At 42.8% G+C, this 144179-nt stretch overlaps 3 protein-coding genes across 4 annotated transcripts; all 3 read right to left on the bottom strand.

The window, feature by feature from the left end:
- Positions 1-43222: 43222 nt before the first annotated feature.
- Positions 43223-96488, bottom strand: LOC147620030 (L-idonate 5-dehydrogenase-like). Of its 2 annotated transcripts, XM_086772170.1 has the most exons (6): positions 96196-96488; positions 67418-67485; positions 61350-61586; positions 44155-44445; positions 43835-44022; positions 43223-43733 (listed from the first exon to the last, which is right to left on the bottom strand). In XM_086772170.1, exons 1-6 carry the CDS (start codon positions 96359-96361, stop codon positions 43541-43543), a joined length of 1143 nt encoding a protein of 380 aa, XP_086628296.1. In that variant the 5' UTR covers positions 96362-96488; the 3' UTR covers positions 43223-43540. The 2 variants fall into 2 exon arrangements, with proteins under 2 accessions (XP_086628296.1, XP_086628297.1); XM_086772171.1 differs by lacking the exon at positions 61350-61586 and having other exon boundaries at positions 96196-96474.
- On the bottom strand, positions 53816-55747 carry LOC147620032 (uncharacterized). The gene has a single exon (XM_086772168.1). It carries the CDS (start codon positions 55602-55604, stop codon positions 54564-54566), a length of 1041 nt encoding a protein of 346 aa, XP_086628294.1. The 5' UTR covers positions 55605-55747; the 3' UTR covers positions 53816-54563.
- Positions 55615-56704, bottom strand: LOC147620031 (uncharacterized). Its single transcript, XM_086772169.1, has one exon. It carries the CDS (start codon positions 56680-56682, stop codon positions 55762-55764), a length of 921 nt encoding a protein of 306 aa, XP_086628295.1. The 5' UTR covers positions 56683-56704; the 3' UTR covers positions 55615-55761.
- Positions 96489-144179: the final 47691 nt, after the last annotated feature.

Raw genomic sequence — 144179 nt, 5'->3', positions numbered from 1 at the left:
TGGACCCAAACACAAAAGAGAGAAATATTAATAAAATGACATTTTTCAAAACTAGAATGCTTGGGTACCCTTATCCTCTTGATTGCTTGCACCTGTACGTTGTCAACGTACTTTGAAAGAACGTGTCCTTCCATTCACTTATAAACATCTTGAAGTGCTTGAACGAAGATGGACACTCCAACCTATGCCATTTCTGTAGCACGTCCTCTTCGTATACATGTCTTTCTTATATGAACAACTTATAGAGCTTGAACGAGCATGAACAACTTATAGAGCTCGAACGAGCATGAACATCAAGGCTATGATTATATTCGTCTCATGTGAGGAATCAATGGACATTGACAGAGCTCTCATAGTACATCACAAGGTAGATAACTCCAAACTCATTTACCACATTTGAATTTGAGTTACATATCAAGTCATAGGATTTTTCGTGCTCATTTGTGTGAGTGAAGTATAAAAAAAACCATACATAAAGTATGGCCGAGGAGTTGGCACAGTCCTCCCCGAAATTCTATAAACATAGGAGAACGTGCCTTTCCCCCATTTCCCAAATAGCACTTTCGATATCAAAAGTGGACCAAAACACCTTCAGTGTTGAAGGCGGCCATTAGTCCTACTCATGATACAAAACTCATTTTCAAATGTGGTAATGAATTTGTAATTTTCTAATTTGCGAGGTACTTTTGAATCCCCATCGAACATAAGAATAGGCTTGTTAAAGTTATGAAGAGAAGCAGAGCTATGGCTCCTTACCTCGAGCACATTGTGAAGGAGAAACTAAATGAAGGTGTGGGCACTAAGTGTCTTCTTTGTCACCCTAAGTGTCTCTTGTGATCACTATGCAACCAAAGATGAATAAAGTATAAATATATATTTACTCATGAATGGAAGGCGGAATACAAAGGGTCAAACACTAAGGGATTTTTTCTTTAAAAAAAAATCAAAGATTTCTCTTTTCTCTCCTCTCCTTGTGCCTTGGTTGGTTGTCCATGGTTAATATATAGTGTATATATATATAGTGTGTGTGTGTGTGTGTGTGTGTGTGTGTGTGTGTATATATACTTGAAAAAATTAAAGCCAACTGAGGGTTCTGATAAATCAAAGCATCAAGGGGAGGGGGTGACATAAAACTTAAAGTTTAATGTGTGTGAATATATATATATGTATACAATGTTTTTGATAGTCAACTTTGAATGGAAAACGTCTGAAGATGGACTGGCTAAAAAATATACAAATTGATGCTGGGTTGATGGATAATTATGAAGTGACCAAAAATAATAAAATCATATATGTAAGATGGCCAATCTGGGTAACGACGGACTAATTAAAGGGGGATGAGTTTGATGTTGGCGACCACAATGGCAATGAGTCTGTTGTTGGCGACCATGATGGCGATGAGACACCCCTTTCCCTGTGTCTTTGAAGATGGCGGTGGGACAAATGCTCCCCTTGGTGGTGCATAGAAAACATCTGAAGATGGAGTAGCTAAAGAACATTTAAAAAATATACAAATCGATGCTCGTTGAGACAGAGGGTGATTATGGAGTGACCAAAAATAATAAAATCATATATGTAAGATAGCCAACCTGATTAACGCGACGGACTAATTGAAGTGGGATAAGTTTGATGCTGGCAACCATGGTGGTGATGAGACATCCCTCTCTATTTGAAGATGGTGATAGATCTAGGTGATAGGCAAGTGGTGCAGCAACTCTTCTTCCTTGCCACCTTCTTGCTTTCTTGTAGTAGTGAGGAAAAAAGCTAGTTGTGTGTATGTGCTTGGAGCTTCGTTCGCTCTGCGGAGGATTTTGTAGGTGCACATAGAGTATTTTGCAAGTGCGTAAAGACCCTTCTTCAACTTTTTTTTAAGAGTTGGATTTCTGCTATATTCCCAGTGCACTTTTCCTTCACGACTATAAAGCATGTGCTTTATTTATTTTACCTTGGTTACCTTGTAACTTGCCATGTGGCATGTTGTACTCGCTTGTGCAAGCAACTTAGGCTACCCAACATAAAAATCCATTATAGTTAGCCTTACAAGACACAAATGAAGACCCAAACAAAGCTACACCAAGTGCTACAAAGAACTCGTACCAAAAAGAGTAACTCGTATATGAAGTAAAATAAATATACCCCTATCTCCTCATCAAGAACACTAATCCCGTATCTCTCCAAGCCCTCATCCATAACTCTGACCATGAATCCTAAAACAAAGTAAAAATAAGAAGTCACATAAAGAAACATGCAAATGTTTGTATCTCATTTGTATGTTAACACTTGTAATAATTTGCTATAATTTACATATAGATCCTTGTGGCTATCTAGCATAATGCTTGCATCATGTCGAGAAAAGGTGCACACCAAAGTGTTGGGTCTGTAAAGAAATTAAGTTATATAATATCATGTATATAAAAAAAACTATGAATAGAAATAAAAATATTAACCTTCAAACCTCAACCATTGACTCTAACAAAACAAGAGTAAATATGATGCCAGACATGTTTGTTCCTAAAGCAAAATGAAAATTTTCAAAATGCATACACAAAAGAAAGAGTGAATGCACAATTCAAGTCCACATATCCATATACATAGTGTAACGCCTCCGCTCTACGGCTGCGTCTTCCTCAAGCCGCCATAGCCTCGGCGTGGAGAAGAAGAGAGGGTGGAAGTCGGTTCACCTCCATAGCCTCGGCGTGGAGAAGAAGAGAGGGTGGAAGTCATAGCCTCGGCGTGGAGAAGAAGAGAGGGTGGAAGTCGGTTCACCATAGCCTCGGCGTGGAGAAGAAGAGAGGGTGGAAGTCGGTTCACCTCCCAACCATATAATGACGAGTTAGGGTTTCTCGTTGGGTTTTATACGAAAACCCTGGCCTGTGTCCACACCTCCTAGCCCGGCCGCCCATCTTACTTAAGAGCCGTGCTAACTTAGATGTGTACACACATGGACCAAACCCTAACGCCCATTAACCCCTGAACCCCGCTAGCACTAATAATACTCTCGAGACTCCGAAAGCTATTAACTTATGCTAGGGTTCGACTTCCGTAGGACCATAGTCCTGACACATAGACACACCTTCAGGTTTATACACACATACGATAGACACTGTAGAGAAAACATATACACATAAGATATAATCAACCGCCGTGTATATGCACACACATAGAAAGACACACAATCCACTACAAACATGCGTGTGCACACACATATCTAAATGCAGATAGCTCGAGAGGGATATCTGAAATTGTAACTTAGAAGCATCCAAGATCTCCTTATAAACAATGCAGACAAACTCAAGAGGGATACCTGAATTTGTCACTTAGAAGCATCCAAAATCTCCTTATAAACAATGTTGGTTGGGTCGTAAGCCTGTGACTTTTAGATAGAGTGAAAAAACCCTTATCACTATCAGAAACAACAAGTAAAACCTTCATTGCATGAGAAGTTCGTGCTCAAGCCAATGCAACATATAGTTGCCCATGTGTAAAAATAGGTGTGACTAAGGAAACTCCAACACACTTAGGGTTTGCCCTTGTGATTTCTTTATTATCATTCCAAATGCCAATTACACAGGAAATTATCTTCGTCTCCTCTTGGTGAATGGTAATTGTGTTGTAGTGCATAAGAAGGTATTCGGTGGGGTAAAACCCTTTCCCCAAATTTGGTGTCGACAATGATTTTAGCCTCCAACACTTTTGAGTGGAATACCTTACATAACAACCATGTACCATTACAAAGGCCTCGTCTTAGATCATCCAATTTATGCAGCAACGCAATAGGGGCTTCTAGTTTTAAAACCAAGCAATGATATGGATATCCTCCCCCCAAATTGAGTCCATTTAAAAACTCAGTAGAGTATAGAAAAGAATTGTTCTCATCCTCAACAATAGAATTTACACTGAAATACTATCTAGCCTCACCAAGCATTGCATCCAATGCAATTGTGCTAACAATATCAACTTCAATGTTTTTTAGAGCAAGGATGGCGCGCTCACTAAGTATACATCATAGGCCATAGTAGTTGTCAGCTTTGAGTAGACCCAATTAGCTGTCTCCTAGATGATCTTTGTAAAACCATGTTTATTGGAAGATCACTCATTGCTTTCATAAGAGTTTGTTGAAACAATCCACTCTTTAAACCCATTGCTTGTTTGTTGACACAATCCACATATTTTTAGTCAACTTTAGAACTTTGACAGAATTCCACACAAAAGGGAACGATATAATGTCACACCTATAATATCCTCTCGTTTGCCCTTCACAACAACAAACAAAATATGTCTGAAGTCCCCCCAATAACATGACCTTTCCACCAAATGTCTTACGAGAATACATTCTTGTCCAATGCTTCAAAAGCATAACAATGGATCATGGGAGCCTCATCCCGGATAATCGACTTACAAAGTCTCAATACCTCAACAAGTTGCCCATGCACAGTGATTTTACAAGTTGAATACAAGTTGAATAACTATCTATCTCCAATGCTATCTTGAATCTTGAACTATTCGGCCATTTGCCAAGAGTAGAGCATCAATACTCGAGGATGCACTGGCTAGAGCAACATGCCATTCCCCACGTAATCATTCTAGCAAAAAAATTATATGCATAGGTCTTTCTAGGCCCATCAAGTTCAAGAAAACATCACTGCCTCCATGGTCACTCCTTGTAATATAGTATCATAAAGCAATACATTGATAATGGTTTAATGTGTTGACTGCCTTGCACATAAGTAAGAGAGTACTTTCCCTTATAATATGTACTCTTATCTATTTAGTTTAATGGCTGTAGAGAAGAGAAGAAGATAGAAGAATTGTGTCTTTCTCTCTCTTATGTATGTATGTTTGCTTACCACCTTAAGTAGCTATGTTGGCATTAAGGGGAGGTGATGACATCTTGTAAACACCTCACATCCAACCACCTTATAGTAGCCTACCACATCTTACCACCTTAAGTAGCTATTTTGGCACCAAGGGGAGCTGGTGACATCTTGTAAACACCTCACATCCAACCACCTTACAGTAGCCTAAGAATATGGCACCAATGAGGGGTGTTGAGAAATATGGTGCCATGGAGCACAAGACTTGGTAGAGAGTAAGTGTCAACTTAGCATGCTACCGCATGAGCAAGCAAGAATAATCCCACATAAGTAGGCAAAGCCAATTTTTACTCACCTTATATAAAAGGGGTCATTTTCAACTAATCAAGCAAGCAAGTCTCAATTCTTTCTATGATTACAAGTCTCAATCTTGTAACCTAATTGAACTCGATTCCAATGCTTCATTATCATTACACACTTATCAACATGAGTAATCTTAGGCATCACCCACCTTACCATTTCCTCTATGACATAAACTAAATCTATATCACCTACTACTACTAGAACCTTCTCCCTCACAAAGTGATAATGCACCTCAATGTGCTTCATCCTAGCATGGTATATTGGGTTACTAGCCAAGTGTATAAGCCAACTATATACTACTCATGTTGTCATAATAAATGATAACAACCTTATCCACGGGCTCACCCATATCACAAAGTAGATTTTGAAACCAAGCTACCTCACAAGCTGACTTGATGAGATGTGGATATGGGTATATGCGAGTGGATGAGATGTGGATATGGGTAGATGCGAGTGGATGAGATGTGATGAGTATAAATATGGAAAGATGCGATGAGATGGAAAATGATGTGATTGATGAGAATGGATGAAGGACGATGGGAATACATATGATTGTACTTGGATTAAGTAATGTGGATTGATGTGGAACAATGTGGAAAGACGAGAGTTCGCTATAGAAAGTGTATTTATGACGTGTTTTTAAATGACTATTTTATGTCAAGAATGCTGGGGAAGCATTTTGACCGTCTTGTGAATGAGGTCGTGGAGACCTAACTGATAAAGTTGCAACAGCAGATAGAGAGTCAACGGAGACATATGCAATACACCGGAACACTTTTAAGAGAGACACATCTAGTTTTATGTTTGTAAACTTCTATTCAGATGTCATACTATGAACATGCCTGCCAAAGACGACCAAAATTGTAACCATCTCAAGAGGCTGTAAAAATAGCCAATTTTGGAGCCTTTGCTTCTATTAGTTCTTGAAAATCAAGAAAGTTCTCTCAAACTCCAGTGGAGGTCTGAAACTAGTTGTATTCCTTATTGCCCAAGACTATTTAAGGTCACCAAAACTATATCATCATCATTTACTAGTGATAGAAGCAATGGCATCTGGAAGCCCTTTAACCTTCATTGAGTAATCATTTATACTTAGTTTTTCTCTAGTCACATTATATAGCTCCTACTTTAGCTGCATCTTTTGAGCTTGAGTGTTTTTATTGTACATCTTCACCAAGGTATTCTAAGCCTCCTTAGGCGTTTTTGTATCCTATATATGCACAAACATAGAATCTATCACACTGGCAGTACAATACCTTTCTGGATCCTTAGGCATTTGTGCATCCTGTATATACATAATCATAGAACCTGTCATACTGATGGATAAGCAGTACAACACCTTTCTCGCTCTTTCATGCCATGCTTTATATGCTTGCACCTACTATGGGAAAGGATTTTTTTCAACAATCTCCGATTCCTTTTCATCACTTGTGATGAAATCTTTTCCATAAGTAAATTGGTCATCCTGAACTTTCATGCCATAAGTTATTCTTGTCTAGCTTCTTGCTCACTTGTTATACAACAACTGTATGCGAACTAGTTACATAAACATACATCTACCAATACCTGCAACACTTAGATTCTCTGCATTGTTAACCCATTCCTAGGGTTAACAAGAGTTACTGCCATTATCTTATATTAAGGATTCATGATAGATACACCAAAGGTTCATACATTCAAGATATGAAGCAATACTGTCCAAAGCTACAAATTGGATGGGCGCTCGTAATGGTGTGACGAAATATTTATGGGGCGATTCCTGTTTAGAGCGTGTGGTAGTGAGTTAAGATGAAGTCCTAAGTGATGTACTTCATGGATATATTATGAGAGTAGTCATTGTAATAGCATTAGGCCTCTTACGAGCCTAAAGTTCCCAGCCGGCCAAGTTTAAGTTAGTGTGAACACTTATGGCCATGTATATAAGTGAATCTCTCTCATAATACAACATACTCTCCCATTGTGCAATTGAGTCTTACTCTTGCTAATCCTCTTACTAATCCTCTTGCTAATCTCTCTCCCTAATGCATGCTAGTGAGTGTGTGTGGGTGAAGTGAGGTGAGGTGAGAGGAGGGACGAGTACCCGTAGTGCAACGTGGCGGTGTGACAACACTTGCGAGGTGTGGTGGAATTGCTTCTCAAGGAGTTGTAGAGCTTGGAAACCTCAATTTCCAAGCTCGGCCATTGAAAAGATCCTCATGACAGTTGTTGTTCACCAGGTAATCTCTTGTTGGATGTGTTTCAAGGAGGGTTCGGGTGAGCCTTAACATTTTTTGGTGCTGCTGTCAGGGAGCGATCCCTTGGCTTTTTCCATCGTTTTGCTCTAATCTATGCATTACCCATTGTCCATTGTCTTGATTAATGGTTTTCCATGAAAAAATATGTGGATTTGATGGTGATTTGTGTGTGAATAGCTCTTTTTTTTTTTGTTTTGGTGATTTGGTGTAGAATAGCTCTTTTTTTGTTTTGTTTTGGTAAAGAATGCTTTTTGCTTAATTTTTAGCTTAATTTATTGTTTTGGTTGTTGTTATTGTGGTTTTTCTTGTTCTTAGGGGTTGCATATAGTTTGTATTAGGCTTAGTTTGCATCCATTGCATTAAACAATGCAATAGAATGCAATTCTTAGTGAATGTTAGCTCTCTTTTTAGTGTTAAACATAGAACTAAAATCATTAATTTTAGCTTCATTGTGTTTTTTTGTTGAAATTGTTTGCGTTAGAGTATTAGAAAGCATTATAAGTAGCTTAATCTTTCAAAAAAATTCTCAAAACCATAAAAAAATCCTTGAATTCAACTAATTTCTCTTAAAGAACTGGTTTTTATCATTAAGGCTGATTAATCTTATTCAAGGGACTCAAAAATTAGAAAAATATGTTAATTGGGGTCTAAATTGATCATGTGAGTAGTCGAAATTAGTATTTTTGAGAGCATCTAGATGTATCAAAGCACCTAAATACATCAATTGGAGGAATTTGACTCTCTTTGCTTAATTTTGTCTTAAAAGAGGTAACCAAAATTAAGAGTCTAATTAATCTCTTATTTTAGATTAATTTACATATTTGTTGATGCACATAGATTAGCATTCACTTCCTCTATCCAATGATGTACTCAATTATGTGAATGAATTAGGCATTAGTGGTTAATTAGAGTCCTTGATTAGTGTAAAAGAGGGAAAGATTAGTGAAAAGATTAATATTTGATTAAATTTTAATCATTTTTTTACATAACTCATTAAGGCTAATGAGCATTCAATGAGTAGATGCTCATGAGTTATCAAATTGTCCATTTTGGGAGTCATTTATGAAGGGTGTAAGGGGTGTCATAAAAAGGTTGACTTTTTTTATTCCCACTTACCTTTTTGGGAAAATGTCCATATCTCCTTAATTTTAAATTCAAAAAATACCCCCCCCCTAAAAAATAGAAATTTGTATTTCCCACTAGACTCTAAAAAAAAATCGAAAAAAAAATGGTTCACGCCGTAAACCATTTCTCCACTTTCACGACCTAAGGTTTCACGTCCTAGGAGTCTGCGCAAAAAAAATAATCAAATTTAACTTTTTCGTGAAGTCTGCTTTACGGCGTGAAACCATAAGGTTTCATGGTGTAAAACACTTCGTTCATGTCCTTGGAAAAAAAATTAAATTTTATTTTTCCATGAAGTCCGTTTCACAGCGTGAAACCCTAAGGTTTCATAATGTGAAATACTTCATTCACGCGCAAAAAAAAAATTTGATTAATTTTTCTGTGAAGTCCGTTTCACGGCGTGAAACACTTCATTCATGCCCCCACCAAAAAAAAAATTCAAATTTAACTTTCCCGTGAAGTCCGCTTCACGGCGTGAAACCCTAAGGTTTCATAGCATGAAACACTTCATTCACGCCTCCGCAAAAAAAAAATCGAATTTAACTTTTCCGTGAAGTCGCTTCACGACGTGAAACACTTTGTTCACACCCCCACCAAAAATTTTGAATTTAACTTTTTCGTGAAGTCCGCTTCATGGCGTGAAACACTTCGTTCATGCCTCCACAAAAAAAAACAAATTTAACTTTTCCGTGAAGTTCGCTTCACGGTGTGAAACACTTCGTTCACGCCCTTGCAAAAAAAGAAAATCGAATTTACCTTTTCTGTGAAGTCCACTTCATGGCGTGAAACACTTCGTTCATGTCTTTGCAATAAATAAATAAATAAATAAAAGTCAAAATTGATAAAATTCATGAAGTCTGCTTCATGTTGTGAACTGGACCCTGCTAGTTCACGACGTGAAAGGGGGTCTGTCTCGAAAAAAAAAACACCCCTGTTTGGAGGCTCGTATCTCCTAAACCGTGAATCCGATGAAGGCGCTCTAGGGCTCATCAGAAAGCTAACATTGAGCTCTTTAACTTTGTTTACCATCTGAAGTCAAATTCAATCATTTTGGCTTCTGACCAGCAACCTCAAAATTTGACTTAAAAATCAAGGGAAAAAACAGCCTGAAAAACATGAAAAATCGCAAACGAAAATGACGTCGACCCATATTCGGGTTACTTTTTGAGGGTCTAAACGACAAAATCATGGACGACTCAGGGAAACAAAGTTGTAGTACTTCAAAAATACTACACCTCTCTTAAACATGTTGCAAAACAGGGAAAAAATTCTCAGAAAAAATTTTCATCTTGAGATAATGATGGAAAATAGGTTTTAGGACCTCCTCTTCCATCTGGGAAGTTACTAGCATGCACTTTTATATCTCTAAGAGGTTATTCACATGTGTATAGCACCTAAGCTAATTAGGGCAAACGAACACTCATTTGACCTAACGAAGAGTACGCCAGGTCTCTTGAGGCTGTAATGGGCTGTGAGAAAATATTAAAAAATGTGTGCTTGCTCATTAACGAGCATTTAGGCAATCAAACATGGCAACAATAGAGGGATTGCCAGGGATCACACAAGGACTGAACCCAATGGCTGACATCTTCAAGCCATTGAGATTTATGTCCCAAATGCACCTCCCAATACAATTGGTCATGCCTATAACAAGCGTGTCATTGGGTTTTACACCCTCTGTCACTTTGATCCCACCAGGCTTTGGTCCCTTACCTAACATCTCCACAAATCCTATAGGTACCAACCCTTTTTTGGATACCCACACTTTGGACATATCGACTCATCTAGGAAGGGGGGTAGAACAAGGACTCAGTGAGTCTCTCCCAACAAGAGCACTCACATATGGCCTCAGTGACTCATACAGAAATACGATCGTACAATTTTTTAAAATTATGGGCAAATATGACGACACAACTGATCATGTTCAATTCATAGAACAGAGATGTGAAGCCTTTGGAAACCCAAACTACCCCACCAAGGTACATGCGTTGTTAGAGAGAAAAGCTAGTCGATGGTTTATCACACTGTTGTCGACGATCAAGGCCAACTTCAGAACCTTGAAAACAGCCTTTATCCATAGTTTTTCAAGACAAGGTGATCGGTGGAGTACAATGAAAGAAATTTATTCAATTGAGCGTAAACCAAATGAAACCATTAGAGATTTTATCCTTCGGCGGATAAAACTCTTGGACTCACGATGTGAGTCATGGGAGAAATTAAACGATTCTCAATTAAAGAGATGTTTCATGATGGGCTTAAATAAAAACAACTTACACAACTTGATCATTGTATCCAACCCAAAAGCATTCGATCAATATTGTAAAGAAGCAGTACGTTTAGATAACAACATGTTGGAAGATAATTATGCTACGAGGTGTTCCTCATCTAAACCAAGTGAAGCAATGGCAAAAGAAAGATCGATCTTGGAATTGTCATTCCTTGAATTCTATGCAGCCTTGCTTAAAAGCTTTCAATTGACATCTCTAAGAGAAGATGAGATCCTTTAAAACCAAACATCCTTAATGCCTCTACAAGTGAGGAACGAAATGCCTTGTGTTGAGTGCAATCACTACGACCATCCCAATCCCCATTATGCATACAAGGCACCTATTTTTCTGTACTGCATATATTGTAAAACCTTTGATCATGATACTAAAAAGTGTCCCACTTCATCCACAATTAACTTAAAATTTCCAAACAAAAACAGTCCCAAAGGGTAGAAAATGCTCAGGAAGCAGTTAATCGAACACTTCAATGTTTCTATTTGTGTCGTGGACCTCACAAGGAGGCAGATTGCACAGTTTGGAATACTTCCATGCTCATAGTCACTGACACTTTCAGACCCATGTGTGAATGATGTGGCATTGATAATATGATCCAAGATTTGTCCAAGATGAGTTGCTTCAATGCAACTTGTCTTACAAAATACAACTCTAAACATCTTAAGTGTACAAAACGAGCAATTATCCACGGTACCCTTGAATGTGCTTACACGCTTACAAGCCAAGGCATGAGAGACGGTAAAAAAGAATGCCGAAGACAATACCTCAACATGGGTAAAAGAACATGCTTTAAAGCAAAACCCAAAAAACAAAGCAAAACCTTCTAAACCCAAGAAAAACAAGGGACAACAAACTATCAAAACCAAGGTTGAATTAAAGGACTAGGAAAAGGAGCCTGTGGGGAGGACATAAACCCAAAAGGGAGGACATAAACCCAAAAGAGCCAAAAAGCTATACATGATGCAGAAGCATACACCTTAAAGGCCACCACACAAACCTTAAAACCCACATGTGCAACACAAGATACAAAATCCCAAAGGAAAATTCAATCCCGTCGCATGGGCAAACATAAAGAAAACCTGACGATCCAAAGAAAGTCAGAAGATGAAACAAGTTCTAGTACTTCACTAAGTGAGGATGAAACAAGTTCCAACTGTTCACTCAGTGCACCTCATAAACCAATCAAGAAACTAGAACCCACCCAAATGGAAAATCATGATCATATGACATGTAGAACGCAAAAAGCAAGCTCAGGAGAGCATGCTTACCTTGGTTGAGTGTCTTATAGGATCACTAGTTGTGATTATAGCCTAATAATACCAAACCTAACAAAACAACCAAAATACAAAGCCCAGAGTACCGCCTCTCCTTTCAAGAGGAAGACATACTCTCTACAGAAGAGTCATTTGAGATAAATTTCATGAATTATGCGGTTGAGAAAGCACGTGAGGAATTCGATAATTCCCTTACAAAATTAAAGCAGTCTCTCAAAACCTCATTTGGAGGAATGCTCTTCTCTCATGGTGAAGCCAACATAACATCAACACTTGCACCTTTGAGAACTCAACATGAGTTATACTAGCACATAAAGAGCTCCATAGAATGAGACTGTGAGGATTTGCAAGTTTCCAAACAGACCTCATTTAGAATTGTCAGAGGGACCAAGTGTTCCAGTGTACACTGGCATGTGTACACATGCCAGTGTACACATTGGCTACTCTTGAAAAACCTGAGAGCCAAAAAGAGGATGAAAGTGACTGGGAATATAAAACCAAAATGGGATCTGAAGCTCAAACAAAAACTGAAACATCCATGGTTCCTCTAGAAGATTTTATCATAATATGGTTGGATTTCCCTACGAGAAATGATGTTAAGCTCAAACGTGCATTGATTAGCCCTCGAGCTAGCCATAACATCATGACAATATACACTTGAGTGTCATTGGGAACAACCTAAACTTATCCCTGCAGACAATGGTCTTGCAAGAGGAGCCAATGGACAGCATTGAAGTTTCATGTTACTTTAGCTATGATACTCAAACAATCGGTAGAGATGTGGAATTTACATTCCATGTTACCCTAGATTCCCTTGAGTATGATGTCATCCTTGGTGGAACTTGGATACGTGCCTCATTGTATTCAATAGATGAATCCATGGAAATAGCCACCTTGAGCTCTCCTATAGGAGGAAATGTACAATTGCTATTAAGGAGGAAGAGACTTTGGAGGAGCTGGAACTTCCAACATATCTTACTGAGAAAAGATCCCTAGGATTCTAGTTAGATTGGAAATTTCAAATAAAATCACCATAGCTCAAGCACAACTTTATCCAACACGAGAACACAATCTCATGACCCTTGAGTTATGGGATTTGTTAGGTCAACTAACACTCATGGCTTATCCCGAAAGGATTCCTTTTACACAAGACTTGAACATGCCATGTTTGGGGTACTTTGAACATATAATGTATATTGAAACTAATCCCCTTACTTGCAAGTTTTTTGTGGTTGGGTATGTGTTGAAAGCAAACTTGATCTTGGGGCATAAATAGACTATTGCTGCCCAAGCACCACTGTGCTTTGCTAGCGATAGAGTCATCAACAATACCATACTGTAAGGAAGAGGATCCATTTTTAATGGATTTGTATGATGCTGAACGCAAAAGGTTACACACCTCTTCCACAGAAGCCCCTCCTCTACACAATGACCTACCATCTGCATCAACGACCGACTCTGATAAAGCATCTACTCCTTCAACCCCATCCTCACCAACAAAGTTCAATGCTAAAACCTTGCAATCAACAGCCATTCTTGAAGAAGTTCCCCCACACAACCATCTATCTCTAACAAGAAACCGGAGCCTATGCCTCTTCATCAACAAACCCCACCAAAGGAGACAATCGCATGCTCGAAAGCCTCGTCACATCGACAGCCACTCCACAAGAGACTCTAGCCTCATCATCATCATCAACAATGCCCATGAGTCTCAAACCTGCAGCCTCAGCCCCAACCAGTGTCCAAGGAGAGCCCCAAACCTGCCGCATATCAACCAAAAAGAAAACTCCACCAAGACAACCAAAATCAAGGTATCTTAATGGTATCAAAATTTGGGTGGAAAAGAAGCTACTTGTTGCTCAAGGCTACTACAAAGGTGGCAATTAAATTTAGGTGCCTCGACAATCAAAGCCTCTTCCTCAATGCAGCACTCAGAGGCTAAGGAAAAAGAAAAGTACACAACACCGTCACAAAAGCCTATGCGAGTTCTTCAAAGAACTCCACCAAGTCATCAAGTGTGGGTACCAAAAAGATTATTACAAGCACAAGGGTACTACCAAGGAAATACCAATGCTAGGATTTCCAAGCGCATCACAAATCCCCCTAAGCTTGCACAAAGAAGGAAACCTCAGCACCAAACGCATTAGCCACCAATTTTTAATGTTCATCAAAGATGGGTACCTGTGCATATGCTCAACGATGATGGTAATCCCATCATATGGTTGCCAAAATCAAACAATGTGAAGAAAACCTCACCAGTGACTTCTTCAACCCCAACAGCTTCACCTAAAGTTCGACAAGAGTGGAGGCCCAAGCAACACCAACAAGCAAGTCATTCAACCACTCTTGAGCATTCAACACCTATTCAAGAGCTTGTGTGTTCAAACAACCCCAATGGTAACCAACCAGTAGTCTTACCTACCGCCTCGACAACATTTGAGCCAAAAATTCAAGAATCAATTCCCATGTCTGCACAACGAGACTTATGAGCACATCAAGGAAAAAATAACAATACTCTTGTCACCCCTCTGGATGTAAAGTATAAGTGCACAAGAACCTATTGCTTGCATGTCATGCCCTAGCTAACCCATAGAATCATTTCAAATCAAAAACCAACGGGGTTGGAACCCTCGAATTTCACGGGTCAAACCCTGCAATCTCACGAGGTAAAAACCTGCAACTTCACGTGGTAAAAACCTACAATCTCATGGGGTCAAACCCTACAATCTCATGAGGTCAAAACCTACACTTTCATGGGGCCAAAACCTACACTTTCACGTGTTTAAACTATTTCACGGGATAACCCTTCACGGAGACACCATTTCACGGGATTACCTTTCATAGGTTTATTAGGCCATTTCACATAATAACCCTTCACAGCCAAAAAAACCTTTCACGGCCAAAAAGCTTGCAATCTCACGAGTTCAGGCCTCTCACAAATTAACAGTCTCACGGCTTAAGAACTTTCACTTTCACGAGTTAAGCCATCTCATACATTAACACTATAGCCGTTATATATTTGTTAACCTTATAGCTTACTATTCTTTTGGTTATGTTAATGTAGCTCCGTGAGTGCATATCCATACTCATGCACTGGAGAATATTTGCACCAAAGCCTCACCATCAACAACTTCTAGTAGGTACATCTCTAGATGGGGGGGCCATGGTGGGCAAAAGCTTGGTCAATGGTACAACCCATCGCCTGGAATTTTTCTTCAAATTAAAAACCTCTCCAAACGATGCCACCATCTTTAAAAATCAATGATCTTCAAATCCTTAGTGAAGATATCTATATTAGCCTTGCAAGTTGTCAGGCGTTTTTCTAAGAGGTATTTCGGGCTTGTGTATATATGGTGTGCATGGTATGTGTGAAGAGGTTGGCTTTGAGGGCATTGCCAGGTGTACAGGTGGAATGGTTTGGTGTTGAGCGTGTTGCAGCCCTGTCCAAAATGAGATAAGCTGCAGGTGCTATCAACCGTTCGATGGCTTGAAATGTGGGCGCGTTAAAAATAGAGTGGGCACTAGAGAGTTGCATTTGAAAAGGGTGTGGAAGCCTGGGGGGTAATTAAAGATTGAAGGGGCCAAGGTGGCAATTAGCATTGGTGTGAAAGGAAATATAAGGGTGGCCATTCATTAGGCCTTACAAAAAAATAAAAATAATTATAATATTTACGTGGCCTACAATATTGAAACCACATGGAGGAAAGAGTGGCCGCCGCCAGTGCACCTTCTGGAAGTTGGCGAAGAGCTAGCGAGAACTGAAAAGAAGGAGTTCGCCGTGTAGAGTAAAAGGGTTCCTGGAAAAAGCAGCCACTGTAGAAGACAGAGCGGCCAGAGAGGATCACAGCGGGTGAGAGGGGCTGGAGGCCACCTCTGTGAGTGACAGGCTGACGACGGGGGGCTCTCTCGGGCGTAACCGCAACCATACACAGTGGAAGAGCTGCACGAGGCTCTCTGGCGCAGCTACAAGATAAAGCGAAGGGAAGTAGTGAAGGCAGCTCTGGGTCGTGTGAGGGCTAGCGTGGCTGAAGCGCAAGGGAACTGGAGCGGCTGGCTATTCGACTTAGCTGACGGGCTGCAGGTACACAAAGTGGGGCCTCCCGTGTGAAGAGAAGGTAGCCGTCGTGTAGAGACTGATCGAGGGGCTGATAGGTGGACAACGTAAGAAGAGAGAGAAGTGTGGGCTGGCTTGTGGGAGCCGCCTAGGAACTGCTGATGACGAAAGGAGAATAAGTGTGGCTAGGCGCAGCTGCTGGTGGGGCGCTGTCTGTGGGAAAGAGAAGGAAGCTGGCAAAGATTGGAGCAGCTAGAGATGCTGCCGCAGCTGGTGTTAAAGCGTGGGCTTGTGAAGTGAAGTGCAGTGGCTAGCATGGAGGACAGCGCAAGGCAAGAAGCAACTATGTGGAAGCGAGGTTGTGTGAAAACAGAGAGGCTGGCCGTGTGGGAGCCAGTGGGACAAACTGATGTGGTGCTGCCTAGAGGCTGGGGGCTTCTGGGTTGGTGTGAAGACTGAAGGGTGGTGACTAGTGAGGAAGTCGTCTTGGTTTTGGGCATGAAGGCAGTGGTTGGTGCAGAGCAGCTGACAAGGAGCTGTGAAAGTGGATGCGTAGGCTGGTGTGGGCCGCGTAGGTGAAGCTGACAGAAGACAAAGCAGGGTGCCAAGTGAGGCAGAGAGAAAGACAGGTGTTGCTGCTTGGTGGTGGGCCGGTAGCAGGTCAGATAAGCTGCTTGGGTTTGTTGTGAGGCTGGCAGAGGATCAGCACAGAGAAAGAGAGAGAGAGAGAGAGATGATGGTCGAGCTGCTTCTGATGACACATACAGAAGTGATGGGTCGCAGAGGACTCGAGGGTTAGCTAGTGGGGCGCCCTCTGAAGTGAGAGTGGCCGGGTTCATTCTGGTGTGATTGGCACAGCAGGCAGGCGAGTGGATCATGTGGTGATTGGGGATGTGGTGTATCCTCGGCAGTGTGACAGGTCTGAGTGAGTTTTTATATGGTTGTGTGAGTAAGGCTTCTCTGTCGGGAGAAGCTTGTATGAAGTGTTTTCTGGAAATATATTGCTGGGTGTTTTGCTTGGTATATGGTGCCCCTGTTTGTGCTGTCTTTATGGTGTGGGTGGGTGGTACATGGTGAGAGAGTGTTCCAGCCGGTGTGGCTGGTGGTGCCTCCGTTCGTGTGTGTGTTTCCAAGTTTGGGAGGTGAAGGGCTATAGAGGCAGGTTCTTTTCTTCTTTTTTTCACCTCACATCCTTCTAGTGCCCCCACTGAGGATAGCTCTGGCATTGTTCTTTGCCTAGAAGGGCGTGTGTTCCACTGAGGAGAGCTCAGGGATTGTTACAGGTTGTCATGATGTGGTCTTATCCAGAGTTTCATGGCAGGAAGGGTGAAGATGTGTGTGACTTTTTGGAGCAGATGGAGTTGGCATGCATTAGCAACCATGTCACAGATGAAGAGCAGGTTCTGAGGTTGATGAAGATTTTCTTGAAGGGAGATGCCCGAAGCTGGCTTAAGGGTTTTGAAGTACAAGATGCTGGTGTTTTGACCTTAGACGGGTTGAAAGAAGGCCTTTTGGAGTGTTTTCAGCAAGTGGAGGATGCTAGAATGCTTTGGCAGGAGTTGAGCGTCTTGAAGCAGGTACATGGACAATCACTGGACGATTTTGTGAAGGTATTTACATGTTTATGGAGTAAGTGGTGTATGACATTGAAGCAGGAAATTCCTCCTATGTTTCTGAAAAAGAGCTTGTTTATTGATGGTTTGCTACCCCATTTGAGGGTCAGGGTTGAGTTGAAGAATCCTAGGTCATTTGATGATGCTGTTAGGGTTGCTAGGGAAAAGGAAGGCAAGGTTTTGAAGCAGATGGAGATGGGTATTTATCCGTATGAAGGTGTTGTGTCTGCGAGGGATATGCAGGTAAATTTGGTTGAGGTGGATAAGAGTCCTATGCAAAGTTTGATAAGACAGGAGCCTCAAAGGCCGATACAGGTACAAAGGGGGATGTTCTATGTGCCTTTTGATTTTTTTCCAAAGCCTTTAAAGCATGTGCAGGTGCAGGTGGATGAGAAGTAGGTGAAGGAGCAAAGTGCAGATGAGGAGGTGCCAGTGGATTCTTCTTTGGATTTAGAGGTCGTAGCTGTTCATGACAGTGAGTTGAAAGTTTCTATTGAAGATCATTTTGATCTGGATGACATGCATGCACATGGGAACAAAGAGAATGATGCCTTGGGATTGGCTGATGATAAGAAGGAAGAGGAGCTGGATACATGATGCTTTGAGGATGATTCTTTGCCAGATGCTACAAGGGAGGAGGATGGGGTAGAGACTTCTGATGAAGTGAAGACGGATGCGGATGTGGAGAGCATGGAGGAAGATCCTATCATTATGGATTTTCTTGGACAGCTTGATGGTGGTTTGGTACCTGTGATGGATGATGTGGATATTGTTCCATTGGATGCATTATGTGCTGGGGAGTCTTTGGATGATGATACCAGGGGGGTTGGCAACACTCAAGAAGGTATGCAGGTAGATTGGGCTAATGAAGAGCGTTGTGAGGTGAGTATTGTGCTTGAGGATGATATCTGGGAAGTTGCTAGCCTTGATGAACAGGAGCCAGAGGTGGAGATGGATGCAGATATGGTTGAGAGTGTAACTAAGGTTTCTTTGCAGGTTGCTGATATGCTAAAGGCAAAGTCTCTCGATGACAAGCGTTCTGAACTAGTTGAGCTATATGGTTGTGAGGAGATGCCTGAAGTACAAGAGCTGGAAGTGCTGGTGGACACTCCCATTGGAGAGGATGTGGATTTTGGTGTGCAGAGAGGTCAAAATGTTGGAACATGGCCTTCACTGGTGTTGATGAATTGGATGCTAGATGCTGTAATGCCACAGATTTTGAAGACGGGGAGGTTTGTTGTGGGTGAAGTGGACGTGAGTGATTTTGTGGCTCATATGGTTGATGTTTGGTATGCAGTGATGCAGCCATGGTGTTTCAAGGATGTTGGCGAATGGGATGGTGAAATGATGTTTCCTTTTGATCCTGGTGGATAATTACTAGACTTTGTCTTTTGTTGCTGCTGAGCATGAATGCTCTAGCAGATGGGGGGTTGGCAAAGTATGTCAGGCGTTTTTTTGAGAGGTATTTCGGGCTTGTGTATATATGGTGTGCATGGTATGTGTGAAGAGGTTGGCTTTGAGGGCATTGCCAGGTGTACAGGTGGAATGGTTTGGTGTTGAGCGTGTTGTAGGCCTATCCGAAATGATATAAGCTGCAGGTGCTATCAACCGTTCGATGGCTTGAAATGTGGGCACGTTAAAAATAGAGTGGGCACTGGAGAGTTGCATTTGAAAAGGGTGTGGAAACCTGGGGGTAATTAAAGATTGAAGGGGCCAAGGTGGCAATTAGCATTGGTGTGAAAGGAAATATAAGGGTGGCCATTCATTAGGCCTTACAAAAAAATAAAAATAATTATAATATTTATGTGGCCTACAATATTGAAACCACATGGAGGAAAGAGCGGCTGCCAGCGCACCTTTTGGAAGTTGGCGAAGCGTTGGTGAGAACTAAAAAGAAGGAGTTCGCCGTGTAGAGTAAAAGGGTTTCTCGAAAAAGCAGCCGCTGTAGAAGACAGAGCGGCCACAGGGGATCATAGCAGGTGAGAGGGGTTGGAGGCCACCTCTGTGGGGGACATGCTGACGACGGGGGGCTCTCTCGGGCGTAACCGCAGCCATACACAGTGGAAGAGCTGCACGAGGCTCTCTGGCGCAGCTACAAGATAAAGCGAAGGGAAGTAGTGAAGGCGGCCTGGGTCGTGTGAGGGCTGGCATGGCTGAAGCGCAAGGGAACTGGAGCGGCTGGCTGTTCAACTTGGCTGACGGGCTGCAGGTACACAAAGTGGGGCCTCCCGTGTGAAGAGAAGGTAGCCGTCGTGTAGAGACTGGTTGACGGGCTGACAGGTGGACAACGTAAGAAGAGAGAGAAGTGTGGGCTGGCGTGTGGGAGCCGCCTAGGAATTGCTGACGAAAGGAGAATAAGTGTGGCTAGGCGTAGCTGCTGGTGGGGCGCTGTCTGTGGGAAAGAGAAGGAAGCTAGCAAAGATTGGAGCGGCTAGAGATGCTGCTGCAGCTGGTGAACATTAAAGCGTGGGCTTGTGAAGTGAAGTGCAGTGGCTAGCGTGGAGGATAGCGCAAGGCAAGAAGCAACTATGTGGAAGCGAGGCTGTGTGAAAACAGAGAGGCTGGCCGTGTGGGAGCCAGTGGGACGAACTGATGTGGTGTGGCTGCCTAGAGGCTAGGGGCTTCTCGGTTGGTGTGAAGACTGAAGGGTGGCGACTAGTGAGGAAGTCGTCTTGGTTTTGGGCATGAAGGGCAGTGGTTGGTGCAGAGCAGCTGACAAGGAGCTGTGAAAGTGGATGCGTAAGCTGGTGTGGGCCGCGTAGGTGAAGCTGACAGAAGATAGAGCAGGGTGCTGAGTGAGGTAGAGAGAAAGACAGGTGTTGCTGCTTGGTGGTGGGCCAGTAGAGCAGGGTAGATAAGCTGCTTGGGTTTGTTGTGAGGCTGGTAGAGGATCAGCACAGAGAAAGAGAGAGAGAGAGAGATGATGGTCGAGCTGCTGCTGATGACACATACAGAAGTGATGGGTCGCAGAGGACTCGAGGGTTAGCTGGTGGGGCGCCCTCTGAAGTGAGAGTGGTCGGGTTCATTCTGGTGTGATTGGCACAGCAGGCAAGCGAGTGGATCATGTGGTGATTGGGGATGTGGTGTATCCTCGGCAGTGACATTCTGAGTGAGTTTTTTATGGTTGTGTGAGTAAGGCTTCTGTGTCGGGAGAAGCTTGCATGAAGTGTTTTCTGGAAATATATTGCTGGGTGTTTTGCTTGGTATATGGTGCCCCTGTTTGTGCTGTCTTTATGGTGTGGGTGGGTGGTGCATGGTGAGAGAGTGTTTCAGCCGGTGGGGCTGGTGGTGCCTCCGTTCGTGTGTGTGTTTCCAAGTTTGGGAGGTGAAGGGCTATAGAGGCAGGTTCTTTTCTTCTTTTTTTCACCTCACACAAGTCAACTTAATTCTTTCAACCTCGCCATTAAGTGGCTACTTCAACACAGAGCAGTTAAATAAGAGTTTATTTGACTCACTTCTTGTACTTCATGTATATCTGCTTCATAAGAGCACTTAAATATACATAAAAACATAAAAAGCACATGGGTAGAAGAAAGCAGGAACAGGTCCTACTCAACAACATTTGACAAGAATCCTGTCACACAAAGAAACATCATCAAAGATAATTTCTTATTCGCATCTCAATCTTGCTTGATCCATGCTTGGTGGAGTCAAGCCTACCGAGCAACATTGGATAAGCGCCTTTGATATCCTCCATCCGGAGCACCACAATTGCTATCTGGAAATTGTATCTAGATACCTCTTTATTTTCTTCTTTCCATGCGCCGGATAGTAATCATATTCGCATCTCAATCTTGCTTGATCCATGCTTGGTGGAGTCAGGCCCCGAGCAACATTGGATAAGCGCCTTTGATATCCTCCATTCGGAGCACCACAATTGCTATCTGGAAATTGTATCTAGATACCTCTAGTGTGAGCTTCTGGATTAATCCGAGGTATCTACTTTCTCAAGATTCAGGTCTGCCAGTGGGTGGCAGCTGCAAGGGTCTCGTTTCCTCTCCCTGAGGTTTCAAGTGACCTATCAGCTACTCCCCAAAACTCAGCACCAATGTGAGTAACTACTCCACTGACACGTGTATTGGCTATTGCTTCAGATCTTCCCATACATCTTACGACTGGTGTTCTAGTTTTGTGAGCTTTCTTGGGTAATCCACTCACTTATGTGCTTCTGCACATTCTTACAACCGTGGTGTCTCTACACTTCTCTCATTGGTCGTTGCATTTTGTCTGACAAGGACACTTTGCCTTCTTCTTTCGGGCTCATCTCTGGAAAAATGAGTTGTGATTCCGGTCGATAGATTGACCTCTGCCTTTCTGGGAGCTTTTTCCACAGCACCTCTTTGACGTGCTGCTCCTCCACCTAAGCAGATACTTCTGTCCAGTGGACTTTGTATTGTTTTCCAGGTGACCCCTTTCTGCTTTCCCTTCTTATCCAAGGTCAGTTCTTGCACCACCTCCGGAGTCTTGGATTGCATGGATCTAGTCACCGCCATGGCTAATGATTCGGTTGCCTGTGTGGTTGATTGGGGTATTTCTTGCTCATCCAGACCTTGGATTTCCATTGCATTTACTGTGGGTTGACCGGGTGCGGAGGCCTGGGCTCCCTCTATTTCTACTTTATGCTTTCTCCATATTTCACACTCCAACTTCCGGTGGCCTTGGCCATGGAAATAAAAGCATGTGAGGATAGGCCTTGGGGAACCAACCACTTCCCTGGGTGGAAAGTTTCCGCATGGGCGGAATTGGGGTTTGTGGTACTGATCAGGCATGGCCATTGGTTGGGTGGGTTGAACTACGGCCACCACACGGGAGGTTGGAGTACCAGTTTGCGGAGGGGCTCTCCGGCCATTGTACCGGTAGGCTTTAGTTGTATGTGTGGCCGTCCTGCAGATAACACACTAGAGTTCATTCAAGCCACATTCATCGGTTCCATGTCCATAATTGCGACACTTCACACACCAAATGTCTGACCAGACGATAGGAGTGGGCTTCGCACCTTCACATGGACATTCATCGGCTCCTTGTCCATAATTGTGACACTTCCCTGGCTGTATCTAGTTCCTTGGCTGTCTTCCCTACCTTCTTGCTCTTGGACCTAGACTTGTGATCTTTCTCCTCCTCCTCTGATTCCTCACTACTAGTTGTGGAATCATCAAAATCATCCTCTTTGTCTAAAGATCTAGATGAGGATTTCTTGGACTTCCTTTTACTCTTGGATTTTTCCTTGCTTTTGCCAGGGCCTACCAGCACCTGCTCTGCTCTGGGAGCTAAGTCTACAAGCTACTCCATGGTAATGGTAGTGAGGTTGGCATCAGCAACAATGGAGCATTCGAGTTGCATGTTGAGCCCCTTCATAAAGTAAGAATTATGAATTTCCTTCGTAGGTTGATTTCGTAGGCCGATTATTGGAAAAGAAGAAAACAGAACACCAACCTATTCATTCATGTTGATGCTTCCAATGATGCAAATATCAAATCATTTTGGGATCCATTGGATAGGTAATTTGCACCCAAATTCATAACATTCAATGCGGGAAGTTTCCACGTGAAACTGCAAAAAAATGTTCACGTTGCCATGAACTTTTTTTGCAACTTCACAGGCCACGAATCTCGACATCAGCGCTACAATTAACGCCGTAAATCATGGGATTACCTTGCCAAAAATAGGTAACCTTATCCTGACACCTTTGACAACACAAACTATGACAAGATTTAGAATCGTGAAAGTTCAAAAAAATGTTCACGCCGTGAACTTTTTTAGAACTCTTCACGGCGTGAACCAATTTGTTCACGACGTGAGCCAATTAGAAAACCTTCATGGCATGAACGTTTTAGTTCATGACATGAACTTTTGCTACAAACTCACGGTTTAGTCTAATCCAACAAATAGTTAGGCTAAGGCCACGAAGGTTTGGTAAGGGAGGGACGCCTACAACAAGGACGAGGGGTTCTGACCCTAAAAGCAAAAAGTTTTGAACACGTGAAAGTGCAAAACAACGTTCACTACATGAACCGTTTTCTGACAATTCACGCCGTGAACTAATATCTGTAATCGCACGGCCTAAAAAATAGAGCGATAGAATCGGATCAAAATTAAATTGGGTCAACAAGGTAGCTTATCAAATCATACATACATGCACTTAAGATCTGGAAAGCTCATTGGAGATCACGATAGTGCATTGAATCACCCAGGATCTTCCTATCAAAAAACTGTGGGTTCAGGTCATTTAGCAAGCACACACCTGAGTGTCTTATTAAGGAACCTAACCCACCGTTGTTGAAACTAGTAGTGAGGATGGCTGACCATTGACCTAAATGCAGCCACAAGGATAGATCTGCTAAATATGGCAGTGGAGATGGGCCGAGGAATGGTTAGAGAACTAGGCAGCACTGCTCTAGAATCCCGACCCTCCCAGATTAAGCCACATATCATTTCCAAACTCGTCCAAAAATTCTCTAGGGAGGGAGATCATATCCAACATGTAGAGATTTTTGATTCCACATGTGAAACCTGTGGGCCTGTTAGTGATGTGACAATGATTCATGCCTTCTCACTGACCCTGGAAGGGAAAGCGCATATCAGTGGTTTCGAACCCAAGGATAAGGTTAACTTCACACGACTCAAGAATGTGTTTGTTCCCACCTTTGCTTGAAGTGGTGACAGATGGTGCCCTGTGGCATAGTTGCATAATATCAAAGAAAAGGAAGTTGAGTCGATGAGAGACTATGTGTCTTGACTTAAGCACTTAAATTCAAGGTGCAAACTATGGGAGAGGTTAATTAACAATAAATTATTGCCTTGCTTTCGGAGAGGGGTAGAGACCACAAGATGCATGATTATCTGGTACTAGCTCGAACCGCTACTCTTGATGCATGTTGCAAGCTAGCAATTGAATATGAAGATAATATTCTGGAATTGTCGCAAATGGAAGATGTTAGAAAATCTTCAGCAATTACGACTTCATGTGTCTCAAGTCACCAAGAAATTGGAACTCGGAGGAGCAAGCAAGTCGGAAACATGACTTTTTCAAGACGAGCTCAGTAAGCTATACTAGAGAAATTGAAGGTAAAGGAGGGTAGGGACACATCTGGGCATGGGCATAATCATCTTTACCCCCCTAGGGAATTGGTGTGGTTCTCTATATGTGGTGCAGATTGAATCACACTACCATCGAATGTCCACAATTAAGAGCAAGGCCATTACTCTATTGTGCCCACATTGTGTAAAATTAGGGAATCATGACACTTTAATGTGTGAAGATATCCAAGTTTCCAAAATGCTGCACAGCTACACTTAGCACTCCATTGGCTTTACCTGTGCCACCTGGACAGATCACCGCTACTGTAGGACAAACCAACTCTTCCTACTTACCTAGGGGGATGTTCTGGGTACAAGATGCTTCACCTCTACCACCACCAATTCTACCACCACAAGCCAAAATCAATCAAGTATTGATTGAAGAGCCGTCAGAAGATGTTGATGTGGTATGTGAAGTAGAACTTAGCAGAGAGTACTATGAGGAAATTGCGGAGGTCATGCCTGAATTATACGTCCTACAGAATAACACACCTATGTTTCAAACCATGGTACAACGAAAGGGCAAGGACATGAACTCAAACCTGAGAAGAGGACCGATACAATGTTTTGGCTCTGCGGAGGGCCGCATCAAGTCGTCGAGTGCCCAAACAAGAATATGGTTCATACACACCAACCCCAACAAGTGACTGCATGCCCAATGACATGCCAATACTCACTTGTACTACTAAATGTGGGATTGATCATTTGATCAAGGATTGTCCATACCGTGCAAGTAGTTTGACTTCTACTGCCAATTAGGTCACCATCTAAACCATTAATGTGTAACCTAGAAATATCACACCACTCAATGTCTTGACAAGAGCCCAAGCTCAATTTGGAGACTATGGAAAGAATCGAGCAGATGTGACTATTTCCAGAACTGGCCGAAGGAGAAGAGTGAAAAAAGTGGGTAAGGGTGACACAAGGGTCACAACCCAAGATGGATCCGAAGAAGATACAATCGACACTGGATCCACCCAATTGAGAGAAGAGGGGGATCAAAGGGTCAACCACAAAGGGCCAGACCTAGAGGAGCAAAGGGAGCAACCAACAACTCCTAAAGGAGTCGGTGAGTACCCCATGCTGATGAGGATATAAGAAAGCTTGAAGATGCTAGGGCCTTAATCAAAGATGCCAACGGCTTCATGAAGCCAAGCTAAGGGATAACCGAGTCAGGGATACAATGTATCCATGAAACAAGCCAACTAGGGAAAGGGAATTAGACATACCTACTCATATTTTCTAGAAGAAACAGAAGAGGGATCCCAAGCAAACACAATGTCCAGAATGTTTGAGGAAAATGCGTTGGGTGTGAGTCCATCCATTCCTTCCCTATGGATGAATGCAAGTCACACAACTGGGAAGAACCCTCAATATCCAAAGAACCCAGAGACATAGGAAGTCTCATGGTGGGCGGCTATACTATCCATGCCTGTACAAATGCCATTAGGGCAACTGTTACGCAATTCACCAACCCTATGGACAGATATAAAAGAATGGGTAGAAGGTAGACTAAAGCCAGCCAATACTATAGATGAGGTTATGCCACCTCTGGAAGAAAGAACCTTAAGACACACAAGGAAAACCCGAGTCGTTAAGATACCAGTTAATCAACTTGGGCGTTATTACGAAAGTAAATATACAAATGCTACAATCCTGATTCATCACTCATAACGGGTACCAAGCACTGGCTATCCTAGACAGTGGGGCGGGGGTTAGCATCATTACAAAACATTGCTGGGAGAACTGCGAAAAACTCAATCTACAAAAAGTAGATCTAATCGTTAAAATGGCTGATGGAACATCTTCAAGCTCCATTGGACTTCTGGAGAATGTAAAACTCAAACTCTTTACGTTTTGCTACCGTCATACATTTGTGGGTCATGGACTTCCTATGCCAACCTGATTCATATGACATAATATTGGGGAGGCCCTTCACGATGGAAAATGATTGGGAATTAGATCAATTGTATGTACGTAGGGATTCACAAATTTTAAAGATAGATTTGAGAACATGGAAAGCGCACCCCATGGAAGGAAAATTGTTTGGTAATGATTTGGTCACAATAGAACAGACCACATCTGTACAAATATGCCACCCCTCGATGGGAAATTCCAAGGAAGAAGAGGAAACGGAGATGTATGCGTCACTTTCTCCTCGGGACTTCAGTGAAAATTGGATGTGTTAGCTACCATAGATGTGATGCAACCTAGGGGGACCTAGTATGTGGAATCTAGAACTGTCCCCCCATGACCTCTATCTGTATGTTAATTATGGTAGACCATTGATGAAGCATCAGAAGAGGAGATCTCTAGTATAGAAGGGACCATAAGACAAGGCTGTACCAATGCTCTACGCCTCAAAAGGTGGCAAAAATAGAAATGATATATTGCCTGATAGAATGTCCTATTATTACGAAGAAAACCCATAGATGCCCAGTGGTGGCTGAGATACCTTGAGGCCACTAAGGTACACGATGAGTTTTCTAAGGATTGGGGCGAGAAGTTGAGTAACTCTGTCGAGGGCCTGGAGAGGCCGAAGCAACGGGGGAAAGGGAGGCATGGTGGTGGCACTTTGACAAGCGATGGCGGCGCTAGAGGCGACGCGGTGGAGAAGATGGCCCGATTGTCGACAAACACGGAGAGGTGGAGGAGGTGGCGGCGGTGGAGAAGATGGCCCGGGTGTCGACAGACACGGAGAGGTGGAGGAGGTGGCGCGTTGGAGGCGGAGCCGATGGAGAAGATGGTCCCGGTCATCCATGCCTCCCTTGCCCCCTTTGCTCCGGCCTCTCTAGGCCCCCGGCTCTGCCGGGGGCCTGGAGAAGCCGGAGCAAAGGGGGCAAGGGAGGCATGGAGGTGGGCAGAGATGGAGGGTGGAGGTAGAGAGAGAGAGAGAGAGAGAGAGAGAGAGAGAGAGAGAGAGAGAGAGAGAGAGAGAGAGAGAGAGAGAGAGAGAGAGAGAGAGAGAGAGAGAGAGAGAGAGAGAGAGAGAGAGATGAGGTGTAATTATAAGATTACTAAATTAGAAACACTCAACATAGATAAAGATAGGCTTTACATGTGCAACATACTAAAAGGAGTATCCATCATGAACATGAGAGCCATTACTGTCTTACCTTGGTAATTGGTTGGGGTTTCTGAAACATGGAAAATTACTGACTTTAATCCTGATGCTCAATGGCTACATGAATCTTGCCTCTTTCTTCTTCAAAATCTTGGTGTAAGCAGTGTTGGAATTACCCCCCCCCCCACACACACACACACACACACACACACACACACACACATACATGTATGTCTATATACATGAATGTAATTAATTAATTAATTATATGTATATCTATATACATGTATATGTGTGTGTGTGTGTGTGTGTATACATACACACATACATGTAGTGTGTGTGTGTACATACATACATGTATGTATGTATGTGCCTCTTGTCCTAGCCCTTTCTTGGCCTCTAGGATCTCTGTTAGCTGCCTTTGTAGGTTTTCCACTTGATTGGCTTATGCTCTCCTCAAGATTGTGCAGTTCTTCCTATATTGGTTCTTGCTAGCTCCTCAATTCTTCTGGGACTTTGTGCTCTAAGAACATGCCACATCTTTTTTTCCTTATGATTGTTTGTAGTTTGGACATTTATTTGGGAACATTTGTCATATATTTATTCAAGTAATCTAATACTCCCTACATCCAGTCCAATTCTATGGTTTCCAAAAAACTAGATGGGCCTGGCACTATTGGGGCTGGTTTGGGCATGGTGGATCCAGCACAATGGGGCCCATTAGTTGATGATGGGTGAATGTTTCTTTCCTAGAGGTTTCTTTGAATAGGGCCTCAAGATACGGCCCGATCTTGGTTTTCATCTCCTATCTATCATTCAGCTCAAACTTTTTGCTACTCATATTCAGGGCAAAAGAGAGAGAGATGGCTCCAAGAAAAGCAGGAAAACAACAGACAAAGACTAAGAAAGGTATATGATGTGAATAGCCAAGATTCTACTGAGATTGTGTTTTAATGTTTTTAGATATGCTTACTTGGGCTTGGTGTGTGTCTTACAGACAACAGGGGATACTCACTTAGATCTGGGTGTGTTTGTTTGACTCTTAGTGAGGAAGCTCAATCACGGACACCTATGTCCTCACATGTATCTCCTGTTAGAGAGGAAACAGAAGCGCATAATTCTCTTGTTCATGAGGATGAAGCGCTTGTGTTGGAGAACGAAATGAGCTCACCTCCTCCAACTCACATGGAGATGCCTGAATCTAGTACTGGTCACTCAAGGGGAGACCCATAGAAGGCTTCTTGGAAAATCTATTGAATTGGGATTGCTTGGTGATGTATTCACTAAGTTTTTTGTGCAACGCAATTCCTCTACCCCATTGGTCCCTTTATGCAGGCTGATTCCAAATGAAGCCATCCGTACAGTTTCTAGCCAACTTGAGGTGTTTCGTGATTCCTTTGACTGCCATGGTTATGTCGAAGCATCTCCTCCTTTTTTAGTTTCACTTACACGTCCCGGAAGCTCTATGTATTTCGCAGTCACACAAATAGACTTGCAAGAATGGGGACCATACTGGGTGGTACAACATGATAGATTTGAGGATGAAATCAGAGGAACTGAGTGGGAGGATCTCAGTGGTAAGAAGTTTCTTGTTTGGGATGGCAATCATCATGTGAAGGCATGGATAAGTCTCGAGTGCACGAAGGTATGTTCTTTTGAATGCCATAGAGTGATTTTATGCAACATTAAAAGTAATATATTGTAATATCTTTATTTTGTTTTCTCTAGCTTGGTCTCATAGCCCCTCACGCCATGTCCGGGTCAAATGTCAATTTTTGGTTGTGGGATAAGAAGCAAGAAGGAGAATTGCTATTGGCTTTGCGATCTCAAAATGAGTAAGCATTCTCTCTCTACTTAATTACGGACATTGTGAAGTCATTGTTAAGTTCTTGGCTCATTGTGACTCTTTACAACAGATTGGTGCGCACTAGTGTTACACCCACATTGTCACATGAGATCTTCATGTTTCAACGATTTGGAATGGCGGACAAATCATCCATATTGGGCTACCTTGGTGAAGACGTAAGGAGGTGGGCTTTAATGGAGCTTAGTTTGGAGCGACGAAGTGGAGAGCAATGGTACAATGCTCCAGCTACAATCTTGGCACAGCTTATGTGGAAGGTAGTGTTTGCATTTTTCATCTTTTATTAATAAACGGATTATCAATGTTTTTTAATCGTGTGAGTGATAATGAGTCCTTTTCGTTATACGTAGACATCGTTTGAAAATGCGGTGAAGCAATCTATATCATGCATTGATAGACATGCCATGGGGTTACAAGAATATGAGACAAAATGTGAGAAAGCCAGACGTGGTGTAGAGCAAACATTTTGAGATAGAGCGTACAAGATGTTCATAATTGAAAACCCATCCAATGGTGATGCATTCTTTCAACTCGTATATAACTATGATTGGTCTAAGGGATTGGTTGCTTTGACCAAAAAAAAGCTCTACACAGTCGCCATATCTCGGATTTCAACTCAAAGGTATGTCACATGTCAATAAACCTCCCTTAACATAAACTAACCTTAACATCTAATCTCTTATGGCTTTGGTATGATGCTGAAATAGGAAGACGGAATTGCTTCAAATGCTTATGACCGAGAGGGCAAAGGACAAGGTAATTTCGACAAAGGACAAGGTAATTTCGGAGATGTTTGGGGATAACAAAAAGACGTTGCTGCATATGAAGAAAGAGTTGTATTGGGAAGAGCTAATAGGGGAGGCGGACTATGATTTTGGAGGGTTTATTGGTATATGATGATGTTATCTACGTCCCACCATTTATGCAATGGGTGTAAGAGGAGTGATCGAAACACATACCATGGGCCTTCCATGAGGTGTGGGCAAAGATTGGAAAAGTGAAGGAAGGCCAAAAGCAACTTGAGGTGGAGAATGCCGCAAAGAGGTTTGTCTACAGATATATATCTTCTAATGCCATTCTATTTTTGCAGAAAATACATATACGCATTAAAAAAATATTTTAGTGCTGTTTGTTTTATTTTGGATATGTAGGTGGGTGCAGCTACTCATTGGCCAAGGTCTAATGGACAAAGAGACGGAAGCAATCAAAGAATGGGTAGATCCAAATTCCTCGGAAACAATGTACCCGAAGGAATGGGTTGAGAGAGAGGTTTCTAATTGGGAATATAAGAGATGTCCTTGGTGGTTGGACTATCCTCTAAATCATGTGCCTCCAAGTGAGGAGCTCCTAGACAAAGGTACTTTTTTGCTTTCTACTGAATTATATGCATGTAAATGTAAATGTAAATGTATATGTAAACCTTCCTACCTATACATACATATAAATATATATAAACTATCCATATGCATATACATATTAGATACATATACATACAGATATCTACATATACAAATATATATGTAAACATATATGTACATATACATATGCATACATAAATACATACCTACATACATACACTAAATTATATACTAAATTCCTACATACATACAAAGTTCATGTTACATTTAAGATTTGGCATTTTAGATTTTAAAGAAACATTGTTAAGTTTTGAAGTTTATTTTGGGATTTTTTAGAAAATGCAAAGGAGATGCTGTCCAATTTTTTTGCAAATTTGTACATACATACATACATACGTACATACATAGTTCATGTTACATTTAAGGTTTGGCATATCAGATTTTAAAGAAACGTTGTTAAGTTTTGATATATACATACCTACATACATATACATATAAATAGATACATATACCTACATACATATACATACACATACATATACATAGATACATATACCTACATACATATACATACACATACATATACATAGATACATACCTACATACATATACATATACATATGCATATACATATACATATGCATATACATATACATATACATATGCATATACACATACATATACATGTACATATACATATACATATGCATATACACATACATATACATGTACATATACATATACATAGATACATATACATCTACATACATATACATATACAAAAAGGTCTGGGAATTTCTACCTTTTTACTAAATTATCTTGATCTATTTCTTGAAGATTTTAAGAATTGCCAATCTGAGCTTGAAAGAGAGCCCCCAACTCAAGAAGACTCTAGAATACCTTCCCCACAACAACCAACAAACTTGACCCAGTCTCCAGTAGTTGGATCCTCGCGTGTGGCCCCAAAACCATCCACACCACTGTCATGAGTGCCACAATCACACCAAGAGCATACATCTACATCGTCTCAAGTGCAATGTGAGAGGCGAACAAAGAGACGTCTTGACATTATGCATGATGTTCAAGAGGGAGACCCCACAAATGAAGATCAAGAGAGAGACCCTCCAGAGCATCTTCAAGAGGGGGAGGTGTCAGGAAAACGTGACATCATGGACATGACTAGTAAGAGTACTTTCCATCGCAAATTATTTTGAGAAGCATCATAAATCTTTTATGTAGTGTGGAAGAATTCTTAATGAAGATTCCCAAGGCTCTATCTCATAGAGGTGGTCCCTCAGATACAGTGGCTCACCTCGTATGGGCTGACTTTCCTACAAGTTTGCAGGTTGTTGATGTAGATACAGATGGGTGTCCCTCATGGAATCAAGTTTCTTCATCATTGATACGTGCCACACTCAGTTTTGTTGGTTTGTTTGTGGTGGCTGATGAGGGTTGGTTTGTGTGTTTGAGTCTAATGGATCAACTTCCTAAAATATATTCCATGGGAAAGTAAGTTGGATTGGTCATGCATCGAACAATGTCTGTTCATGTGGAATCAAGTTATTTGTATGAGAATGGAGAACGGGTAAGTCATAATCTCTCAAATATTTCCCTTTATGTATACATGTTATGTGGTATGGATATCCAAACATAATGTTTTCTCGTTATGGTAGGTGGATACATTGGTGCTTAGTATGTTCTATCGAGTAAATTGCCATGTCCCTATTATTGATCGTGAGGGTGGGCAAAATGTTTCAAAGAAGTTATTCAACGCTCAACGAAATTTCAATTTTGAGAAGAATAAGAAGCATCCATTCCAATGCATGATGGTCTTGGAGCGCTACATTCGAGGTGGTGTAGAAAGATCTCCTATGTTCTTTAGGTGAGACAATTTTCATTCTGTTCATTTTCATAGCTACTTTTTCAAAATACTTAGATGCACGTTTATGATTGCATTTCATTGTAGGTGGCTAGTGGAGACCTTCTCAAGTGAAGGAGATGGTGTCTTGGACATTTTTGCGAGATGTGGAGGCTTGGGACGTGCATGCCAAGAGTTAAAAAGGCACTATATGGGGATAGAGAATGACATGGAGGTAGCCAAAGCATGTCTGGGAGATTTCTCATTAGGTCGGGATGACACGTAGAAGAATGCTATAATTTGTGGATCAAAAGACTTTGTAATCGAGATTGTCATGGTTTGGAAGTTTAAAGATCGATATATACATTTTTGATCTTTAAAAGATTGTTATATATTTAAGTAAGTAAGAAAGTATGTATGTAATGTATGTATATATGTTAGTGCTGCGTAGGTAGCTCTTGTATGTATGTATGTATATGTATATGTACGAGGTGTATGAATTTAGGTAGATATATGTATATATATAATTATATCAATAAGTATGATGTGGATCAAAAGACTTTGTACTTGAGATTTTCATGGTTTGGAACTTTAAAGATCGATATATACATTTTTATCTTTAAAGGATTATTTTTTATATTTAAGTATATGTAGGTAGCTCTTGCATGTATGTATGTATATGTATATTTTGTATGTGTATATGTATGAGGTGCATGAATTTAGATAGGTATATGTATATATGTAATTATATCAATAAGTATGATGTGGATCAAAAGACTTTGTAATTAATATTTTTATGGACTAGATCTTTAAAAGACTGAAATTTATATTTTTGATCTTTCAAAGCTTGTTATTTATATGTAAGTAAGTTCTTGGTCCTTTACAAAGCTCATAGTAAGTTCATGGTCCTTTGCAAAGCTCGGACTCCTTGTTCATTGCTCCAAAAAGTTCGCAAAAAAAAATCCCCCATCACCAAACTAAATCTTTTCACAAAAAATGTGTAATATTTGCAAATGCCACCAATATGAGCTTGACCATGAGTCCAAAAATGTTGTAATTTCACGACCAAATGGGCATGCGCAAAATAAGTGTGTATATGAAAGCAAAGAAAGATCTCTCAAGAAAGTCTAGAAACACAACTACTGAGTCGTTCGCAAACAAGAAGACCAAGTTCAAAGCCTGACCAATCATTGTGAGTGGTTTGGAGATGTGTATGAAATGAAAAAACCAAGGCATGTGAGAAAAGGTGATGATATTGCACACCTCATTGTGCATGTTAGTAAAGTGCCATTATTTGTGTACGATGGTAAAATAAAGTACCTAGCACATCTACTCATGTTCCTAATATTACAAAAAACCTAGTTTTTGTTAGATAGTTTGGACAAATGGTTGAGTAGGGTTTACAAGTGACGTTAAATCGTCAAGGGTGCTTTGTGAAAGACTTCAAAAATCAATGATGTTTGGTTATAAAGGGTAACCAAAATGGCATGATGTTTAATTTGGATGTTAACATGCATGAGGTGAAGGTAGCCATGTTGGATGTAAGGTCCCCAACCTAAAAAAGGGAAATCCTTAAGATAGTCTACTAAGTCTTTGAAAAAAATTTCTAGGCATCGGCACCTCGATCGTGTAGAGATACAAGGATATAAGTACTAGGGAAGACCTAGCTCTATCTTGCAGGGGGAGCGTGGTCTCCTAATTGGTTCTTAAAATTCAATCCCCATAAAGTGATTAACCTATGTTGGGAAACCTCTATCCTTGATTCCTAGAAGCAATGCCTTTTTCCCCATCGATGCGAGGCACGGCCGCTGACCTAGTCCTTTAGAATATAATTTCCCAGTGACTTACTTACCTAGCGTATTGCGATCAATTAGTTTTCTTGGAAAGCTACCCGACTAATCAGGTCCACCCATCCATAGGATGATGGTGCCGTTCAGGGTGATCTACCCTCCCACTTTCCACCCAACTCATGTGTCATTTTTGTTTTCTAATTAATCCTACCACACTGTGTGACATATATAGACAAGTTCATTAACTAGGTGATCTTACACGATTTTCATTAAAATAACCACTAAACTTAAAACAATGATACAACAATACTAGAAAACAAGGGACTTAATTAAAAATAATTACAAAGGTTCAAATCCAACTCGAGGCTCTCTTATTCCACATATTATTATGTCGATGATCTAGAATTCGACCTTCTAGTCTCCATAGACTAGGCAATCCCTATGGGACCATACACCTTGTCGTTTTGATAGCCAACGAGGACTCAAGCTGGCCTGTGACCCTCTTAATATTTGTCACTTGATCATCCCGCTCAGAGATATTTCTACGTGCTAGGATGGGCTTATTCACCGCACTAACCTAGGCCCACAAAACTAGGCAACATCCATAACTCTCGCTAAACCGGCAAGTTCCAACTTCCCAATGGTAGGAGGGTTACCTTGGGCGCTGACTTCGAGCCGCCTCACTAACGTAGCCGCCCAACTACACAAGCACAGGAATGGGGCTAACATTCAGGCGGGAAGAAGATGTACCTATACTTTAATTTAAGTAAGATAGCAACACAATAGTTCAACCTAATCTCATAAGATACGAGAAACCACATTATCTTTTCTTGAACGAGAATGTAAAAATTCTACAATCTTAATTAATGCCAAGATTAAAGATTTACCCAACTCCTAATGCAAAACCCTCTTTTAGATGATTTTCAAGCTAACCTGGCCATTACCTCTATGAGGGACTCCCAAGGAAAGAGTTGGGCCGCATTTGGAGCATCCCCTCTTGTGTCATTATCGTGCACACTTCTCAAGGTAGCATTTTGGTGTCTTTGAGTAGAAGCTATAATGTCCACTCTCTCATAGCTCATATAATCTTGAATTAAACGATCTAGATGGCTCACAATTCGGAGTCTGTTTGCTCACTTTATGAGCAAAAGACTCACCCATGGAAACCACCTCTTAGGGGGCTAAACTGTGCTTGCTTAAGTCTCTTTACATTGGGAGGGGGGGGGAATTAGTATCCTTAGTTGTAGAACAAGGCTGCTTGAACAGGACCACAGGAGCTGGCCATAGTTAGGGGGGAGGAGGAGGGTTCTCCCCTTAAGTCCATTGGGGGGGGTAGTTCACCCCCTCCACAGCACAAGGGGGCTAGTTATGTAGAGGGTTATTGGGGAGAGCTTCTAGGAGCTTGGCTACAGAGGGATATTGGGGAGAGTTTCTACTCAAAGAGGGGGGTTGCCGGCCATAGAAGAGGGTGCTGGGGGGTTTATATGGGGTATGGGTACAGATAAGGAAAGAGCAAAAAGGGGGTGGAAAGGGCGGTGTACGTGAAACCACGCCGGTTTGTGGTTGCCGGTTTGTGGTTGCATGAGGAGCCTAACCTGAGGTCGCATGTGTGGGCACGCCAGTATATACGACTACATGAGACTGTGGAAAGGGTGGTGCTTGTTTGTTGTAAGTGCGCTAAAGGTGGGGTACGCATGGGCCTTCTAGGGTAGTGGCTACATGGGTGTCCACGTAGTGGCCAAGGAAGACCTTACATTAGGGTGGCCGGTCTTTGGTCCATGTGTAGCGCCCTGGTATGTGTACAGTCCAGGGTAAGGTCCTTTGATGCATGCTTCCCAAGGAGGTATCTTTTGGGACAAGGACTCCTTTTTTGGGATGCGAACCTCAATATGCGTGCCAAAGCGTCCGACAGCTGCTAAAATGTTTTTTGGTGAAATTGTTCGGGGTGTTTGAGTCTTGGTTACAAGGGTGCAATCTGTTTGTCAAAATTAGACACCTAGATAGGTATTTATTAAGGTCCAAAGTTTACTGTGATTTAACTAAAAATTTACGTAGAAGCTTATTTCGATGTCTGTTTTGAGTGTTGTATTTCAAATTTGGACTCATAATTTTAAGATTCCAAATAGAAATATTTAGCTCAATTATTAAAATGATGATTTTTACACTATAAAAAGGACCATAATTTTATCTATTAAATGGATATATATTATTATTGAAGATAGGCATGTTACATCATTCCCCCCTAAAGAAATCGAGATGTCATCTCGTCATGAATTCGGGGTAATCTCTTAAGAGTGTAGCTTCATCTTCCCAAGTTGCATCCTCTTCATGAATTCGGGGTAATCTCTTAAGAGTGTAGCTTCATCTTCCCAAGTTGCATCCTCTTCAGGATAGTCTTTCCATTACACTAGATATTTTATAAGGGTTCGATTTACGAAGCTGCCTTTCTCTAGAATCTACGATTCTGCAGGCTGCAACTCAACGACTCCTTGAGTTGGGATTACAAATTTCTCACAACATCAAGAATATGATCAAGAATGTAAGGCTTCAATAAGCTTACATGAAATACATTATGGACCTTAACATGGACTGGGAGTTGTAGCTTATAGGCACTTTTGTCCAAACACTTGATGACTGTATAGGGTCCACAATATCTTGGGTTGAGTTTCTTATATTTCCTAAGTGATAAAGAGCTATGCTTGGGTCGCACACACCGGCAGAAAAACTGTGTCTTCTTCCTTAGCCCTATAAGCTCATCAGGAAAGATTTTGGAGAATTCTTGAAGCCAAGAGGGTTCTAATTCTTTACTACGTTCAACATCTTTGTTGATCTTGACAATAAAAACTTGTTGTCTCTTATGTGCTCCCTTGAGAAGATGTTTTTCTTTGACTACCCTAGACTTGGGTTTACCTGTCTTCCCCTAAACTAGTACTACTTGGCCGTGCTCATTTTTAAAAGTGATACTCCCTTGGTTACAGTGAATGCTAGCGTTATTTCCAGTCCATCCCAACAATCCCATCATAAATTCCTAATGGGAGGACTCTAAAATGGCCATGATTTTATTCACTACCCAATTCAAAATCAAGGTCTCCTAACAGAGTGATGAGATACTACTTCTTTTCCACTAGCTAGCTCTACAACCATTTTCCTAGCTGGTTTTTGATCGTCTGGGAATGTTCGATGACTTCCTAATCGCGGCACCATTGCTTCCACCAGAGCTTAGTGTCCCTAGTGAGACGAAACCATGCAAGAATTGATTGGTTCACAGCTCCAGTAGTCGCGACGGCTGAGAAGTAATCGTACATTGCTTTAATCCTCCATACTTCGGCATCCTTCTCAATTTTTGAACCTTCCTCTTTAAAGGAGGGAGGTTGCATCTATTTGAGTAGGAGCCTCTTCTACTCAGTGTCTATGTATAGCGCATTGGGGGGAGAAGACTGATCATCTTGGTCATAATTGTAAGACTAAATTTAGGATCACGGCTTATAATTTACACTATGCTCATGATATAAAAGTAAAACCTTGAAATCATTTTACTTCTCAATTCAAATATTTACACGGACAATATTGATTACAAGGATTTGAGACTAATGTATTTACTCTTATTCATCATCATAAAAGAGACTTCTAGGCTTAACTAGGGCATAAGACTCGAGCGGTTCATGTAGATGAAATTTGGGGGTTCTGCCGTGGTTTCTAGGATACAAAAAATTGATGGTAAGGGAGGTAGACTATGGATTGTATTGCGTTCCATAATAGCTACTCGATTGGCGGGTAAGACTTGCATTACTTAGTCATACACCCAATGGTTCTATGGTATATGGTTCTCTTCTATGGTCACATAACTATGTGGTCTAGGGGTGCCCATAAACTAGAATAAGCAGACCATATTTAGCTTCTTGATCCAATGGATTAACTCGAGGTAAAAGACAAATAATAATGATCTTATTGCTAAATCTCACTCAAATGTGAGTGTTGGGAGTACATCATTTTATAGTCTCTTATGGAGCTCTATCCCACAAGATATGTGCACCCTTGTGCCATAAATGCTCACACTCCATTTGCCACCTTATGCTTTCCATGTTTTACCTTTTTGACCATTGATTCCACCTTTTATAAGTAACCATACAAATTAACCTTTGAGTTAGGACCCTTAGTATTTTTTCTTCCTTTCTAATGTACATGCTCTCCTCTTTACTCAACTCACATGTAAAGGAGATTGGGATAGAGGCTATCTATATTAGAAGCCTCTCATTATATGGTTGATAACACATTGCAATAGAGATTAATTTGGGTGTTTCTATTCTCTTGCATTAGTGTGCTAATTATTATTATGGATTTTATTGATTATTTTGAGCCTCCTTAAGCATATGCTAATCATGTGATTAGACTAGTCTTAGCATGATTCCACATTCTTGATATTTTATCAGAGCATAAGGTTAGTTAAGCCTAAATTGGTGTGTGTTTATTTAAGAGAGTTGGTTTATCATGGTTTGTATATAGAGGAAATTTATGGAACACTCACTATCATTAGGGAGAGCACTTAATTATGAGATTATGCCTTCACATGGTTCATTCAAATATTGGAGGCCACTTAAAAATACCCATAGATTTAACAAATATATTTTGTAATAATATAAAGGTATTTGAGGCTACATCAACAAGGAATTTGTCATGAAGACTGGTTTTTGCCTCAAGAAAAGATTGATTTTTTACTTCTTGCATCGCAGGTTTTTTATTTGAGCATATGTGACTGCTCAATCAAGGAAAGAGTTGATACGTTAGGAGGATGAGTGCTAGGACAACGACTCTCTCACAAATCGTGTTTGCTAAGGCAGGCCTAGTGATCATATTTGTTAATGTAGGTGTACAATTGACTGGAGTGATAGAGACATCAATGTGGTATTCGAGCACTCTAAGCCATGGGATTTATAGGTTGGACAGGTATGAGTGATTGGCAATAATACTTGTTTAGTTACTGTCACACGTGATATAAGTGATGCGGAGCTATGACATGCCCACCTTGGTCACTTGAATTTTGGTAGTTTGTTGTGCCTTAAAAGCTAAGAGATGGTGTCAGAGTTGTCACAGCTTGAGGCCCTTGTTGAACATGTATGTGAGGGGTGCTATTTAGTCAAGATACTACGGGCACATCATTCTCAAAAGATGGATCAATAAGGGCTATAGCTTATACATAGTGATGTATGTGGTCTTATGAGGACACCATCGGGGATATCTCTACTTTGTGACTTATATTGATGACTACTCCAGACACACTCGGGTGTATCCGTTTGAAGGAAAAATCAGAGGTTTTTACATGCTTTAGACACTTTGTTTCTATGGTTGAAAATTGGTCCGCATCATGTAAAGTTGCCACCCTTCATACAAATCGAGAGCAAGAGTATACGTCAAAGGAGTTTTATGTATATATGGCTGAAAGAGGCATAAAACATCAATGCATGGTGCCTTATACACCTTAATGAAATGGTGTGGCTAAGAGGAAGAATAGATCTCTCATGGAGATGACATGTTGCATGATTAAAGGCCAAAATTTACCTCATGTTTTTTTTGTTGGAGCCAATTATGTGTGACACTTATGTGCTAAAAACAGATGTCCCACCAAGGCCTTGCAAACAATTACTCCTTTTGGAATGGCAAGAAAACATCTATGGCTCATTTGCGTATTTTTGGTTCTTGTGCTTGAGCAACAATGTAATAAGCTAGATGATAAGGCAGTAAAATACATTCTTATGGGATATAGCTCATAAAGCAAAAGGTATAGACTCTACCATAATCCAGGCACAAGGTGGATTTTGGTGAGTAGAGATGTTGTCCTTGTTTAGAACTCAGTTCAACCCATGCTTTTATACAAGAAACAACAAAATGTATTCTTAGAGAAAATATTTAATACATTCCTACCTTTGTACAATGACAGACAACCACACGTGAGGAAGTAATTGAATGCTCAACAAGATGCTACAATACTGACTGAAAACTCCCTCGAATTTCAGTCCATAGATCAATTTATTGATGAGACAATTGTGGATGATGCAGTGGATGAGTAAAGGAAAACCATACAGGTATCCAAGAGTATTCTAAAATGGTTGGTATAGACATTGCGAGATAGAAAACTAGCTACTCCTTTTCCTAGCAGGACACATCCAAGTTCTCATCGTGTATCTTATTCTTTTGTGGATCATGCTCTCATCATTCACCAATGTGTATACAATGACAAGGAACTTGTTTCCTTTAAGGAAGCACAGGAAACATAATGAGTACAACTCAATCCTCAAAAAATGTTGCTTGCTATTTGGAAGATTTGTCTTATACAAATCTTTCAAATACCAAGCACGATCATTGGAAATGCAAGCCATACAGGATGAGTACGACTCAATCCTCAAAAGTGACGCTTAGTATTGAAAGATTTACCTTAAGATATAAAGGCCATTGGTACGAAATGGGTTTATAAGCTTAAGCGCAAAGCGGATGGTAGCACTAACCACTATAAGACAAGCCTTATTGCAAAGAGTTATGCTCAGGAGAAGGACATCGATTATGAGACCTTTGAGCCCACCCACGTCTCGTATGACTACAATCCGACGTATTATTGCATTAGTAGCACATCATGTATAGAATGTACATCAATTGGATATCAAGACTACCTTCTTGATTAGTGATTTGCATAAGGAGGTTTATGTATCTCAGCCTCGTGGTTTTTTTCAAAAGAGACATGAGTCTAAAGTATGCAAGTTAAGAAAAGCTTTATATAGCCTTAAGCAAGTTCCCATAGCATGATATGAGATATAAATGCATACGTGGTTGCCAACGGTTTTTATAATAATCTAATTCAGAGTACCTTCTATGTAAAGAGGAGTAAAAGTTGTTTTTTGTTCATCGTTTTATATGTTGATGCCATACTACTCATATGTCCTAAATTTCAGCCTTCAAGGCTAAAGTACACGTGTTGTTTGAGATGACAAATTTGGGCTCGTTACATTATCATCTAGACATACAGTTTATGCAACGCGACGATGGTATTATAATGTTGTAGTCAAAGTATATACAGAGACTACTTAGACAGGTACCAAGCTCAATCTCAAGGATGCAGGTGAACCATTTGATGCATCACATCAATAGCAGATTGTTGAGTACCTTATCTATCTATACGATACAAGGCCAAACATTCAATTTGGAATCTCCCAGTGGAGCAGATTTATGTATAGTCTCAAAAGTAAGTATTAGTAGACTACCAAGTGAGTATTTCGATACTTAGAGAAGTGATATTCAACTACATGCTTTTAGTGACTACGATTATGCTGAATGTTATGACACACGAGACGAGTGTGTCTTTTGCCTTCATCTTGGTGATTCATGTATAGCATGGCTCAATAAAGAGCTACGAAGCTGAGTGTAGAGTAGCTTTTATAGTGATTATGAAGTGCGTATAGCTCATATGCCTTTTGTTAGATCTTGGTATTGGATAGCAATCTCTCACCTCTATCTTCACTAACAACCAGAGTATACTAGCCATTGCGGAGAACCCACTGTTTTATGCTCGCACAATGTACATTGAGGTGAATTATCATTATCTCAACGAGAGGCTCATTACAAGAGAGAGATACTAGCTAGACTTATGTCTCTACATACAACAATGTAGTAGATAGATTCACAAAAAGCTCTCTCATGAGAGAAGTTAGAAGCTTGTCACCAAGCTTTGAACTTATTACCATTTGATTGATCAAACACATAATCCTTGTATATGTTAGAAGTTACAAGTCTTCGCAAAGCTTTAGACTTATTGCCATTTGGAGATTGATCAACCACATAATCATGTATAGGTTCAAAAATTCGAAGCTTTTCATAAAGTTTTGGGCTTGATGCCATTTAGGGATCGATCAACCACATAATCATGTATAGGTTCAAAAATTCGAAGCTTTTCATAAAGTTTTGGGCTTAATGCCATTTAGGGATCGATCGACCACATAATCCATGTGCATGTTCATATCATCACTACAAGGGAAATTTGTAGCCATTTATATGATAGTGATGTGTGGATGCAGGCTAAAAATAGACCAAGACACTTTTTCCCTCCTCAAAAGATTTTTTCCCCCGAACGTGTGTACACGTATAAGTAACCTTATCACGTTGTTGCACTTATACTTTACTCATTCTCATCAATCTACTTTGAGTGTTGTGCTTCCCTTTATCTCTACTTGCTTGTTGCATCTGAGTGTGTGTTGCTACCTTTGTCTCCACTCCAATGAGGATAGCCCTCTTTGCATTGTCCCACAATCTAAAATTTGAGATAATGGAGAATGTTAAGTTGGTATAGCCCTATATTCTTTCTACTTTTGTATAGATGAGATTATACATGTAGACATTGTAACTATTTGTGAGTGGGTTTTTTATCTTTTAACATGCAGTGGCATAAATGAGTAAATGAAACAAAATCTAACATGAACCGATGCTACATAAAGCATGTGATTAAATGTTAGGATCTATGAGCATTTGCAATGTGTCCCTTGATCATTTATTACAGTCAACTATGCTGGACTTTGGGCCATTCTAGAACTTTAGTGAATTTTCTTTGCCCAACTTTAGATGGTAGATTTCAAAGAAAGATCAAATAGTGGTTACTGAGGGCTTTGACATATATAACGGTGCCCATGAAGCTGCCAAACAATCTGATGATGGGCACGGTGTGGACAGGCAATCATGCCTATCCATCTTTATTTTTGTAAGCCCCTAAAACGTAGGCAATCAGCCAATGTTAGAGTTCAAACATAACTTTAATGGCATCACCAGCAGTGGCACTGGCTTTGAAAGCAGCTTTTACATCTTCTTCAGTCAAGCCAAATCGGTGTGTGATGAGAGGGCGTACATCTATCTTCCTTGACTGCAGCAAATCTATGCATAAAGGATATGTGTTGCAATACCTGAAGATTCCTAACACATCAACTTCTCTGCAAAAAAACATTTGATGCATTCTCTCAGTCTCTATGTTCCTATCAATATCAGGGTCTTTACAGAAATATCCCTCCTGCATTGCTAGAGAGCAACTTACCTCGCAGCTGCAGCCGTCATCGGTAGTGTCATCTTGTCCTGCCCCATTCCTACAAGGCAAACTTTTCCACCAGATCTTGTCACCTTCAGTGCAGTACACATAGTCTTTGTGAAGCCCACACAATCAAAAGTCACATCTATGGGGCTCCCAAAAGCCTCTTGCAGCTTCAGGATCTCATCTTCTAGATCCTGTGTACCAAAGATTTTAAGAATATCTCTCTCTCTCTCTCTCTCTCTCTCTCTCTCTCTCTCCCCCCGCACACACACACACACACATGCACGTGCACATATAAATAAGCTTAGAATTGGTTGAGTACATACATTCATATCACTGGAGACCATCATGGTGCCATCAGCACCCAATTCACGTGCTACAGAAAGACGCTTCTCATCTATATCAGTAAGATGTATGCTGGTAGCTCCAAAAGCTCTGGCAACCAGAAACACCACCAGGCCTATTGGACCAGAACCAAGTATCAGCACCCTTTTTCCAGGACCAATATTAGCACGCCGACAAGCATGCACCCCAACGCTTAAAGGCTCACACATAGCACCCTCTTCTAGAGTGAGGTTTTCGGGCAGCTTGTGGCAAAGAGATGCAGGGTGCACCACCTGTTAAAAACAGGTAAACGTTATACACCCAAACAATTCCATAAAAAGTAAAATCTCCAAATATTAACAATAGAGTGCAGCAAATGCATAAGATCACACAACTTTTTATGTGGGTCACGCCCCCCAACCCCCACCCACATACCCCCCCCCCTCTCTCTCTCCCCCCGACCAGGCAGTGCACAGTAGCAGCCCATGAACCACCCCGGCTCCCAGGTGTCTCCTCTAAGCGATCCAGGTGCAGCTAGGTAGACATCTGAGACCCACTGGTGCAAGAAGATGCCCTCCAAAGACACAAGGGTGCTCCACCAGGCAGTGCACAGTAGCAGCCCATGAACCACCCCGGCTCCCAGGTGTCTCCTCTAAGCGATCCAGGTGCAGCTAGGTAGACATCTGAGACCCACTGGTGCAAGAAGATGCCCTCCAAAGACACAAGGGTGCTCCACCACACACACTGGATATGGAGAGCCTCTATGCTGCAGCTGATGCCAAGGATCCACATTGATCCCATCAAGTATCAGTTCTAGTTGCTTTTTTTATGTTTTTACATGATTTAGTCACTTCATGGACATATCATTACACTTTTGGTCTCATAAACCCTTTGGCCTTTTGTAGACGTTAAATGGATCGAGGTCGCCAAGAAAGGGAAAGGTAAAGAATCGCCACCCATCCCCACTCCCACCATCATCAACATGACCCTTGAAGAGGAGCAAAGGAGGAAGACCCGGGCCTTACATGTAAGAGTGTCCGGTCTAAAAGACCGTGATGATGCGGAAGGGGAAACCAAGGAGCTCTTCTCTATGATGGGCATTGAAGCCACGCACACAAAGGCATGGAGAGTGGGAAAGAAGAGAGAAGGTAGTGGCGAATCTTCTAAGGAGAGAGCACTTATCATTCGTTTCCCCTCCATGGAAGCGAAGAAGGACGTCTTGAAGAGACGTCCTACACTCAAGAAGACGGGAATATTTCTTGGAGATGACCTCACACTCTCGCAACTTGCCCACATGAAAGAAGTTATACCCGAGATAAGGGCAGCCCGAGAGAAAGGGAAAGTGGCCTTCTATAGAGATGGTAGAGTGGTGATTATGGAGAGGCGCTACGCTCTTCATGACGGCGCGAGACCTATGGGACTACACTCAAAGTTGCTACTTGGAATTGTAATGGATCTCTACGCCTTGATGTAGGGGCTTTTGAGGATAGTTTCACTGGGAGGGACATCCATCTTCTACTGTGAGACGCATCAGGCTCCTGGACAGTCCATGCCACATGTTAGTGGATACCGATGGGAGACAGCTTGTAGACAGGAGACTCGTTCAGAGCATAGAGGACGGGGCTCAGGAGGAGTGGCAGTATTGTTTAGAGAGGAGCTACAGCCACTGATACATATAGTCCGCAGAGATGAGCACGCTAGGTACATGTGGGTTAGACTGAGGGCAGAGACGGGCAGATATCTCTACATTGCTATATGCTATTTTGCTCCTAGTACATCAGTGTATGCATCACCTAGCGGGCACGATTGTGCCCATCTTCAAGTCAGGGGATCCCATGCTTCCTGGGAATTATCGTACCATCATGATTGGTCACTAGAGAGGATGTGTTCGCAGGTTCAGTTTCAGGAACCTCGAACAAAGCTCTGGCTCTTTGACACTTTGGTCACTTCAGCCATGCTGTATGGAGTGGAGATATGGGGACCCTTAGTGGATCACCACAGCCGAGCTGGTAGCACTGATGGATGGAGACGTATGGAGAGGTCCTTGGTTTCTATGATTTCCCGGATGATTAGGGCCAAGGCCTCCGTACCACATGATATTATCCGTGCAGAGATGGCTGCCCCCCCATTGGTAGTAGAGGCACTCACTCGATCGGTCTCCTTTATACATAGCACTTGGGCTCTCCCTAGAGACAGATATGCTCGCTTAGCCCTGGAGTCTTCACGACAGTTGGCATCACAGGGAGACGGATCATGTTGGTATGCACAGATGACAGCTTGGTTCCAGTTGCATGGCTTTAGTATGGACAGGCTACCTCCATTTCAGTACTCCCTGGATGCACCCTCCCTCTCTCTCACACGGGCAGAGATTACCAGACTTATCAGGCAGGACTTGACTCAGCTGGACACGAGGACATGGATACAACCAACACACGAGCTTGGTACGAAGATGGCTTTCTATAGAGATCATCTTCTCCAGCTCACGGAGGATGGGTTTGTGATTAGACCCAGCTACATGGATACTCATCTTTCTCATGGGGTACCGTGTGCTATTGGTCAGATGCGCACATCCTCACACCAGCTAGATATTGAGACTGGCAGATTCAGAGGAGTATCAGCTGAGGCCAGGATTTGTCAGCTGTGCCAGATGGAGCCAGAGACAGAGTTACATTACATATGTCACTGTCCAGTATATTATGAGATACGAGGCCGCTTTCACTGCCTGTTCAGAGAGGGCTTCGGACCACTTTCTAGAGTCATGAGATACCAGGATCAGAGATGCCTCGGATTGTACTTGCTGGAGCTGCGTAGACATAGAGAGGGTCTCCTGAGAGGGAGGGGATCAGAGAGGGAGAGACACCTACAGAGGCAGATTACAGACTTCTTTCGACCAGAGATTGAGCAGTCAGGCTAGCAGGCATTGCAGCTAGCCCCAGAGTACAGCCGCACCAGAGGTACACTGATTGATCGGGCTTAGAGCTGGGGCGGTCCAGGCGCCCCAAGATGAGAGGCCCATCTCGACACCGGCGGAGACTACAACCAGAGGATCAGGACCATACTAGCACGGCATGGGAGACGTCCAGTCAGAGTATTCACCATGGAGGACATTGAGGATATCCGCCATCGACCGATGAGAGACATCTTTGGATAGTGATGTGTGTGATGCTTACCTTTGTTGCTGGAGTTTTCCTCCCAGATGTTATCCATTAGGAGCTCCTAGTACCGTACTTTTCCTCATAGTTGTTTTAGTTTCAGTTAGTTGTTTAGTTGTTTTTAGCTTTCCTTACACAGACATTGTATCAGATCCACCAATTGTTGTAACCTTTTTGGTCTCATAGGTCATTTTGGCCTTCTGAAGACGTTAATATATCATTTCATTTCATTTCATTTTCTCTCTCTCTCTCTCTATCTCGTTCAAAAATCAAGAACCCCGGGTGTCCGCCTTCGCCTCTTGCCTTACTTGTGAGCAAATCAAAAAGTGCAAAGTGCAACGGATCTTTTTGATGCCTTACTTGATGCAAGCAGTGAGATTTTCTGCTCGAACACAGGAATGAATTATACTATAACGGGAAGGCGTGTATCAAGGAATCAATGAACAGTAAACAAGATTGATCACTAATCACACCTTAGGGGCCGGAAAGATGGCAAGGTTCACCGATATGCACCTGTTTCTCCAAGTACACAAATATGAAAACAAATAAAACAAGATAGTGACACCATGGATCTACACCATCTGTCCTGTGCTGTTGTGCCAAGAAAAGTCCTGTGCCTGCAGAATATTCCACAGGTACCTCTGTCCTGCAGAGTCCAAGATGATGATCAAGGGGGGGCAACAATCAACTGACCAGCCCTGACTGATCCCACAGTCTGTACAGCCAAAACTCTAACTTATGGCCAAACTGTACCACTAGATCTGAAAAACTGGTAGGAATTGTATAGGCTGTACGACCAAGCCTGATATGGCTCTATACAGCACTATGGTCCTGTCTGCTGACAGCTGTCACTATGACACTGTCTGTAGCGTCCATACAGTTTAGACACCTGCCCAAGTCGTACGAATGGTTGCGACTACTGTACAAAGGTCTGTTGCACCTGCTGGAAACCTGTCAACTTGCTATTCACCTTTGTTGCGTAAAAGTGTGGCAGAACAACTTGTGTTGCTCCCATTTGGTTGTGCAAGTCGTCTGAATGGTCACGCCTACTGTACAGAGGTCTGTTGCACCTGCTGGGAACCTTGGATCAACTTGCTATTCACCTTTGTTCTGTAAAAGTGTGCCAGAACACCTTGTGTTGCTCCCTTTTGGTCACATTCAACCCTAGAAGAAGTGACTTATTTTGTCACATTGATTGATTTTTTTTTTCCTGGAAAAGTGACTTCTATTAAGTATGAAAAAATTACAAAACGGGAGATTTCAAACCAAGCAAGGGGGGAATCTCAACCAATCGGGTGCCTTGTGCTGCCAGCAAGGCCCCATATGAGATCGAGTGAAAAAGATGCCATAATCCCATTCTATCATAAATTGGCCACATTTCCTCTCAGCGGCCCTTGAAGATCCCTAAACCCAAGTGGCCATGAGCGTGTGGATAATATCACACTAGATCCTGCAAAAGCATTGGGTATCATAAACCAAAATGCCCTCCATGGCCCTAGTGCATCTAGCCTTCCAGATGTGCCACGCTGTGATGCTAGCAATAATCTCCCATGCAGTGTCCAACCTCTGTGCTGGAGGTATGTAGCCTGACTCTGGCATATCCTGAAGAAGACACCGCCGAACCCACTCCTTGAGTAACCCGCATGATCATATCTCTGCCGTACCTGATTTGCGGGTCCAACTGTGTCAACCAGACAATAGCACCAAACTCATCCTTCCAAAGAGGGGTGCTATTGCAGTCCATATCCTCTGTGCCTCCCTCCACTCCCATAAGCAATGGTAAACTGTCTCTGAAGCTCCTGCACATCTCGGACAGGCTAGGCTAGCGCCAATGACCGACCTCCATTGGTTGGTGGCAAGTCCACCATGTAGAGAACGCCAAATAAAAGAGGAAATCTTCGTTTCCCTGTTGAGTGCCACAAGCTCGGCCAAAAAGCTACCTCAATGTCAAGGGTGATCCCATAAGCCTCCCAATGCAGTATAAAAGTTGAGACTCTCTGGATTTGTCCCAGAACCAAGTGTCTGGTGTTCTACAGAATGTAACTGAAGAAGAGCATGCTCTTCATGGGGTTAACAGCATTCCTCCACTCCCACTCATTGGGTCTCAATGCAAGTATTTGATAGGACACCCATCATATAACCAGAGGCTCCAAGAGTCCGTAATAATCCCTTGAGATGGATCAATATAGATGTGCTTTCCTGCCCTCCCACCACTCTCACCAGCCGGACCACCAGACCCTCAATGATATCCTGCCTCAAGACTTCTCTCCAAGAGCCATCTATCCTGAATGGAGTAGAAGACTGGTACATCATCCTCACCCACAGGGGAGGCACATGACCTGAATAGGTACCCCTAATCCTAAGAATACCCTAAACCATAAGTGATGAGGCCCTTCCACGAAGTTCCCTGTGATCTAGTGGTTAGGTATGGCTGCATTCACCTGCATAATCCTTTGCCTAGTGCCTCTCAAGTGATGGGTGCGAAGAATTCTTTCATCTTCCATGAGCTCGTGAGCCTTTTCCAATCCAACGCTGAGGAGAGAAGAGTCACCCAAGCAGCCCACTGGATATGCGTGGCTGCTCCAACAAGAGGTCTACCAAATTCATCCAAGATCAAGTCATTCCACACAATGGGCTGCCTGTAAGCCTCCTCAACTGACCGTGGAGGAATATGAACCAAGAAGCTCCTCATGCAATCCTAGGCTCGCAGAATCTCACCAAGGGCGAAGAAGGTAGTCTGTGCTCTACATCCAAGAAGATAAAACGTGGGCTGTAAATCCAATCACCTCCCCTAATCGGAATGCAGCTCGTAATCTGATGCATAAGAAAGTCTTTCCAAGGTTCAATGCCAGAAGAAATCCTCTGACTATCAGCTTACAAAGTAGAGCCTTACACTGCACCTCCGTGATGATGTTCAATCTTCCCTCTTGCTTAGGCATAATAATGGTATCCCAAGCCACTCTTGCCCTGGTGTGTACAGTGCCATCTAATCTTGACCAAAGGAAGTTCCGAATAACCTGACAAAGCTGACCAATGCATCCATTATGAAACACCAACACGACATGACAAACCAAGCAGTCACCAGTAGCAATTGGTTAGCTACCAAGCCTCTAGAGGCCAAATCAAGCTTCTTGCTACTCCAATGCTGAAGTTTGCTTGTGATTCTCATGGGCACAGGGACAAACTGTTGTGTAGGTGAGATGTCAATGCCAACATGACAACAAAGATATCTGGTAGTGCATCCTCTCTCAATCTAGGTAAACCACACATCCAAACCCCAATCTGTCTGCGGAGAGTCACTAATCCAAAATCCCGCTGATTTGTGCCAATTAATGGAGGCGCTTGCTGCCAAACAAAACTTCTCCAAAGCAGTGCGGGAAGCACAGAGGCAAGCCTCCGAAGCCTCTAAAAACATAGCAGTATCATCTGCTAACTCAGAGTCCAGTAACTCCTCTACGCGAAGAGGCAGCCTGAGGCCGAGACCCCAAGCAGGGGTAACTCTGAGAAACCTGCTCATAGCCTCCGCCCTTGCCTCACAGAGCGGGAGATCTGAAAGCACTCACCATGCCCCCCGCAAGCTAAAACTGTGTTGTGGGCCTCCCTATACATACATGAGACCCCTCTGATCCACTCCTATGAGAAACCCATCTATGCCATGGTGCCTTCCAAGAAGTCCCAATCCACTCTGTCTAAGCTTTTTCAAAGTCTAGCAAAAGAATGGCAAGGGGTTGTTGGCTAGATTTAGCCCACTCCACCGCTTCCCAAAATGAAAAGATGTTATCAAAAATACTCCTTCCCAGGAGGAAACCATTCTGTGTCTCATGAATAACTCTCTAAAGAACAGGCTGAAGCCTCATACTAACTACATTTGCTAAGATTTTCTAAGCAAAACCAAGCAAAGTAATGGGCCTCCACTGTCTAATATTGGTCTTATCCCCACCTTTTGGGACAAGGTGGATAAGACCCTCCATGATAAAAGGGGGCATCATACCAACACACCACATCTCCTACAGAGCAGTAGTAACATCATCACCAATGTAATCCCAAAACTGTAAGAAAAAGGATGGAGAGAGGCCATCATCCCTTCGCCATTTGCCTTCGAGAGGGCATGCAAAGCGTGTCTCAGCTCATCCTTCGAAAAGGAGGCATCCAAAGAGGCACACATATCATTTGTAACAAGCTTGGGCATGCGCTCCCAAACTATATGTTGTGCAGCATCTCTGTCCAAAGAGTGTGCCTCTATAGAGAGCAAGGTCTGAAAAAAATCTAAGGCAATACTCCTCACGTTATTTGGATCAGTATGAAATTCTCCTTAGAATCCTGCAAGCATCTCAAACTGTCCCTATTGTGCATAGGTCCATGTGCTGAGAAAAACGGTTCGTTGCATCTACCACCCATCTGTGTCCAAAATGCCTGATTAGCATGAAATACAAACTCAGCCCACCTATCCATGGCCACCTGGAACTCAGCTCTAACAGTGGACAAAAGGTCTGGGATCCAAGAGGACGCATGATGCTTCTCGTGTTCCCTCTGAAGCGCAGCCAACCTACATCTGATAGTTCCCTCCTTGTCTAGAGCCTCTTCTTTCTTGGCTAAGGCAATATAATGATAGTGCTGGCTAGTCCTCTCCAGGGCCAAAACAAGCCTCTCCCGGGGTTAGGATGATCACAAAGCCTCCAAATCTCTCTAACCTCCAGGGAGGTCTCTGAATCCCGATAGAGAGAGTCTAGGATGGAGGCACACGGTACACCCTTTTGGTTCCTTGATGCACAAGACAACTAGGCAATGATATGATTTGGTAGTACCTGGCAAGATGGCAATAGAGCCTCCTCTATCCAAGCCCCAGCCATCCACATAAAATCTGTCCAACCGTGCAAAGATGCATCCATCCCCACTTCTACCGTTATACCATGAGTAGGATAAGAAATTAGGCCTCCTCTGGAAATCATCCTCTGTCCAACAATCCCTATCATAGAAGGAAAGTATAAATCTCTCCCAAGAGGCTCTCTCCATGGGGTGTGTTCTTTTTTTTTCCCGAGAAAAAGATCCTTCAATTAGTTAAAGAGAAAACAGCCACAAAGGGCTAAGTACAACCACGAAGGGCTAAATACAAATTTGCCTCATATAAGGGCGGGAAACAAGTGATCATAAGGGGGAGAGATGCTTCTCCTCCGGCTGGCCGCTCTATGAGGAGAAGGCTCTATCTCATACAGGGGGAGGGGGAGGAAACAACCACACAGGTGGTCTGTAGTGCCAAATGGGGTCACCGCCTCTATCAGTAAAGAAAGGGCCAAGCCTCCAAAGTCTCAAGAAGGCTTCCCGCCGCTTCCGCATGCGGTCAGAACCTCCCTGCAGCTTCCCCCACTGGCCGCGGAGGGTGTGAATGATGTCGAGCCATATGCTCCTGCTGGTCTCAGCCAACGGAGTGTGGGTACCCTCAATGGCCTCGCTACATCTAGCATGCCAAATGTGCCAAGCTGCTATGCTAATGCAAAATCTCCCGGCGCTGGCATGAGCCTGGATGCCAAACACCTGCAGGTGGGGCTGTGTGACTGGTACTACTGCAATACGATGGTGGGAGACCTGAAGGGCATGGCCTCCCCCATCCTCCTCGTAAGTCCTGACCACTCTAGCCTCGGTGGCCCAAGCAACAGTACCCCAAGTGATAATCCGGGTTGCTGCCCTGTCCATAGCAAAGATGTGAAGAATTCGCTGCCAAATTTGTTGAGCCTTTGGGCAATCCCAAAGGCAATGTATCATACATAGGTGGAAGAGGCTAGTCTACAGGCAGAGGGAGCCAAAGAGGCCGAGGTGGTTGGCAAAGAAATCAAAATGCAAATAGCATAGAGTATTATTACTATGGCAAACCAGGACACATGGCAAAGGACTGCTACAAAAAGCAGAATGACATTAAAAGTGGGAAGTTGTAGCAAGGCAACTATGCATCATCTAGCAAACATGGAGGTGATAACAGAAGTGAGCAGCTGTTTGTGATCCAGCACATGCTTAGTTCCATAACAGGAGATGTGTCAGGATCTCAAGATATATAGCATGTGGATTCTAGCGCCTCTAACCACATGACCAGTCATGCTGAGTGGTTTAGAGATATGCAGAAAATGGAAAAACGAGGTTATGTAGAAACAAGTGATGATACTGCGCACATGTTGGTAAAGTGCCATTGTCTATGCAGGATGGCAAAATGAAGTACTTGGCTGATGTACATCATGTTCCGAATATTACAAAGAACCTGGTTTCTGTTGGACAGATGGTTGAGCAGGGTCTGCATGTGAGATTTAATCCTCAAGGATTTTTTGTGGAAGACTTCAAAAATAAGTGTCGCTTGGTTGCAAAGGGTAACAGAAATGGTAGGATGTTTACTTTGGATGTGAACATGCCTAAGATCATAGTTGTCACGGTACGAAAATACGATACCGTACGGTACGATACCGTACGGGAATATTCGGTACGATATGAAATTTTGGGATACGGTACGATAAAATACAATTTTTTAAATTAAAGAACACCTACAAACATAGACATTTTCAATTTGGAAGGGTAGAGTCTAGAGAAGTTGTTTCAAACCAAAATATCATTAAAAACAACTAAACAAGTTTGAAGTGACAAACAAAAGTACATAAGTATAGAGGTGCGATGCGATCATGCGCGCTAGGCGCGAGTACAAAAAGAGAGGCTAGAGCCAAGGCCCAAGGAGAGACTAGACAAAGGCATCACTATCAGAGCTCTCGCTGAAATCATCCTCATGAGAAGAGGACACATCAGTGGCCTCGCCGAAGTCGCCATCGCTAAGAAGGTTGCCCTCATCATCGAACTCGGGCTCTCTAAGCTCATGTGAGAAGCCAAAGGGAGCATCCTCATCTGCAAGAGCGAGTGTGGAGCTACCCGATCCACGCCGCACATAGGTATGCACTATGTCCCTGGGAGCACCACGAACCGTGCATCCACGGCTTCCTACTTGCACTCCTCTGCCACTACCTCCACGCCCACGACGAGTGCGAGTAGGTCGTCGATCAAATGACTCGAGCTCTCGATAGATCTCTGCATAGATCCTCTCCTCCTCCTCATCCTGCACTTTGTTTACACTCTGAAGAGTGTCCCCTGTGAGCTTGAATGCATCCACATTCACCTACATTGTACAATGATCAAGTGACAAGCAATGTATTAGAATTTGGTTCCAAATTTCAATAAACATTGAAGTTTGAAATTTGAATGCTTATAACTTATAACTTATAAGTTGTAACTTATACCTGTCTCGCTGATTCCATCTTTTGCATTGCGCGCAGCATGCGCAAGTTAGCGCGGCAATACACTAGCCGCTCTAACTGTTGCGTGCTCAAGCGATTACGTAACTTCGTGTGTACAAGTGAGTAGGAACTCCAGTTCCTCTCACATGCACCCGAAGAGCAATCCTGAGCTAGGATTCTCAAAGCCACCTTTTGGAGGCTTGAGAGCGCATACCCAAATGTCTCCCACCAAAAGAGGGGCTTCACAAGGGATTCCCTCTTCCAACAGGTAGTAGATGCAAACGCGGCTCCTCCCCTTTGGTCATTGTAGCTTATGAGCTCCTCAAGGAACTTCCCATGGCGATCCTCCGGCAATGCTTTGGGCAAGTAAGCATCTCGGGCTTCAAGTAGCTCCACGTTGGTGAAGAGGGCGGGTGATTTGTAAGCCGGATGCAATAAAGCGGCAAGACCATGGATAGGTCTTCGCATCCACTTCCATCTCTTCTCCACAATGGCCAACATACCATCGCGCTTCTCCTCGTCGATGGAAGGAGAAACGCGTAACTCTGCTATGGCCTCTCCCATGAAGTGAACAAGAAGGCCCATGGTGGCTCCCTCCATGTCGGTCATCCGCAATACCCTATAGAAGGGCGTGACCGCAATGACAATAGTGCGGACCGACTGCCAAAACTCCTCCTTTAGGCAAAGCCGTTGCATGGCTTTGGCCTCCGCCGATTCTCGCTCATCCCACTCATTCCACATTGTGGAGATCACTGTTTGGCGAAGGGAGGATTTCACATCGTGGAGGCGCTCCAAGACGAGCCACATGTAGGCGAAGCGTGTAGATGAAGGCTTCTTCAATTCCAACTTGCTATGTTCGCGGAACATGGCAAGCACCTTCACCTTTGTGGTGAAGAAGGTAACAATAGAGATAGCTTCGGTCATTACTTCCTTCATCCACACTAACTTGCCCATATCCTCCATGAGCAAGTCAATGCAATGGGAGGCACAAGGCGTCCATACTATGGAGGGATAGTCCTTCTCGAGCAACTTCCCCATCCGACGGCAATTTGAAGCGTTGTCGGTGATGACTTGCACCACGTTCTTCGATCCAACCTACATGTCACAATGCACATGAATGGATGCAATGAGCGTATGCCGTATGAGACTTGAGTCATGACTCATGATATAGCCACATATGATCATATGATTCATATCACATATACCAAAGCCTAAACTTTAAAGACTTTAGTGCAATTTGAAAGTTGAAACTTACCTCCATGATGGCTTGCTTGATATGGCGATATATGAATGCACCCGATGTTTTCCTCCCCGCCTTTCCGGAATCCACGCCCCGCACAAAGTATGTGCCAAGAGGGCAAGAGACAAGTATATTGATGATGCCTCTCTTCTTCCGGTCACTCCATCCGTCGGAGAGGATGCTACACCCATACTTGGACCATGCCGCCCGCACCGGATTGAGAGATCTATCGATTCTTTCCCTCTCGTCCACAAGCCTCTTCGTGCGCATGTCATGATAGGAGACGCCGGTCCATCCTTCACATGGGCCCACATTTGCAATGGCTTTCACCATTGACTTCCATTGATCTACCTTGAGCACATGGAATGAGAGATTGCACTCAATAATGGTGCGTGCAATCTCTATATCCGCTAGCCGTTGCCGTTCTCGGAGATGTGATAGAGAAGAAGAGAACCCCCCGGTGGCTTGGGCTAGAGTGGCTTGCCTCATGGGAGACTCAAGCCTTTGTCTCTTTGAGGAGGCGGAGGCGGAGGTGGCACCAATGGAGGTGGCACCGATGGAGGCGGCGGGGGAGGATGTATCACAAGGCGGGGAAATGACCTCATCATCCGCCCTTGAGCTTCTACCACTATCATAGTGAGCACCCAATCCACCCTTGATCTTGTTGAAGATCTCATCGGATATAGCAAGGGGGACTTCCTTGCATGGCGCAACTTGCCCCCCCACCTTTCCAACATGTTGGAGAAGCCTAGTAACTCCACTTGTGTATTGTTTGCCACAATACTTACAAGTCCACCTATATGACTTGGACTTTCCATCGGCTTTCTCTACATGGATAGCATGCACATTGAAGGCTTCATTCTTCTCCCTTGTCATTGTAATAGAGAGAGAGAAGTTAGAAGATTCAGAGATGGATAGGCTTGAGAGAGAGAGAGAGAGAGAGAGAGAGAGGCTTGAGAAAATGAGAGTGAGGCTTGAGTCTTGACTCTTGAGAGAGAGAAAGCCTAAAGGCTTGAGAGAGAGAGAGAGGCTTGAGAGAGGGCCTATGGGGGAGAGAGTGGCTTGAAAGTTGAGAGTTGAGAGAGAGAGAGAGAGAGAGAGGGGGGGGCTTGATGGTCACTTGAGCAAGACTCAAGAGAGGGGGGGCTTGATGGCTTGAGTAATGAGCATTGAGAGGCTAGAGCTTTGAGAGAGGCTTAGGGGGTGGGCATTTTATAAGGGCCAAGGCCATGTAGCATGGGCCATGGCCAATGGGCACATGGGCCACAAAGCATGTGCCATGCCCAAAACGGCCAGCAAACGGCTACAAAACAGCCACGAAAACGCGCAGTCGGCGGCGGCGCAACGGACAGAAACGGCCACGAAAATGCGCAGTCGGCGGCGGCGCAACGGCTAAAAACGGGCAAATCTGGCATATCGTACCGTACGATATCGTACGATATCGTACGGTATCGTACCGTACGAATCGTACGTACGAATCGATTCGTACGCGTACGAGAAACAACCCTGCCTAAGATAAAGATAGCCATGTTTGCCCATGGAACAGGTGTCCTTGCAGATATTGACATATGGCACAAGCGCATTGGTCATGTGAATGTACAACGACTAAAGTCTATGCAGGCCCAAAATATTGTTGCAAGTTTGCCAAAGTTTAAGGTTGACGGTATGCATAAGGCATGTGAAGCATGCCAACTTGGTAAGCAGGCCAAACATGCTTTCTCACATGAAAAGCATGTCAGTGCAAGGCCATTGGATGTCATACATTCAGATGTATGGGGACCGACCAAGACTGCAACAATTGCAGGTTACAGGTACACTCCGCAACAGAATGGTGTTGCAGAAAGGAAAAACAGGCACATTGCAGAAGTGGCACATGCCTTGATGGCTGAAAAGAATATGCCACATTACTTTTGGGCAGAAGCAGTAGCAACTGTTGTGTACATTATAAACAGGGCACTCACTGCAGTTGTTCATGGTATGACTCCTGAACAGAAGTTTACAGGCATAAGACCGGATGTGTCTTACTTAAAAGTGTTTGGGTGTATTGCATATGTACATGTTCCAGATGAAGTGAGAACAAAGTTGGATCCAAAGGCAGAGAAATGCATCTTCATTGGTTATGCTATGGAGCAAAAGGTTATAGATGCTATAATCCTACCACTCGTGAGATGCGAGTAAGCAGAGATGTTGTCTTCGATGAGATGAGTAGCTCGTATGCACCAGTAGTGAAGGCAACAAAAGATACAGATGTAAGAAGTGCTGATGTTGCACCACATGTAGAGCAGCAATCATAGGTGCTGAGTGAACTTGGGGAGTCCTTGAGCAGTGGATCCAATGTTAGCCCATGGTCAGGCAAGTTGAGGAATGACACTCCCAATAATATATCATATATTGAGGGGGGGGTCGGCCCGTTCCGACCCCAGTGCTAGTGTCCATCTATTACATTTCAATTTTCAGTTGTTATTAAGTTGTCCATTTCAAATTGTGATATTAAGTTGTGCTATTACGCGTGTGTGTGTCCAACAGAGTCTATTCCCACTTGACGGGATCGGTTTCAGCAGTCCTATCAGATATCTTCAGTGGGATCCAGGAGAGTGGGAGTGGATTGATGCCTTCAATCCTTTGAAAAGCCTTCCTATTTTCAGTTTCACTGTCCGGAATGCCAGGCTTCTCCTCACTTGACAGATGCATAGGATCCCTACTCTCAAGCCTCATTGGGAGAGCTATGATATTTCTCCAGTGATACAGCGCAGATATTGGCATAGACTTTGGCACTCATACAGAAGGAGCCAGATCTCCCATTTCTTTTGGTTATTCTTACATGGTGGTCTCCCCACCAATCAGTGGAGATCAGTTTTCGGTGTAGCACCTTCCTATCCTAGGTGTGCGGCAGATTCTGAGACCGTACAGCATTGTTTATGGGGATGCAGCACGGCACAGCAGATTTGGGGTCCTGTTGCCCAACTTATGGACAAATTGAGTGGCCGAGCCATGCATGTGACTTAGGGGGCAGTTGCTTGGCTCTTCCAGTCCGGTCCGCAGATTTTTTATGAGGGCAGTGGTGCAGATTCTGCTATTTTCATTGTAGAGGTATTGCCCAGCATAGTTTATTGCAGGATGTTCCTCACTCTGATTATACACCCCCTAGACAGAGGATTGACACCAATTGGGAGATTATTGCCAGTATTACAGCATGGCAGATCTGAAGAGCCAGATGCACGGAGGCTATTGAGGGTGTCCAGATTTTTGGGTCTCAGTGCATTAGTACTACATGGGGTGATATCATCCATACTCTTATGGCTACTTGGGCTCGCATTCAGGGGCCCTCTCGTTCTGTGTAGGCGAAGCGTGTGATATTTATGCGGGAATGGGACCATGGCATCTTCTTTTCCTTCAGTTCCACAGGTCTTACATGGCATCATGATGCTCCTCAGTGGTTGAAATCACCTTACATATTGGGGTGATTCTATTCTTTTCCGGCTTATAGCTGTGATTGTTGTATGTTTTTCTCATACTTAATAGAAGTCTCTTTCTAAAAAAAAAAATGGCTGGGCACTTTTTTTAGGACAGGTGTACCACTGCAGGTATTAGCCATGCTAGAGCAGAACCAACAGGGAGATTGCATATTTTATACTATCCTGGCTGGATGGAGATTGATGAGATATGACACCCATGACTTCATCCCCGGAGCTGTCCTCCACCTTGTGAGAGTGGTGAATCTCTCAAGGAAGCATTGGTGTTTTGACCCTCTTCCAGAGTTTGTGACTCAAGGTTCTTGGTGCCTATGGCTTTTGGTGGATGTCCCATTAAACATCTCCCATGGGATCCCAGTGAGTGGGAATGGATTGATGCAGCCAATCCCTTGAAAAGCTTGCCTTTCTTCAGTTACAATATGAGGAATGCCAGACTAATACTCTTGGACAAATTCAGAGGATTCCTACCCTCAGGCCACAGTAGGAATGATTTGGGATTACTCCATTGATTCAGAAGAGGTTTTGGCATCAACTTTGGCACTCTTACAAGTGGTCTCCCTGTTAACCAGCAGAGAGCTATCTTTGGTGGGGATCCAGCTTGCCCTAGATGCTCGATAGCCTCAGAGACTGTTCTGCATTGTCTCTGGGGTTGCAGAGTTTCGCAAAGGATATGGAGCTCCATAGCTCAACTTTTAGGCAGACTGAGGAGAGGTACTATACACATCACTTGGGGCTCTTCACTCAGTCTGGAGCGCAGGGTTTCTTTGAGGGTGAGGAACATGACTCCGCCATCATGATGTGGGCCCAGAGCTGCACACTTCAGGATATTCCTCGGTCACGTGTCACACCGTCCCTGGGAGACTTGATACTACCTGGGAGATTATTGCCAGCATCACTGCCTGGCAGCAGATATGGAGGGCTAGATGTACGGAGGCGATCAAGGGCACCCAGATTTATGACACCTAGTGCATTTGTACCACTTAGGGAGATATAATTCATACCCTTATGGCCACTTGAACCTATATACAGGGACCTTCTAGATCAGTGCAAGCCAAGCGTGTTTTTCTTCATGAGGAAGTGGGATCATGGGATCTTCTTCACCACGCCCTTGACTGGCTGCCACTCTGTGATGAGGATTTCCAGCTTCTAGTATTGATTCTGTCATACTTAATAGAAGCCTCTTTCTTGCAAAAAAAAAACACTCCAATTCCTGAAATTCCATGGCATGGGCTGTCATGACATTCAAAAAGAACATTTTTCTAATGTTTTAAACTTCAGGTACACATATCTTCCATTTTGGAGCCTCTCATCATAAATTTCCATGTCAGTTGGGTCTTTCAGGAACATAAATTTTTTTAAAGCCCACACCACCCTCTCTGCTTTTCTCTCTAACCTGTCGGCTTTTCCACAGAAGTAGGATTTGACAGCGGACCCAAAAACTCCATTTCTAGGCTTTGCTTGTCCCTCTTTGGGGTGATAAATGGGATGCCTTTTATGCATTCTCCCAACCATCACTCCTGAAGGATTCAAATCATAAAAGCATGGCCAGCCTTATTAGTGTGGTTGATTACACTCTCCGTTCTCAAAAAAGCTATCCCAATCAAGAAGCACCTTGTTATCTAAACCCCAAATTAAGCAAGCATAAAGAAGGACTCAGCTTTCAATGCTATGGAAATCACATTTCTCTTGCACAGAGCACGTCATCAATCTAATTCTTTGAGAATAACAATAACAGTTGACTCAAATAGCCCAAAATCAGCACAGCAATGTTAGGAACAGCAAAAGCAGTCTCAACTCCTATCTGCACGTTCCATTAGGCTGTACCGCATTCACAGCCCTGAAATAGCCTTGAAACCCCTCACGTGAAGATCCCATTCAATCAATACAAGTGTTCAATGCAGCGGGAGGCTGTGCGTGTAGTACTTACACATGTGGACTCTCACACATGTGCACGTGTTACAACAAACAACATCATTTTGAAGCAAACAACACACACAAATTGAACATCTTGCAAACACTTGCTATCAAAATGCTTATTCTTAATCAGCTTTTCAATTCCAAGAAGCATACCTGTTGAGCAAGTGAGCCATTGGTAGGAGGCGATCCAAAGAATTGGACATCTTTACAAAGGTTATATCTTCCCTCTTTGCACAACACACAATGGCTGCATGGAACTCCCGCTTCAAGGGCTACACGATCTCCAACCTTCAAGGCGGTGACCGAGCACCCAACCTGGAGTACAATACCAGCACTTTCATGCCCGAGAACCATGGGCTCTTTCATTGCAACGCGAGAATTCCGAAGTTTCTGCAATTCCATTCTTCTGTAAGTGACATTGCCAAAATAATAAACATGCATCAATGGTCACTTTCTTATTGACGAAAAGGCAGTCTTTTTTCCATTTTCAATGGGAATTAGCTAAAAACCAACCCCCCCAGCCCCACCCTTCTTTCCAAAAGCCCCATTCTCCTCATATCATTCCTCAGCAACCACCCTTAAAGCAGAATACAGCCCTTGTATGCTGTAAGATTCCTCCCCCAACCCCTTTTTGATGTCTAGTATCTTCTCCTGTAATCAATCCCTCTTCAGAAATATAAAGACCTTGTTTTTAACTGTTTTAACCTAGAGAGAGAAAATTATTCTAGAGAGAGAATATTCAGATTTTGAATATTTTTGGATAGAAAAATATCTCATATAATTAAGATGAATTCCCCTGAAACAAAAATTCAAAAATAATTTTCCAATATGCAATTGGAATTAATTAGAAATAGGTATAAAGAACCTTAGTCTAAGAGTCTAGATTTTCATAAATCTTTGGATTATGGTCCAATTAAGGTTCCTATGGGCCAATAGCATCAATCCATGTGTAGGGAGGAGATAAATCCAAATTGTAAAAAGAAGATACCCAAAAATGAGTAAATGCTCACATAAGATGAAGAGTTGAAAATGTACAAGGTTTATTAGTAAAAAACTATGAGCAATATTAAAAATATGAGATATTTTGGGAATAATGATTTTATTATGACACATATGTAAGGAAGGAGAGTCCCTTAAATACTCACATAAGATGAAGAGTTGAAAATGTACAAGGTTTATTAGTAAAAAACTATGAGCAATATTAAAAATATGAGATATTTTGGGAATAATGATTTTATTATGACACATATGTAAGGAAGGGGAGTCCCTTAAATGCTCACATAAGATGAAGAGTTGAAAATGTACAAGGTTTATTAGTAAGAAACTATGAGCAATATTAAAATGATTCCATTATGACACATATGTAAGGAAGGGGAGTTCTTTAAAGAAGGTGCATATTTCACATAAGATGAAGAGTTGAAAATGTACAAGGTTTATTAGTAAGAAACTATGAGCAATATTAAAATGATTCCATTATGACACATATGTAAGGAAGGGGAGTTCTTTAAAGAAGGTGCATATTTCACATAAGATGAAGAGTTGAAAATGTACAAGGTTTATTAGTAAAAAACTATGAGCAATATTAAAATGATTCCATTACGACACATATGTAAGGAAGGGGAGTTCTTTAAAGGAGGTGCATATTTCACATGCTTGAATGAGTTTTAAACTCATAAAAATGGAGATATTTCATCTCTCCTCTCTCCTCATTCAAGTCTAGTTCCAAAAAGTTAGCTTAACTGACCTAAAAATGGTCAAAAAGTGACCAAACTGACTTGGAAAATTCTAGAATCAGTTTGTTTGGTTAGGAACTCAAATTTTCCTATAAATAGAAGCCTCCCCTTGTTGAAAAAAATATAGTGTCTTATGCATTGTTACTCTACTCCACCTAAGCCAAAATATATAGTGTCTTATGCCTTGTTACTCTACTCCACCTAAGCCAAAATATATAGTGTCTTATGCATTGTTACTCTACTCCACCTAAGCCAAAATATATAGTGTCTTATGCCTACTCTACTCCACCTAAGCCAAAATATATAGTGTCTTATGCTTTGTTACTCTACTCCACCTAAGCCAAAATATAGAGTGTCTTATACTTTGTTACTCTACTCCACCTAAGCCAAAATATAGAGTATCTTATGCATTGTTACTCTACTCTACTTAAGCCAAGAACTGTGAATTCTTTAATAATTCACTAGTTTTTGATACTTCTCTCTTTCTTCAATCCCCATTGGTGGCTCCATCAACATACTAAACCAATTGATTGGTTGGGGACCTCTACCGTGAATAAAGAATCAAGCAAATTATAAGGTAAGTATATTGAATTTTGATCTTTTCTATAATTTCTCAATGATTCTCTCTTCTCAACCCCTCTCAAGCTTGAGAAGCTTAATTGGTATGGTTTTTTAAATGCTATTGAAGTTAAGTGGTGAATAGTAGTGAAGAGTTACATAATTTAATAAATGCTATTGAAGTTAATTTCCATTTATGTTTAAATTCTAATGGTTTTTCTCTCTCTCACTCAAGAAATGGTCATACTCATGACCCATTCTCAATCCAAATGAAGCTTTTCATAAAGCTTTTCTTTAATCCAAGATTAAGCTATGCTTGAGACCAAATTAATGGCTTTTTTCTATGCTTTTAGTTTATGCATGTTGATGATTCAATCCATTATGGATTGATGATCCAATTAGAGACCATTCTAATTATTTCCTTAATGATAAGCTTTATCCCTTAGAAGAAATTGAGATTTATCAGTCATAGTAGCGGAGCTATGGCAAAATTTTTATAGAAATTACGCATAAAATAATTTCATTCAAAGCATAAAAAGAGGACTTCCTACCATATTCTAGGAACTATCATCCTAGATTAATTAAAAGAATATTATTATGCATGGAGATATGGATGTTTGCATGTAGATGTAGAGGTATGGGTGTGAGTGTGAATGTGGAGGTGGATGTATGCATGGAGATGTGGATGTATGCATGTAGAAATAGATGTGTAAGTGAGGATGTAAATGGAGATGTGGATGGATGTATGTAGATGTAGATGTATAGATGTAGATGTGAATGGAGATGTGGATGTATACATGTAGATGTAGATGTATAGATGTAGATGTGGATGTGGAGGTGGATGGATGCATGTAGATGTAGATGTATAGATGTAGATGGGAATGGAGATATGGATGCATGCATGTAGATGTAGATGTATAGATGTAGATGTGAATGGAGATGTGGATGTATACCTGTAGATGTAGATGTAGATGTATAGATGTAGATGTGGATGTGGAGGTGGATGGATGCATGTAGATGTAGATGTATAGATGTAGATGTGAATGGAGATGTGGATGTATGCATGTAGATGTAGGTGTATAGATGTAGATGTGGATGTAGAGGTGGATGTAGAGGTGGATGTATGCATGTAGATATAGATGTATAGATGTGGATGTGAATGTGGAGGTGGATATATGCATATAGATGTAGATGTATGGAGGTGAATGTGAATGTGGATGTGGATGTATGCATAGAGATGTAGATGTGAATGTACGCATATAGATGTGGATGTATGGATGTGATTATACGATATGTGATGTGAGAGAATCTGAAGTGATGAGATGGAAATGATGTGATGGGATGAGTATACATATAAATGGAATATGGAATAAGTAATGTAGATTGATGAGGGATAATGTGGAAAAATGAAAGTTAAAATAGAAATTGTATGGTAAACTGTTTGTAAATGCTGTTTGTAAATGATTGTTTTATGTCAAGAATGCTGGGGGGAGCATTTTGACCGTCTTGTGATTAAGGTCATGATGGTAAAGTTGCAACTGCTGACGGGGAGTCAATGAAGGACGTCTCGCGTAGCAAGATCGGCCGAGGTCTTGACCAGCCTCGGTGCGATTAAAATGGTGAGCTTCCGGTACGGTGGATGAGGGGCCAAGGAAGCGGCCTATGCGTGAAGCGCTAGGTCACCTGCGAAGGATCCTAGAGGGTGCTGACCATACGGTGCTCGGGCTCTGGGTCGCCTAGGATACCCACGCGTGCGTCGAGGAAGATATTGGAACAGAGTTGGAGTTGTTTTCTGAAATCGGGCATAGATCTGGTTGATTGACCTTGCTGGTCTTCAATGGATGAGTCCATGGCTCCTTATATGGATCTGTTGGTTGATCTTGCTGATCTTCAACGAGAGTCTATCTTGATAAGTGATTATATTGCCGAGTATTAAGGGCTAGGAACTATCGAAACGGCCCCTGAGCGTTCTAGTTGCCAATGATGCCATAGATACTCTGATGATGGGAAATTAAGAATCAATTGGATAAATTGGAAGATTGTGATCAGTGATACTATGGTTTTATTAAAGGATTGTTTTAAACTGGTTGAATCTGGTTGAAAAAGGAAATTTCATATTGGGTGTGTGAGTGGTGTGACTAGTTTTATTTTGCATGAACTTCCGGCTAGGGGGCCTTGGAACTCTTTTCCTTGGTACCCGGGACAAAACCTAACCAAATTCTTAATTGGATCCCATCACTACAGTGGTTGGGCGGTTGGCTAACCCATGGGATCGGATGGGGTTAGGCTGGACTGATGGATCCGTAAATCGAGACTCAAACTTTTGTTTTTATGATAGAAAAAAATAAATCCCGGATAGTAACTGTTCTATGGATAGGAATCAACGGCTGTGCCTCTTGAATGGGGAAAAAAGCGTTGATCCCAATGATCCAAGTGCAAGTTTCTTCCTTGAACTGACTAAGTATCTTATAGATGTAATTGGATCATCTTGATCAAAAATGATCTTGACTACGTTAGAGTAAAAAGTTATCCTGGTGGAATCGCCCGTGCTTTCCAGTAAAGGGAGTTTTTTCCGGGTTCGGTTTTGGAACAACCGACGGATTAGTTTCTTATCCGGATATCCGTGGTGAGGCCTCGAATGTGGGACCCCTATCCCGCGCGAGAAGCGCTACTTCCGCTGGTAATATCCCGAATCCGTTGCTCGGTGGGAACAGGGATCTTACATATGCAGCCTACAAAGCCCAGAAATCAGCAAAAGCAAAGCACTAGGAGATGGAATCAAGTAGGTGGACAGCAACAGAACGTGATGGACATCACCCAGGTTCCCCACCTGGTAAGAAGTGCAAGCACACATTGAGGTAAATTAGTATTTTTCAGATTCCCAGATTTTAGACAGAGAACTCAGTTGAGAGTACACAGTAAGGTAGAGTTGGGCCGGTTATAACAGTCATATTGACCACTCTTGGAGCACACAAGAGCCCCTTTTGTACATCAGCCCTGACCTTTCGGCCATCCAAAGGATAAGCACCTAAAAGTGAATACCACCAAGTGCAGATACCGTGCCAGTGAGTGCGCCAGCCACAGTGTGAATGAAGCACACTATAAACGCAAAAGCCCATCAAAATAAACTGACTAACATCAAGATGGGTTTTTGACATATGGACTTGGTTCAAAATATGGGATGCATAATGGCTACTAGAACTTCCCGTCGGACTGAATCTGCTTATGACTTGTGTAAACAATGCAAAAAAGGCACAAGCACCACCACACCTGCAAACACCAATCTCTCCACGGGCTAGATGATCATTAGATCCCACCATTTTGGGATTGAGGCCGGAGTTTGGAAAGGGATTTCACAACCCCACTATCTTGAGGTTGAGGCTAGAGTTGGAAAGGGGATGCACAAGAGAATAGACTACAGTGTGATCTGCAAGAGATAAGACACTGAATACTGAAGAAAACGTAGTCTTTGTTGGCTCAGCCTATGCACACATCAGACAAAAAATCGCACAAGAGGTTTCTCCCCTTGCCTGATATGCTTAGCAACCAGCAACATGAAGCAGCCATAATCATGAAAATTCACTAGCCACACAATATCCACATGGTTTGTGCACACTACAGACCATGCGTATTGCACTCACACGCTTTTGTATTGCTGCACAAGTCCAGTAGACCATAATTTGGTCTCTAAAGGATGCCATTGCACTCTGCCAAGTTGTGCAGCATGAAAGTGTGTCTAAGATACATCAGGAAAGCAAGGGACCAAAGAGCCTCTTGTGGGGCTAAGGAAAACCAATATAACTTGGGCACAATCCCATAGTCCAACCCAACGCTTTGTGAATTTTAAGTGATCATAAATTTACTTAATTTTGTAATCGAAAATAAATACACAATGCTTTTATTTTAAAAAATGTAAAAGATGTTGCAAACCTTTACATAATGCACATCGCTGCCACATATACCAACAGACTTTATCTGCACCCTTACATCATCACTACCTGCAAGAATGTCCAAGGAGCTTCAAAAGTTCTGAAATATTTGCAACCTGACAAAATGAAATCACAAGAAGAACTAAACTATCTTTAAATCGTACTACAAAATACCAGCCAACTCTAGCCCCAATGGTTGCAACTGCACCTGCTGCTAGCAGGTCACAGATTTGAACCCTGGCATGTAGGAACAAACCCACAACAACAAACAAAAAAAACCGTACTACATAATGAATATGCTTTGACATGTTAAGCTCCTTTCCAAGCTACCAGTCAAAGTGTGAAAAATCAAAAAACCAGGCTTGTGTGTCAAGCATCACCCACCCTGTTTGCAACTTTTTCTGCAATTAATGTGCCACAAAGGGCTTGCCTAAATAACTCCATGTTTGATAAGTAACTCAAACAAAGGTAGAAACTGCCCATGGCTTATATGAAGTAAGGAAGCACTTATTTGAGATAATGTGTGTTCAAGTCATCAACTCTTTGGTCCTACCTAACTTGATTTAGCTCTCAATGTCCATGTTATTCATGAGAAGTGAGAAAGTTTTCATTTAATGCAGCAATTTTGTGGTTGGAAACCTACCTATAATCAAGTGTAAGATCGCCACAGCCAATCAAGGATGTGGTGATGCCAAGAAAGTGCAGTGGGAGTCGATGAGAAGATCATCACGTGATCCCACTCTCTCATGAACATAGTGCACTTTGCTTGAGATGATCTGGACAGCTTCTGAATAATACGAGCTCCTGCACTCATCTCCGCCCCCTTCTGCTGCTTTCCCCCTCCGCTCGTTGCCATCCTCATTCTTGTCCCCTTTTCTCCCGCTTCCTTCCCAGCAGTTTACCGTTCATGTAGGGCCTTGTACTTCTCCCAAGCACTTGTCACTGTCTGGGTGGTCTGAACGTAGAACACCACACAGTGTGCGCCTTTCCAAATCTCTTGTTTAGCCTGTAGATGGCTAATGACCAAAAAGTTAGGTATCCCAGGTTCACACTTAATGATCACAGCAGCCTTTGACACATTCCGGATAATCCGAAACATGTTTTGGTCCCCATCAATGTCTAGGATGAACTTATGAAACCACTACATCCTTAAGACTATGTCTACACCTACAAGAGGGGCGACCATGAAATCATGCAAAAATTATGTGCCTTGGATGACTAATTTAGACCGACGAGCCTCAAACTTGATGCTCATTGTCATGCCTATGCTAAATCCCTCCACTTTCGTATCTACCGAGGTCAACGAAAAGCAGGCTCGCCGAGTGGCTTGTTCTTTGACCATGTCCTCTGTACTGCCGCTGTCAAACAAGACAACGACTCTCTAGCCACCTATGTAGCCAAAAGTCTTGAGCAATTTATTTCGCTCATACTCCGGATCACGATTTCCCTTCTGTCTATCTTCGAGTTCCCAACTGACAATGGCACCAACTGAAGGTGTGGGTGCTGGAGGACTAGCGGCAACCTGGAGGGTCAGTGTGCGAGGCTGGCTCACCACGGAAGCTGTCGACGCCGGGGTGGTGGTCTGAGCAAGGGTCTTCTTAGGGAAAATCCTAGAAGTGTGTCCTTTTATATGACAAAATTGAAGGAGATAGCACAGGCGGAAGCATAAACAGTAAACATATGAGAGAGTGCAAAGGAGATTGAGAGAGTGCAAAGAAGATTGAGAGAGTTGGACAAGATCACCTTTTATAACAGCAGTAAAGCTTCACGATGGCAATGGCCAGCAACTGTGTGTTGAACTATGTGTGCAAGGGAAGTGGATGAATGAGTGAATAATGGGGAACTCCTTATATAGTGAAGTAGGGACCTGGCCGACTATCTCTAGGGCTGGGCGACTGGCCCTGGACAAATAAATAGAAGAAAATCCAATAAAATCCCAGATAAATAGTAAAGCCCCAAAACAATGAGATACACAATTATAACACCCCCTCTGCAGCTCATAGTGTGCAAGAGTCGGAAGGAGATAAGTCGATGAAGTTGCAACCATGGACCCTCCAGCACCGCGAATACTGGAATAACCTTGGAGAGAGCACCCACCAACCTGTTTCCTCGAAACAGGATGCCACCACGACGAGCAAGGAACTTTGCTTCGCCACGAATTCCCACACAAGTGTGCAGTGAACTCCAAAAATAGATGATGAGCAGCTGGACACACCGCGCCCATAATCCCCAACAGTGGACGGAACACATCACGTCCCAAAAGCCTCGAACAATGAACTTGGAACAGATCCAGTTCATAATCTCTACCGTACCAAAGATAACCAAGTCCTGCCAGATGTCTAATGCTTGGAACTCTGAATCACGATCCCCATGCACCAATAGGTGGAGTTGTAATCAGCTCCTTCTCCTGCCCACAAGCCTCTTCTGGCTAGAAGCACATAGGGGGAAACTACATGTGTACTAGAGAAGCACACCATCTAGGGTCTCCTGAGCCGGAAGCGCCCCGGGAGCCCTAGAAGTAGTACTACAATCTATATCACTATCATGTGTCGTGTCTTTGCCTTTTCTCTGAGATGAAGCCCTGCCATTGGTCTTGTCCTTCTTCTTGGACAAACAATCTTTGGACAGATGGCCTCTTTTCCCACAAGTAAAGCAGCAACTCCGACCTTTCTTTTGAACTGAAGAAAGTGCCTGGTCAGAACTGTTGACTGACACCTTCAACTTACCCTATGAGATGAGAACGGACTCCTCCTCCAAAGGTAGGGAGCGAAGACCATCAAAATCCAACTGAGTGGATGTGACATGACACGGCAAAGATCGAGAAATCACATTATAATCCGGAGGAAACTTGGTGAGGATAAGAGTAGCCAGCTGAGAAGAGGACAAAGCAGCACCCATAGCCAATAACTGGTCATGGATAACCTTGGCCTTCATGAGAAAAGACTGCATGGAATTGTTTTCAAGAAATAAAAAGCCGTAGAGCTGCCCCTACAAGGTAACTGCCCTCATCGATGAATCTCGAGCAAAGAGATCCTCCAATTTTGACCATACCTGATGAGCACTGGTGAGAGTTTGCACTGCCAGTGAGACCTCCTCTGTGATGGTCCGCACAAGCACAGAATGCGCCTTCGAGTCCCGATTCTCCCAGTCTTGTAATTCCACAACAAATTCATCCTCCTGATCCTGAGTCCACCGCCTAGAGTTTTGAGGACGCTCGAGCTTCCTTTCAGTGCCCTGAACAATGTCCCACAAACCCTTGTGGATGAACTAGACCTGCATCTGAAGCTTCCAATGAGCGTAGTTGGGTCCTTTCAACTTGTCATCCTTGTTCGTACAAGAGGGAGCCATATCCACAGCAACAAAGAACAAATCTCAGCTCTCAAACACTTCTCTCAAGTGCTTTCCAACGAAGTGAGGCACCAGGAACAATCAGCCCCCTCTCAAACCGCAAAGAGAGAAAGAGGCGGGACAGCAGCAAAATAGTCCAAGATCCACAAGGAACCTCCTACCAGAAGGGCAAGGATTCATGGAGGAAGAAGACAGTGTAGAGCCACTTGTCTGGCAGCACCACGAGCAAGAAACACACCACCAACAGATGCTGAAGAAGAAAATGCAGCCAAAACACTTCAAAACCTGCCTCTGAAGAGCAAAACGCAGCCTTTAAGGCTGGGCCGACAGCAACCAGAAGAGGGCTGGGCCAGAAGTGATGGAAGCAAAAAGCATAGCAAAGTGGGCAGATTTGCAAAGTTTGGAGCAGCCTGGACCTAAGCGTATGATACCATGAAGGAGATAGCACAGGCGGAAGCATAAACAGTAAACATATGAGAGAGTGCAAAGGAGATTGAGAGAGTTGGACAAGATCACCTTTTATAACAGTAGTAAAGCTTTACAATGGCAATGGCCAGCAACTAAGTGTTGAACCATGTGCAAGGGAAGTGGATGAATGAGTGAATAATGGGGAACTCCTTATATAGTGAAGTAGGAACCTGGCCGACTGCCTCTAGGGCTAGCCGACTAGCCTTGGACAAATAAATAGGAGAAAATCCAGTAAAATCCCAGATAAATAGTAAAGCCCCAAAACACTGAGATGCATAATTCTAACAAAAATAAGCACCGCCCCTCCTCCTTGTATTGTTCCTATTCTTCAAGGCTGATCTTACCACCTATCTTGCCAGCCAGAGCCTTCTGATCCGGAGTAAGACGAGGTCCGTTGTTCGAGTTCTTGGAGCCAGAGGCTCCCAGGGTAGACCCTAACTGGGTCTGATTATGGCCCTTGTTAGAGGCATTGACTGCCTTTGAAACTACACGAGCTAGGTGTGAACGTCCTTGGACACCGTCTTGTGAACAATCATCACACTGAATATGTAAAAGCCACATTGTACATATCGACTGAATGATACATCATTGCACAAGATAATCTGCGAAAGAGACAAGCACTACACGGTACACCATTACTAGGGCCGCGAACGGGCCAACGCCCCCCCTCAATACTGAAGTATATTATTGGACTATTTAAATCTGTACAAAGTTCCAAGGGCTTGCCAACCAAATAATCCAATGCAATGCAAGTATGAAGACAAGTTACCTAAACAAAAGTGTGTCGGAGTAGTTTGTCGATGCCGGACTCGTCGAATGAGTCTAAATAGCCTGGCCACTAGTCTCATACACCTGGAGGGAAGTGAACATGAAACTATCGTTCTGAGACCACGCACAAACAAAAGCTCTCATACTAGAACCTGGCTCACACCCTCGCAAAGACTATGGTTCAAGCCTTCCTAGTACGAGTACACAAACAATTATTGGTATGTGATGTCAATAGTACGTACTCAAGCAAGTACACTTGGTGCCGGTTCATAGCACGTACATCTAGTACTGTAGTTGTAGGATGAAAGTCAGCATGTACTTGCATGTACAGTAGGGTTTTCAGCTTGTACTTGTGGGTACAGTTAGGGGTTGTTATGGGCTACCACACCTCCAAGAGGGAACTCAATGCATTCACCTAAAGGATGAGCAATAGAATACAACTGTCGTAGGACACTTACCAATGTTTCGAACTTGAGTCCCTTGAGGCCTCCAAGCTCACTTGTTAAGCTCCACCTCCACGCTGTCACCGTAGAGTCGCTCACACCGTCACATAAGGCAATCTCACTCTCTCACTCTCCCACACAAGCATGAATCATACAAGCATAGAAGAGGCACAAATGCTAGAATGCTCTCTCTCTCAATCTCTCTCAAGACACAAGGAAGAGCTCTCAATAGCACAAAGGGAGATTGTGTCTTTTCATTATGAGAAAATGCCTTATATACATTTGGTCCTTATTCACACTTGGGTGCCCAAAACTTACTTAACTAGACCTTGGGTGGCCAATATCTCATAATGTACAACTTTTATAGTGCCGTTTCATGACACTTATTAATGTCCTCAATTGGAGGAGCATACTTGTTAATCCAAAATGGGATTAACATCCCCCCTACCTGATGTAGGTTCTGTCCTCAGAACCTGTTACCAAGGTCTAAAGACCTGGTCACCAAACTCATGTCGATAGAAGTTTCGACGTGACTGAAGCTTTCTGAGGGTACGTCTGAATGCAAAGTGTGAGCACCATAACCCTGTGTCCACCATGTCTTCAAACGTGACATGCATGTAAGCCGGAAGACACCTTAGACGATGGTAATACAGCATCATGTCCCGGTCAGATAGGCCTTGATTCATGTCGAACTTCAATTGCTCAGCTTCATAGCTATCATAGGACTCTTTGGGTTGATCAATCAGGACCGCCAACAATTTCGAAAATCGAACACTTGCCACGATTGCTGGGTCTAAGATATGTCGCCATGCTTGTATCCAAGTAAGCATTTGTTTCCTTTGCTCCCGTATGTCTGGAAAGGTTGCTGGCATGAAGACCGGGAAATTGTAACAGACATGGGAGTCGCGCCGCTTGGCCTCCTGAAACTCCAGTGGAGTCCATCTTCTCTTAAGGGGCATGTACAATGGGTCAACCCGCTCAGTTGGTAGCGCGCACATATAGACTTGGTTGTACTCTCGAATTGTTAAGTACTCTTTCCGCCAGTCTGGCTGTATTCCAAAATCCTCTAGTTTGGGCTGTGCCTCATCTATGACAATTGTGGCATAGCCGCCTCTTGTGTGTACGGAGTGAGCCTTTCTCCACCTACGAAAGCAATAGCTAATCATGAAAGTGACAATCCTGATTTCCAGCAGGTCAGTCGATTAGGGATTGGCTAATTTTGTATGCCGCGCCACATTAGTCCATAATGTGCCTTCTCCAGCCAAGGGAAGTAATTCTTCTAAATCCGAGCGAGGTGCTCGTAGAGGGTATGGCACATAATGCTGTTTTGTTGGTGTGACCTCGGAGTAGGCTTCTGGCAGAATCCTTCGAGTTGGTTCAAAGGGTGTTACCTACATTAGCACTTTGAACATCAACTTGGACTTTAATAATGGATTGTCAACGCGAATGAAGCCCTCATATTCTGCACCAGACAATGATTCCAAAATTGTATCATCAGTAAAAGCTTCAATATTATCCTGGGGAATAGGATAGCATACCTCCTGAGGTTGCCGTTGGGGAGACGGGTGAGGGCGAGAGGGTTAGTGGGAAAATCTATCTGCTGAGGAGTGAAAGTAGAGAATATGCAATCGGCCTCAGATGTGTTAGTAGGTGGGGCATTAGGATAGGGATTAAGGAGTTTACTAGCGACATTAGAATATACGGGGTAAGTGGAGATTAAAGATGAAGACGAGGCTTCTTCCTGACCATGACCTGTGCTAGGGGGGGGGGGGGGGGTGACTAGGCTTGTGAGATTTCATACACTCTTGTAGGTCAGGGATATCCTCAGGATTTATGGTAGGATATTCAATATGGGTGGCATCAAAATTGTAGTGTACATTGGTTAACATGGATTCTAAGTGTTTATAGATATTAGAGTATAGTTTTAGATTTCCAAAAGGATGATATAAGGTACGCTCACATAAGTTGAGATGTTGGTGAGTATTGTAAACTTCAAGCCACCCATGGCTTATAATCCACTGATAGCTATGTGCTACCACCTCGTAGTTGGCCGGTGTCTCGGGAATGTCATATGGAACAAACAGGTCTAATTTTTCGACACTGTTGTCCGGAATTTCAGAATTTTGGAGTACCCGACACCAACTACGAAGGTTTAACACAATAGGATGTAATGGATAAAAGAAGATATCTTGTGGATTAGTTAAGACTATGTCCCCCCATAAAATTCCCATTATAATTGTAGGGTCAGCATCATGTTCAGTATTCTGCTTATTGAGGGTTAGTTCACCTAGGCCTAGGTCATCAAATAGATTTATATCGTATTGAAGTAAAGAGAGGGTTAGTGTAGACAAAAACAGAGTAAGAGTTTGAGGAGGGGCCCAAGGAGTTACTGGCAACTGACCCAACTCCGAGACACGCTCAAACAGTAGGTCATCTGTAGGCTCCGGCCGTTGACATCGGTCCTGTATCGCCAAAACTGGCGTTCCAACTCTTGTAGACGAGAGTCATTGTTGCTGAGGAGGTTTGATATTGCAGTTCATGAACCATCCTTGCAGCATCCAATTCCTCGAATCTCTGGGTTGCTTCCTCTGGGGCTCGCCAGGCTGTTGCTTCACTTTCTTGAGCTTCTCTGATTCTTTGTAATGCAGTGTGATCTTTCCATGGGCCGTAAGGATTTCCTTGCTGATGATGGTCCCATGGAAGGCTTGGGCATATGGGCCCAAGTAGTTTAGTTTCGGTACCCGCACTGGTTTCTTCTTCTGACTTGCTGGGAAGCCTGTAGCGCTAGCTTGGGTGACTGTTGGGGTCTCTACGGCTTCTGTTTCTGAGGCCAACATCTGTACATGAAAAGAACATCAGTCTCCCGACTGGTGGGGAAGGTACCATTCCATTTCTTTTCCTTTCTCTTTTTTCTCTTTTTTGGGTGTTAATGGTAAACCGGTTAGTTGAGATGAGAAGTGTGTTAGTGTAGGAGCAATAGACAAGGTGTGTTAATTGACAGGTGAATGTTGTGGCGTGAAGGTGCAGGATTTTAGTAGTCCCGCGAACCTGCAGGTCGTGAGCACTTGTCAGGTTAAAGGTGGTTACGTGAAAGGGAGTTCCGTGAGGCGGAATCCCGTGAGATGTGGTTTCATGAAAGGAGGTTCCGTGAAAGGGAGTTCCGTGAGACGGAATCCCGTGAGATGTGGTTTTGTGAAAGGAGGTTCCATGAAAGGTGGTTACGTGAAAGGGAGTTTCGTGAGACGGAATCCCGTGAGATGTGGTTTCATGAAAGGAGGTTCCATGAAAGGTGGTTACGTGAAAGGGAGTTCCGTGAGACAGAATCCCGTGAGATGCGGTTCCGTGAAAGGAGGTTCCGTGAGACGGAATCCCGTGAGATGTGGTTTCGTGAAAGGAGGTTCCGTGAAACTTCAGTGAAGCGTGAAGTTGCAGGTTTTGTTGTTTCGTGAAAGGAGGTTCCGTGAAACTTCAGTGAAGCGTGAAGTTGCAGGTTTTTGTTGTTTCGTGAGAACTATAAGTTCCGTGAAACTTCAGTGAAGCGTGAAGTTGTAGGTTTTTGTTATTGTATCGTTTTTTTACATTTTTTCTTATCAAAAGATGTGATGCATGCAAGTGATTATACCGCAAAGAATTATTTATAATTAAACACCGAACTCGGATAATACTAATGTACAAGATTGTTAACGAGAAGATATTGATTGAACATAAAAATCAAAATCAAAAAAGGAAAAAAGAATACGAGAAGGAAACAAGAAATGGTCCAAGCTCCCACCTTAATTGATGACTGTCGATTATGGTTGGAAAATCGATGACTGTCGATTATGGCTTTTCTTCGTGTCCCTTCTTTGAACTTCTTTGTTTCTACCTTTAGGGTCCTTGTTCAGCTCTTTGATCGAAGTGGTTTGTAAAGCTTTTATAGCTTTATTAACATGATTAGGACTTTGAAAGAATTCCGAAGAAGTTCTGGATATTCCTGTAAGTCTTCATCACTTTGCCAAGTAGAGTCGAAATCATCAAGATCTCTCCATTTAACCAAAAATTCTGTAGTGAGCTTATGTCGTGTTTCTTTCTGTCTAACATCAAGAATTGTCTCTGGAATTAAGAGTATGTGTTCATCTTCGATTTTTGGAACATAATCCAAAACATCTAAAACTGGAGAATCACCGTTCACAAACTTCTTGAGTCAAGAAATATGGAAAGTTGGTTGAATTCTTCCCCAAGAAGGCGGTAACTCTAACTTATAACTGAGAGATGAGTTCTTCTTAATTATACGAAAGGGTCCATAATATCTTGGGCGAAGCTTTGGGAAGACTGATTTCACTGTCTTATATCGATGAGGGGCAATATATAATAATAACAAGTCTCCTTCTTGAAATTCAATGTCATGACGACGCTTATTAGCTGTGCGCTGATATTGCTCTTGGACGCTGACCATCTTATCCTTAATCTGTAATAAAATATCTTGCATTTCTTGAATGAGTTGGTCTGCTAAAGCCACTTTATGTTGAAGAACAAAGTTGGCAGGAACAAAGAGAGTATGGCCATAAGCTGCTTGAAAAGGTGTCATTCCAATAGCTGAATGATAAGAATTATTATAAGCAAATTTCACCAAAGGTAAATATTCTTCCCATGAAGCTAATCGAGACTGAACATAATGACGCAGCATTTCTTCCAGAATCTAATTAACTCATTCCAGAATCTGATTAACTCATTCCGTTTGTCCATCTGTCTGTGGACGATAAGCAGAGCTAAAGAGTAAATTTGTACCAAGAGACTTGAATATCGAAGTCCAAAAATGTCATGTAAAGTTGGATCTCGATCAGAAACTATAGATTTTGGCAATCCATGAAGTTTGAAGATATACTATATGAACAATACTGCAATATCCGAAGCCTCGGCTGCTTTCTTGCACGGAATGAAATGTGCCATTTTAGAAAATCTGTCAACCACCACAAGAATCTGTGTATTGCCTTTAGAAGAACGTGGCAATGAAGTGATAAAATCCAAACTAATACTTTCCCAGCGTTCATTGGGAACTGGAAGTGGTTGAAGAAGACCAGCTGGAACTTGTCTCCTAGCTTTCATACGTTGGCACGAGAGACATGTTGTAACAAACTTAATAACATCTTGCTTCATTTGAGGCCAATAATATGTAGCTGTCAAAAGGCGATATGTTTTGTTGATGCCTGGGTGTGCAGCATAAGTGACCTCGTGATGTTCTTTCACCAATACTCTTCAAACATGAGTATCATGAGGTACACAAATACGATCCTGATAATATAATAAACCATCCACTATTGTATATGCTTCATAAATCTTCAATTCAGAAGGAGTTGCATTCTGAGTATTGAGAATTCGAAATGCATTTCCAAAATCACGATTCTTTGAATAACGGTCCTTGAAACTTTGATGTATATACATTTCAACTATAGAAATAGCCAAGACCGAAGCTGGCGGCATACGACTGAGGGCATCCGCAACCACATTGGTAAGACCAAGAACATACTCAATTGTCATATGAAAATTGGCTAAGAATTCGACCCAACGTGCTTGCCTCTAGCATTCATAACTGGCTGCGTGAAGATGTATTTCAAAGAATGATAATCTGTTTTCACCACTGAATCCGCACCAAGGAGATACTGTTTCCATGCACGATAGGCATGAACAATAGCCAAAAATTCCTTGTCATATACCGGGTATCTTACTTGAATTGCAGAGTGCTTATGACTGTCAAACGCAATAGCACGTCCTTGTTGCATCAAGACGCCACCAATGGCAATATCAGAAGCATCCGTATAAACATCAAAGGGGACAGTAGGGTTAGGAATAGCCATGATAGGAGTTGTTGTCAAAGCTGTCTTTAAATTTTCAAAAGCTTGTGTTGCGGCTTCAGTCCACTTGAATGCAGGAGCGGACTTTAGAAGTTCTGTGAGAGGTGCAACTATTTCGGAAAATCGATGAACCTTTATTGTCACATGCACTCTGCACTCAGTGCATGGTGACAAACTGGCTCATCATCAGCAGTGCAACATTTGTACATTATTAGAACCCAGTAAGATGATATTTGTCGTACGCCGTGACCCCATTGTACATCCTCAGTCCAGGATAAGTCAGGCACAAGCTACGTAGGTCATTCCTCTGCCTTAGCGGGTCAGTCAGTCAGTCAAGTCCCTTAACCAACTTGGAGAGAATCATTCATGCATGTAGAGTCCGTATAGAAGCCTTAGGGTTTGCATCAAAAAGCACTCTACATTTTGCATAATGTGCATTCATATGCCTGTGCATCATTTAGAACAGCCCAGAAGCCTTAGGGAATTTACTAGGATTTATCTGGTATTTTTTCCATATTTTATGGTATTTATTTAGCATTTAATGTCATTTATAAATATAAACTTTATTAAATAAATGACCAGCCAACTTGACCAGCCCCTAGTTAGTATAAATAGGCTTGCATAGGGCTTAGACATTCATTCAGTCTTCAGAAGCCAAGCGCCTCTCATCCTCAACCTTAGGAGCATCCACGCCTATAGCCATAGACTCATCCAGCCCCTTGGAGCTTCTGCGTTTGCTTCTCCAGCCCCTTGAGAACCTGCATTTCTGCTTCAGGCAGCCCTAGCAGTCCAACGCAGCAGTACAGCATCCCTTGTACTCCAACGCAACAGATTCAGCAGTGCCATACAGCACTACAGTCCTTTCAGACCATAGGCGCAACCATTTGTACCCTAACGCAGCAGTTCTGTCCTTTCAGCCTACAGGCGCCTGCATACAGCACTCTTTCAGGCCCCAATTCAATAGGTACCCTCTGCGTTTGAGCATAGATCACCACCAGCAGGTATTCAGGTCAGTTCAGTCCTGCGTTTGCAGTTCTACAGCAGTTTACCTTGCGTATTCAGCCCTACAGCAGTGCCTCCGCCCTCTGTGCATCATCCATACATGCTACAGTCATCTGGTGAAGGTAACATATCATTCATAAGCATTTACAGCATAGTTACATAGCTTAGAACAATCCACCGTAGTCCTTTCTCAGCCTCAGGTGTGCAGCCCTTCCTCATGCCCTCGGGAAGAGTGCATAGGCTCAAGATCAGTTCATCGAGGTGTTTCTACAACCGTGTACAATTCAGCCAAGCTTCTGATCCTCCGAGATCTTGCGTTTGGCTTATCTACAGTCCACAGTCATTCTCTCTAAAGTAATAAAGCAAATACTATCTCGTTATCCGGATAGGGGGCCCTTCAGTGGGTAATTCGGGACCCAATCTCATGTACGGTTCTCATATATCTCTCCCTCATCTCTTTAAAGTTTGAAGTATTAAAGTGGATCGCTAAACTCACGAAACTCAGGATACAGAAGACGGTGTAAGCATTTGTGTGTGACAGGATCTTCCAATACAAAGACTTCCGCTGCATATTACATTGGTATATATCAGATTCAGATTGTCCACACACACCGTATCCTAGCGTGGGGGCATCCTTGGATGGTTAGATTGCATTCCGGCACGACCACCGACTTCAGCATCATGTTTACAGAAGAGAGTACTCATCAGCCGGAAGACGTCTCCCCCGAAGGAGACCATGTTCTTCCGCCTACAACAGACACCATAGCTCTTCTTAGAGCTCAGAACTAGCTGCTCATGGAGCGTCTCCAACTCTTGGAGGCAGCAACAGCACGTCCTCCTCCGCCTCCAGCAGCACTCGACTACATCTCCCTTTTCTTTCACATGGAACAACAAAGGAGAGAGGATGAGGCCCGAAGGAAAGAAGAAAAAGCAAAAAGACGGGACTATGAGGAAGCCCAACGCAGGATCGACGAAGACGGGCGTCAGGCTGAACTCGCCGCTCAAGAACACCAACGTGAGCTTGATCGAGAACGTATGTTACTCGAGCACCAATGGGAAAAGGAGGCCATACACTTGAGGTATCAGCACAGCTCTCCTCAGTCTCCCCAATCATAGGTGTCACCAGCCCGCAGTCAACCAAACTTCAATAAGTATGATGGTAAGTGTGATCATTCATCAGTTAATCAATTTATTCATCAGTTTAATGCTCATTTTCCATTAGCTAGGATCACAGACCCACAAGATAAAGTCCACTTAGCGGCTCCCCATCTCACTGGTGAGGCAGTCACTTGGTGGCAGCATTGGTCTAGTATTCATACAGACCAGGCCACAGATGTCACAACCTTTAATTGGGACATCTTTGTCCATGACCTGAAGACCAGATTTCTCCCGCCCCAGTACATGACCGGTCTGAAAGATGAGTTCAATGGACTCAAACAGAACAGATCCCCAGTGCTTCAGCTTTCCGGAAAGGGCACATCAGTTAGGGCTATCTGCGTAGGCCAAGATGGAGCAATTCATTCGTGGATTGGACTCTAACATTCGGTTCACAGTTCGTAACTTTGAACCGAGTACATATGACCGGGCTCTGACTCTCGCTCAGAATGAAGAAATGAAGATGAACGGAGGCAAGCCCAAGCAGTCATCACAGTCCAGTACCAAACCCCAATAGGGGAAGGGTAATTTGTCTTCTAAAGACACTAAGACAGACAGTCCTAGCTCTAGTTCAGGGGGTAAGGAATCCAAGCCTAAGAAAACCCTCGAGGAAAAGGCTCAAGCAGGCATTACTGGAGGTTATCTTCCTCCAGAGGAGCAAAGACAGTATAAGTCAGAAAACCGATGTTTTTTCTGTCATACCATTGGGCATGGTAAGAAGGATTGTCCAAAAAGGCAAGCGGAGCAAGCCTCCAAAAAGCCTTCTGCCAAGCTTGAAAAATATTGAAAAATATGGGATTTGAGAAAAAAATCTCTAAAAAATTATTGGAAATTTTTTGGCTTTTCATCTTCTGGAAAACCTTTGGCTTTCCGTTTTCCCGAAACCTTTTGGCTTTCCGAATTCCGGAAAAACTTTTGACCTTCCGTATTCTGGAAACCTTTGACCTTTCACATTCCGATTTTTTTTTTGTCTTTTCATTTTTCCAAAACTTTTGGCTTTCCGTATTCCGGAAAAACCGTAAGAGTTCCGAAATTTTTTAACTGTTCGTATTCTAAATGCGTTCGGGGTAATTTAATTTTTTTAAAAAATTCTTAAAAATTAGTGGAAAATTAGACAAAGGTTATTTTAAATTTCGAGAAAATGTGGGGTTGGTGTTTGGCATGTGGTGTGTCCATTCGAGCACCCATGACCATTCAAATTCCTTTAAAAATATTTTTTTGACTCAAAAAATTAGAAAAATCCATTAAAACTGAATTGTCGGTATCCCCCGCTCCTCTAGACCCACCTGCTACCATCAATGCGGTTCAAATCTTACCTTCTATGCATCCCATGCCATCCGTGGTACTTGATGCTAAGCAAGAAGGTGAGGCAACAACCACACAGAAAAGCCTGATCCGAGCTTATGGCTCTGCCAAGGGCCGATAGTTCATAATCCTTTTTGACATGGGCAATTCTGAGGACGCTATCTCTCCCCAGTTGGCTACCAACATGAGTTGTACCTTAGTACCCTATCATTTGGAGGTAGACGGGTTTACACCTGGTCTACGCACCCACATATCTCAACAGGCACAACAGTTTTCTTTTCAAGTTCAAAAGGCCTCCCTCCAGCGAGATTTCATTGTCTCTCCTCTTTTGGGATGTGACATGATCTTAGGAATCCAGTGGTTTCGTCAGTATGAACCTATTCCCAATTGGGGGCAGGACACCTTTATTATCTCTGAAGGTTTTCCTGAGCCTGTCATGATTCGGGGGGATAGGAACATTCTTGGCATTCCTATGATTTCTCATCTCCAGGCCCGACGAGCTATGTGCAAGGGAGCAGCAGAGGAGCATTGATTTATGCTCAGACAGCTTCTATCTCATTGATAACCGTTGTCTCATCTTCTTCAGTCCCTCAGTTGGCAGATCTCCTTTCTCATTCAGACATTTTTAAGGATGATCTCCCACCCAGTATCCCACAGTTAGCAGAACCTCCTAGCAAGTTTTCCTCGTCTTTCCAAGACTTTCACAGGCAAGCTAGAACAGCAGTCAGTTCGCAAACATTTGAAACCTATTCCTTATGGGCGCATTTTCACAGTCATCACAGACCACCAAGCACTTAAGTGGCTCCCGACGATGCCAAGTGCCCAGTGGAGTGCTCAGCACACTAGACAGGATCAGCTCTTCCACCAGTTTGGAGGAATGATCAAGTACATCCCTAGTCAGCATAACCCAGTAGCAGATGTTTTTAGTAGAAAGACCAGCATCCAGACCAGTCAGGAGTCTACCATTCTCAACATCTCTAGAAAAGACTTAGAAGATCAGTATGTCGATTCCGCAGAGTTTGGTACTCAACCCAGTTTGGCCCTCAATTTTGAGCCTGGCCATTATTCAGTTCACAGACAGGTAAGTTTAGACGAGATATCCACTTCAAGGAAGGGGATTGGGTCTCTCAGTGCATCATGAAACAAAGATTGAAACAAGTGAGCAAACATTGTCCCACGCTTTCATTCCATACTTTTGGCCTTTTCCAATAGTCAAAAAGTTAAGTGATGTCTCCATGAAGTTAAAGTTGCCTACCAATTGGACAATGCATGATGTTTTCCATATTTCTTGGCTAAAACCATGTGTTGGTCCAGAAGTGTTTGATGTTTCACATGAACAGCAGCCAAACGTGGTAGACGAAGCAGAAGTTATTGAGCCCGAGCAGATCCTTCTTCATCGTTGGAAGCATGGTTCCGGTCGACCGATACGTCAGTTCTATACGAAATTCCGAGATCAAGGTACCCACGAAGCCGTATGGCTAGACGAGGAGTTCCTCCAGGAGTACCCCCAGTTGTTGGCCGACTACTTGGAAGCCATGAACCTGCCGCCAAGCTAAGCAGGAGGAAATGTCACATGCACTCTGCACTTAGTGCATGGTGACAAACTGGCTCATCATCAGCAGTGCAACATTTGTACATTATTAGAACCCAGTAGGATGATATTTGTCGTACGTCGTGACCCCGTTGTACATCCTCAGTCCAGGATAAGTCAGGCACAAGCTACGTAGATCATTCCTCTACCTTAGCGGGTCAGTCAATCAGTCAAGTCCCTTAGCCCACTTGGAGAGAATCATTCATGCATGTAGAGTCAGTAGAAGCCTTAGGGTTTGCATCAGAAAGCACTCTGCATTTTGCATAATGTGCATTCATATGCCTGTGCATCATTTAGAACAGCCCAGAAGCCTTAGGGAATTTACTAGGATTTATCTGGTATTTTTTCCATATTTTATGGTATTTATTTAGCATTTAATGTCATTTATAAATATAACCTTTATTAAATAAATGACCAGCCAACTTGACCAGCCCCTAGTTAGTATAAATAGGCTTGCATAGGGCTTAGACATTCATTCAGTCTTCAGAAGCCAAGCGCCTCTCATCCTCAGCCTTAGGAGCATCCACGCCTGCAGCCATAGACTCATCCAGCCCCTTGGAGCTTCTGCGTTTGCTTCTCTAGCAACTTGAGAACCTGTGTTTCTGCTTCAGTCAGCCCTAGCAGTCCAACACAGCAGTACAGCATCCCTTGTACTCCAACGTAGCAGATTCAGCAATGCCATACAGCAGTACAGTCCCTTCAGACCATAGGCACAGCCATCTGTACCCTAACGCAACAGTTCTGTCCTTTCAGCCTACAGGCGCCTGCATACAGCACTCTTTCAGGCCCCAGTTCAGTAGGTACCCTCTGCGTTTGAGCATAGATAACCACCAGCAGGTATTCAGGTCAGTTCAGTCCTGCGTTTGCACTTCTCCAGCAGTTTACCTTGCGTATTCAGCCCTACAGCAGTGCCTCCGCCCTCTGTGCATCATCCATACATGATCATCGATACATGCTACAGTCATCTGGTGAAGGTAACATATCATTCATAAGCATTTACAGCATAGTTACATAGCTTAGAACAGTCCACCACAGTCCTTTCTCAGCCTCAGGTGTGCAGCCCTTCCTCATGCCCTTGGGAAGAGTGCATAGGCTCGAGATGAGTTCATCAAGGTGTTTCTACAGCCGTGTACAATTCAGCCAGGCTTCCGATCCTCCGAGATCTTGCATTTGGCTTATCTACAGTTCACAGTCATTCTCTCTAAAGTAATAAAGCAAATACTATCTCGTTATCGGGATAGTGATGGGGAGAATTAGGGTTAGGTTATGTGGGAGACATACACAGAGAAGCAAGGGAGAGAGAGAGAGAGAGTTGTGGGGATAAGTCAACTCATGGGAATGAGTGTGTGACTCCCCTATCACACATGTATATTGCACTAGTACACATAGTGCACTTAGTACATTAAAAGTACTAAGTGTACTATGTACTATAACTTATGGGCTTGTACACACTATAAGGGTGGGCATAACGCCTTTACCCCAACAACCTCCCACTTAAAGGCAAAGTGCCCTTAAGTAAAGGAAAAGAAAAATCAGCATGTACATGATAATATACAAGGCCATATCAAGGCTGAAACTGGCCTCATCCAATGCCCATCAACAAGTGTCTGCAATGAGCAAACCGCTCCGGAGGCAAACTCTTTGTCAACAGATCAGCCGGGTTGTCATCCGTATGAATCTTAACAAGCTGAATTTGCTTGTTCTCTATCACCTCTCTGATGAAGTGATACTTCACATCCACATGCTTCGTCTTTGCATGAAAGACAGGGTTCTTTGCCAACTGGATGGCACTCTGACTGTCACAATGCAACAATGGAATATCCCCTGTATAGCCCAAATCAACCACTAACCGAGATAGCCATAATGCCTCCTTGCAAGCCTCTGTGGCTGCAATATACTCGGCCTCTGTAGTAGATAAGGCTGTGCACTTCTGCATCCTGGATATCCATGACACAGCACCTCCTGTGAAGGTAAATACATAACCGGTAGTAGACTTCCGGTTATCTGGATGACCGGGGGCCCCTACCAGCCCAGGCACCCCCTTTTTTCAGTACACAGCGAGGTGGGGGGGCGGATCCAGAGGCACAGGACAGCGGGCACCCCGACGGCGGCCGAGCATTGGCAGCGACAGGGGCTCTCCCATGCCTTCCTTAGGGACTTCTGGCAGCGCCTTTGGGCCAGCTTCCGGCCCCGGAAGGTGACGCTTTTTCTCTGGCTTATAGCGCATAGAGGACTGGCTGTGGGGGCTTGGCTAGCTTTTGGCAGACACCCAGCATCCTGCCCTCGGTGCGGCCATGCACAGGAGTCGCAGCGGCACTGCTTATGGGATTGCCCACAGGCACAGCAAGTCTGGCAGCGCGCTCTCAGGATGGTTTTTGTTTGCAGGCTCGCCAGGTGAGATGATGGCGACGTGGGGTGCGGTGGCTTGGGCCACGGACAGCGGCCCGGCCCTTGGATACGAGGACGTCCCTGGCAGTGTGACCATCCAGGTCTCTGACAGGGCGATGGCGGTGGTTCCGACGCCAGACTTCTCTTCGGCAGTCTCCCAGGAGGGGGACGGGCACAGATGGGAGATGATCAGCAGCATGACAGCTTGGCACATATGGAGAGCCCGATGCAGGGAGACCATAGACCGCCAGGCGACTCCACCGGCGGAGGTCATACAGGCCCTCTGGGTGGACATCATTCACACCTTGAGAGGACACTGGGAAACTTCAGGGCGACTCGGATCGCATGAGAGGTCGCCGCAAGGCGTTCCTCCGCACTTGGCAGCCTGGCCCTTTCCTCATCGCGAGGGGCGAGGATGTCACTTGGCACTACAGGCCTCCAGTTTGGCTCTTCTCACCTCCCGCATGTACTACTAGGTAGCCCCCCCCCAGAGAGCGGCCAGCCACGGGGGTGGAGCTCAGGTGTTCACTGTGTTTATTATCCCTCCTTGTGAGGTGAGCTTTGTAGCCTTATGGCGTTTTCTCATTAACTAATAGAAGGATCGTTTTTCCCAAAAAAAAAAAAAATGAACATAAGACAAATATTGCAGGAAAAGACTAAGTTGTTTGCATTGAGACAGGGACCTTTCTTAAATAGAGGCCGAAAGGGTACAAATGAAGAGACACATCCCTGGGAAGGGGTGTGGCTCTTGAATCAATGGTTATGTCCTTTGGACTTAGGGGTGTGTCTTTTAATGAATAGACATGTCCTTTGATAGTGACCCATGTGTAAGGGTGTGACCCTTCACAGGTGTCCTTTCAGTTAATAAGGGATTAAGGAGTAATTAAGGAGAGATGAAGAGAGTTAGTCACAATCGTGACATGGTTACTGGCATTGCTTTGGCAATCCCCAACCCATCTTGTTGAGTTGTCTTCCTCCTCCACACCAATGTTTGTACAGTTTTAGCATTAGGTGGGAGTTGATGCTGTATGCTTTTACTACCCTTTCCTTCGTTACTGGAACTGCTTGTGACGATGGCCACTAAGCGGGATTTGGGTACCCACACTGTCATATTGCCTTGGTAGTATCCTTGTGCTCGTAGTAAATCTTTTCGGACCCACTGCTTATGAAGGCCCTGTGGGATGTTGGTATGTCTAGAGTACTGCCAACTTGTTTGTGAAGGCCAAGTCTGATTTTTGGCTCCTTTATGAATCTTTCTTACTGTTCCCATATTATCCTTCTTCTCCTTCTTGTGGGATTGTGTCACATGCGGAAGCTTCTGTGGCCAGATCATTACTCAACAGAAAACACAGCACTCCCACTGGATGCTTGATGCACAAAGAATTGTGGATAAAAAACGCAAGAGAGAAAGCAGTTACCTAACCTACTCAAAATCTTATTTATATACTTGTCTGTTACAATGCCATGATGGAAGCTGAGCTTCCACTTCTACCTATGACCCAAGTCCCAAGTGGGAACTTGAATGATTGACATAAAGACCTGGCCCTCTTTATATAGGCCCTTACAAATCTGGCCGACTGGACCCAAACTGGCCGACCAGCACATTCTTGGCGTGTTCCTCTTGTCGGGCTGCTGTTGGCTGCCTACCGACTGCTGGCTGCCCTAATGAATGCTCCATGCTGCCCTTCACAGCCTTGTGAGGCTGCCGCCTGGTCCACACCCTTCTCATTTACTGCTGTTGGTCACTGGCTACAGCCGCCTTCTCATCTACTGCTGTTGGTCACTCGCTACAGCCGCCTTCTCATCTACTGCTGTTGGTCACTGGCTACAGCCCTAAAAAGGTGTCTAACTCTGTCCTACTGCCTGTCCAGATCAGAAGAAGCATGTCCACGTGGCATCCCCCCCTACTAAACTTGCTGACGGGGATCCAACCTGCCTCTTTGGATGACATCATCCCTCATTCCCTGCTTTGTCTCCTCACTGTCATCCTTGGACGTCTGGCAACTTGACTTGACCTGGAAACATTGCTATCCTCCGCAACTGCTCCACTTGAAGAACTTGCATCCTGATCCACTGAGTCCCCCTGCCTTCATGCCCTGTCCCTTGAACAAGGGGTCTTGGTGTCCTTCCCTGAGGCTGATCACCGGCATCTTCGCTCCACCCTTGGATGACTACCATCCCTTGGAACCAGTATTCCTATGGGCTCACTGGTTATGCCCTTTGGCATCCACCCATGGACTACCTTTTCCCTATGGCTTTGCTGAACACCAACCATCCTCCTTTGGAGATCTACCCTTAGCTGTGTTCCCTGCCTTCTGTGGCCAGATCATTACTCAACGGAAAACACAGCACTCCCACTGGATGCTTGATGCACAAAGAACTAGATTAAAAAACGCAAGAGAGAAAGCAATTACCTAACCTACTCAAAATCTTATTTATATACTTGTCTGTTACAATGCCATGATGGAAGCTGAGCTTCCCTTGAAAAGGTAACTTGTACATCTACCTATGACCCAAGTCCCAAGTGGGAACTTGAATGATTGACATAAAGACCTGGCCCTCTTTATATACTGTCAGGCTGCTGCTGGCTGCCTACCGACTGCTAGCTGCCCTAATGAATGCTCCACGCTGCCCTTCATAGCCTTGTGAGGCTGCCGCCCGGTCCACGCCCTTCTCATCTGCTGCTGTTGGTCACTGGCTACAGCCCTTAAAAGGTGTCTAACTCTGTTCTACTGCCTGTCCAGATCAGAAGAAGCATGTCCACGTGGCATGCATGTGACGAATTGGTTTTTGAGTTGAATTTTGAGCACCCACTTCTATGTACCCCTTCGACTTTGGGTATTGTTTGTGTAGGCTATGTGGGATTGATGCTTGTTCTGTTTTATGAGTTGATGTTACCGTGCTTGGTGTCATTCTTTCGTCAATCATCATCTATTTCCCTATGTTTGTCAGGCTCCATAGGGGGTATGGACATGACATTTTCGCCCTTGTTCAACAGTGCTATCCTCTTCTCCCATTGGATATTACATTTGTAAGCGCAAATCCAGGATCGTCCTAGGATCATTTCCTCTTCCATGGAACCTGCAGGCATGACAAACACTTTTCCAACCAAGGAATTATTTCTGATGGAAATGTTAACACTTAAAAATCCCTCAGCTTTCGTAGTTATCAAGTGCACACTGCATACTTGTGCATCAGTGGGTTCAAGGTGTGGTCTATCTAAGGCTACCCATGTCTCATATCAGATCAAGTTATGACTTGATCCCGTATCTATTAGTGCAATGCTCGTTCCATGGCCTTTAGCTGTAGTAAGTTCCACCTTGAGTCGTGCTAGCTCAATGTTCAGTTCCTCTTCGTCCGAGAGAGTCAAGGAGGCCGATTAGCCTTTCAGCTAATGCATTCTCCATCAGACGTTCTTGCACTGCAATCCTTAAGCTCAGAACTAGGTATTCCATAGGCATTACTACCTCAACACCATAAGCTAGACGGAAGGGAGTGTATCCCGCCGCTACCTCATGGCCCATCTCATGCCAGAGATAGTGTCAGGCAGTTGCCACAATTGATCACTGAGGAGATGTGTGCCACTCTGGATGCCCCTTTTCTATGCAGGAGCTGAGTAATGCTCTTCATGGCTTACCTCATGGTAAGTGTCAAGGGGAGGATGGCCTCACCCCCTGTTTTTTTCACTACTTTTTGGGATGCGATTGGGGCTGAGATAACATCGGCTTTGCAGGAGATGTGGGACACACGTTCTATGCCTTCTTCTCTCACTGCCTGAGGAGCTTATTTATCTTATTCCTAAGAGCGGGGATAGGACATTGATTGGCCAGTGGACACCTATCACCTTACTTGGGACTGCCTATAAGATTCTTACTAAGGCAGTGAGCATCAGGTTGCAGCCAATAGGATGTTATTCATGATACCCAGAATGGATTCTTACACGGCAGGAGCATCTTTGATAACATTTTCTCGTTTTGGGAGGCCATCGAATGGGCTAAAGCGAGCAATCAGCCCTTAGCCATTCTGCTCTTGGATTTTGAGAAAGCCTATGATAGAGTGGATTGGGACTTCCTTGAGGGTACTCTTAGTCATATGGGCTTCTCTCAGAGATGGAGCTAGGGAGTTTCATGCATGTATCGTGATGCCCACAGTAGAGTTCTTGCTTGCCGTGATAGAGGAGAGCGGTTTCAGATTTCTCGCTTAGTACGACAGGGCTGTCCATTAGCCCCTTTATTATATATCATAGTTGCAGAGGCCATGAGCATCTTTCTCCGCTCCACTGCTGGTATTTCAGGATTGAGGTTGCCTCTTCGTAGTCATGAGGAGTTGGTTGACTCTGAGTTAGCTGATGACATAGCCCTGTTTTTGGAGGCTTCACATATATGCTTATGTTCCTTCCGGGTAGCACTAGAGGAGTTTTGTTTGGCAGCAGGAGCACTCGTTAATTGGCACAAATCTATTGGTTTTTGGGTTAGTGATTCACCGAGAGTTGATTGGGGTGCAGAGCTTGGTTTTACTTGGATCAGCAGAGGATGCACTGCTAGATATTTGGGATGCCAAGTTGGGATTGATATTTCTCCTGCACATCAGTTTGCTCCGGTACTTATGAGTATCCGGAAGAAGCTCCTCCATTGGAGCTCCAGGAGATTAGATTTAGCCTCCAGAGCTTTGGTGGCTAATCAGGGTTTGCTTGCCTCAGCTTGGTTTATTGCCTCTTATTGGTGCTTCTCTCGTGCGTGCATTGGCCAATTGCGGAGATTGATCCGCAATTTTCTCTGGTCGGGCTTGGATGGCACCTCAGACACTCGTGCCAGGGTAGCTTGGCTCACAGTTATTCAGCCCAAAAGAGAGGGGGGCTTGAATATTATCGATCCGGATGTTCAGTGCAGGGGGTTGCTTTGCAAACTTGTGGTCAGAGGTTTCCTACCAGGCACTGAGCCTTGGAAGGATTTTTTCTTGTCTCAGATTTCCAGATGTACACCCAGGGTCGGGAGAAACTGGATGCCCGACACATTTTTTGTTCACAGAGCCTGATATTAGGGCACCATCTTCCCCTCTTATTGCAGCCATTGTCAGAGCATGGAGAAGCATGAGATATTTTTTGCGACAAAGGCTTCCTAGGTCTTTGGACGAGGCTGACCGACAACCTATTATATGGAATGAGTTCATTAGGGATGAGGCTGGTCGGCCACTTGGTGCATCTCGTTATATGCAATGGTCAGGATGGGAGAGATGCGCATACACAGTTCTTGCTTGGAAGACCTTTAAGAGTCTTCCGGAGGATCGGAGAGTTGCATCCACTCAGCATCTTAGGGGCTCTCGCATTCGTATTGATCAGATTGATGCAGCTATTCCGCATGAGTGGCTTTCTGGGACCTTTCACAGAGACTATCATCCGAGTTGGCTCGAAGTTTTTTCGAGGATAGGCATACCTCTGCAGGTCATTGCTCTCCCAGGCCAGGAGGATACAGATTTCCTCATTTATTCTATCATGCCTGGTGGGAGATTGAGGAGATGTAGTATGGAGGAGATCATACCAAATACTAGGCTTAGTCCAGTGAGGATTGTTGGTCGCTCGGGGAAGCACTGGTTCATTGACCCTTCTCCTCAGATAGTGACTCATGGCAATTGGTGTTTGTGGCTATATAGTGGCAGTCCTATCAGATATCTTCAATGGGATCCAGGAGAGTGGGAGTGGATTGATGCCTTCAATCCTTTGAAAAGCCTTCCTTTTTTCAGTTTCACTGTTCGGAATGCCAGGCTTCTCCTCACTCGACAGATGCATAGGATCCCTACTCTCAGGCCTCATTGGGAGAGCTATGATATTTCTCCAGTGATACAGTGCACATATTGGCATAGGCACTCATACAGAAGGAGCCAGATCTCTCATTTCTTTTGGTTATTCTTACATGGTGGTCTCCCCACCAATCAGTGGAGATCAGTTTTCGGTGTAGCACCTTCCTGTCCTAGATGTGCGGCAGATTCAGAGTCCGTACAACATTGTCTATGGGGATGCAGCATTGCACACAGCAGATTTGGGATCTTGTAGCCCAACTTATGGGCAAATTGAGTGGCCGAGCCATGCATGTGACTTGGGGGACAGTTGCTTGGCTCTCCTAGTCCGGTCCGCAACTTTTTCATGAGGGCAATGATACAGATTATGTTTTTTTCATTCGTAGAGATATTGCCCAGCATGGTTTATTGCAGGATGTTCCTCACTCTGATTATACACCCCCTAGACAAAGGATCGACACCAGTTGGGAGATTATTGCCAGTATTACAGCATGGCAGATTTGGAGAGCTAGATGCACGGAGGCTATTGAGGGTGTCCAAATTTTTGGGTCTTAGTGCATTAGTACTATATGGGGTGATATCATCCACACTCTTATGGCTACTTGGGCTCGCATTCAGGGGTCCTCTCGTTCTGCGCAGGCAAAGCGTGTGATATTTATGCGAAAATGGGACCATTTCTAAAAGAAAAAAAAATGTTATGGGCTACCACACCTCCAAGAGGGAACTCAATGCATGCATCTAAAGGATGAGCAATAGAACACAACTGTCTTAGGGCACTTACCAATGTTTCGAACTTAAGTCCCTTGAGGCCTCCAAGCTCACTTGTTAAGCTCCACCTCCACGATGTCACCGTAGAGTCGCTCACACTGTCGCATAAGGCAATCTCACTCTCTCACTCTCCCACACAAGCACGAATCATACAAGCATAGAAAAGGCACAAATGCTAGAATGCTCTCTCTCTCACAATCTCTCTCAAGGAAGAGCTCTCAATAGCACAAAAGGGGATTGTGTCTTTTCATTATGAGAAAATGCCTTATATACATTTGGTCCTTATTCACACTTGGACGCCCAAAACTTACTTAACTAGGCCTTGGTAGCCAATATCTCATAATGTACAACTTTTATAGGGCCGTTTCATGACACTTATTAATGTCCTCAATCGGAGTAGTATACTTGTTAATCCAAAATGGGATTAACAGGGGTTCAGCTTGTACTTGCGGGTACAGTAGGGTTTCAGCTTGTACTTGCAAGTACAATTAGGATTTCAACTTGTAATTGAAAGTACATTCAAATACAGCAAATATAGTATGCAGGTACAATCAGGTACAGTATGTGCCCACAACAAGTACACAACAGGTTCAGTAGGTGTCTGCCGCAAGTACACAGCAGGTGCCCACAACAAGTACACAGAAGGTACAACAGGTTCAGTAGGTGTCTACAGCAAGTACACAACAGGTACATCAGGTGCCCATACTGAAGCTAGTCGATTTTCAGATAGAAAGCAAGGGAGATATGCATCATCTTGCAGCTGCGTTCTGCCTCCACACACATTCAACCAACGCAATCATCATTCTGCTGTGCGGCATCCTGCTCCCACAGCAACCAGCAGCACGCCCTGCTCAATCATCATCGAGCATCTAGCAGTTCAGCGTGGCCTGCTTCTGCTTCAATCAGCATTCAGCAACGTGAGGACCTTCTCCCACAGCAGCACACATCAGCGCCCAGGTCGGCGCAGCACCCTGCTCTCTTGCACACTTGCGCTCTGCGGGTCCACCTGTGCAGCCCTGCTCCATTCAGCAGCAGCCCTGCGTTTGCAGCCTTCGACATCAACATCCTCACGGAGCCACCGCAGTCCTCGACACGAGCCTTCGTCACCAACCGAGCCTCTTGCTCCAACTTCGTCCTTGCTTCATTGCCGGTCTACTTCCTCAGGGCCACCTCACACAAAGGCCTTCTTGTACTGGATTACATTCACCATTTTACATATATTCATTCATCCATTTCATGCTGTGTGGATTTGCTCTGTTCTCTCGCACATCAAGTTCTTTCGTCCTTTTGCCCTCACATGGTATCAAAGCTATCGTGAGCAAAGGGAACAAAGACCTTGAGAGCACACAACATGGATTGACTACCCGCGATTCCGGAGGACCAGCCTTTGTCACCATAAGTTGATTCTCCTTACTCAGATCGAGACCACACGGAGGATGGGACTTCTTACTCATTGGAGAGCCCCGTTCAAGGTCTGACATTAGGAGTCGACCAGCCTATCGACACCTACTCACCTTCTACACCTTTAGCATCATGACATTCCTCTCCGAGCGCTTACAAGTCTCCGTTTCCAGAGGGGGGTACATGCCTACAGCCAGTATGCCAGTACTGGACCCCGGTATCCAGCTTTATCTGGAGAGCCCTGCTGCACAGTCTAGCCGACAACCTGGACTTTAGTTTCGGTCTTTTTCTCAAGGAGGATAGGTACCAACATGGTCGTCCAAAGATCCATCGTCATCAACTCGACCAGAGACCGTGTCAGGTTCGTGTGTACCATTGAGTGCTTATGTGCCTAACACTACCTGGGTGTCCACCACTGCAGCACACGTTCAACATATAGTACCAGCTACTACTCACGATCCTTGGAGAGATGTGAACCCGAATAGAGGAGGGTCTAGGAGTAGCATATGCTCTCAAACTACTGGTGTACAAGGAGGTAACATTGTTTTCTCTTCTGGTTCACCTTCTATTTCTGCTCCTAATGTGTTTTGGAATACTGCACTACCTCAAGCACAACCCCCTCCCACCCAACCCATGTTTCTTCGTGCTGGCGTTGGCATGCAGCCATTATCGGCTGCACCTCCACCGAGACCTGTGTATGGGTTTTACCAAACACAGGGATCTCTCGGCACTATGCCCACTGGCACTATGTCACCACCCAACATTCCGGGGTATCAAGTAGTTTACCAACCCATCACAGGCACTACACCCATACCAGCTCATGTGCCTATCCAAGGATTTGTGCAAGAGGGGCAGGAGCCAAGTGGGTTTGAGGAGGGGGGGGGGGGGGGGGGGGGGGGGGGTATGCTGGTTGGCTTGATCGGATATTCTCTTCTGGTACATCTTCAAATCTTCTAGTGTCTTGGATAATCTGTTTGGAATTTCCCATATCTTTCCATGTTTGTCATCGTTCTTGCCGAATTATGTGGTTGTCTCCACTCGCAATAAACATTTTGCTAACAACAATGAAATGTATCTAGTCTGGGTTCAATGGAGGCAGCTGCATGTTGTCAATAAGAAGTTTTAATAGTGCTGAAAGAATGACTCCAGAACCCATACTGCTTTATTCTCCATGCACAAACCCAATCTGATACTACCTCGCCCTCTTGCCTAATACATGCTTGATTTTGTGGATCAAGACCTCCTCATCCTCCACCACCCATTGTGCTTCCTCCTCCCACACTGCAGTTGACACTATGAATTGTCAAACTTCTCTAGCCTACCATCCAGACTTTTTTTTTAAAAAAAATCCGACCTGCTTTGACCTCTCTGTAGTGATCCTGAGATTCACCTAATCACCCATGTGATTCTATCAAGTGAGGTTTGAGGGTTTCAGCTCTCTAGCCAGAGGGGGGTGGAGGTAGGGGGCTGGGGCATGTCTCTTTGATCAAGAAGGCATGATTGAGAAAAAACAGTGAGAAGCAAGCTTTGCTCTAAACAAAGAGCGCCCTAAAACCTTTAGCCATTTTCTCTACTATTTGTATGTGCATGATCCGCTGGCATTTGGGCCTCATAGGCCATATTTGGCCTCAGCAGATGGTAACATGGTCTCTCTCTCTCCCTCTCCCTCTCCCTCACTCTCCCACCCACGCACACAGCCACACGTGCACCAGTAAGCTCCTCTCAGTGCACAGTACTTCTGTAGTACAGGCCACAAGGGGCAATGATCTTCCCTTCTACAAGGAAAGTGCCGATGTTTTGGCATGTTTTGGTGAGGGAAGTGTATGCAGGTAGCCACATAAGGTCATCTGGGCACCCGTTCAGCCCCCAAAACTCGAGGACTAGGTGTCTGGAAAGATCTCCTTCTACCCTAGGCATTCCAAGAGAGTTTGTTGCTCGTTTCATGCTAACACCAAGAGAGAGAGAGAGAGAGAGAGAGAGAGAGAGAGAGAGAGACTCGTAGACATTCCGAGAGAGAGAGAGACCCATATTCACTGCTACCACGTTAGCCAATTTGGTGATGCGTCTGCAATTGAAATGTCCTGCCAGGACCTCCAATTGACCCACCTCTGGTTTTCGCCCGCTATCAAAGGCTGCGAGTATATAAAGGTTTCTTTTTCTTCATATCACTAAAGAAGAAGTAAAACCTGGCTGTGGCTTGTTCGAGAAGCCTCTGGAAGTGACACCTATGTGAGCCTATCTGGATGGGGCGCCCAGATGCTTGCCGCCGCTTGAAATAGCTGCAATTCAGTATCCTCCTCCTCCTCCGCCCGCCCCTAAACGCCAAAACCCCAACCCATTCGACAACACAATTCCTCAATGATAATGCCATTTTTTATGAGGGTTTGGCTGTAATTCTCCATCAACGGTATTTCTCCAGTATCAAAAGATCTAGTTGCCTAACAGATCTTCTAATTGTAGACAATGATACAATTTTGGGAGAGAGAGAGAGAGAGAGAGAGAGAGAGATGCGACTGACCCAGCTGGTCAGGGACCTTGTAGGGGAGGACCCGGAGATCATCGACCCCGCACACCCACACGGCAAGGTTGTGAGCGCATGAAGGGTCCGCCCAGGATGGGTGGAAGGCGCGGAAGCCAGCGCCCTCTCCCTCGCCGTGCTGCTGTTGCTGCTGCGACTCGGCCATGCTGCTCCTGATGTTTGGTGCTTGTGTGCGCGCTCACTGGGCTGTATCATAAGAGATCACAGTGTCCCAGTCGTGCCTGCACAGAGAGAGAGATCTACCCGCCAACTTGCATTTCCAAGTACGCATCCCTATCACCTCTCCCTACTTTTTTGTTATTCTTTGATTCGTGGCAATAATTTTTTTTAAGTTCCTAATACCACCACTCCTTACTTTTTTCTAGTGCGAACACGTGTTATTCTTTGATTCGTCGTAATAATCTCTATATATATTATTTCTTTTTTTTTGAGGGAGCTCCTTACTTTTTTCTAGTGCAATCACTTATTAGTCGCAATATATATTATATAAAGGAAGAGTTTCACGAAGCTCTCACGTGGCAAGAATTTGGAGGTTCGGAAGGCAATTTGGAGGTTCATGAGAGGTAGGCTCCTATTATTCCAGAAATTTGAAAAATATCAAGCTGGAAATTATATACGTGCGAAGCACAGGTCAGCCCACTAGTAATAATTTGAAAAATATCAAGCTGGAAATTATATACGTGCGAAGCACAGGTCAACCCACTAGTAATAATTATCATACAATGATTCTTTTTTTTTATTGGAGGGAGGGTCCTAATTTACATGCCATCACTTTCCACCATTTGAGTGGTTAGATTCCAACCCTCTATCTAGGTGCGAGAGAGTGCTACTTGGCGAAACCCCACAAGGCATCATAATTATTTTCCGTTTGGCTTTAACAAGCATTGTCTTTTATCCTGACTTCAACAAGATATAGTGGAGTGTTTGCCTCTAAATTTGTGCAAAATTTGGCACATTTCAATGGTCTACATCGACAAAACTCAAAGTAATTTGGCTTACACATTTGTAACTTGATATGCTTTACAATATAAAATCGTTTATAAAAGGCATGGCATATTTTTAGCGGGTTTGAACTTTTTTAATGCCATGACCTTAGTGTAGTGTGTGTGAGTTTTCAACTTTTCGAAAGCTTGTAGGATGCTCTTGAAAGTTTGTAGTTGCAAAGATAAAAGGTCTTATGTTCTTAGCCTAAATTGAAATCCGATCTTTTTAAAATGAATAAAAAATCAATAAAAGAAGGAGGTGGTTGGAAAAAGTGGTTGAGAGGACTTGCACAACTCCTTATGAGGCTTCTTCTTCCACTTTCTCTCTCTACCAATTTGGCACAACTCTCTCTTGTGTTTCTTGCTCTATTACAATTTATGGAACAAGAGGGAGAGAGTGAGGATGAAGATTATAGTGACATAATTTGTGTGCCATAGTTCTTGAATGTGGGGTTTTCTTGGTTCCAAGAGCATTCTTCTTGCATCTTTTGAGGCTTTGGCAAGTGTACTTGCTAGCCCAAAAAACTTGGTTCCTTGGTCAAATTAGTACCGTGGCAAGGTTATTCTTCATTGGTGCACTGGCTAGAAACTTGGGCTAGTCTCAAGGCTTGCAAGAAAAAGGAGTATTTGCTACAAGAGAAGATCCAAGTGAAGATATAGGGATGTTGCTATGAAGGATCTACATCGACAAATCTTCATCAAGATGCCTAGAATGAGGAGCTTTGCCCAGCCATTAAGTTCATAGCGGGCTTCTTAAAAAAACATGGACAAGAGGAGGGAGGACATGCCTGTGATCTATGCCCTCTCCTCAATTAGCTGCCATGTGGGCCCTCTCAAAAGCTTCCTTGCCCTCACCATCGGCTCTGACGTTGCCTCACATCCCACCATGCCACCAACCTCCCTCGCCACCCTGATTGCCCTCGCTTGTGCCTCTGATGTGATGTTGTCGTCACCCTTCGATTGCTTCAACTATGTTCTCATGTTACGTGCCTTCCATAAGGGCCAATTCCTATGGGTTAAGCCCAATGCTTTAAAAGACAACTTTTCTACATGTCATTCATATGCAAGAGATCTTGAGACGTGGCAACAACAACAACAACAATGTGGAGGTGAACGCTATGTTCTCTTTGCCAAGATTCTAAATTTACAACACACTAAGAACCGGTAGCATAGCTAGGATTTCTTTTTCCATAATAATAAAACCCTTTCAAAATTAAAACCACGCACATATCCAATAATCAGGTGGAGTTCTTTATTTATCAAATCATAAGTGAGGAAGGCTTTGGAGGTAATCTTATGTGGGGATTCAACCATGGTTTTCTATGGAGCTTATATGGTGGTTTCATACTCTCTTTGCAAAAGAGTGTGGGCATACTTGTGTTCATTTGGAGGGGTGTGTTTGCCTTGCTCTTTTAAAGCTAAAGTGACATATATATTTTTTTAGAGGTGTTGGTGTTTAAGATTGAGAAGACTCATAGAAGAGTGAGGAGAAGTCTTGGAGTTTTTGGACGGGCACCAATTGAAGAGAAGTGAAGTGTAACTGTTTGTGGTTTCTTCATTGACATGTTCGAGGTGTTTGATTCCAAGGCAAAGGTTGCTCACGAGACGAGGACGTTCACAAGCTAAGTAGAGGAGGAATGGTAGCTTTTCTTTAAAAAAAATAAAAAAAGAGAGAGATAGAAAAAGGGGGTTTCACCAAAAAATAAAAAATAAATAAATAAGAAAAGGAGAAATAAAAAGTATTTGAAACTTGGCAATCTCAATTGTGGAGTTAAAATATGTAGTTTAGAGATTAGTTCCATGAAGGAATATTGTGCTAGAGACTAAGGTCCTAAACCATAGACATATTCTTGAGTAGTGCTTAAGTATTGCGAGCCAATTAGTAATAGTTTCTGAGTAGGGTTAGTTTTACTGTGAATCTTTATAACATGCTTGTGTGGAGATGTAAATCAGTTATAGCTATCGAGAGAGGAATGATTATAATGAATGAAGGAGTATTTTCTTTTGGTGTTAGATTGTTAATGAGCTAGATTATTGGTGGCAATTACGTGTTGCAAATCTTATGAAGATGCAAAGGAGTAGAGCTTTGGAGTTAATAGTTGATTATGCTCAGTGAGAAGACACTTTGCAACAAAATGGATAGAGCGAAGGTCTCCATACCCTTAGGATTTTGGGGTCTAGATGGCTAGACCAATTTTTGGAAACCTCCAAGTTAAACGTGCATTGGCGTGACCACAACTGGGATGGATGACCTCCTAGGGCTTCGGCCTCCACCCAATTTTAACATGGTATCAGAGCCATGGGTTGAAGTGTAACCTCTAAGCCACTAAAGAGTAGCCAAATTGAGTCTTTAAGCCAAAAACATGGACAAGTTCAACCTTTGAGCTAAGAAAAAGTGGACACGTTGGCACTAAGGGGGTGTTGTGAAAAAAGTGGTGCCAAAGTGTAGCACTAGGAGATTTCCTCAAAATGGATAAACCAGAGGTGTAGCACTAGGAGATTTCCTCAAAATGGGTAGACCAGAGGTGTCCATAGCCTTAAGGTTTTGGGGTCTAGATGGCTACACCAATTTTTGGAAACGTCCAAGTGGGCATGAACACAACTAGGATGGGTGAAGCTCTGGGACTTGGACCTCTACCCAATTTTTTAAAAATAGTACCATTAGTGTTTTTTACTAAACCCCATAATTTTTATATCATCAAATGAAACTTGACTAGGAGGTATAAAAACCTTGTCCATTGAATTTATCTAGGAGGTATAAAAACCTTATCCATTGAATTTATCTATGAGCATGTCAGTGATGAATGAGAAGGTTTTACAACTTGGTTAATACCCAAGGGGAGTATCTAATCGTAGTTTAGAAGATGACTATCATAGATAGTCATTCGAGCATGAACATTGTAGTCACATATCCAGGCTATGCCTCAATTAATTAATTAGTAACCTTACGGGCACTAATTAAATTAATTAAGCACTAAGGTTTATCAAACCTTAGTCTCTCTCTCTACGTACATTCGTTCCCTCAACGTTCAACATTCGTGCTCTCCGTCAACGTTCTCTCGTGAACGTTGATTTTTTCCTCTCTCTCTCTCTCTCTCTCTCCTCTCTCTCTCTCTCTCTCTCTCTCTCTCTCTCTCTCGTTCTCTCGTTCGCTCAATGTTTGCTCTCTCCGCCGTCAAACTCTCTCTCTCTCTCTCTCTCTCTCTCTCTCTCTCTCTCTCTCTCTCTCTCTCTCTCTCTCTCTCTCTCTCTCTCTCTCTCTCTCTCTCTCTCTCTCTCTCTCTCTCTCTCTCTCTCTCTCGGGGCTTCTGCCCAGCTGAAACAGACGATGCGATCTCTTTTTAAACCTGCCGTAGAAGATTCAAGAGTGGAAGCATCCAAAAGAAGAAAATATAAAAACCCAAAAAATAATAACAACAATGAGACCCAACCTTTGGAGCCATTTGAAGGCTGCCCACTCAAAGGTGTCCCCAATACCTTTCATTTTCAAAACCTGAGGTTCAAACTAATTAATTAATGTGCAAACAGAAATTTGGCCTCATATTATTGATCTGAAATTTCATGAATCTCTTCATTTTTCATTTTTTTAATGTTGAGAAACCCCGACGATGGACGGTTAGGAAAAACTGATGGCGATCTACAACACTACATGGCGATCTGGTGGTGCTTTTGTTCCGTGCAGGCGAAAGTGTAAACACTACAGTTGAACGACGAACAGACGCACCAAAAACTTATAAAAACCCTAGCTTAAGTTTAGGGTTAGGTTTTACAGCCCAAAAAAACCATGGTATATATATATAATATATATATATATATATATATACTCTCTCTAAATCACTCTCTCTAGAGCTTTGTTCTCTCTCTCTCTCTCTCTCTCTCTCTCTATATATATATATATATATATATATATATTCTGGTAGAAACTTTGATTTAAATTAGAAGAAAAGAAAAGTTACAGCTACGCAAAGATAAAGGCTCTGCGAGGGGCACAACTGCTTACATAGTCCTGCATAGGAACATCTGAGGGCTTTCTAACAAAATAACAAGATTCTTGTACTATGAGGAAAGGATTCCATCAATCATTGACAGTCGATCTCTTGAGTAGATCTTCATGAGCCTAGACTTCCAAGTCTGCCATCTTCCAAGCTTGACTTCTTGGAAAGTCTTTTGAAAATCTTCCACTGCATCCTTCATCTCCCCCATAACCTGCACAGCAACTTTAGAAATGTGAGCTTTTAAAGCCCAGATATGGTTCCTCCCTCCATTAGAGAAGACATAATCATTTCTTTCTTTCCAGATTTCATGGAGGAACAGACATCTGATCATATGCCACAATGGGGGATCAAGGTGCATACATTCACCCAAAAGAACCTCTTTAGGAGAAAATGGGTTGGGGTGAATACTCTTAAAATAGGTATACAGAAGGTTTAGAAACTTAGCATTGTACCTGCAATGAAAAAACATGTGAGGAATGTCTTCAATGTCAGCATTACACTGGGGGCACAAACCATTACCTTTACCAATCTTGGCAGCACGAGCACCTGTCCAGATCCCCTTATGGAGGATGAGCCAGAGAAAGCAAATGCTTAACAGAAGGGGAGAAGGCCCAAATAGACTTAAACCTGTAGCTCCATTGGCTAGTACTCCACTTAAGGTTCCACTTATCATTGAGCAAGAGGATAAGTTTAGAGTTATCTCTGCACAGGTTCGGGACAGGCAGAGGAGAGGGCTACTGTTGTTCCAGCAGACCAATTGGGTAATAGGCTGAGGAGGGGTAAGGATCAACAAAGGGAAGATGGAAGATATAAGTGTTAACCTTTCCATTAAAAGATTAAGACAAGCAGGAGAGACAGTAGCGATGCTAAGGATGTCATACTGGTCAGCCCAGTGATTAGATACCCAGAGGTCCTTCCAACTACAAAAGCCAAGTTTGTACAACTTGTGACCTCTGCGTAGCTGAGAATCAGAGATAGGCTGCACAAATTTACTGAACCATATAGAATCATAGGGCAGGTAGAGGAGCTCTTTCTTGTCCTTTAAGCTCACCAAACTCTTATACTTAAACCAAGCATTCCAATACTGGTTAGCAAGAGTAGTACCCTTAGCCTTAAATGGAGCATTGGACATAAATATCTCATTGGGGGAAAATTTGTCCCAGGCCTTAAGATTCCTATGATGAAACCGCCCACAGTTTCTGTGAATGAACAAAAGTCCAGAAGTCTCTGGTGGAGACACTTCTAACTATCCATTTGCAAGCCAGTTTATCAGCCATGGTTCTGATGTCCAGAAGCCTAAGACCTCCTTGATCTTTAGGCAGGGTACACTTCTCTAATGCCACCTTATGGATTTTATTATTGGTGGCACTGTTACCCCAAAGAAAGTCAGCAGTGAGCCTATCAAGCTCTCTAAGGTGTGTCTCAGGAGGCCTCCAACAAGCAAGGAAGTATATGACAGTAGGAAGGATATAGTGGTTCAAAACAAAGAGTCTAGAGGCTAGGGTAGAGTTATAATCATTCCAATGCTTGAACTTGGCTTTGACTTTTTCCATAACCCAGGACCATCTATTCTTAATGGAGCAGCCAAAACCCATAAGAATCCCTAGTAACCTGAAAATGGTCCCAGAGAGGACTTGGGTACAACCAGCATTAGAGATAGAGTCACGAATGTTACCTTTAGAGGCCCATACTCCAGTCTTGGAGTGATTAATAATAGAACCACTGGCTTCACAGAAGATGTCAAGGCAGTTCCAAAAATTTTTAACACTTAAGTCATCATTGACAATAAAGGAATTAGAGTCATCAGCAAACTGTTGCAGACATAGATCATGATCAAAACCAGGGACAGGAATACCTTTGATCTCACCTTTATCAAGAGAATCCTTGACCAGCCAACCTAAAGCATCAGCCACAATAACAAACAAAAGAGGAGCAATGGGGCAGCCCTGCCTGATAGATCTCCTAAGAGTGATAGGCTCTGTAAGAGATCCATTAAGAGAGACAATAGCTTTAGCATTACTAAGTAGCACATGAACATATTTAATAAAATTTTTCCCAAAGCCAATGTCAGACAAGGATTGTAGAACAAAGTCCCATTCAACTCTATCATATGCTTTATCAAAATCAATTTTGAAGAAAAGAAAATCAAGCCCAATGTCTTGGGCAAACTCACACCCTTCCCAAATGTTGATAATGGCATCAAGGATATATCTGCCCTTAATAAAGCCTTTTTGCTCCTGTAGAATGATATCATCCATTAAAGGGCTAAGCCTCCTAGCAAGGGTGAGGGCAAAAACCTTATAGGTAGAGGTAAGACAGGTAATGGGTCTCCAGTTGTCAAGCAAGTCCTTTCTCCCCCTTTTATGAATGAGCTTAATGACCCCAGTGTTAACAGAGATAGGGAGGGCACCATAGCTGAGAGTCTCAAACCAAACTTTCAAAAGATAGGGAGCAATCCATTCCTTATACGCCTGAAAGAATTCATTGGGCAAACCATCCATCCCAGGAGTTTTACCTTTAGCCATGTGCTCTATACTTTCTTTCACCTCATCTTCGGTCAGAGGGGCCTCAAGCTGAGACTTCATGAAAGGGGTGACAGTCTTTTTCCTGCACATAGCTATATTAGCTCTAGCATTAGTGGTCCCCTCTGACCTGATGGGCATCTCAAAAAAAAAATTAGCATAAAAATTAGCAACAAAGTTAAGGTTATCCTCCTGGGAGTGGAGAATTTGCCCACTTGAATCCTGCAAGGGAGGCACAAGATCTTGAATTTTCTTTTTTTTAAAGCAGATTAAACATATGTTTATTGGGTTTATCAAATTTCCCTGCCCAGACCTGTCTAGTAAAAACAAGCGCTCTTTCAGCGTCTTTCATCTCTTCTTGCCTCATTACATCCCTGAGACCATTAAGCTCATCAATATGGGAGGAGGTAGGACTGCAATGCATTTCTAGTTGCTGGATTCTGTCAGAAATGGTCTGTCTCCTATTCTTACGTATCTGAGTAGCCTTACTCTTGTAGATGCTCAAAGTTTTCTGAGTAAGCTTAACAGCATGCATCCAGGCTTTAGCAGGAGAAACATACAGATCAAAAGCAGAGTCAAAGTGATCTTTAATAAGTTTAGAGACAACCTTTGAGGAAAAGAGAGTAGCATCTGCATGAAACCACCCACTTTTCTTTTGATTCACCTGGTTGTTGGCCTCTAGAAGGACTGGTTTATGATCAGAGACACAAATGGAGCCAACAGCTCTACACTAGATATTACAGAAGTCATTAAGAATAGGAGTAGAAACATAGTACCTGTCCAGTCTGGCTGACCTGAAATGCTCCTTTTTCTGAGCATTATCCCAAGTGAAACCAAACTCACCTGACACATCCTGAAGGTTGAAGTGACTGACCAGCTTTTCCCAAAGATTTTTTTCCCTATCACAAAGAATTTTCCCTTTCTTCTTCCATCTGTCTCTAAGAGAAGTCACCATATTGAAATCCCCAAATAGAATGACATTACCTGTGATTTGGAGCAGCTCAGACCACACCTGCATTCTTAGATTAACATCACAGGGGGCATACACAGCAATGAGGGTTAGCTTGAAAGGGCCCCCAATTTGGGCACTCACCCAGCTCTGGTTACTAGTATACTGTGTCATCTCTTTAGAAAGGGAATCATTGATACCAAGAGCCAGTCCCCCTTTACCATTAGGATGAGTAGAGGTAAGCCAAGTAAAGTTTTTACTAACTCTGGCCAAATTAGTTTGGAGAAGAAAATCAGTACACTTAACTTCATTAACACACATAAAATCAAAGCTGAGCTTACAGTCATTAATCCAAGTCTGGATAGCCTTAGCTTTAACTGGATTAGTTAACCCCTTGCAATTATAGGTACATCCTTTCAGATTATGAGCACTCATCATTTTCTGGAGTTTTTGGGGGGTTTACTGAGGACAACAGAAGCTCTGTTAACATCATTGGTTTTTTCTTTTTTCCTTTTGTATTTAGGGACCTTAGGGGAGGAACCTTTTGGGGGGTTTACTGAGGACAACAGAAGCTCTGTTAACATCATTGGTTTTTTCTTTTTTCCTTTTGTATTTAGGGACCTTAGGGGAGGAACTAGAGATAGGGCCAGCTTTGGTTTTCTGAGGGGAAGTTTCAAGAGAACCAATAAGGGTGTCTTGAGAGTCAACCTCATTAATTTCCATCTCAAATTCCTTATCTATGGGAAGGGAGGAATCTATAAACTCCTCATCAGAGTCTTCCTCAGAGGTGGGGACATTGCTCTCTATATATATTGATATATATATATATATATATAAAGAGCTCTCTCTCTCTCTCTCTAGAGCTTTGTTCTCTCTCTAGAGCTTTGTTCTCTCTCTCTCTATCTCTCTATCTCTCTCTCTCTGTATATATATAGAGAGAGAGCTCTTTATATATATATATATATAAAGAGAGAGAGAGAGAGAGAGAGAGAGAGAGAGAGAGAGAATATATATAAAGAGCTCTCTCTCTATATTATATATATATAGAGAGAGAGAGAGATAGAGAATATATATAGAGAGAGAGAGAGATAGAGAGAGCTCCTCTCTATCTCTCTCTCTCTCTATATATATATAAAGAGCTCTCTCTATCTCTCTCTCTATCTCTCTCTCTCTATATATAAAGAGCTCTCTCTATCTCTCTCTCTCTCTTTATATATATATATATATATAAAAAGCTCTCTCTCTCTCTCTCTCTATATATATATATATATAAAGAGCTCTCTCTCTCTCTCTCTCTCTCTCTCTCTCAGAGAGAGAGAGAGAGAGAGCTCTTTATATATATATATATAGAGAGAGAGAGAGAGAGAGAACAAAGCTCTAGAGAGAGTGATTTGCATGACTCATCCCTGATTGATTGTACAATGCTTTTATAGCCTTACAGGCATCATCAGAATGACATCACTGCTTACGGGTATAATATCTAGATATTTATTCTAACCACTCTAAGAGTGGGTTCACGTAGTAACACACACATATATACACTCTGAGAGTGGGTTCACAACACATATACACTCTAAGAATGGGTTCACACACTAACACGTACATATACACTCATCAGAGAGTTCACATTTACACATGAAAAGACCTTGATCCTCCCATCAAAGGATTGCCTCATATTGTGTCAATGATAAATCTAGGCACCATGGCTCTAGTTTTCCATGCCAATCATGGGTTCCCAAGGGTAGAGACAAACAAATACATACAAAATAAAACAACATAGGACTTGGACTAAAAATCCTAGTCATCCTTACAAAAGTTGGCTTCTATCTTGGAAAGATCCTTTTCTTCAATAACATTTACAGTGATCTTCTTATAATAATAATTTTCTCAAGATGATTGTTCATCCCACAAATACCACAAGGTTTGAGGTTAAAACAATCCTTTTCCAAATGATTACCTTTACAACACAATCGTGCAACCTTGAAGGATCCCTTGAACTTTGCAGAAGGAAAGCCTAATTGTTTAGTGACAGTTTCAGTTGGCCTTTGCTTCTTCTTTCTTTCTTCTTCATGCAAGGCATTGATGATTCCTTCCAAGGTTGGAACATGTACGTTTCTTCTTCCAAGGTTGGGACATGTACATGAATCCTTAAGATTATGAGCAGGTTGTCATACTTCAAGCATGCTTTTGAGAAGCAATGCCATGGCATCATCAACAATTTACTAGAGTTTTTTAACTGCAACTAGTTGAGTCATAAGACTCCTCGTTTTGTTGACATGTGTAGCAAGAGATTCTCCCTTTTTTAAATGTAACTTAAAGAAAGTAATCTTTCAAAGAAAGCTTGGAGTTTTTAGCAGTAGCTCCAAAAAGTACACCAAGTTTAGCCCAAGCTTCAGCATGCGATTCAAGATCAGAAATATGATGCAGACATTCATTGCAAAGTATAGTCTCCAGGGGTTCAAGTGGAGTACCCAAAATACATAGACCTTGTAGCTCTTCCAATGTGCTAATTGCCTCTAATTCCACTTTCTCAAGTAAGCACTCTCGGGCCAACTGTGAGGTGAAAAAAAGAAGAAAAGACCATGCCTCTATAGCCCTTCACCTCGCAAACTTGGAAACAACAACATGAACGGGGGCACCACCAGCCCACCGGCTGGAATGCTTCTCACACTTCACCACCCACCCACGCCATAAAGACAGCTCAAAACCACGATAAACAGATGATTATCCAGCAAAAAACATACAAAGCTCTATACACCATATACAAACTCAGCAATTACACCAAAAACCAGGACTCTGGCCAGGATTTACTGCCAAGGGAATCCACCCTTGCGTCTGACAACCAAGCCTCTATCTCCCGGTCTCTGCACTCTCCAGAGGGCACCCCACCAGCAATCCTTCTTCACTTCCTCTGTAGCCCGGCTACTCTCTGTCCAGCTGCTACCTGCCAAGTGTCGTAGGCGAGTCCCACTGTCTCCAGCCCACACATCAGCACCTCTACCTGCACTGCCGAGGATACACCACATCCTCAATCACCGCGAACCTCTTGCCTACGTGCTGTGCCAACCACACCAGAAAGAACCCGGCCACTCTCACTTCAAAGGGCGCCCCACCAGCTAACCCTCAACTCCTCTGCAGCCCATCACTTCTGTATGTGTCGCCACAGCAGCAGCTACCCAATCATCTCTCTCTCTCTCTCTCCTCTCTCTCTCTCTCTCTGTGCTGATCCTCTGCCACCTGTAGCTTATCTGCAGTGCTTCCGGCCCCACCAGCCAAGCAGCAACACCTTTTTACAGCCACACGTGCCCTATTCATTGCCCTGTCTTCAGCATCCGGTCGCCAGCATCTCCTTGGCTTCCACATCCAGCTTCACCTGCACTGCACATCCAGCTGCACCCTCTATTGTGCCAACACCTCAAGGCGGCTCCCCTTAGCACCTTCGCATCACCCTTGTGCCTCCACGCTCACCTTTACCAGCCCACACGTTCACCTGTTACGCGTGCTCTGCTGCTATCACCAGCCCTCTGCTTCTCTTTTTACGCGTGCCCTCCACGCTCACCAGCCTGTCGGCTTCAGCTGCAGCCACGTAGGCAGCTCCCTTTCTCACACCTGCGGGCTGCGCATCACCCTTGCGCCTCCACGCTCACCTTTACCAGCCCTCACGAACGGTGCCTTTTTGCTACTGCTCTCCACTGTCGCCAGCTGCCAGTCGTCGCTGCGCTCTCTTCACTCACACCAGAGCCGCCTTCTCTCTTTTACAAGGCGGCTACACACACCTCTTCGCTATCTCTGGTTGCGAACAATACCCGCCCCCGGCTGTGCCTCTGCGCCAGCGTACTCCACCGAGAGCCCAAGACCCTTCATCACACGGTGGCCACTCCAGCCGACTCTGTCTGTAGATCACCCGCCAGCCTACTCCGGGCGGCAACCCTGCCTTTCTCTCAACTCGCCTGTTAATCACCAGAGCCCAAGCAAAGGTGGTCCCCCTGCGCATCCAGCTGCGGCTACCACCACAAGGCGGCCTTCTCTGCATATGTCTGCAACAACTGCGCTCGAGAGCCCCCACGGTTCCACACAGCGTCTCTCGGAGAAGCTTGTATGAAGTGTTGTGACTGGGAATATATTGTTGGGTGTTTGCTTGGTCTATGGTGCCCCTGTTTTGTGCTGTCTTTCTGGCATGGGTGGTGTGGTGAACTGAGAGAAGTGTTCGAGCTAGTGGCTGGTGGTGCCTCCGTTGTGTTTGTATTTTCCAAGTTTGGGAGGTGAAGGGCTATAGAGGCAGTGGTTCTTTTTTCTTTTTTTCACCTCACACGGGGGGGGGGGGGGGGGGGGGAGAAGAGTGTAGGACATGTCCTAGAGCTTGAGGGAGGGCTTGCGCCTAGGGCCTTGCTGGGGGCTTTTTTTTCGTGAGGGCTGGTAAAGGTGAGCGTGGAGGCGTAAGGGTGTTGCGAAGGTGCTAAGGGGAGCCGCCTTGAGGTGTTGGCACAATAGAGGGTGCAGCTGGATGTGCAGTTTGCAGGTGAAGCTGGATGTGGAAGCCAAGGAGATGCTGGCGATCGGATGCTGAAGACAGGGCAGTGAATAGGGCACGTGTGGCTGTAAAAAGGTGTTGTTGCTTGGCTGGTGGGGCCGGAAGCACTGCAGATAAGCTGCAGGTGGCAGAGGATCAGCACAGAGAGAGAGAGAGAGAGAGATGATTGGGTAGCTGCTATTGGCGACACATACAGAAGTGATGGGCTACAGAGGAGTTGAGGGTTAGCTGGTGGGGCGCCCTTTGAAGTGAGAGTGGCCAGGTTCTTTCTGGTGTGGTTGGCACAGCACGCAGGCAAGAGGTTCGCGGTGATTGAGGATGTGGTGTATCCTCGGCAGTGCAGGTAGAGGTGCTGATGTGTGGGCTGGAGACAGTGGGACTCGCCTACGACACTTGGCAGGTAGCAGCTGGACAGAGAGTAGCCGGGCTACAGAGGAAGTGAAGAAGGGTTGCTGGTAGGGTGCCCTCTGGAGAGTGCAGAGACCGGGAGACAGAGGCTTGGTTGTCAGACGCAAGGGTGGATTCCCTTGGCAGTAAATCCTGGCAAGAGTCCTGGTTTTTGGTGTAATTGCTGAGTTTGTATATGGTGTATGGTGCTTTGTATGTTTTTTGCTGGATAATCATCTGTTTATCGTGGTTTTGAGCTGTCTTTATGGCATGGGTGGGTGGTGAAGTGTGAGAAGCGTTCCAGCCGGTGGTGGCTGGTGGTGCCCCCGTTCGTGTTGTTGTTTCCAAGTTTGCGAGGTGAAGGGCTATAGAGGCATGGTCTTTTCTTCTTTTTTTCACCTCACACCAACCACCTAGTTTATCAAAGAAAAACACCTTTATAGGATTGAATCACTTGTAAACTTACACTGTAGTTTGAAACATAGCATGGAATGATAGGAGACTCATCGATAATCATTGTCATTCCATTACATATCCTTGAGACTCTTTTTTGAGTCCAACAGATAAAGTGACATCATTCTATTTGGCTCTTGTAGCTTTGTGTTAGCTAGTATCTTATATTTTTTGTCAAGTGATCATAGAGTTAGGACTATCATAATTCAAGGCTAGCACCTTGGACACCCATTGATCTCCCAGGTTAGGGTCAAGAACATTAAGAACGTGAGATAAAGTTTAGGGTCATATCCAATGTCATGCCCAGCAAAACAAGAAAGTGGTAAAGGATGGTCTTTTCCTTCCACATGGCCTCCTCTGAAGCCTCAAGTGTTATAATGTCATGCACTGACTCTTCAGCTTTCTTCAATTCTGTTGTGTACTCAACCTAAAGGAGGTAACCACATAAAATCTCAAACACCAACATGAACAGTCATAGACAACAATTGCAACCAATAAAAGAGAATTGAATTCCAATACTTTATGAACTAATGTAAACTCCACATGAAATATAAGCCATGCAAGAAAACCCCCTTGTAAAAGGGTACCATTGTTTGTTTCCTTTAGTGGCGTCCTCGGCTCTAATGGATTGTACAACCTTGACTTGTTTAGGAGGCAAGGTGCTCATAAATTTGGCACAGTCACACTTGCAAATATTATTGTAGTTCCATAGAATATCCCGTAGGCAAGGCTTCACAATTTCATGTTCATTCATCCTAAAGTGATAAAGTTTAGTAGTCAAGAAACTGCACAAGTAAATTCCATACTTCAACAACTACAAAAAAAAGAAAAATATAACATACGCATTAAGCCAGTAAGTAAGCGATCTCTATTGTCCTTTTGGGATCAATTACTTAACAAACTACTCTGATGACATGCCGAGCTTTTGTGTTTTGGTAACTTTCAGATATTGATTGCATCCATGCAGCTTGCCTCTTTGAAAGTTCCCTCTCAAATTCAAAATCCACCTCCTTCCACAATGGTGCCCAAGATGCCCTGGTGTGACATTTGATTCCTCACCATCATATTTACAAATTGACACCATAAATGAACCCTTCTCTGGCAAATACCCCTCATATTAGAGAGCACTCTTCAAAGATGCCATGTCAGATCGAATGCCTCTTACAACTACATGGGGTATCAAGAGACATAATGGAATTCTAGGACTTATGTCATGAGACAATACCCCACACTAAGTCATATCCCCACAACTAGCCATTTGCATGTCAATATCAACAACCTGGCTGCTCACCTCCTCCTCATCACCTGGGCTTGTCTTCCCTATGAAGGATTTTCATGCTCTACATTATGATGTTCAACTTTTGAAACCCTCACAACTTGAATACTTGACCCCTATAAACACATGTATTATCCGGACACTCTAATCCTTGCCCAACACCAGCTGGAGGCTCATCAGATGTTTTCTCCTCTTCTTGCTCATCAATCTCTTAAAGAGAGTCAAGGAGAGACCTCTTTCTTCTCCTTTATGGTTTTACAATTGGTGTCCCTTTCCCCTTCACTGGTGTAGGCTTTTGGGCCTTCTTTTTTTATGTGGTACTCATCCTGTAAATGTCAATCAAGAAGAGTAATTAGTTAAGCAATTGACATTTCATATACATAATTTAAAACTATACACATCACCACATATTAAGAATTATTATTATCATATTGTACATTCCATGTGTACAATATACAACATGCTCATAGTATATGCATCTAAGTTCCTTGAATGAAGTGGACAGACTTTGCAGACTACAGTGTCATGTATTGATACATGGTGCCCTCGATGGTCATGGGAACCTGCCGCGCCGTCACACACAGCACCGCGTATTGATACGCGGTGCTCTCCACTTTGAGTCTACATCTGTTATTGTTGCACCTACCCCATTATCATCATCATCTTGGTTGGGCTCTCTTCCTTGGTTGTCACAATCTTGGATGGTCTCTCTTCCCTGTAGGCATGGCATCGATGCTATGCATCTACTACACTCCCACATTTGCTGTACATGATAATAACATCAGTGCCCATGATAGGTTCGAGTTCCTTAGGTCCTCCAGATTGTACACTTGAGCATGCAGCTTTCGGCTTGCTTTTAGATCTGCTTTGCCAGCACATGCATTCAATATGCTCACAAAGGTTGAATTGTCTGGCAATAGACCTTACCCTTGCATTTGGGTATAGAGTAGAAAAGTCTTGTCATTCCCAACTTGTGTAGCAAAGCCCAAGATCATGGCATTTGAAGATACTACATCCAAAAACACCCCTTCTAATTTCATCTATTGGAAACAAGCTTGAGCTTCCTTGTTGCAAAACACATGTTCAACATACCTGCAAATCAATGCATTCCATGAAACCACGCCTTGAACTAAAAGGTCATTAAACACTTCTCGTGCTTCTAGAAGGGAGCCACATTTAGCATACACATTTAACAAAGTAATGTTAACAAACTGATCACCTTCAATTGGTAACGTTCAAATGCAGTTCTCGGCCTCTGCCTATGGCCCCTATGCTACCACAAGCTTTCAAGCAGCATAAAAACGTCACAACATCAAGAGATACTCCCTCCACTTGCATCAATCCAAAACAACGTAGTGCATCCTTGCCCCCAAGTTGTGCATATCTTGAAATCAGTGCACTCCAGGAGTCTAAACGTCAAATTGGCATCTTGTCAAAAATGTCTTGTGCTTCTACAAGTGAGTAACATTTAGCATACATATCCAACAAAGAGCTGCTAACATAGAGATCTCCTTCAAACCCCTCTTTGGCAATTTTAGCATGTACTTCTTGCCCCCTCTCTAAGGTTCCTAAACTACAAAAAATCTCTTAAGCTGCAAACAAATTTGACAGTATTATAAGCCATACCATCTGGTTGCATTAGTTCCAAACACTTCAAGGCCTCCTCCCCAAGCATATGATCTTCGTATCATGTAATCAAAGCATTCCACGAGACTACATCTTGAACTCACAAGCTATCAAACACTTCATGTCCTTCTGCAAGTGAACCACAACTGGCATACATGCCCACCAAAGCACTGCCAATAAAAGAGTCTCCTTCAAGCCCTTGTTTAGCAACATTGGAGTGTATTTCTTGGCCCATGTCTATGACTTCAATCATCTCGCAATCTTTCACCATGCAAGCAAGTGTGATAGCATTTGGGAACACCCCCTTGAGTTGCATCTCTTCCAAATAGCCAAATGCTTCTTCGCTAAGCATGTGTTCCACATACCCTGAGATTAGTGTTGTCCATGATACTACATCTAGAGCTAGAAGTCATCAAACACTTCACATGCTGCACAGAGCCACACAACATACAACGTATTGATACGCGGTGCTCTCCACTGCCTCATACACCACACATGTTGCTCCATACTTCTCCGTGAAGCCTGTCACTCATCACACAGCATTGCATATTGATATGCGGTGCTCTCCGCTACCTACGCATATCAATATGCCTTGAGCCATAGAGACACAATGTGCCTAGGTGTACACAGCATCGCGTATCAATACGCGGTGCTCTCCTGCCTGTGCATAGCCAAGAAAACATATGGTTTAGTACAAGGGCATGCCTGGTCGAGGAGGTTGTAGAGATGAAGTTGCTCGAGGTTTCCTGCTTATTGGGAACAGAAGACAATAAAAAAAGAAACTAGTAGGGTAGTGAATATTAGGGATAGATTAATTTTAAGAAGTAGGGTAGGCATAGATTAATATTAGGGATAGATTAAATTTAGGAAGTAGGGTAGGCATAGATTAATATTAGGGATAGATTAAATTTAGGAAGTAGGGTAGGCATAGATTAATATTAGGCATAGATTAATATTAGGGATAGATTAAATTTAGGAAGTACGGTAGGGATATATTGCATTTAGAATAGTAAAATGATAGTTTAGTTTGCTAACGATCGAAATAGAGAGTGGGATGGAATATCTTGCATTGAATGCTTGGCCGCCCCAATCATACTGCCTTTACATCAAGAATCATTAGGACTCTTGCTAGAGGGTCCTACTTTTTATTTTAATAGATGTGACATTAATTGCGCCACATGACATGAAACGTCTATAACCCTTTATTCCTACTTTTTATTTTAATAGATGTGACATTAATTGCGCCACATGACACGAAACGTCTATAACCCTTTATTCCTATGTTCTTTCAATATTGACCATAACTATTTTAAAAAAAAATTATAATGTTTATCTTTTTGACATCTAGAACAAATTCAACAAAAGATAACACAAAATTAAAGACTAGAATCTATTCCATGAGTGGTTGAGTGGTGTATCTAGCTTTGTATCATCCGTGCTCTTTTCCAGCTCCATATCCTTCTCAATTCTCATCTTTCATCAACCAAGTAGTTAGGTCAGTAATATCCTCCATGCCTTCCATAGTGTACATCTAGGATAGCTTCAACAAGACTCTCTCCACCATAAGATTTGACACACCACTATTTTAAATTAGTATGCAAGGTATAAAGGAGCATTTTGGGATTTCTGATGCCACTACACTTGAGTTGCAAAACAAGTGACAAGTCAATGTGATGCTACTGTGATGACTGAGCCTCTAGTGTTGTTAGAAGATGGGGTGGTGGGATACAAGCTTAATGGAAAAAATAATAATGTATATTGTATCTCTGTATTGAATGAAACACCTAATGTTAATGAGGTGGAGAACAAACAAGTTAGTGTGTGTTGTCTCTGTCGGAATGCACAGTGAAAGAAATGAGACAAACTATTGTGGGGGGCAAGGGTGGTATATACCCCCTCGGGATGCTGGTCGGCCACATAGCAAATAGGCCAACAACAGCACCCGACTGGATAAATCCCAGTTGGCTAGCAAAAGGAGAAGTTGGCCAGCACACATGATTAAGTCGGCCATAAGAAAATAGTCGGCTAGTAAAAAGATCAAGTCGGCCAACAAGGTATAGTCCCCATGACCAGACAAAATAGGGAAAAGACATGGAAAATGAGGAAAAATGGAGAATACTCCTAACTGGGCGGACACACCGACAACAGAGGCACTTACTCCCTATTGAGTAATATGGTATAGATAGGAGATGACTACTACTAACACCCCCTCTCAGCCCCTGGATGTGGAACCAACTGGATGTGGAACCAACCCGAGTGAGTTGGAGTGCTAAGACGGAGCATCGCTGTGAGACCCCTCTGCCCCCTCCGCGCACCGGATTCTCAGTAGCTAGCAGCAGCAGAAGTAGCTTCCTCTTGCGCGGGGTAGGGTTTCTCGCTCGGGGCCTTGCCCTCGAATGTCCGGACACGAGACTAATCTGGTGGTCATTCCGAAACCGAAGCCGAGAAAATTTTCCTTGCCCGAAAAACGGGGACGATTCCACCTTTTTGATTTTCTTAACAAATTTTCTAACGGGGTCAAGAAACTAAACTATCCTTCACCTGATTAAACCAGATAGAAGGAAAACTAAACTATCCTTCACTTGATTAAACCAGATAGAAGGAAAACTATTATTGACTTAACTTGAAGAAATCAAAGCTTTTTTTCCTAACCGAAATCAGGTACAGCCGTTGATCTACTCATTTGAGAAATTCTTCAGGTTTTTATTTAACTACTCGAATTCTAAGCGTATTCCTATTATTTCAATTTAATTATTAAAACTCGATTGATTCCAGCCTAACCCCATCCCCATCCAGCCCATGGGTTAGCCACCACCCAACCACTGGAATCGGTAGAACCAGACAATTACTCACCCACCCATTATTGAATGCCTTTCTTAACTTTTGCTTTCGAATACAGATACGCATACACTCCTCTTTAAAACTTTAACATATAAAATAATCCATTGACAAACAGTTATTGGTTACAGATGTCATAACTCAAAATTCCATCCAATCCCTTGTTTCTTAAAAAAAAACAGTATCACTCTCGGCTCTCCGTTGGGACCAACTAGTCAGCAAACGAGATCCAGTAATAGATTACAATAATCAATTCGTCCATCATACATATCTTCCATGACATACGCATGGGTGTCCTAGGCACCGCAAGCTCGTGCATCGCCTGTTCAGAACCCTCCAAGATCCTCCTTAGGTGTCCTGGTACTTCACTCAGGGATTGCTTCGTTGGCCCTCGTCCATCGTATCGAAAGTGTACCATTTTTCAACCATATCGAGGCTGGTCACAAGACTTGGGCAAGCTTTGCCGCGTGAGCTATCCTTTGAACACTCCCTGCCAGCTGTTGCATCCCAACTTCCCTTAGAAAGACATATACCAAATTCTCCCTCTAGCATTCTGGCGTAAGACAGTCCTTTAAGAAAACAAGGTTTTCTATGCAAGTTTTCAGTTTGATTTTCTTTTAAATACAACGAGTATTTCTTGAATCAGTATCCCCAAAACTTCTTGAACGGAATTTTGAATTTCATACTAGAATTCCTCGAATTCTGTAACTTTGATCCACATATCGAAGGGTCTCAAACTTAGTTTCAGATTTGGCGGGAGTTTTGAGTGTATTTTTCTAAACTGGTCACATCTTCTTTCCTCGAAACTGATGAAAGAGTTTGGTCTTGGTCATAGTCTGATTCAAGGTTCGAGTTTGATAAATTTTTCTTGAACTGTCTTTCTCGAAAAGGTTTGATAATTCAGTTACTATTTTATTGAATTTCTTTCTTTGAATATTCACTTAACTGATTTCTAAATTAGTTACAAATTCCAATGAGAAATAAAATAATCATTTATCTGAATATTTCGATCTTGATAGATTTCTTGAATTTTCTTTTTACAATCCGTGTGAATATAAAATGATAGAAATTTCTCTCTTAGAGTATTTAATTATTTATTTATCAATTACTCATAGAATTTAAACATAGAATTTAAGAGAATTCTAATTTTGATATAAAAATTCTTTATGCATCTGTGTATGCATAAAAATCAACTTCAATGGGAATAACACTTTTAAAAAAAATTCTTTTATGCATCTATTTATGCATAAAATCAATTTTAATAGGAATAACACTTTTTAAAATAAAGAGAATTTCTTTATGCATCTTTCTATGCATAAAAATCAATTTTAATAAGAATAACACTTTGTAATAAAAAAAATTCCTTTATGCATCTTTCTATGCATAAAAATCAAATTTAATGAGAATAACACTTTTATAACAAAAAAAATCCATTATGCATCTTTCTATGCATAGAAATTAAATTTAATAAGAATAACACTTTTATAATACTTTTTTTTCATTATGCATCTTTCTATGCATAAAAATCAATTTTAATGAGAATAACACTTTTATAATAAAAAAAATTTCATTATGCATCTTTTTATGTATAGAAATCAATTTTAATAATTAATATCAGTGATATTCATGCATTTTCATAGGTGAATATGTACATGGAGTAATTAGAATATTTCTTTTAGATGCAAAAATTGTTTCAGACAAGTTCATAGTTGGAACAAATCCCATATCCTCATGCTACTCAAGGAGCACAGCTCCCATCGAGAAACCCAAACATCCCACCAATTAAACCATGCAAGTAGTCCTAGAAGTTCTCCATCCTTTACATGTTCAGAATGACAAAAGAGCTTCTTTGCATTTCTCTGCTTCTACTTCAGAACCTACTGTCTTCCACTTTCTACATAGAAATTTATGTTCCTCCAGGTATTGGTCTTTAACACATCTCTTAGCATGTGCGACCATGTTCATCTCCCAGTGAAATGAACATGCCCTTTCTTTTCCTTCCATCACATTTTCAGGTCCTCCATTGTAAACTACCCTAATATCCAACCAATTATCTTGTGCTACATCTACCATGAAGCCCCTGAATTGGGGCAAACAGACCTGTGCCTTATTTAACATTTTCTAAAAACAAACCTGTGCCTTATTATCTTCAACTTGAAATTCACCAATGGCAATTTGTTAGAAATTCCTTGATATGTGTGTCATACACATGTGCACCTATGGTATTCCATCCTTTCACCCTATGGACATGATCAAAATGGATCCATTGCTCCCCCAAACTTCCACCTAGCCTCATCTTATTGACAAGATCCACCCTAGATCTAGGTCCAATAGATGACATATTAAAAACATGAGGCTTAGTGTTATCTGCAAGTTGACCAGGAAACAAGATAGTATGGAAAAATGGGTACATGTAATTCCTTTTCAATGATAAGATTGCATCAAGCCCAACATCCACCTTGTGCATGCCTCTTCTTACAATCTACACTGACCTTTGCAATCTTCTCCTTTGAGACAAAGGGGTAAGATTATCTAAGACCTCCTAAAGCTTGTTTCATCAAACTCCTTACAATCATGCCCTTCCTGGACAACATTTCCATTACTAGATCCTATCCCATAGCTACTTCAATGTTCTTACAAGATGCATAAGGATTCAATCGAGCTTGTTTTTTGCATGGACCTTGGCGAACCAGCACCAAATGGGTGTTCATGGTCACCCACATGAATCACACACCTAGTGGTGTACTGTCTCTCATGTGGTATACAATAGTATATGTATGTATCACAGCCCTCCACACACTCAGGTGGCTGCCCACAATGTTTGCATTTCAAAGTGCCATCATGCTCTTCATATAATGGTCCTATTGAGGGTGGTTTCCTTAATTTTCCTTTCCATTGGGAGTCATTAACCAAGCCAATTCTTTCTACAAAAGGACAATCCACATTATAACATCTAAGGTATCCACATCACCTACTCATCCTCACAGTGCTAGAGGGAAGGTATCATGTGAGCTTGTACTATAGTCAGCCCATACATGGCCGTCATTCTTCTGCTCCATTCTTTACATGTTACTTCCAATAGGTGCAGGTGGAAATTTATAGACCACATAACCATTATAGTTCACAGGGAGCCCACTCACCTCATGAATACTTGTGGCAGTTGTGTAGGCCACATGCAGAGAACTAGATATTGGAAGACCTTCAATAAGATACTGTTAGCAATCATCTCCTGTTTGTACCATATTACTCAGTAGGGGAGTGAGGGCCTTTGTTGTGGGTGTGCCCGCCCAAGTAGGAGTATCTCTATTTTTCCTCATTTTCCATGTCTTTTCTCTATTTTTTCTGGTCGTGGTGGGGGACTGCACCTTGTTGGCCGACTTGATCTATTTACTGGCTGACTATTTTCTTGATCATGTGCTAGCCAACTACTCATTTTGCTAGTCGACTAGGATTTATCCAATCAGGTGATGATGTCGTCTTGTTTGTTGTGGGGCTGACTAGCAGCCCAAGGTGGTATATATACCACCCTTGCCCCCCACACCATGTTGTATCATTCTGTACCAGATCTTTAGTGTCTGCAGAAGAGTTTATACAGCTTCTCTCTCTCTCTACACTTTTGCGTTTTCTTTCTCACAGCAGTTTGTCTCATTTTTGTTATGCATTCCAACATGGTATCAAAGCCCCAGGTCGCTTGAAGCTTGGATATAGTGAGAGCTTGAGGATTTACTAATTTTTGGTGTTGATTGGAGAATTTTTGGGCTGCTCGAGACATGGAGAAGTAGGTAGAAGGTGGCCATCAATGCTGGAAATCCACCTTGCATAGTGTTTATAGCCTCTTCTTCATTTTTTTTCCCACCCGTCCTCCCTTCACAAGACCTTGTGAATCCTTGGGATGGTATATTTTCTCGAGATGGCTAAAAAGCATGTGAAGATCCCACCCTCTTGACATTCTAGGTGTACCGACACTTGGACAAGACCAATAATGGCATCTGAAAGGTAATGATGGAGTCTGTCCTAGAGCCTTATGATTTGGCTTATTTCATTATGGTTGGAGTTCCACGGCCAAAGTTGGAGGAGGGTGAGCTTTTACCTTTGAAAGAGCGAGAGGCTCAGGCATAGTTTGTGGGATCGTGTCAATGCATGTGTGCATTCTTTCATCTTCCTTAATTACACACCCCAAGTGATCAATCACATCAAACACATGATGCTGGCTCGAGGGATCTATGGGCAGCACGGTTGTTCGGGAAGGCGGAGTGGAGAATGGGATCTATAAACTCTCAGCACTCTCTTCCCTGATAGCAGGTACTCACGTTAATGATTTGTGGCATTTCCATTTTAGCCACTTGAATGTGGATGCGTTGCGGTGGGCTTTCCGAGACCAAACGGTGGATGGCTTGCTAGATGTTGGCAATAGGTAGTAGGGACACTTTAGTTCTTGCATTCGTAGTAGTAAGCAACACAGGGAGTCTTTTCCAAAGAAGGCTACTTGGTGGGCTTCGAAGCCTTTGGAGTTGATACACACTAACTTGTGTGGACCTAAAGCAGACCCCATATTTGGGAGGTTCCTTGTACTTCATGTTGCTTGTGGATGATTGTAGCAGGTTTACATGGGTTTATTTTCTTTCCCAAAAGGACCAAGCCTTTGCTCGGTTCAAGGAGTGGCATGCTATAGTGGAAAAAGAGTCTGGATTGCAAGTTAAGACTCTTCAGGCTGACAAAGGGGGGGATTTTTCTTCTAATTCTTTTGTGTGGTTTTATGCAGAGCATGGCATGAAGAGGGAGCTAGCCAATACAGGATCGCCTTCAAAGAATGTGGTTGAGTGTAAGAACCGGACTGTGGTGGACATGGCGAGAACGATGCTAGAGCATCGTGATCTTCCTCGTCCACTTTAGGGAGAGGATGTGGCTACGGCTTTCCATACCTTCAACCAATCTCCGATGACTTCAGTATCAAAGATGACTCCATTTGAGGCTTATTTTGGCAAGGAACCAGATGTCTCCCATTTTTGTGTTTTTGGGACTGATGCCTATGTTCACATTCCAAAGAAGCAAAGGGGGAAGCTTGACTTGAAGTCCCAGAATCTTGTATTTGTGGGATATAACTCTCTTTATAAAGGCTACAGGTTGTATTTGTGGGATATAACTCTCTTTCCAAAGGCTACAAGTTGTATGACCTAGAGCGAAATGAGGTTGTTGTCAGTAGGGATGTTGTCTTTGATGAGCATGTTCCAAATTCCACTGTTGAGGAGCCACCACTTCTTGGAGAACCAGATAAGTAGTATGAGGATAATTCCCAGGCTATTCCAGCTAGCTAGCCTTAGTCCATTGTCGAGGTTGAGCCCGAGGTTAGAGATGAGCCCCAACAACAGCAGGAGGAGGCTCCATGTTTTGTTCGAGTACCAAAGTGGTTGTTGGACACCATTCAGGAGTTAGGTGTTACGGAGTATCCCTCCGAGTGGACCATAGAGGATGGACCTCGAAGATCGCACACATAGTTCATGATAAAAGTTAATCAAAAGGAGCTATTACAGGTGAACTATGCTTTGATGTCTCGTACCATTTGGGACAAAGAGCCTACTTCTGTTAAGGAAGCTCTTTCCCAGGAGACTTGAAGGAAAGCCATGTAAGTGGAACTTGAAGCTATAGAGAAGAATAACACTTGAGAGTTGGTACTGAGGTTGTCAAAATGGTCAGTCTCATCATTGGTGTCAAGTCGGTCTACAAGACCAAGTATATGTGTGATGGGTCGGTGGACAAGCACAAGGCTAGACTTGTAGCTAAGGGCTATGCTCAGCAACCTGGCATCAACTATGAGGACATGTTTGCACCACTGATTGCGAGGATGACCATGATTCGGATAGTTCTTGCCCTTGCCTCTTCTCATAGTAGTGTGGCCGGTGTATATCAGATGGATGTAAAATCTACCTTCCTCAATGGTGACTTGCAGGAGGAGGTGTATGTTAAGCAACCTCCAAGCTTTGAGATTCTGAGATCAAAGGGGATGGTTTACAGGTTACGGAAGGCCTTGTATGGTCTTAGACAGGCTCTTAGGGCTTAGAATCAGAAGATTGATTCTTTCTTTCTTTGAAAGGGTTTCGAGAGATCTTGCAGATCCAAACTTGTATCTCTTTTGGGAACATAGTATGGTCACCTTAATTATCCTTTATGTTGATGATCTTGTTTTTACTAGTGGTTATGTGGAGCACATAGCTGTGATGAAGGTTGCCTTGTCAAAGGAGTTTGAGATAACGGATTTAGGCTTACTCCATTTCTTTTTGGGATTGGAGATTTGGTAGACCCAGAGAGGGTTCTTTGTTTCTCAGTGGTAAGTTCATGAGTTTCTAGAGGCCTTTGGGATGGAGAATTGCAAGCCTATTTCATTACCGATGGACCTGAATACCAAACTGACAGTAAATGATCCTTGTGGACAGATTGATGCCTCCTTGTATTGGAAGCTTGTTTGTTCAATGATTTGGTTGCTAAACACCAGATTGGACTTGAGTTTTCCAGTGGGGCTATTGAGCTCATTTATGCAGATGCCTTTGAAGACTCATTGGGACACAGGATTGCGGATCTTGTGGTATCGGTATGGCACGAAGGATCATGGACTCTTCTGTGCCACTGGAGGAGGGAGAACAAAGGACCGAGTCATACTCCAAGGTTGGAGTGACTCTGATTGGGGAGGAGATCCAGACACGCGGAGATCTACATCAAGCTACTACAGATTTACCCTTGGCTCATGAGCTATTTCTTGGAGCAGTAAGAGGCAGCCAACTATTGCCTTATCTTCTATAGAGGTTGATTACAAGGTTGCTTGTGGTGCTTCTTTGCGAGGTGGTGTGTTGTGGAGGTTACTTGGCGAGACTGGGTTTCCACATAAGGAACCCACGGACATCTAGAGTCACTTTGTTTGTGAGAAGATTTTGGTTGATAACATCTTGATAGAGTTTTGTTCGATGAAGGATAATGTAGCGGACCTCTTCATGAGAGTCACTTTGTTTGTAAGAAGATTTTCATGACATCTTACTAGAGTTTTGTCGATGGATGACAATGCAGCGGACCTCTTCACGAAGTCTCTATCGTAGATCACGCGATTGTAAGATTCCTCCCTAGCCCCTTAAGATGTCTAGTTTCTTCCCATGTAATCAATCCCCTTTTCAGAATAATAAAAGATCTTGTTTCTACCTGTTTTGGCCTAGAGAGAGAAAATATTCTAGAGAGAGGTAATTCAATTTTTAGATATCTTTGTTGGAATTAGGGTTGCAGGAAAGCACACAAAGCTTGGAGAAGAAGAAGCAAGAATGCACACAACACACAGTGTATTAGATTGTGTCCATGTACAAAGATAAGTTAGCCCTAGAATAATGGGCGTGTATACAAGCCGGGGGGAAAAACCTCCTAAAGAGGAAAAAAGTGCCCCGATGGTCCTAAGTGTGTTCACACACATCACTGCCTATATATATGACAACAAATCCCCCCTGGGAGTGATGGTGTGAACGAGAGCTGGCACTCATGTATAGGGAAGTGCCATGCCCGAAAAGTAGATCAATCCACAAAGGGGAGCAAGCCCAAAGCTTTGCGGAAAGCTTCAAACTTCTCACAAGGAAGCGCCTTTGTGAAAAGATCGACGAGGTTGTCCTGTGTTGGCACATAGGCCAAGCTGATCTCTCCTGTTGAGAGTCTCTCCCTGACATAATGATAATGCACCTCAATGTGCTTTGTGTGAGCATGAAAAACTGGGTTTTTCGCAACTGCCAATGCGCTCTGACTGTCAGTGTAGATAGTGGTGGCAGACTCCTGTCCAACACCCAAGTCAGCCACCATAAGCCGTCCAAGCCACACACACTCAATTGTAGCTGTGAAAGTTACCCTGTACTCAGCTTCACAACTAGAAGTGGCCACAGTAGGTTGCTTCTTGCTTAACCAAGATATGCATGAGCTACCGAGCATGAAACAAAAACCACTTGTGGACAGTCTTGTGTCATAGCAACCAGCCCAATCTGAGTTCGAAAAAGCATGTAAATATGGCGGCAACAATCCCCCTTGGGATAAAACAACCCAAGATTGTTGGTGCCACTCAAGTAGCGAAAGATTCATTTAACTGCCTTCCAATGCTGAGACCCTGGGCTATGCATAAACCTGCTCACCTGTGAGACTGCAAACTGAATGTCCGGCCTCGTAATGCATACATAAATGAAGCAACTAGCTGTTTGATAGAGTGTGACATCAAAGTGATCTCCAGCATCATGAAGACTCAACTTCAAACCTGTCTCCATTGGAGTAGCAATATGCTTGCAGTCTTCAAGGCCAAATCTCCGCAACAATGTCTCAATATACTTTGTCTGACACAAAGCAATACCTCCATCACACTACTTAAATTGTATCCCCAAATAATGATGCAAATACCCCAGATTTGACATCTCAAAAGAGGCATTCAAATCAGCCTTACAATCAGCAATATGTTTCTCATTTGGTCCTGTGAGCAGCATGTCATCGACATAGAGAGCAATGATTAGATGTACATCATTTAACATACAAAGTGCTTTCTGTTGGACTATTCTGAAAACCATGTGCAGTCAAATATGCATGTATCTTTTCATACCAAGCTCGTGGAGCTTGCTTTAAACTATACAAAGCCTTTTTCAACTTGCACACTTTGTTTTCTTGCCCTCTTTGAACAAAATCACGAGGCTGCGATACAAACACCTCCTCATGCAAATCTCCATTCAAGAATGCAGTCTTTATGTCCAACTGATGTACATTCCAACTATTATGAGCTGCCAATGCACAAATGCTACGAATGGTAGTCATACGACAAGTGGGAGCAAAGGTCTCATCAAAATCAATGCCCTTTTCTTGAGCATAACCCTTTGCAACAAGTCTAGCCTTATAGCGAACAACACTGCCATCTGGCTTTCATTTCAACTTAAAAACCCACTTACATCCAATGACCTTTTTACCAATAGGCAAATCACACAAAGACCATATACCATTCTTCATTATAGCATCATATTCAGTTTGCATTGCAGCCAACCAATTTTTTGATTTTTGTGCCTCATCAAATGAAAGAGGTTCTTCCTCTTCACACATACTAGACACATCCAAAGCATAACAATCTGATGCATAAGAGGCATGTTGAAAACCTGAACGAGTACGACTAGACATAGGTGCATCAATTTTACTAGCACGTAAGGTTTGCACCAGCCATTTAGGCATACCTCTAGCCTACTCATTTTCAGCCCTATCCTCATAAATTACATCCTGTAAATCTGCATCAAAAATAGGCTGATCTATGATGCTATTTGAAATCTGCATAGGCTGAATATTTGTGGATGATACAACTGTAACCCTTGCTCTCAGTACTATAACCAACAAAAATGCATTTGACAGTCTTTTCATCCAATTTTCTACGTTGTTGCACAGGCACTAAAGCATAGGCCAAGCAACCAAAGACACGCAAGTGACCAATAGAAGGCTTCTTGCCATGCCAAGATTCGTATGGAGTAACAGACTGCAAGGCCTTAGTGGGACACTTGTTGAGTACATATGCAGCACACATGACAGCCTCAAGCCAAAATGCATGTGGCAAAGCTTGGCTCTTGACCATACATTGTGCCATCTCCATAAGTGACCTATTTTTCCTCTTAGCAACACCATTTTGTTGAGGGGTATACGGCACTATACATTGGTGTTTTATCCCACGACTAGCCAGAAATGCATCAAACTCTTTAGACATGTACTCCCCCCCTCGATCAGAACGGAGGGTGCCCACAGTACAATTGGATACATTTTCAACCATAAGCAAAAACTGTTTGAAGCACAAAAATGCTTCGAACTTTGCCTTCAGTGGATATACCCATGCATGCCTTGAGTAATCATCAATGAAAGTCACGAAGTACAAGTGTTTACCAAATGACGGAGTTTGCATAGGCCCACATACATCACTATGTACAAGTTGCAATTTGCGAGTGGCTCGCATAGAACCATCCTTTGGAAATGCAGAACGCTGCATTTTGCCCAAAATACAGCCTTCACAAACATGTTTTAATGGTGCCTCAAGAGGGGGCAATGAAGCAACCATATCAAATTTTTGCAAACGCAGCAAACTAGCAAAGTTCAGATGACCAAAATGAGCATGCCATAGTTTTACATCTGAAACTGTCTTTTCATCAGAAACTGCATGCCAGATGCAATAATCGTATCACCAGAAGTTAAATCATGAACATTACATCTGTCATCCACAAATTTGACTACAAGTCCAAGTCTAGCAAGCACAGAGATAGACAATAGATTCTTCTTTATCTGTGGCACATACAAAGCATCTGAAAGTGTGAAAGCACTGCCATTTGTAGCAGTAAGCATAATTTTACCAATGCCCTTCACTGGGTAAGAAGCATTATTGGCACATGTGACAGTATTCCCATTAGAGACAGCCTCAAGAGACAAGTGAACATATCACGATGCGAGGTAATGTGCTTTGTAGCACCACTATCAAAATACCATACATCAGAGTCAACAGAAACTGCCAAACATGCATCATGTATAGATGGGTCATACTGGCAATACACGCTAAATGCCCATTCTGTATCTTGCACAACATTTACAAAATCTGCATTTGTAGAAGCATCTGCTATTGTGGCTGCATTTGACTCTTTCTTCTTTGCCTCTTTAGCCTTTAGCTTAGGGTAATTCTTAATGACATGATCAGTTGCCTTACAATAGTTACACCTGATCTTTTTCTTGCCTTTATCAAGAGCCTTCTCAGACCTATTGTTGCTACCTGTGGAAGGAGAAGAAGTTGCAGACCTACTAATAGGAGAAGAAATAGTGGAAGGGACTGCCTTACCACTTTTTCTCTCCTGGGCAGCAACAAATGCCTGATCAACTACACGCTGCCTAGCCCTATTTTTCCTGGACTGCGTTTCTTGTAAGAACTTGTTGACTAAAGTATCATACTTGACAACATCAGGTCTATCAGTAAAAACAAGTCTCCACGTGGAAGCAAAAGTCTGATATGACTCAGGTAAAGCATCAAGAACAGTCTGCACAAGAGATCTGCACAAGAGAATGATCAGGAATAATCTCACCTGCAGAAATCAACTGTTTCTTGAGATCTTTAATCTCAGCAAGAAAAACATTCATGTCATCATCTTCCTGCATAATCTTCGATTCTAACTCTTTACACAGGTAAGAGATTTTTGCCTCGTTATTACGACCTTATACAAACCAGCTAGAATATCCCAAGCCTGTTTTGTTGTTTTAGCTGAACGAATATGTGGAGTGATGTTACGTTTGACAAAAAGTAAAATCAAGGCATGAGCTTGCGTATCTTTACCATCCCAAACGAGCTTGTTCAGCAGTGGGTAAAACAGCAGCACCAGTAGAGCTGCTAGAACCTGCAATATCCTGAAAAGATCCTACATCCACAGAACCTGGACGTACATCCATACCCTCCTGCATAATATTCCACACTCCTTTTGCAACCAAAACATGCTGCATCATGTATGCCCAAAGTGGGTAGTTGCTATCTCCATCTAGTTTGTCATCAGCAGAGAGACAACATGCGAAATACATCATTGCTATTATCAGCTATGGCCACTGACTGAAACTGATGCAAAAGCTACCTGTAATGAAGCAAAGACTGAACAGAAAACTACTCGTGCTATGTAGCATGATCCACAATAGAATACGTATGCCTGTTTTACAAAAAACTGCACTGTCAAAATTTCTGCACAAAATGACGAAAACACCTGTACAGAACTTGCAATGCAAAAACGGAGCCCGAAACGACCTCAGAGTAAAGGGACCTGCAAGCGCTCGTGAAAGCTCACCTCAACCGGAGATCATGAGTCGGAGGGTGCTAGCGGCGTAGCCCTGGGAGCCGATGCCTGCTCTGATACCAATTGTTGGAATTAGGGTTGCAGGAAAGCACACAAAGCTTGGAGAAGAAGAAGCAAGAATGCACACAACACACAGTGTATTAGATTGTGTCCATGTACAAAGATAAGTTAGCCCTAGAATAATGGGCGTATATACAAGCCGGGGGAAAAAACCTCCTAAAGAGGGAAAAAGTACCCCGGCGGTCCTAAGTGTGTTCACACACATCACTGCCTATATATATGGCAACAATCTTTGGATGGAAAAATATCCCTTATTATTAAAATAAATTCCCCCAAAACAGAAGTTTAAAAAGAAATTCCTAAGGTGCATTAGAAATAAATTATATTGTGCACAAAAGACCTTAGCCTAAGGGTCAAGATTTTCTGAAAATTTTGGATTAAGGTTCCTATGGACCAATAAGATTAATCCAAATGCCCCAAAAATGAGTAAATGCTCACATAAGATGAAGAGTGGACTAAGGACTAAGGACCAAGGACCAAATAAAGCAATTAAAAAAACTGAATTTTGACACCTCAGAGTGGGGATCTCCCCTCATGAAGTAGGTGCCCATGCTTTTATGCAAAAAAATAAAAATATATGTTCATAGGACATCTTTGATACACTCCTACCTTTGTGTACAACTTCAGGCAGCCATATGTGGAGCAAATGAATGCTTAAAAAGGTGCTACAAATCAACCCATACTGGCTAAAAATCAGATCAAATTTTAGGAAATTGTGGATGATGGAGTGGATGAGGAAAGGGCATCGCATATAGGCATCCAAGAGTGTGCCAAAATGGCTAGTGGAGATATTACGGGACAACAAATTAGCTACTCCTTTACCTAGAAGGACATGTATAGGTTCTCATCATCATACATCTTATTCTTTTGTGAATCATGATCTGATTGCCATTATATGCAAAATGAAGAGAAACCTGTTTTCTTTGAGAGGAACCACATAAAACTGATCATTGGATATAGGTCATGCACAGGATGAGTACAACTCAATCCTAAAAAATGACACTTGGCATTTAGGAGATTTATCTTATGGTAAAAAGGCCATTGGTATAAAGTGGCTTTATAAGCTTAAGCGTAAAGTTGATGGTAGCATTGATTGCTCCAAGGCAAGGCTTATTAGAAAGGGTTATACTCAAGAGAAGGGAATAGATTATGATGAGAACTTTTCACCCACATCTCGTATGACTATAGTGAGGTGTATTATTGCATTGATAGTGCATCATAGTTGGAACACACACACATTAGTTGGATATTAAGATTGCCTTCTTAAATGGTGACTTGTAGAATGAGATTTATGTATATCATCCTCATAATTTTATTGAGAAGGTGTAAGAATCTAAAGTATGCAGGTTAAATTTTTTTTTATATAGCCTTAAGAAGGTTCCTAGAGCATGGTATGAGAACATAAATACATCCTTGGTTGCAAATGGTTTTTGCAATAGTCCAACTGAGAGTACCAACTGAGAGTACCCTCTATATAAAGAGGGTTAAAGATTGTTTTTTGGTTATCATTTTATATGTTGATGACATGTAGCAAATGGTTTTTGCAATAGTCCAACTGAGAGTACCCTCTATATAAAGAGGATTAAAGATTGTTTTTTGGTTATCATTTTATATGTTGATGACATGTAGCCAGGCCCACTAATGAGAAGAAGATTTCAGCCTTTAAGGCTAAATTATATGTTTCATTTGAGATGATATATTTGGGCTCGTTGCATTATTATTTGCAATAGTCCAACTGAGAGTACCCTCTATATAAAGAGGATTAAAGATTGTTTTTTGGTTATCATTTTATATGTTGACGACATGTAGCCAGGCCCACTAATGAGAAGAAGATTTCAGCCTTCAAGGCTAAATTATATGTTTCATTTGAGATGATATATTTGGGCTCGTTGCATTATTATTTGGGCATACAGTTTATGTAGCGTGATGATGGTATTATGATGCTACAAGAAAAGTACATATAAAGGCTTACATGGTTTGGTCTTGAAGACTGTAAGCTTGTTGCTACACCAGTAGAGATAGGTGTTAGGCTTAGTCTCTCTAGGATGCAGGTGAGCCATTTGATGCATCACTTTATCAGTAGAGTGCTAGATGCAGGTGAACCATTTGATGCATCACTTTATCAGTAGAGTGCTAGATGTAGGTGAACAATTTGATGCATCACTTTATTAGTAGAGTGTTGGATGCCTCTATCTATGGAATACAAGGCTAAACATCTATGCTAAGGGAAGTGATGTTCAGCTATATGTTTTTAATAATTCTAATTGGTCTGGTTGTTATGACACGTGAGTGTCATAACAACTAGATGCCTTTTGGAAAATCTTAAGTATTCAGATACTTATAGGGAACTCAGTTCCTTGGCTTATTCTATGCTAAGGGAAGTGATGTTCAGTTGTATGATTTTAATAATTTTGATTGGGCTGGTTGTTATGACACGTGAGTGTCCACTAGTGTCTTTTACCTTCACCTTGGTGATTCATGTATATTGTAGCTCAGTACATGGTAGATTTTATAACAAATGTGGAGTGTGTATGGCCCAGATGCCTTTTGGCAAATCTTGGTGTTGGACAACACTTTAACACAACCACCTTTATCTTCACTAAAATAACCAGATTGCTTTAGCCATTGTGCAAGGAACTTTGTTAGCCCCATTGTGCAAGAAACTTAGTGTTTCATGCTTACACAAAGCAGATTGAGGTGCATTATTATTATGTCAGGGAGAGGCTCATTGTAGGGGAGAGATTAGCCTGGCTTATCTCTCTACACATGAAAATGTGGCATATATGTTCATGAAGGCTCATTGTAGGGGAGAGATTAGCCAGGCTTATCTCTCTACACACGACAATGTGGCATATATGTTCATGAAGGCGCTCTCTCAAGAGAAGTTCAAAGCTTTTTGCTTTGGTCTTATTGCCATTATCAAATGTCACATGATCCTTTGTACATGTTTACATCATCACTATAGGGGGTATTTATAGCTATTTATAGTAGTGATGTGTGGACGCAAGCTAATAATGGGCCGTTGCACTTTGTCCCTATTTAAGAGGTTTTTTCCCCCAAGCATATGTATGTACTCAGATGAGTGTGTGTAAGGGAACTACTTCACTTCTCCTTCACTTCTCCTTCACTCATTCCTCATCAATCTACTTTGAGTGTTATGCTTCTATCTATCCTTCCTCACTGTATCTATGTGTATGTTGCTACATTGATCTTCGATCCATCATATGATGCTTTGCAAAGGCTATATTGAGGCTACTAAGGTTCGTGAAGAGTTCTATAAGAATTAAGGAGAGGAATTGAGTGTGTTAGTCACTTTATCTTCTTTGTAGACCTTTTTTGTTGTGTGAAGAAGAAGAAGAATTTTCAGCCTCTCACCTTGTGTGTTCTCTTCTAGGATTTGTGTGAGTGTGTGTGTGTTTGCAAGATCTCAAGCTCTCTTCTCCCCTGCATCTTTTCACTAATAGCTTGACAGAGTCAAGCTCGTTATCTTACTATTGCCAAACTGATTATTTCTATAAATTGGCAGAGACCTAGGCTATACAAAAGGGAAGCGCTCATACAACAACTAAATTTTTATACAAGCATGTGATTTCAAGATTTGAATGCCCCTTAGAGCTAGTCAGTAACAGGGGGTCACACTTTGTTAACAAAGTGGTCCAACACCTTTTGACACGTTTCTTAGTGGTGCACCTAAATATTCACCCTAAACTACTTGCCGTGTAGGCCAATGGCCAAATAGAAAGTACCAACAAAATTTTGTGCTCCATAATAACTAAAATTGTGGAAGTTGGAAAAAGTGATTGGGAGCATATAAAACAACATTATGGGCATATGAAATGTCATTTAAAAATTGGCATACGGAGTAGAGGCAATGATGATCATGGAATATCTAGTGTCAAGTTTAAAAGTTGTATAGTAAGAGAGAGATGATGATACAAGAGGTGGATTGACCACAACCTCAAGATGAAAGAGCTTGAAGAAGAGGATTTGCTGTTGATATATAGGGTTGGTCCAATGCAATGGATTGACAAGCATAACATGTCTAGGTCAACCTAGGATTAATCACAAAAAGATGAGGGAAGCAAGCCCTATGACTACAAAATAATGGCCGTGATTGGTCAATGTGATTTTGTCAAGCCGTGATTCTGTTACCTACAATAGACATGATTTCGTTTGCCGGTGGGTCAATCCGCGTGATTCCACACGAGGCTATGATTTTGTTACCTACAACGGGCATGATCCAATCAGACATGATTTCGTTTCATGGTTGGTGGTGGACATAATTCTGTCAGGCCGTGATTCTGTGATGCTTTGCCTACATTGGGTATGATTCTATTTAGACATGATTCCATTCCATGGTTGCTCAAGTGCTTCTACTCGTGTAGGATTTCATATCTTCCATTTTCTTTCTACCATAAACCATTATATTCCTCACTATACATCATAAAAAGGTTTCTTGTGTTATGCAAGTTATCCACACGGCTTAAAGGTATCCTCCTTCATCTTTTTTAATCAAATATAGGGGGTATAATCCTACAATCACAAGTAACCACCATAGAAACATAGACTAGTCGTGTGCTGGGGGAATCATGCAGCAGTCATGCTCCGTTGGTTGCAACATTATGCCTCTCAAAGTCTACTAAATATGCATGTACACCATACATCTATCAAATTACCATTTTTAATCAACTAAATGCACTATCAATGCTTCAAAAGAACTCTTGTGATGATTAGTTGATCATGCTATGATTGATAATCATGCCCAACTCAATACTTTGCATAATCATGGTATAGGCAGTCAAGCCCCATGCCTGTGAAATCATGCCTCTTTAAGATGCATGTGCACCATACCAAATTTCCCTTTGTAATTAACTAAATGCACTATCAATTCTTCAAAAGAACTCCCATGATCATAACGATAATCAGGTCCCCAACTAAAAACCTGCTAAATCATGACACACAAAATTAGGGTTTAGTACAATCAATCATTCACACAACTAAATCAACTAAATATCATAGGGAAGTCATTGCAAATTCCACCTGCTCATTAAGCACCCTGATAGTCATGGTGGCTGTGTGACAAAGATCCCTTGGTAAAAAACAGAGACTAAAAGCCTAGATATGCTAGGTAAAAAGAAGCACTCCGACTTGAGGGATGGGGTCTTAGTATTGCAAGGGTTGTAATCCACCACGAGGACCAAGAAAAAACCCTCCTGCACACCTGGCCTAGGGCATGTACATCCCAACACCAAACATCTAAACACAAGAAGGGGGGAAGCTCCTACTAGCCTCCTGTAATTCAAGAGGTAAAATGGTTACTCAACTCTTGGAATAGGATGGCACCCAAATCTGACTATGCATCTACCAAGGATAGGATCATAACAAATCAAAAAGGAAAGCAAAATCCATCAAGTAAAATATCATCTATCTAGGGGGATTACATTGATAAGGTATAGGGAAGCATATTGTGGGTGGATGAGGAGAAAGCGTATAACAAAAAAGTATACTTCTAGTACACTTACTACAATGCATGTAGATACTTAAGGATGAGGATGTCTAAGAAAAGCTATAGAAGGTAGGCCACATGGGGCCAAAAGAATATGCCAAAGCAAAAGCAATTGATTGCAATGCCAATATTAGAATTTGTGTGAATACTTGGCAACATATGATCAGGGTACCAAAAGGGGTACAATAACCCCCTTGATGGGTAGAAAAGTGCCTATCTTGGTCATAAAAGAACTTATACATGATGCCTTGCACTTACCAAAGGAGGAAACACCCACCCGTTTCAGCAAAGCGCACATGGATTGCAAGGACATTTTCTAGCCTATTGAAGGTCAACAACAATAGGGTAGGGTTTGCTTATATTAAAGACCAAAATTTAGAGAAGGCATACAGGGCAGTAACCATGATTATGCAAGAAAAGCCCAAACATAGATACAATTGAGTGAACTTGCATAAGTTGCACATGTTGCACAATGCCAAGAAAAATGCCTGGGCAGCCATGCTCCACAAATATTTCAATGCATACCTGACTAAGCTACATGGATGCAAAGTGATAAAGCCATATTTGTTGACAAGGATCTTAAGCCATGCTACAGACTTCCTTGTTTTGGAGGAACCAATTAGAGCCCCTTTACCTCATCCCATTGATAACAACAAAGAAATAAGTCAAGCCATGAATGTATGTGTAGTAGTTCTCACCAACACAAAGGATTTAAAGAAGAAAATAACCATGGTCAAGCAACAAGTAGGACTCCAACAAAAGCTCCAAGAGGAATAAAGAAAGGAAGAGGGAAAATAATCCAAAAAAAGGATGAAGGATGAAGCATACATCTAAGCCCACCATAGCTTTTGACACAATAACTGTTGCCATATATATATAGGCAGTGATGTGTGTGAACACACTTAGGACCGCCGGGGCACTTTTTCCCTCTTTAGGAGGTTTTTTCCCCCGGCTTGTATATACGCCCATCCTTCTAGGGCTAACTTATCTTTGTACATTGACACAATCTAATACACTTTGTGTTGTGTGCATTCTTGCTTCTTCTTCTCCAAGCTTTGTGTGCTTTCCTGCAACCCTAATTCCAACAATTGGTATCAGAGCAGGCATCGGCTCCCAGGGCTACACCGTCAGCACCCTCCGACTCACGTTCTCCGATTGAGTTCTGCACAGGTGTTTTCGTCATTTTCTGCAGAAATTTTGACAGTGCAGTTTTCTGTAAAACAGGCATACGTACTCTATTGTGGACCGTGCTACATAGCACGAGTTGTTTTCTATTCAGTCTTTGCTTCATTACAGGCAGCTTTTGCATCAGTTTCAGTCAGTGGCCATGGCTGATAACAGCAATGATGTATTTCGCATGTTGTCTGCTGAAGACAAACTGGATGGAGATAGCAACTACCCACTTTGGGCATACATGATGCAGCATGTTTTGGTTGCAAAAGGAGTGTGGAACATTGTGCAGGGTATGGATGTACGTCCAGGTTCTGTGGATGTAGGATCTGTTGAGGATGTTGCAGGTTCTAGCAGCTCTACTGTTGGTGCTATTTTACCCACTGCTGAACAAGCTCGTTGGGATGGTAAAGATGCGCAGGCTCATGCCTTGATTGCACTTTCTGTCAAACATAACATCACCCCACATATTCGTTCAGCTAAAACAGCAAAACAGGCTTGGGATATTCTAGCTGGTTTGTATGCAGGTCGTAACGAGGCAAAAATCGCTTACCTGCGTAAAGAGCTAGAATTGAAGATTATGCAAGAAGATGATGACATGAATGTTTTTCTTGCTGAGATTAAAGATCTCAAAGAACAGTTGATTTCTGCAGGTGAGATTATTCCTGATCATTCTCTTGTGCAGACTGTTCTTGATGCTTTACCTCAGACATATCAGACTTTTGCTTCCACATGGAGACTTCTTAATGAGGACAGACCTGATGCTGTCAAGTATGATACTTTAGTCAACAAGCTCTTGCAAGAAGCGCAGTCCAGGCAAAACAGGGCCAGGCAGCGTGCAGTTGATCAAGCATTTATTGCTGCCCAGCAGCAGAGAAGAAGTGGTAAGGCAGCCCTTTCCACTGTTTCTTCTCCTATTAGTAGGTCTGCAACTTCTTCTCCTTCCACAGGTAGTAACAATAAGTCTGAGAAGGCTCTTGATAAAGGCAAGAAAAAGACCAGGTGCAACTATTGTAAGGCAAATGATCATGTCATTAAGAATTGCCCTAAGCTAAAGGCTAAAGAGGCAAAGAAGAAAGAGTCAAATGCAGCCACAATAGCGGATGCTTCTACAAATGCAGATTCTGCAAATGTTGTGCAGGATACAGAATGGGCGTTTAGCGTGTATTGCCAGTATGACCCATCTGTACATGATGCATGTTTGGCGGTTTCTGTTGACTCTCATGTTTGGTATTTTGACAGTGGTGCTACAAAGCACATTACCTCGCATCGTGATATGTTCACTTCTCTTGAGGTTGTCCCTAATGGGAATACTGTCACATGTGCCAATAATGCTTCTTACCCAGTGAAGGGCGTTGGTAAAATTATGCTTACTGCTGCAAATGGCAGCGCTTTCACACTTTCAGATGCTTTGTATGTGCCAGGGATAAAGAAGAATCTATTGTCTGTCTCTGCGCTTGCTAGACTTGGATTTGTAGTCAAATTTGTGGATGACAGATGTACTGTTCATGATTTGACTTTTGGTGATACGATTATTGCATCTGGAACCTTGTTTCGTGGGCTGTATAGGCTCAATTCTTATGACAAGTGTGTGGAAGATTCAGCAAATGCAGTTTCTGATGAAAAGGCAATTTCAGATGCAAAACTATGGCATGCTCGTTTTGGTCATCTGAACTTTGCTAGTTTGCTGCGTTTGCAGAAATTTGATATGGTTGCTTCATTGCCCCCTCTTGAGGCACCATTGAAACATGTTTGTGAAGGCTGTATTTTGGGCAAAATGCAGCGTTCTGCATTTCCAAAGGATGGTTCTGTGCGGGCCACTCGCAAATTGCAGCTTGTACATAGTGATGTATGTGGGCCTATGCAAACTCCGTCATTTGGTAAACACTTGTACTTCGTGACTTTCATTGATGATTACTCAAGGCATGCATGGGTATATCCACTGAAGGCAAAGTCCGAAGTGTTATTGTGCTTCAAACAGTTTTTTCTTATGGTTGAAAATGTATCCAATTGTACTGTGGGCACCCTCCGTACTGATCGAGGGGGGGAGTACATGTCTAAAGGGTTTGATGCATTTCTGGCTAGTCATGGGATAAAACACCAATGTACAGTGCCATATACCCCTCAGCAAAATGGTGTTGCTGAGAGGAAAAACAGGTCACTTATGGAGATGGCACGATGTATGGTCAAGAGCCAAGCTTTGCCACATGCGTTTTGGCTTGAGGCTGTCATGTGTGCTGCATATGTACTCAACAGGTGTCCCACTAAGGCCTTGCAGTCTATTACTCCATATGAAGCTTGGCATGGTAGGAAGCCTTCTATTGGTCACTTGCGTGTCTTTGGTTGCTTGGCCTATGCTTTAGTGCCTGTGCAACAACGCAGAAAATTGGATGATAAGGCTGTCAAATGCATTTTTGTTGGTTACAGTGCTGAAAGCAAAGGTTACAGATTGTATCATCCACAGTCAAAGCGTATCTTGATTAGTCGAGATGTTGTTTTTGTAGAAGATGCTGTGCAGCCTTTGTTATCATGTACCAAAGAGACAGGTGTGAGCTCACGGGATGTATTTGATACATTGTTGCCTCTGTTTACAGGTGGGAATTCAAATGTAAGTCCTAATGAGGCAAATATTCAGCCTATGCAGATTTCAAACGACATCATAGATCAGCCTATTTCTGATGCAGATTTACAGGATGTAATTCATGAGGATAGGGCTGAAAATGAGCAGGCTAGAGGTATGTCTAAATGGCTGGTGCAAACCTTGCGTGATAGTAAGATTGATGCACCTATGCCTAGTCGTACTCGTTCAGGTTTTCAGCATGCTTCTTATGCATCAGATTGTTATGCTTTGGCTGTGTCTAGTATGTGTGAAGAGGAAGAACCTCTTTCATTTGATGAGGCACAAAATTCAGAAAATTGGTTGGCTGCAATGCAAAGTGAATATGATGCTATAATGAAGAATGATACATGGTCTTTGTGTGATTTGCCTATTGGTAAAAAGGCCATTGGATGTAAGTGGGTTTTTAAGTTGAAACGAAAGCCAGATGGCAGTGTTGATCGCTATAAGGCTAGACTTGTTGCAAAGGGTTATGCTCAAGAAAAGGGCATTGATTTTGATGAGACCTTTGCTCCCACTTGTTGTATGACTACCATTCGTAGCATTTGTGCATTGGCAGCTCATAATGGTTGGAATGTACATCAGCTGGACATAAAGACTGCGTTCTTAAATGGAGATTTGCATGAGGAGGTGTATGTATCGCAGCCTCGTGGTTTTGTTCAAAGAGGGCAGGAAAACAAAGTGTGCAGGTTAAAAAAGGCTTTATATGGTTTAAAGCAAGCTCCACGAGCTTGGTATGAAAAAATACATGCATATTTGACTGCACATGGGTTTCAGAATAGTCCAACAGAAAGCACTTTGTATGTTAAACGTGTGGATGGTGTACATCTAATCATTGCTCTCTATGTCGATGACATGCTGCTCACAGGACCAAATGAGAGTCATATTGCTGATTTTAAGGCTGATTTGAATGCCTCTTTTGAGATGTCAGATTTGGGGCATTTGCATCATTATTTGGGGATACAATTTAAGCAGTGTGATGGAGGTATTGCTTTGTGTCAGACAAAGTATATTGAGACATTGTTGCGGAGATTTGGCCTTGAAGACTGCAAGCCTATTGCTACTCCAATGGAGACAGGTTTGAAGTTGAGTCTTCATGATGCTGGAGATCACTTTGATGTCACACTCTATCAGACAGCTGTTGGTTGCCTCATTTATGTATGCATTACGAGGCCGGACATTCAGTTTGCAGTCTCACAGGTGAGCAGGTTTATGCATAGCCCAGGGTCTCAGCATTGGAAGGCAGTTAAACGCATCTTTCGCTACTTGAGTGGCACCATACATCTTGGGTTGTTTTATCCCAAGGGGGGATCGTTGCCGCCAGATTTACATGCTTTTTCGGACTCAGATTGGGCTGGTTGCTATGACACAAGAGTGTCCACAAGTGGTTTTTGTTTCATGCTCGGTAGCTCATGCATATCTTGGTTGAGCAAGAAGCAACCTACTGTGGCCACTTCTAGTTGTGAAGCTGAGTACAGGGCAGCTTTCACAGCTACGGTTGAGTGTGTGTGGCTCAGACGGCTTATGGCTGACTTGGGTGTTGGACAGGAGTCTGCCACCTCTATCTTCACTGACAGTCAGAGTGCATTGGCAGTTGCGAGAAACCCAGTTTTTCATGCTCGCACAAAGCACATTGAGGTGCATTATCACTATGTCAGGGAGAGACTCTCAGCAGGAGAGATCAGCTTGGCCTATGTGCCAACACAGGACAACCTCGCCGATCTTTTCACAAAGGCGCTTCCTCGTGAGAAGTTCGAAGCTTTCCGCAAAGCTTTGGGCTTGCTTCCCTTTGTGGACTGATCTACTTCGGGCATGGCACTCCCCTATACATGAGTGCCAGCTCTCGTTCACACCATCACTCCCAGGGGGGATTTGTTGCCATATATATATAGGCAGTGATGTGTGTGAACACACTTAGGACCGCCGGGGCACTTTTTCCCTCTTTAGGAGGTTTTTTCCCCCGGCTTGTATATACGCCCATCCTTCTAGGGCTAACTTATCTTTGTACATTGACACAATCTAATACACTTTGTGTTGTGTGCATTCTTGCTTCTTCTTCTCCAAGCTTTGTGTGCTTTCCTGCAACCCTAATTCCAACAATAACAATGCCGGTACCATCTTCCCTAGATACTCCACCTATTAGAACAACACTAGAAGCCTCATTTCCACCACACTAGAAACCTTGGTAGAATTGTAACAATTGGAAGGTGCAAAGATAGGAACCTATTCACCACCAAGGAGCATTATAGTAATTCCTCAAATTCCCAATGAGCAGTCAAAAGAAACAGATGTGTTAAGGGACATGCCTAGGTCTCCGAGATTGGAGAGCGATGCAAGCACAACTCTAGATATGCCAACATCTGAATATAATGTGACAATGCATAATTAGCCATCCCATCTCACATGCCACAAAGAATAGCAGAATAAGGAGCTACCACCTTCCTACTACCCAAGCAACCATGCTTGGAGAGCACCGAGGAGTATGATAAGGAACCATGCATGCTACTCATCCACCGAGGAATATGATAAGGAACCATGCATGCCACTCTCCAAGAAGCCATGCTTGGAGAGCACCGAGGAGTATGGTAAGGAACCATGCATGCCGCTCATGTATTGGGTACAAGAAAAAATATCTATATTTTTTAGTTTTTTTACCTTTAATATTGAAATTTTCTTTTTAGATACAAGAAAAATATCTTTACTTTTAGTTCTTTACCTTTAATATAGGAAATCATTTATGTGTTGGATACAAGAAAAAATATATTTACTTTAAGTTGTTTACCTTTAAGTCTAAAATTTTCTTTACCTTTAATTTTAAAATTTTCTTTGTAGGTTTTAACATCCTATCCTTGGGGATAACTGGAAATGAAAGGTATTTTTATTGCGATGGGATGTTGAAACATTGAAAGCTTTGCTTCATTGGAGAAGTTGAATTTGTTAGCATTGGCCCTTATCTCTCACAAGGTTAGGGTTGCATGGTTTTCATTGCTAGAGGCAAGCAAGATGATAAAGAGCTTGCATGCATTATAGCAAAAAGGTGATGTAGAATATCAAAAGTAAGTTGTTTTTTGTATGTTGTTGTTAGTGTGTTTGTTTTTGGTTTGTTATTATTAATGTGTTCCATCAGACAAAAAATTCTTTACACAAACATTAATAGTTTAATTATTCACTTTCCTATGTCTTGTTCTTGTAGGGGTTGGTTGCCAAGAGAGATAAACTTTGAGAGAGTGGAGTATAGAGCTCTTATGATTGTTAATGATATCATTACTATGGCTAAGATGATTAAACCCATTGTCCTATTTGATGATTATAATTTGAGATTATCATTTGAGAATATAAAAATGGAGGGAAGAAAGTTCTTATTTAGCTCATTAAAGAAGTATTACAATAAAATAGTGGAGAAAGAATACGAGTTATAACAAGCGGCTCAATGTTTAGTCTATATGTGTGAGATATAACTATGCTAGTAGGTAGAAGAGTTATGGGGTTCCTCTTATTAACCCCATTTAGTGGTGAAATGAGCATCTCTCCACTACACATGAGAGATAGCATAATAAGTGTCATGAAACAACACTATAAAACTTATAATTATAAGAATGTGGTTAGCCATGCCCAAGCTTAAGTGGCTTTGTAATCATTCAGTTCATTTATTTCTAAGGTTTGGGTGCCCAAGTGTGAATAAGGGGCAGCTGTATAAATACCAGTTTCTCATAATACAAGGACACAATCCCCCCTTTGTGCCAATTGAGTGTGGGATTATATCCTTGCTCTCTTGGGTGTGTCTATGATGTGTGAGAGAGTTGAGAGGAGAGAGTGCTCTATTCTTGGTACATGTTCCTCTTTTGCTTGTGTCTATGAGTGTAAGAGAAGAGAGGAGTGAGAGGCCTCTCGCGAGGAGGGTGGCAACCTCTTTGGTGACAGCATAAGAAAGGAGGCAAAGGAGTGGAGCTAGTAAAACCACTAGTCTTTAAGAGATACAAGCTCCGAGCCAATAAGTTTCCCATGACATGTTAAGGTAAGCATTATTCACATTGCATTCCAAGCATTATCCACATTGCATTCCAGGTAATGTAGCCATTAATATTCTTAGCATTGTTACTGGGGAAGCAACCATTCTCTTTCTACTCTTATCATATTCTTATGAGTCTCTTTGCCCTAGATATGGCTTCTTGAAGTTGTGTGGATGGTTAGAAGTGGAAAAAAGCCATGGGGCTTCACCTAAAAATATATAAGTAGCACGGAATTCATTAGGAGGAGTATATTAATTAAAAAAAGTTACAAAACTACATTTACAAGAGGGGGTTTTTTAACTGATTTTGAAAAAAAAACATAAGTTTATGAAGAAAAAGGGGTCATTTTATTCACAAAATCCTGACAATAGTGCATTAAACCAACTGAGATCCTTGTACCAAAAAAGCCTAGGGTCATCTCGCTCGGCTAGCACATAAAGAAGTGTGTTTGGTTTGCAGAGATTGAATTTTATTGAATCATCAAAAGTAGTGAAGAAATAGGTAGGGGATTACTAGGGAGTTAGGTACTGCACACCAGCACCATAAATGGCAACACAAGTCAAGCCGGATTTTTGTGAAAATTAGATGCATGTGCTAGCAACATTTCATGTCATGAGAAAGACTGGGACAAAGTACGTGGAGCTAGATTGGGAAAATGAAGGGACTGTCACCTACACTATGCATATGATGAGACTGTCTATGATGGATGAATCATGGGGAAGCACTTCGGAAGAGTAAGATTTTAAAAATGATTATGGGAAAGGGACTTTGGATTTAGTTACAAGGCCAAAGTTTCAAAGATGGATGAAGAAGAAGCGTTATTGTGCTAACCGCAGTGTCATTCTTAAAAAGCAAACCCACGGATGCTCAATAACTAAGATACATCGAGGCCATGTAAATTCATGAAGAGTTCTCTAAGAATTAGGGAGAAGAGTTAAGCCAAATAATGCTCCAAGAACCTCAAGAACCAATAGTGAACTCACAAGATAAGAAAAAAGAAAAAGAAATAAGGCATTGGTGGTTGAGACCAAATGGGAAGCAAAAAAGGCATTGGAAAAAAAGGAGGAGAATGAGGAGGGAGGAACTTGACTTACAAAAGGTTCCCAATCATTTCAACCTTTAGTGTTGATGAAAGGGTAGTAGTTTACCTGAGGGTGCAACACTCAAAAGGAACAAAAAGGAGTTTCATATCATGGACCTGTAAAGGTGAAAGAAGTAGATATTTCAGAGTCTAGTGAAGATCCTAAACCAATCTTTATCGCCAGACCTAACCCCACTAGAGAAAGAAGAGTTGATTACTCTTTTGGAAGAGTTTAAGTATTGCTTTCCTTGGAGCTACAAGGACATGAGTGGCATGCCACCAAGTTCAGCACACCATCCCTATCATGGAAGGCTCAAGGCCCAGTGAAGAAACATCCCTACCAAATGAATCCTAAATACTCAACAATTATAAAGGAGAAAATTGAAAAACTTAATGTGGATTTTGTTTATGAGATTGAGCACACAGATTGGGTATCGCCAATTTGTGATTGTACCTAAGAAAAATGAAAAGCTTTGTGTGTAAATTTAAATAAAGTGAATACAACTACTCGTAAAGGATCACTACCCATTTCCATACACAAAGCATGTTTTGGAGAGAGTGCCTACGGCAGAAGCTTATAGCTTCCTAGATGTATTCTCAGGATATTATAAAGTGAAAGATCCTTGCACCCTCCGCGCAACGAATTCCGGGGGTGCTAGTAGCAAAAGTAGAACTTCTTGCGCAGGGCAGAACCTCTCACTTGGGGCCTCGCCCACACGGATGTCCGGACAAGAGACTAATCCCTCGGTTCTTCCAAAATCAAACCCGAAAAAACTTCCCTCGCCTAGCAGACAGGGGATATTTTTATTCTAACGTAGTCACAAGAGCCTTAACTAACCAAACTGATCCGACCGAACCCGTAAGAAGTCACATGGTGGGATCAAGGAAAAGACTTACACTTGGATCATAGAGTCCAATGCTTTTTTCCTCATCAAGAGGCACAGCCGTTGATTCTGTTCCATAGAACAAGGGTAATCCGGGATTTACTTCAACTATCATAACTTAACAGAATTGATCACAGTCTTCCAAATTATCCGGTTGATTCTTAATTTCCCATCATTCCTTCATCAGAGTATCTATGGCATCATTGGCAACCAGAACGCTCACCACCTGTCCACTCAGGGGCCTTTTCAATAGTTCCTAGCCCATAATACTCGGTAATATAATCACTTAAAAAAATCAAGACAGACTCTCGTTGAAGATCAGCAAGATCAACCCATAGATCCATATAAAGAGCAGCAAGGTCAATCAACCAGATCCATGCCCGGTTTCAGAAAACAACTCTTACTCCTTGTTCCAATATCTTCCTCGACGCACGTGTGGGTATCCTAGGTGACCCAGAGCCCGAGCACCGTATGGTCAGCACCCTCTAGGATCCTTCGCAGGTGACCTAGCGCTTCACTCATAGGCCGCTTCCTTGGTCCCTCATCCACCGTACCGGAAGCTCACCATTTTAATCGACCCGAGGCTGGTCAAGACCTCGGTCGACCTTGCTACGTGAGACGTCCTCCATTGACTCTCCGTCAGCAGTTGCAACTTTATCAGTTAGGTCTCCACGACCTTAATCACAAGACGGTCAAAATGCTTCCCCAGCATTCTTGACATAAAACAGCCATTTACAAACAGCATTTACAAACAGTTTACAAATACAGTTTCTATATTAACTCTCATTTTTCCACATTATCCCTCATCAACCCACATTACTTAATCCACATTCCATTTATATGTGTACTCATCCAATCACATCATTTTCCATCTCCTCACTTCAGATTCCTTCACATCACATATCATATATTCACATCCATACATATATCCACATCTACATTCACATTCACATCCATACATCCACATCTACATCCATGCATCCATTTTCACATCCACATCTACATGCACATTCAAGTCCATACATCCATATCTAAATGCATACATTCATATCTACATGCATTCATCCACAACTCTATGCATACATCCACATCCACATTCACATTCACATCCATACATCTACATCTACATGCATACATCCACATCTCCATGCATACATCCACATCTACATTCACATTCACATCCATACATCTACATCTACATGCATACATCCACATCTCCATGCATACATCCACAT

Source organism: Cibotium barometz, chromosome 32 (assembly GCF_041138505.1).
Source record: "Cibotium barometz isolate CiBa-2024 chromosome 32, ASM4113850v1, whole genome shotgun sequence".
NCBI classification, from domain to species: domain Eukaryota; kingdom Viridiplantae; phylum Streptophyta; class Polypodiopsida; order Cyatheales; family Cibotiaceae; genus Cibotium; species Cibotium barometz.
Note: the sequence above shows the minus strand (reverse complement) of the source record. Positions and strands in the feature narration are given on the sequence as shown.

Coding starts and splice junctions, on each gene's coding strand:
- LOC147620032 (XM_086772168.1), bottom strand. CDS start 55,604: ATGGGGAAGTTGCTCGAGAAGGACTATCCCTCCATAGTATGGACGCCT.
- LOC147620031 (XM_086772169.1), bottom strand. CDS start 56,682: ATGACAAGGGAGAAGAATGAAGCCTTCAATGTGCATGCTATCCATGTA.
- LOC147620030 (XM_086772170.1), bottom strand. CDS start 96,361: ATGGCCGAGTCGCAGCAGCAACAGCAGCACGGCGAGGGAGAGGGCGCT. Junction 67,486..96,195: donor CAAGGTCCCTGACCAGCTGG/GTCAGTCGCATC, acceptor ACATTCTTGCAG/GTAGTGATGATGTAAGGGTG. Junction 43,734..43,834: donor ATGACGGCTGCAGCTGCGAG/GTAAGTTGCTCT, acceptor GTTTTTTTGCAG/AGAAGTTGATGTGTTAGGAA.